Source organism: Podarcis muralis, chromosome 8 (genome assembly GCF_964188315.1).
Source record: "Podarcis muralis chromosome 8, rPodMur119.hap1.1, whole genome shotgun sequence".
NCBI classification, from domain to species: Eukaryota; Metazoa; Chordata; class Lepidosauria; order Squamata; family Lacertidae; genus Podarcis; species Podarcis muralis.
The window spans coordinates 11,058,731-11,202,909 of record NC_135662.1 but is presented as its reverse complement, the minus strand read 5'-3'; the positions used below and the strand labels follow the sequence as shown (position 1 = coordinate 11,202,909).

General features: G+C 44.9%; 3 protein-coding genes across 7 annotated transcripts in view; 1 reads left to right on the top strand and 2 right to left on the bottom strand.

Moving 5' to 3' along the window:
• Window positions 1-31,833: 31,833 nt before the first annotated feature.
• EFR3A (EFR3 homolog A) lies at window positions 31,834-110,928 on the top strand. 4 transcript variants are annotated; one of them, XM_028736138.2, is made up of 25 exons: window positions 31,834-31,960; window positions 46,983-47,072; window positions 51,873-51,949; window positions 54,936-55,063; window positions 57,289-57,439; window positions 59,492-59,613; window positions 68,330-68,479; window positions 71,579-71,716; window positions 72,584-72,662; window positions 74,485-74,620; window positions 81,169-81,333; window positions 82,283-82,397; window positions 87,359-87,410; window positions 88,165-88,337; window positions 91,439-91,514; window positions 93,384-93,545; window positions 95,016-95,147; window positions 95,469-95,536; window positions 96,980-97,107; window positions 100,446-100,534; window positions 100,827-100,875; window positions 101,125-101,228; window positions 103,696-103,745; window positions 105,769-105,863; window positions 106,004-110,928. In XM_028736138.2, the coding sequence occupies exons 2-25, from the start codon at window positions 47,060-47,062 to the stop codon at window positions 106,036-106,038; spliced, it is 2,487 nt and encodes an 828-aa protein (XP_028591971.2). In that variant the 5' UTR covers window positions 31,834-31,960; window positions 46,983-47,059; the 3' UTR covers window positions 106,039-110,928. The 4 variants fall into 4 exon arrangements, with proteins under 4 accessions (XP_028591971.2, XP_028591972.2, XP_077788856.1 ...); XM_028736139.2 differs by having other exon boundaries at window positions 105,769-105,902; XM_077932730.1 differs by lacking the exon at window positions 31,834-31,960 and adding an exon at window positions 32,058-32,162.
• A 1,466-nt stretch (window positions 110,929-112,394) lies between these two features.
• Window positions 112,395-136,989, bottom strand: OC90 (otoconin 90). 2 transcript variants are annotated; one of them, XM_028736137.2, is made up of 19 exons: window positions 136,806-136,989; window positions 135,371-135,440; window positions 133,207-133,272; window positions 130,853-130,912; window positions 129,221-129,395; window positions 127,377-127,489; window positions 125,980-126,108; window positions 125,198-125,239; window positions 124,971-125,027; window positions 121,926-121,976; window positions 121,739-121,789; window positions 121,288-121,335; window positions 119,559-119,609; window positions 119,298-119,342; window positions 118,407-118,526; window positions 116,515-116,607; window positions 114,765-114,939; window positions 113,850-113,956; window positions 112,395-113,101 (listed from the first exon to the last, which is right to left on the bottom strand). In XM_028736137.2, the coding sequence occupies exons 2-19, from the start codon at window positions 135,417-135,419 to the stop codon at window positions 112,782-112,784; spliced, it is 1,752 nt and encodes a 583-aa protein (XP_028591970.2). In that variant the 5' UTR covers window positions 135,420-135,440; window positions 136,806-136,989; the 3' UTR covers window positions 112,395-112,781. The 2 variants fall into 2 exon arrangements, with proteins under 2 accessions (XP_028591970.2, XP_028591968.2); XM_028736135.2 differs by having other exon boundaries at window positions 121,285-121,335; window positions 136,806-136,988.
• A 5,230-nt stretch (window positions 136,990-142,219) lies between these two features.
• Window positions 142,220-144,179, bottom strand: part of HHLA1 (HHLA1 neighbor of OC90) — a 39,283-nt gene continuing 37,323 nt past the window's right edge. The window contains exon 18 of the mRNA XM_028738559.2: window positions 142,220-142,639. Within this exon, the coding sequence (XP_028594392.2) occupies window positions 142,596-142,639 (44 nt within the window). The 3' untranslated portion in view covers window positions 142,220-142,595. The remainder of the gene's footprint in view (window positions 142,640-144,179) is intronic.

Here is a 144,179-nt window from a genome sequence, read left to right as displayed (position 1 = left end):
CCCGGAAACTACAACTAATCCAGAATGCGGCAGCTAGACTGGTGACTGGGAGCGGCTGCCAAGACCATATAACACCAGTCTTGAAAGACCTACATTGGCTCCCAGTACATTTACGAGCACAATTCAAAGTGTTGGTGCTGACCTTTAAAGCCCTAAACGGCCTTGGTCCAGTATATCTGAAGGAGCGTCTCCTCCCCCATCGTTCTGCCCGGACACTGAGGTCCAGCTCCTAGGGCCTTCTGGTGGTTCCCTCACTGCGAGAGGCCAAGTTACAGGGAACCAGGCAGAGGGCCTTCTCGGTAGTGGCACCCGCCCTGTGGAACGCCCTCCCATCAGATGTCAAAGCGATAAACATCTACCTGACATTCAGAAGACATCTGAAGGCAGCCCTGTTCAGGGAAGTTTTTAATATGTGACATTTTAGTGTATCTTTCATCTTTGCTGGAAGCCGCCCAGAGTGGCTGGGGAAACCCAGCCAGATGGGCGGGGTACAAATAATAAATTATTATTGTTGTTGTTGTTGTTGTTGTTGTTGTTGTCGCAGGAGTACCTATTTATCTACTTGCACTGGTGTGCTTTCGAACTGCTAGGTTGGCAGGAGCTGGGACAGAGCAACGGGAGCTCAACCTGCTGTGGGGATTCGAACTGCCAACCTTCTGATCAGCAAGCCCAAGAGGCTCGGTGGTTTAGAACACAGCACCACCTGCATCCCCCTCCCCCCCCTGCCTGTTGCCTGTTGATGGTTTCCTGAATGTGCAATTCACCTGCAGAATTGGGGAATCTGACAAAGGGTCTGCAGAATGCATGGGAAAGGGAAAGAGGCCACTCTGGTGTTTGAACTTAGATGATGATGATGATGATTTATTTGTACCCCACCCATCTGGCTGGGTTTCCCCAGCCACTCTGGGCGGCTGCCAACAAAGATTAAAAATACATTAAAATGTAACACATTAAAAATTTCTCTGAACAGGGCTGCCTTCAGATGTCTTCTAAATGTCAGGTAGTTGTTTATCTCTTTGACATCTGGGGGGAGGGCGTTCCACAGGGCGGGTGCCACTACCAAGAAGGCCCTCTGCCTGGTTCCCTGTAGCTTTGCTTCTCGCAGCAAGGGAACCGCCAGAAGGCCCTTGGCACTGGACCTCAGTGTCTGGGCAGAATGATGGGGGTGGAGAAGCTCCTTCAGGTAGACTGGGCTGAGGCCGTTTAGGGCTTTAAAGGTCAACACCAACACTTTGAATTGTGCTCAGAAACGTACTGGGAGCCAATATAGGTCTTTCAGGACTGGTCTTATGTGGTCTCGGCGGCCGCTCCCCAGTCACCAGTCTAGCTGCCGCATTCTGGATTAGTTGTAGTTTCTGGGTCACCTTCAAAGATAGACAAGTAGGATCTTTCAAAGGTAGCCTAGTAGGACCTGTGGCATAATGCAAAACTGACATTCAGCATTCCTTAGCTACTCAGCATGTTCATTCCTTATTAGGCTGCTTCTTTGGGGTTGATGCCCTCTGCAGTTTTCTGGGGCCATGGATCCTGACCTGAAGAACAGATCTTGATGCAGGCATGACCACACACAACTGAACAATAAGCCTGGCCTGGACCAAACTAGAATCGCATTTGCTGTAGCAGATGAGGGAGGAGCCAACAGCAGGAAGTGATGGAGGATTGGGATGTACATGAGAACATAACACAAGCCCTACTGGATCAGGCCAATGGCCCATCTGGTCCAGCATCCAGCCAGGTACCTATGGGAAGGTCACATGCTGGACCTGAGCACAACAGCACTCTCTCTTCCTGTGGTTTCCAGAAGCTGATATTCAGAAGCATTACTGCCTCCAGCTGTGGAGGCAGCGCATGGCCATTATGGAAACATGGGAGGTGCATGAGTTTAGGGCAATGGGGTTTAATGACACAGGCATCATCTCAGGCTGAGGACCTTCCAACCTTATATCAGCCAAGACTTGCCAGGACTTCCAAGGGAAGACTTCAGCACCACAAACAGCTCCTCTGCTAAGTTTTGCATTCTCTAAATGTTTTTGAGAAAAGGTAATTAGTAGTTAAGATGAACAACCGGCAGATGTTTTAATAAAAGTCTAATTACCTTTTATGAATGATTACAGAGTCCGGCATGCAAATGAGTTTTGCTAATCTCTTTTTATTATCACTGCCATGGATTTTTATCTATAACACCTGTGAGTAATTTACAGGGAACTATCTCTAACCCCAAGGTTTCATTTCAGAGGTATCTATGTATTCTTAACAAATCCTTTAGGAGGTACACGTTAAATAAAAACAGTAGCAACAACTCTAAAGTGTGACTAATATTTGTTTGAAATCAAAGTAAGCTAGCAGAATAACTGGGGTGTTAGATTATCAGTATGGGGTAATCTACACCCCAGTTATAAAGGCCACCCCAGATTTTGCTCCCTGGTGGCTCTCCGGAACAAACTATTGGAGTTCCTAGTTCATATGTAAATGTAATCAGAGACCCTTCTCTGTGAGCTTCATCCAAGGAAGGAGCCAACACAAGAGCAGCTTTTTTCAGTGATGGCTCTCCACATGGGAAATCCTTTCCTTGGGAGAACACACCTAGTGCTATCAACACCAACTTTTAGGCAGCAGGCTAAGACATACTGCTTTCTCAACCTTCTGGTTGTTAATTTGGAACATGGTCTGGTATGATTCTGGCATCTTTGAGGTGCTCTTCCTTTTGTGTGGGATAGGAATTGTCCTTTTTATTGTATTGTTGAATGGGGATTTTAGGAATCCTATTTATTGTTTTCTCTTTGTATTTGGTGGCTAACTGGTTCTTTTTACTCTCTTTTGCATTTTACAGATTTGTAGGCTGTTTTGAGACATATTTCTGTAGAAAGTGGTGTGGCGATCACACAGGGTCCCCGGGCGTTTCACCGTCTATTGATCCCTGTGCCACCACTTTATTTCTCGCTGCCACCACCCAGGCCCTACCTGGTACAATACTGAGTCCAGTCAGGGTTAAATTGGAACATAAACTTCTGTTTATTTATTGCAGTTTAACAAACGTGTGGTTTCATTAACGGTATTGGTCAATTACAATCATGGAGTGCCTGTCCAGACCTATAACTTCTGCTACCTGCTCTCACTCACTAAACCACCTCTCAGATATTTACTTGTCTTCCATGTCCTAACTGTTCCTGACTCAGCTTATTTCGCTACACTAACTCAACCTACCCACAGACTCTATTCTAATTCACTCCCACTCCAACCAACCACCCAACTCCCCACGAACTCCTCCCTTCGCCCCTCCCAGAGCTGGTTTTATAGTCCCTCTGACTCCACCCCCCTGGGTTCTGATTGGGTAACTTGTTTCTATTTCACCTCCAGCACTCTCATATGTTAACGTCACAAGTGGTGAATAAATATTACCCTTAAATATATAATATGCCTACAGTATGTAGCATCTCTGAGCCCTCCAGCCCCTCCACTCTCAGGCAGCCTCAAGGGTTTAAATTGGGACCACTGGGAATCAGTCACTGTGCTCTTACTTGACTGCCCAAGCAAACCAAGTGATCAGGGCAAGAGAACTTCAAGCCAGCAGGCAGATCCTCTGAGCAGAACATCCCCAGCTAAGGAGCCAAATGAAGAAGAAGAAGAAGAGTTGGGATTTGATATCCCGCCTTTCACTCCCTTTAAGGAGTCTCAAAGCGGCTAACATTCTCCTTTCCCTTGCTCCCCCACAACAAGCACTCTGTGAGGTGAGTGGGGCTGAGAGACTTCAAAGAAGTGTGACTGGCCCAAGGTCACCCAGCAGCTGCATGTGGAGAAGCGGAGGCGCGAACCTGGTTCCCCAGATTACAAGACTACCACTCTTAACCACTACACCACACTGGCTCTCAGATTGATTGATTGATTGATTGATCTTTATTACGGCCATTGGCCCGTTACACGACAGTTTCCCATACCAACATATTATACTTAAACCTCCAATTTTAAAATCGCCAAAACTTACAAAAGACAAACAATAATCGAAGCAAAACAAAAACAAAAACCACCATCATACAAAAACAGAAACCACCATCATACATTACAATCAATATCAGGGATATCAATGGGGATATCGCCTAAAACATAGATCATGGTTTAAGACAATGGTGATATCACCTAAAACATAGGTCATGGTTTAAAGGGGTTATCCGAATCACACAGGAGACCGTTTCTCTTCTTTAGGGATAGGACGCTGATCAGGAATCTGGCAACCATGAGTGATTTTAGGGGGTCATCATCAGTTAGTAGATATCTCAGTTTGGCTTCAATCGTATCATCGGCAATTCCCTTAAGATATTGAGCAAGAAACTTGCTCCTGGCCGGTAAGTGAAAAGCACAGTCAAAGATTATGTGATGCAACGATTCCGGTGCCCCACTATTACAATCACATAAGAGTGATATCTGTCCATTGGAGAATCTATTTCTCAGCACGTTCGATGGGAAGGTGTTGAATCTTGCCTTTACAAAGGCATATCTATGAGCTGAGGAAGTTAGGGAATTCAAATAGTTTGGGAGCCTTAAGAGGGGTAATAAACCAAGATTTAGAGGTGAGCAGGTACCATTGCCCAAGATCATTTTCTGCTGCAAGTCCATCTCCTCTAGCTTACAGGTTACTGTTCTTTTAGCTGGGACTATGCCCTGCTCTAGTAATTTGGATGGGGAGATTCCCATTGCCGTTATTTTCAGCTGTAAATTTTTTACCCATGGGCTCTGGAAATCATCTCTCCACATACATTGTATCAAGTACAAGTTTGGGAGATTGTGCCATAGAGATAACCAGTGACAAAGTATGTGCTTCCACAGAGCATTTTCCAGGGATACAATATTGAGTTCCATGCATAACGCTGTATTACTCACACAGTTGGGCAGTTTCAATATCCCTCTTAAAAACTGATTTTGAATGACCTCCAGGTGAGATAGGTTGGCAAAAGTCCCCCAGATTGAGATGGCATAAGCAATTGTCGGAATCACCTTGGCCTTGAAGACTTTCAACGCCGATGGGATATGAAGGGCCCCATCAGTGAAGAAGAATCGCAAGATCGCCAAGGAGATAGCTTTGGCTCTATTTGTAACATAGGCTACATGGGCCTTCCATCTGAGGTTATGTTGTAACCAAACTCCCAAATATTGGAATCTATAGACTTGTTCGATGACTCTCCCATCAATTCTCCAATTATGGAGTTTCCGGCTCTTTGAGAAAATCAGGATCTTAGATTTCCCATAATTAATTGTAAGGGAATTTGCGTTACAGTATGATCCAAAAATTTTTAGGGCCCTCCTGAGACCTACTCTAGAAAAGGAAAGAATGGCTGCGTCATCCGCATATAGTAACAAGGGGCAGCGATAAAGTGCTAGGCGGGGTGCATGAATCCTTTCTTGGGCCTCTATTAGGGGAGTCCTCATGTCACTTATGAACAAATTGAACAGGAGTGGAGCCAATATACAACCCTGTCGGACACCTCTGTTAATGGGAATTGAATTCGTGAGATCACCCTCCGGAGTGAATCTCACTCTGGCCGCTGAGTTCTCATGGAGTTTGATTATTAGCCAGAGAAGCCTTCTGTCGATGCCCCAGCGGGTGAGTTTTTCCCAGAGGATGCTCCTGGGGATACTATCGAATGCTGCCTTTAGGTCAATGAATGCCACACAGAGTTGGCCACCCTTTGGGGTGGAATATTTCCAGGCAAGATGCTGTAAAATTAGAATATGATTAATTGTTGACTGTTTTGGGCGGAATCCAGCTTGTTCGGGCCCAATTAATTTTCTCTCTTCGGCCCATTGGATAAGTCTGTTCAACAGGGAGCGGGCATACAGTTTCCCCACTATTGAGAGCAGGCTGATGTTCCTGTAGTTCCCCGGGTCATCTGGTGAGCCCTTTTTGTGGATTGGAACGATGACGGCGTCCTTCCATACTTCCGGAATCTTTCCAGAGTTGTTAACTGCATCAAAGATGTTCGCCAGGACCTTGGCCCACCAGTCCGCGTGGTATTTTATAGCTTCTGCCGGGATCAGGTCTGGCCCAGGCGCTTTCCCTGTTTTAAGGTTGACGATCAGGTCATGGATGTCTTCCGGATTGGTAGGGGGCCAGAGGGGAAGCTGATCTTGAGATTCGTCTCTTGTGTTAACGATACAGTCAGTTGTGGCAAAGTAATTTTTTAAATAAGATTCCCAAACCGGGGCGGGAATAATAGTTAAAGGGTATCTTTTAGTTCTTTTATTTACTGGCTCTCAGAAGAAGCCAATAATCTTCCACTATTTAGGTGTTTAATGTTGACTTTTTCATCTTTATTGTCCAATGTACCTAGAAAGAGAGGGTTGTATAGCCCAGGGCTGGCACTGGCACTTGACACCCTTGGTTGAGGAACCAGTTACCACAGGCATCTTACAAATGCCCCCAAAACCTGCAGATGGACCTGGCACGGTCTCTACTGCCAGTAAGGGATAATCCTGCAGGACAACCTTCTCAAATAACAATGCAATAATACTCCCATTCAAAGTGCATCTTCACACTTCAGCCCATTCCATTATTTCAGCCTTCAGAAGCCTTGGTGTCTAGCAGAACGCGACTGCTACACTGGTAAGTGGGGCAGCCCAATGGGAACGTACACCATCAGCCCTAAAAGCACTGCACTGGCTGACAGTAAGTTACCAGGATCAATTCAAGCTGCTAGTACTACTGTATAAAACCCTGAGTGGCTTGGGATTCAAGTACCTAGAAGATCACCTTCCCCAATAGCAACCAGCATGGTGTAGTGGTTAAGAGCAGTGGACTCATAATCTGGTGAACCAGGTTCGATTCCCCGCTCCTCCACATGGAGCTGCTGGGTGACCTTGGGCTAGTCACACTTCTCTGAAGTCTCTCAGCCTCACTCACCTCACAGAGTGTTTGTTGTGGGGGAGGAAGGGAAAGGAGATTGTTAGCCGCTTTGAGACTCCTTAAGGGGCGTGAAAGGTGGGATATCAAGTCCAAACTCCTCCTCCTCCTCCTCCTCTTCTTCTTCTTCTTCTTCTTCTTCTTCTTCTTCTTCTTCTTCGACAACAACCACCTTGGACTCAACAATCAGCAGGTGAGGTCCAGTTGGTGGTGTCACCATTGGGGGGTTGCCCAATTCGTGTTGGCCCCCTGTGGCAGTTCTTTATTTGAAGATTGCTCACCTTGGTGAGGTGTGTTTGCATCCCCCAGTGTTGCCTTCCAGGAGAAATTTTTAAAAACAATCCCATTTACAGTGGTGCCTCGCAAGACGAAATTAATTCGTTCCGCGAGTTTTGTCGCCTTGCGATTTTTTTCGTCTTGCGAAGCACGGTGTCGGGAAAGTTTTGGAAAAGCTTCAAAAATCACCAAAGTCTTCAAAAACCTCAAAAAAGGCTACCACACTGCGTGCTATGAGTTGCTCCTCGAAGTCAAGTCGCAACTGTATTAACGGTGTTAAGAAAAAGGAAACAAACTTGCAAGACGTTTCTGTCTTGCGAAGCAAGCCCATAGGGGAAATCGTCTTGCGAAGCAGCTCAAAAAACCAAAAACCCTTTCCTCTAGCGAGTTTTCCGTCTTGCAAGGCATTCGTCTTGCGAGGTACCACTGTACCTAGGTATGAAAGACCCTGTTCCTCAGAACCCCGAGATTACTGGTCTAGACAACGTTTTCAAACTGTTGTATCATTGCCATGTTTGCCACCCTGGGCTCCTTTGGGATACAAAAAACCCCAAATAATAAGGCCAGGAATTTTTTGGTTCCATGCTGACTGGCAAAAGCACACCAGCATGGTGCCTCCTTCTCTGTTGAATATGAATCCGCACAGATGCATCCCTGAGTAATGGAAATATTTGTAGATGCAATCATTAAAATTACTTTCAGCAGTGAAAATATAGATTTCTACACAGTGAAGATGAAAATGAGCTTCAGATTATCCTATTCAGTTAATTGTACTCAGATCAAAGCACTGGGGCTTATTCCATTATGAAAACGCATGAAGAAGCAACACTTAAAGAAATCAGCTAATTGCAGAAAGCAAATGTCAGGTACAGCAAGTGCCATGAAACAGGGCATTGATGGATGGAAAAGATGTCTGTTTTCTCTGCAGTATCTGTGTAAAATTAGTAACCTTTCTCCAAGGAGCTGGGGGAGGGGTTCCAACCATAAGGAACATGGACCCATAGTAGCTGCCTTATTACAAAAGAATTTCAGAAATAGAGTGGAAAGAGAAGTTGCTGAATGGGTGATTGACTCAATGGGTGATTGACTCAATGGGTATGAGTATTACCAAACTTAAAACTATGGAGAGACCTGGTCTGAATAGAGACATTGGATTCTTATCTCATTATACATGATATAGCTATTTTAAGCCATCTCACCCCTTGCTTTTTCCAGTAAGACCAATTGCAGTCATCAGCAGTCGTCAACAAATTTACCACACCTATCAGCCAATCACCCATTCCCACCACCTTTCTGAGTAATACCCCTCGCCACCCTCTCACTATAAGGGCCTAGTGACTTCCGTTTCACTGTATCTGAAGAAGTGTGCATGCACACAAAAGCTCATACCAATAACAAATTTAGTTGGTCTCTAAGGTGCTACTGGAAGGGTATTTTTTATTTTATTTTGTATAGACCCGTAGGTACATGAAAATGGCTTTGGCTTGCAGCATTCCAACCACGTGCCACAGAATTCAGCAGTCCACCGAAGCGTTTCAAGCTAGATTGCTCCTCCTGGAGGAAACTAGACATCCACCCATATGGAACTGTATGAGCACTGTGAATCCTTTTGTATTTCTCTCCTGGTGGCTGTACTGCTGCTGATTTTGTCAGCAGGAGGGCCTCTCGTGGATCAAAAATCCACAGCAGGAATTCTCTATTCCCACCCCCAGAAACAGCACGCTTTAAAGGCACATAAATCTGCTCCTTGGCCTCAGGACTAAGATCAAGTATAGAGTCAAAATCCATTTGTGCAGGTTGACCTTAGCTGGAAGGCAAAAACTGACCAGAGAGGCAACTGAATCTTGCTTCAACCCTGGCAATGGGACCTTGTCCTCTGCTGCATTGGAAGCTATCAGGAACATAGGAACATAGAAAGGTGTCTTATGCTGAACCAGACCGTTTGGTCCAAGTAGCTCAAATGTCCCTCTGAATGACAATAGCTTGGAACTGCAAGGTGAGAGAGCACTGGTCCATTTAGGTCAGTATTATCCACACTGACTGGCAGCATCTCTCTGGAGTTTCAGGCAGGAGTCTCTTTCAGGATGACCTGGAGATACTGGGGATTGAAACTGGAACTTTCTCCATGCAAGATTGATGCTCTACCACTGAGCTAAAGACCCTCCCCTGAAGCCTAGAAGGCCCAGGACTTCTTCTCTGTCCTCCAGCACCTTGCTGCTTCTCAATAGCTTGTGGTAGTGTTGAATGTGTTTCTTTGTTTGTTTCCAAGTTGTTTAAATGAGCTTCTCTCTCTCTCTCTCTCTCTCTCTCTCTCTCTCTCTCTCTCTCTCTCTCCAGCTACCATCTCGCCATGACCTTGTAGACCCAAGGATGGGATGCTGAAACAAGAACCAGTGCACTGAGAAAATATTGCCACAGTAGAAGGTTAAAGGCTTTCTCCCCCCACCATTCCGGGAACTGCAATTTGATGTCTCTATTTGGATTCCAGCTCATTTCTTTCTCTCTCTCTCTTTCCCAATGTATAAGCTTCTCAGCAAATATTTGATTTGGCTGCAATTTAGAAAGGAGCGCAAGCCGTTGGCTCCATTGGGAGAGAGGAAAGAAATATCAGCTGGTGAAGAGAGAAAGAAATCACTGTGAGTGCAAAACCAGAGCAATCCAGTTCTGAAAATCAGGTGCCCTGAAGGGCTTGCTGTACCTAGATCCAGAACAACACAGGAAGCTGAGCAGCGGTTCAAATCCCCATGAAAGTGTGAGCTCCCGTTGCTCTGTCCCAGCTCCTGCCAACCTAGCAGTTTGAAAGCACACCAGTGCAAGTAGATAAATAGGTACCACTCCGGTGGGAAGGTAAACGACGTTTCCATGCGCTCTGGTTTTTTGTCATGGTGTTCCGTTGCACCAGAAGCGGTTTAGTCCTGCTGGCCACATGACCCAGAAAGCTGTCTGTGGACAAACGCTGGCTCCCTCAGCTTGAAAGCGAAATGAGCGCCACAACCCCATAGTCACCTTTGACTGGACTTAACCGTCCAGGGGTCCTTTATCTTTTTAACCTTTTACCTAGATCCAGAACAGCACAGGAAGCCGAGCAGGAAAATAGGATGCTGAGTTTACAACTGATGGCAGGCAGCTCCATAAACATTCATTTGAACATCTAGGGTGTTCTTAGGGGTGGAAATATTGGCCATTGATGATGATCCCATTATTTATCCAATTTATATCCCACACTCTTCATTACAAAAGAGCCCAGAACAGCAGGGAGTCAGAGCCTAGCCTAATAGCCATTGATAGCCTTACCTTACAGGAATTTGTCCAATCCTCAGGGGATACAGGGCTAGCAGGGTGTCAAACGCCCTCCAACACCTCAAGTGCTATAAATTACTTGGATGAAGAAACTTCATCAGATTTGCAGGTGACTCAAAACTGGAAGGAATAGCTAATGCTGCAGAAGACAGACTCAGGATTCAAGATGACTTCAACAGATTGGAGAACCGTGCTCAAACTAACAAAATGAATTTCAATGGGGATAAAATGTCAAGTACTGCACATAGGCTGGATTAACCAACTGCAGAAATATAAGGTGTTGGACACCTGGCTTGCCAGTAGTACATATGAAAAGTTTCTAGAGGGGCTTAAAAGACTGCAAGTGTAACATGAGTCAACAGGTTGATGCAGCAGCAGAAAAAAAAATAGTGAATGCTGTTCTGTGCTGCATCAGCAAAAGTATAGTGTCCAGATCAAGGAAAGTAATAGTCCCACTCTATTCTTCCTTGTTCAGACCACACCTGGAGTACTGTGTCCAGTTCTGGGTGCCACAATTTAAGAAGGAGATTGACAAGCTGGAACATGTTCAGAGGAGGGTGACCAAGATGATCAAGGGACTGGAAACCAAGCCTTATGAGGAACGGTTGAAGGAGCTAGGTATGTTCAGCCTGGAAAATAGGAAACCAAGAGGAGATATGACAGCCATCTTCAAATATCTAAAGGGCTGTCACATTGAAGATGGAGCAAGCTTGTTTTCTCCTGCTTCAGAGTCTGGGAACCAAAGCAGTGGATTCAATATACAAGAAAGGAGATTCTGACTAAACATCAGGGAGACATCCTAAGTGCTGCTCTTCCCCTCCCAGAATCTGCTGCCTGAGGCAAGTACCTCCCTCTGTCTAATGGCAGGGCCAGTTTTGCTTGCATTTGTTTCACAATTCACCAAATTCAGCTGAGTTTTTCATTTCCTCCAAAATCAATGCACAACCCAAGGAACCTTCTCTCCCAACCCCAGCCACCCACTCAAGACTGGTCCTGATAAGAGACAGAGACTGGCAGCAGTTATCTCTCGGCACTGAAGCCAAGGGGCAGATAATAATACTACTAATAATCCTAACATTGCCCAGATCTCTTGCCCCTGACTTCCTGCTTCCCTTCATTATGCATGGAACACTAGTTCTGTCCTGGCTGCATCATAATGACCCTGAAAGAGCATTGCGTGGGAAGGCCTTAACTTTGCAATACCCAGTAAAGTAGTAAACCGTCGGAAGAGAGAACACCATTAGCCTGATAAAATATTTAGCCTCCAATAAAAGTGTTCCATTAGCAGATCCCAGCTTCCTTTGTGAGGCGTGTGTGTGATTTATTTTGTGGGTCTGAGAGACAGAAAGAGACGGGGGCCGGTGGCTCTTTCTAGCATGCTGTCTAGAAAGGCCAGGTTTGTGTCAAATTAAGAACAGCTGAGAATCACCAATTTGGAACAAGATGGTGAAAGAGTTAAATTACAAAGTTATGACAAATTAAAGTCTAAAGTACGAGACTGGTTGCATTACCTTCAGATAAACGAGGTATTTAAACAGGACAGGAAAATAGGTTTTCAGATGGAGAGGTCGAAATTAGAAACAGAATTGTTAGAACCCAATACTAAGAACTTGTCAAGAATGTATAATTTGCTGCTGAAATGGAATACACAAGATGAAACAGTAAAATCAGCTATGATCAAATGGGCACAAGACATAGGTCATGACATTATGTTTGATGATTGGGAACAGTTATGGAACACAGGTGTTAAGTTTACGGCTTGTAATGCTTTGAGAGAAAATATAATGAAAATGATCTATAGATGGTACATGACCCCAGTCAAACTTGCAAAAAATTATCATTTGCCCAATAATAAATGTTGGAAATGTAATGAGACTGAAGGTACTTTCTACCACCTTTGGTGGACCTGCCCGAGGGTTAAGGCCTACTGGGAAATGATCTATAATGAAATTAAAAAGGTCATTAAATGGACATTTCTTAAAAAACCAGAGGCTTTTCTCCTGGGCATGGTGGGCCAATTGGTGCCAAGGAAGGACAGAACTTTTTTTATGTATGCTACTACAGCGGCAAGAATTCTCCTGGCAAAGTATTGGAAGACGCAGCAGTTACCCACTCTGGAAGAATGGCAAGTGAAGGTGATTGACTACATGGGAATGGCGGAGATGACCGGCAGAATCCGTGACCAGGGGAGTGAGACAGTGGAAGAAGATTGGAAGAAATTTAAAATATATCTTAAAAATTGTTGTAACATTGAGGAGTGCTGAGATGTTATGGGGTTAAGAAACAGAGAACTGCAGTTGTAAATCATAAGTCTAAGGAAATTATAATGAAGATGAGTCAATTAATTAAATGAAGAGTTGCTGTGGAAAGGTAAAAATAAGGATGCAGAAAAAGGGAGGTATGGGGAAGTCCGGGAAGTAAGGTGAAGGAAAATAAGTTTATGAAATTATACATGTTTATTTGTTTGTATGTTTTGTTCTGTTTTATTGTTTGTTTTCATTACATGTTTGGAAAATTAATAAAAATTATTTTAAAAAAAAAAGAGAGAATCACCAATTTGTTTGTGGACAGAGGAGAGTCTGGGAAGCCAACACAGTCACTCAATGATGCGTTACTCCACAGAGGGAAGCTTTGGCAGAAGCACCATGCAGGGCTCCCAGCCAAAGACCGCTGTGGCTTATAAAACAGAAGAGTTGAAAGGGACCAGAAGGGTCATCTAGTCCAACCCTCTGCAATCTTTTGTCCAAGGTGGGGCTTGAACCCTCGACCTAGAGATTAAGAATCTCATGCTGTAGCGACAGAGCTATCCCAGCTCTGTAGTGCTGCTGGTCTCTGTGGGACTTGCTGTAAAGTGCTGGTCAACTGATCCGTACTAACAGCAAGTCCACCCTGGGCAGGGACTGGCTCCACTACAGAGTCCCTAATTGAGAACTCGGTAGTGCAGCTGATCCCTGCAGGGCTTGCTGTCAGCTGCTCAATGCTGACAGCAAGCCTAGCTTACCAAGGAACAACTGGGAGCGCACTCTAGGGCTCCTGATCGTTCCTTTGCACATGCATCTTTATCATAGCCGCCAACTTTTCCCTTTTCTTGCGAGGAATCCTATTCGGAATAAGGGAAATTCCCTTTTAAAAAGGGAAAAGTTGACAGCTATGATCTTTATCTGCCTCAGACCCGTCATCACATATAATGAGCCACTACTGTTCAAGTACTCGTGAGCTCTTGGTACATATATTTCAAACATTTCCCTTAAAATCCAGTAAAATAATTACTGGCCAAGATCAAATGAAAGTTAGCAGGGAAACCAGTTCCATATTTCTTGGCTGCGGCAAAACATCAGTACCCTTAAGATCCCCAACACAGCTAACAAGAAAGTTTAAAACCATGGCACACACGACAAATGAAATCACTGCAACTACTAATAAAGCACAGTTTTCATTTCTGTTTTTTAAAAAACAACAACTCATGCTGCAGAATCAGTAAACACATTGGCAGTGGAGATTTGTTGAAGTCAACCAGCAGCATATCCCCAAAGATGGCAAGGACTGGCAGGATGCTGATGAGAGAGCACTGGGGGAATCTGGGCTAGAATCTGACTCGGGAGAGAGGGACAGTGATTTGTGGTGAACTGTTCTAGCCAGGAGGCAGGAATCATAGGTAACGGAAATGTTAGACCTAGAGGAAGAGGAGGAAGAGGCAGGCATGGGGAATGAAAGGCTAGGTGCTTCCCCACCTTCTCCTGCACCACTGTCTAGATCAGAACCAGTAGGGGACTGAAAAGTGGTGGGCAGAGGAAGTTTTCATGCAGGCATAGTCTCCAGCTGCATGCATGTAGCCTGTTGGTGGAAGGTACATATGGTGGAGGGAGAGGAAGGCCCTGTTGCTGCAACCGCTCCATAGGGCACAGACCATAGGGAATAGCTGCCTGGACATTTGATTGGTGTGCCTAGATATTCAGAGCTGTGGAAGCGACTGTAAGCGTTGTGTTTGACAATAATGAGTTAATTATCTGCTGCATTGACAATAATGAGTTAATTATCTGCCGCATGCATTCCTTTGGCATGGAAGTGCCCTTGACAAATCCCGATGGAAGAAGGTGAGCCCCCTAACAACATTGGCCCCGCTTTTGAAAAGGCTTTGCTCCACATGACGTCCGCCATTCGTCAGGAGCTGGGAGCACATGGTTTGGGGCCATTGAGGACACTTCTTTCTGACCCGTTAGCTTAGAGCCAGTGTGGTGTAGTGGTTAAGAGCGGTAGATTCGTAATCTGGGTTCGTGTCTCCACTCCTCCACATGCAGCTGCTGGGTGAGCTCGGGCTAGTCACGCTTCTTTGAAGTCTCTCAGCCCCACTCACCTCACAGAGTGTTTGTTGTGGGGGAGGAAGGGAAAGAAGAATGTTAGCCGCTTTGAGACTCCTTTGGATAGTGATAAAGCGGGATATCAAATCCAAACTGCTCTTCTTCTTTTCTAGATTCTTCAGCAGAAAGGTGTCCCGCTGACAGCTTCATTCATAAAAGGGTTCCTCTGCAGTGTGAAGATTTAATAAGGCTAAAGTGAAAATTGTCCAACAATGCTAACAGCTTCTAAGAACGTCAAAGAATAGGCATATTGATGAATAAAAGGGAGTAGAGGAGAAAAAGAAGGATCCAATTTGAAACAGAAACCTACAGAGCTCCCTCTGTGTACAAGGCAAGCAATCTCTGAGATTATATAATGGCTGTAAATTTAGCACGAACCCTATTCATGGCTGAGAGTCTATTGACGGGGGCAGCGCCTTTCACAATCCATCAGCTCTTGAGGCCAGAGTGGTGTTGTTTATCTTCCGACTGCAGATGCCAGGCCCCAGGCACGATTGCCGCTGTTAGCATTGTGTTACAAACCACGGCAAAACGGAACTTGGCATTGTGCTACGTTAAAGGTGCAACTTTAACCTTTATTCACTGTCGCTTTGCATGCTCCATTTAGTTTTCCAGGGGCTTCAATCGGCACAAACATGCCATGGCGGTAATGCACGCAGCGCTTTCAGTTTGGATTTTGAGCGGGTTTCTCAGCTGTCAGGACTGGCTTTTACATTTTCCATATCCCTCTGTCCTTGCCTTGGGTTTTGCTACAGGGGATCACCCTGAATTATCAGGCACTGGGGGGCTTCAACTGCAACCCTGAGCTTCTCCGTTGCTCCCTGTGAGCAACGCTCAGAGGAAGGCACTCTGGTTCAAAGGACGATGCAAACTACAGCAGAAGCAAGAAGCAGCTACTGTTTCACAGCCAGGGCAGAGATCCAAGGGCCAGCAAAGAGGTCTCCTGCTGGTATAAACAAATACCCCCAAAATAAGAACCATGCATCTGCATGTTGTATGGGGAGGATGAACGCTGAGGTGTGGAACAGATTTTGTCTTCATGGCAGCTGAAGATGCACCTCTTATCCCAGGTCTTTGGGGAACAGGGATGAGTATTGCGCAGTTGCATCTTTCAACCACTGCTGATGTGTTTTCCTTTTCCTTTTCATTTGAGTCTTGTATTTTGATTGTTTCATGCTGTTTTCTTTACCTTCAAGGTTAAGCTTGATTGTGAAGTCCCCCCCTGGGACTTTCAGATGAAGGGCAGAGTACAAATAAAGTTATTGCCATGATTTGCCATTGTTCAAAAGACAGTATTTTCCCCACAGTTGCTTACAGCGCTGAAAACAATGCAAAAGAATATGCACAACACAATCACAGCCATGACAACAGCAGTTCCATACATTTCAAGCCAATGTATCTCAGCAAGCTTTATTTACCACTATAAGGGCTTACCACACCTCCTATTCGAAGTAAATTCAAAAATTGTCCAGTAGCACCTTAGAGACCAACTAAGTTTGTTCTGGGTGCATTAGTGTGCATGCACGCTTCTTCTTCAGTGTGCATGCACACAAAAGCTTATACCCAGAACAAACTTAGTTGGTCTCTAAGGTGCTACTGGACATTTTTTTAATTTTTAAATTTATTTCGACTACGTCAGACCAACACGGCTACCTACCTGAATCTAGAATCACACCTTCTATTGTTCTTCTGTTTTCCCCTGGGGAAAACTGCTCTTTAGCCCTCAATTGGAGCAAACAGCAATCAGTGTTTTCTGCGGATTGTCATTTGTTCCGATTTAGATCTAAAGAGCAGGTTTTCTCAGGAAAGGAGTGGGGTGGGAGAGGACAACTGCTCAAACTCATGCCTAGAAAGTGTGGGTTAAGTGGAAAACGTCTTGTATCCATGCTTTCTGAGCATGGGACAAATGAATGGGCGAACTCTCTGAATAAAAACAGATGGTTCTGCCTACTACAATACAGACATACATTAAAAGCAATCCTTATGACTTAGAATAATAGAATTGTAGAGTTGGAAGGGACCCCAAGGGTCATCTAGTCCAACCCCCTGCAATGCAGGAATCTCAACTAAAGCATCCTGGACATATGGCCACCCAACCTCTGCTTAAAGACCTCCAAGGAAGGAGAGTCCACAACCTCCAGAGGGAGTCTGTTCCACTGATGAACAGCTCTTACTGTCAGAAAGTTCTTCCTGATGTTTAGCCAGAATCTCCTTTCTTCTAACTTTAGGCCATTGGTTCGAGTCCTACCCTCCAGAGCTGGAGAAAACAAGCTTCTTCCCACTTCCATGTGACAGCCCTTAAGATATTTGAAGATGGCTCTCATATCTCCTCTCAGTCTCCTCTTCTCCAGGCTAAACATACCCAGCTCCTTCAACTGTTCCTCATAAGGCTTAGTTTCCAGACCCTTGATCGTCTTGGCTGCCCTCCTCTGCACACATTCCAGCTTGTCAACATCCTTCTTAAATTGTGATGCCCAGAACTGGACACATTATTCCAGGTGTGGTTTGACCAAGGCAGAACTTTTCCTTCGCTTGATCTGGAAAGTAGACTTCTGTGCATGCAGCCTAGAAAAGCATTAGGTTTTCCCCCTGCTGCAGCACACTGTGGACTCATGCTAAGCTCGTGGTTCACAAAACACTACTAAGGAGAGGACTGATCATTCATCTTAGGGGAGGGAGATTCAAAGCTGTGAAGCCAATGCAAGGAAGGTCTTGCACCCGCTAGCCTGACCACCCTTCTTGAGAGGTCCAGGACATTAATATGTTTGCTTGCTTGCTTATTGTTCAAAGTATACCCTGACCTTCCTCTCAAAGGAGCCCAGGATATTTTCACTGAAGACAAGTGGCACTAATAGAGGATGAGTGAGAGGTCACATTCATGCCCTACCTTGCAGCACTATGATGCCACTTTAAACAATTATGGCTTACCCCCCAAAGAAGGCTGGGAACTGTAGTTTGTTAAGCATGCTGCGAGTTGTTAGGAGGCCACTGTTCCCCTCACAGAGCTACAGTTCCCAGAGTTCACTGGGAAGAGGGGTCAGCTGTTAAACCACTCAGAAACGTAGCACTACGAGGGGAATGGAGGGTGTCCTAAGGACTTTCAGCACCTTTAGCAAACTACAGCTCCCAAGATTATTTGGGAGTCGCCATGAGTACCATATTTTTCACTCCATAGGAAGCACTTTTTCCCTCTTAAAAACTAAGGGGGGAAGTCTGTGCATCCTATGGAGTGAATGCAGGGGGGGAGGCAGGCAGAAAAAGCTTCGCACGGCTCTTGCGGGCTTTTCCCCAGGAGGGAGAAGGGACTGATGCGGCCAGTCAGTCCCTTCTCCCTCCTCGTAGAAAAGCCCGTAGGAGCCGCACACTTCTTAAAGGGTGCGCGGCTCCTGTGGGCTTTTGCGGGAGGTGGGGGAATTGCCAGCTGGGAGAGGCTGCACAGGGCTAAAGAAGCCACGCTTCTTTAGTCGCGCTGGAGAGGTTTAGCTCCCAGCTGGAGAGATTGCGCGGCTATGGCAGAAGCCAATACAGCCAGCGGGATGGATCCTGCTCGCTGTCTTGGCTTCTTTGCTCTTTGGGGCTGGGGGGGGGGGAACCCGGGCTTCCCCCGCAGCCCTGAGAAGCTCTGGGAGAGGCGGACAGGCTGCGCACAGCCTGTCCGCTGCTCTTTGGGGCTGGGGGAAAAATAATATTTTGTTTCTTGATTTCCCCCTCTAAAAACTAGGTGCGTCTTGTGGTCCAGTGCATCCTATAGAGTGAAAAATACAGTATTTAAAGTGGTACCATAGTGGTTTAAATGTATGGTGTGAACATGGCTTACGTGTGTGCAATGAGCACAAAGAGGTGAACATGGTCACAAGGAGCCCCAAAGCACAGGTGTTCTTTTGGACACTGGTAAAAAAAAAAAAATGTCGCCCGAAAATAGTCCATGGTTTTGGCCTGTACGTAGCTGATCTAATGTCACCATGTCACTGCCAGATCCGATTAGACACAGCTGGTTGTGTGCTTTGCACACAGAGGGGTGGGTACAGATCAGACAATTGCCAGTTGGCACCTCTATTCTGGATTCTTATGGGCATCCAATCCAATTGTGCACATTGAGGCTTCTTTTCAGCATCTTTTGACTGAGTCTATTTTTAGATTGTGGTGTGATCTCAGATCAGATGTTTCATGCTTAATTCATCACCGGTTATCCATGGAAAGAGCATATTCTGGATCATTTGGAAACTACAACAGAGTGACTTGGGACAAAGAATGACCTGTTTTTTTGCCCTCACAGTTTACTAAGACAAACATAATGCTTTTTTTCTCTCTGCAATGATTTCTGATCTCTGCTTCCTGTTTGACGATCAGTTACCAATCCATAAGAAGAACCATCTTCTTCTCATCTCATGGTGGCTTAAATTTATATTCAGGGGCAAACAAAGCTCTCGCATCCATATCCACGTGCCCGTTTTGCTCTGAAAATTCACTCCCAAGAGAGGTTAGATCGGCTCCTATTCAGACAAGCATTTGAAAACTACGGTGCAGATGATGCCGTCACAGCAAACTGCATCTTAATTGCTGGTTATAAATTTGTTTTAATGTATTTCAGCTATTGTTTTTAACTAAAAAATAAAAATAAAATAGTCCAGTAGCACCTTAGAGACCAACTAAGTTTGTTCTAGTTATAAGCTGTTGTGTGCATGCACACTTCTTCTTATACCTAGAGCAAACTTAGTTGGTCTCTAAGGTCCCTGATTGGTCAAGCTCTCTCAAGGGAGTGATAATTAATGGCCTACTAACTGGAATGTGTTAGGGACGCGGGTGGCGCTGTGGGTTAAACCACAGAGCCTAGGACTTACCGATCAGAAGGTTGGCAGTTCGAATCCCCGCAACGGAGTGAGCTCCCGTTGCTCGGTCCCTGCTCCTGCCAATCTAGCAGTTCAAAAGTACGTCAAAGTGCAAGTAGATAAATAGGTACCGCTCCGGCGGGAAGGTAAACAGCGTTTCCGTGCGCTGCTCTGGTTCACCAGAAGCGGCTTAGTCATGCTGGCCACATGACCCAGAAGCTGTACGCCGGCTCCCTCGGCCAATAAAGCGAGATGAGCACCGCAACCCCAGAGTCGGTCACAACTGGACCTAATGGTCAGGGGTGCCTTTACCTTTACCTCTAACTGGAATGTGTTAGTTCAGAGGTTTGTGAGTTCAGAGTTCTGTGTCAGTGTAGGAGTTGTGAGTCGTGTCAGAGAGAGCTAGCAAAAGATCCATGTTCTGTTCCTGCAAATAGTACACTGTATATAATAAACATCTAATGACAAGTTCCTGGTTTCTGCTTCATCTATCCTGTCTGCAGCCAAGTTACCAATTGCTTCCGTGGATTCTGGGTTTACTCTGCTAGGTCTGGCTAAGGTCCTGCAACTAGTCAGAAAGTTGTGAAACACCAAATAGGTTTTGCCAATAAAACCTGCTCTTTAGTGATAGTTTGCAACAAATGGCAATCTGGGGGGAACCTGAATTGCCTTTGGCTCTGATTGAGCACAAAAGAACAGTGGTTTCTGCAGCAGGGCAAGATGAACTGCGGAGATGCCCTAAGTGTTAGAGCACCAGCTATTCTTACAGTAGTCAACCTATTCTTACAGTAGTCAACCAGATGCTTGCAGATGCCTAGAGAAGGTCACAAATTCGTTCTCAAGGAACGTCTCCTCTCTGAAATCCCGGAAAGCTGATGCCAATCAGTGTGGACTAGGTGGAGGGAATCTTTGGGCCTTCATATGTTGTTGAACTCTCAGTGTTAAGTTGTGGGTGAACATATCAGACGACACAGCGGTGCTTCAAACAGCTCTTGTTTATTCCGAAGCCAGAACAGAACTGAGCTGAAGGGCTCAGTCAGCCTGCTTATATAGAGCTCCAGTACAACGTTACTGTAGCAACTTTCTAAAACTATCCAATCACTGAACGTCACTTTCGATCCTTCATTTGCATAACTATCTACAGTATCCCCCTGCTGGCCCAGGGTGAGAACTTCAGTACATAACACTCAGCACCCATCATCCCAGTCTATCGGCCATGATTGCTGGGGCTGATGGGAGCTGTAGTTGCATCTGGAGGCCCAAGACTTTCCCACACCTGGTGTAGACCATTCTGAACTAGATGAACTGAGAGGCTGAGTCAGTATAAGGCAGCTTCCTTTCCAAATACTGTTCTACATCCTGCAAAGCATGTAGTTCATCTACCTAGGCTTTGCTTTTCCTTGTCATCCTTGGGTATATTTCAAACCTTTTATTTTTGCTTTTAAAACTACACCTGAAAAAGATATTCCTAGTATTTCCCCCTCCCCCTTAAACATGTCAATAATTGTGCCTGATTATTTCCAGTTTGAAATTGTTCACTAGAATCATTTTGTGGGGATTATTTTTATTCTCTTTTTCTTCAGAGCTGAAGATCACACCTTGGAGACCATTTCGAGAGGTACTCTGTAAAAACCGGTGCTGTTAAACTGACTTTTAAAAGTCATGTTAATATCAATGTTGCCAACCTATTAGTAGTCGTATGCCCACGTGGCATTTTATCTCTCGCTTTAGGGAATTTCAGAAATGATATAGGATAATGAGTCACCGTCATGACTCAAAACCCAGTCAAGCTCTGCAGGGCTAGGCTTAATTGGGGAAATATCAAGCAGACATTGTTTCTTTCCTCATTTTGTAAAAGTCTCATTAATGAGAATTTTAGAAGAGCCCCTTCAAAGTGGCTGTGTGAATCGCACAGATTCTCATACCACCTTATTTTCATCCACACTATGTGCTGCAAAATTATATTTCACTTTAGTTTTTCCTTGGGACCAAAAGAGACTGATGCTGAATTTGTGAATACAGTTAATGTGTCTGTTTATCCATCTCCTCCTTGCACTGTGGTTCTGCCAAAAAATCACCCCCCCTTCCCCAAACTGCCATTTTCCCATTTATTGATTGCATCAGTCCTCTACAGCAGGGTTGGGGAGTATTTTTTTTAGTCCAGGGGCCACATTCACTTCTCGGCAACCTTTTGAGGGCCATATTCCAATGGAGGACAGGGCCAGAGACAAAAATGGGGTGGGGTGACAAATGTAAACTTTACCCTTGTACGCACATCTCTCTATGTCCTCCATTTAGATATGCAATATGTACTATCAGAGGACCTCCTAACAACTCTTGGCACCCTTAACAAACTACAGTTCCCAGATTTCTCTGGGGGAAGCCATGACTGTTTAAAGTGGTGTCACAGTGCTTTGAATGTCTGGTGTGAATGTGGCCCAGGCTGCCCAGAAAGCAACGCAGAGTGAAAACGTTTCCCCACCCTCCTCCATTTGTTGATCACCTCGAAGATCCTTTGGACTCTATCCTTCTTTCATTCTCCCATGCCTAATTTCAATTGCCTCGTCTGTTTCAAGCCTCTCACATGGAATGTAAGGAGGAAGCCGTTTCCATCCCTGTCCTGCATTCCTTGCAACGCTTCTGTTCCACTGCAGTCCGGCTTCCCCTAGGGTCTACCTTGCTTGCCTTGCTATCTGCTGAAACAAATGTAGCCGGTTATGTAACCAGTTACATAATCAATGTCAATGCATTTCAATGAAGCAAAGCCTTAGAAACAATTCAGGAAACAATGTAACTGCTTACATAAAGCTTGTGGACTAAAAAAATGAAAATGATAATAAATACCACCTGTGTTTGCTTGCACGATTTGCCTTCTTGACCATCAATGAGCATGTGAATTGCTGCAGTTTCCACTCTCCTTTCTGATGGAAACCTCCTCAGTTTCTAATGCCTCTAACCCTGAACTCCACTGCTTGCAGGCAGGCCCACCAATGCTAATTTCCTTTCTCCTCATATTTTTTTTAATGTTGGATTCTCTCCCCTGCACCTGTGCTGCTGAGCCTTCATTCCTCCCCTCCCCCCACCCAATGTCGTCTTTGTTATTTTCTACTCACGTTGGAAAGAGCAAGATGAAATTTGCACCTTCCAACATTACCAACTGTGTCAGACCATCTGTTTAGAAAATTAGAAGAGGAATGTTCTGTCTCTCTTAATGGGCTGAAATGGCTCTATTTTGCTTTGGGAGTTTTCTTCGCAGGCTGTGTTTTCCTCTCTGCCCCGCTGATGACTCTCACAATTCCCCCCCCCCCCCGGCGCAGCAATTTAAATGTCGTTACGATCAGCACATTGCTGAGCAGTGGTGGGTTCGTTTTGTTTATTGCTCTTCAGATCTGTTTGATACTTGCTGCCATTTCCTGCTTTTGACAACTTTCCCAATTTCGGCAATATCCCGAGCTTGACAATTTTGGCGTTCGAGCTATCAATAAATTGCTAAGAAATAAAATAAAATGAGTATATTTGTATCTGAAGAAGTGTGCATGCACACGAAAGCTCATACCAATAATTAACTTAGCTGGTCTCTAAGGTGCTACTGGAAGGAATATATATATATATATATATATATATATATATATATATATATATATTTGCTTTCGTAGATTTTCACGGGTACAGGAATGCAGGTTTTGGTGTCCTCGGGTGTCTTCCCGTGTAAAAGTTGGGGTGTCTAGGCGACGTTTCGACGAGGTCTCACTCGTCATCTTCAGGCTGGTGCTTTCGGCTTCTTGTTACTGGAACAGAGCAGGATCTCAGTGTTTGAGTTCCTATAAATACTGTTGAGGAGGTGTGGTGTATAGCCTCCAATGTTCTGGGCAGAGAGGAAGTTCCCAGGCTAGTGTGCCTTTTCTTCTTTTGTTCCTTAATTGCTTGAGGGATATCATGAGTGATTTCTTGAGTGATATCCTGAGTACCACTTAGGTGGGTCATTAGGTGTGGATTAGTTGCTAAAGCCTTTGTGTCTTGACCTCTTGAACTTTGTGAAGAGTTTAGTTGTGCTCTGGCTTGGCTTCGTGTATAGGGGCGAGCTGTGGTTTTGTGGCCTGTGCCAGCCAGATCTGTGTAGGGATTGCAGGGGGGTGCAGCATCCGGAGGTGCCACCATGGTTTGGCTACTGGATGGTGTCTGTAATTTATCTGTGGGGAGGGTCTGGGTTTGGGTCTGGTGTGGTTGATTGGTGATGGCGTTCTGTGTGCCTCTGGATTTGGTGTCTGTTTTTGTGGGGAGGGCTAATTTCCAGATGTCTGGCAAGCGGGATGTGTCGTCACGCTTGTTCATGTTGTGAGGGTGTTTCTCTATCTCGATGGCTTCCATGATTATTCTCTTGTGGTGATGTTCCATGTTAGAGAGCAATTTGGAATCTGCAAAATTAATTTCGTGTCCTGTTTCTTTCATGTGTTGGAAAAGAGAGGAAGTTTTTTCTTCTTTTTTGACGGCATTCTTGTGTTCTGCGATACGTGCATTTATTCGTCTGTTTGTTTGTCCAATGTACGTGGCTGGGCAGACTTTGCAGGGTATTTCATAGACCCCTTGGTTTTCCAACTGGATTTTATCCTTGGGGTTTCTGAGGATATTGGCTATTTTTTGGTTGGCGCAAAAGGCTGTTTTGATATTGTGTTTATGGAGGATTTTGCTAATTTTATCTGTAGTGCCCTTGATATAAGGAAGGAGGGCCATGCCATTGTTTTCTTCTGTGTCTTGGTTTTTGGGGGGTGTTTCTTTTTGGATTAGCTTCGTAACCCTGTTTTGCTGGTATCCATTGGCAATTAACACATTTGAGAGATTCTGTAACTCAGTTGTCAAGTGGTCTTTGTCAGCCAGGCGTTTGGTTCTGGAGATGAGAGTCTTGGCTACGGAGTTTATTTGTGCAGGGTGGTGGTGTGATTGTGCATGTAAGTAGCGGTTGGTGTGTGTTTTTTTCCGGTAGATAGTGTGTCCTAGGGAGCCATCAGGTTTTTTGTAGATTAGGACGTCAAGGAAGGGAAGTTGGTTGTTGGCTTCTATTTCCATAGTGAATTGTATTTTGGGGTGTAGGCTGTTGAGATGTGTGAGGAAGCTGTCCAGTTTTTCCTTCCCGTGTGGCCAAATTACAATTCCCATGTAATTTGGCCACACGGGAAGGAAAAACTGGACAGCTTCCTCACACATCTCAACAGCCTACACCCCAAAATACAATTCACTATGGAAATAGAAGCCAACAACCAACTTCCCTTCCTTGACGTCCTAATCTACAAAAAACCTGATGGCTCCCTAGGACACACTATCTACCGGAAAAAAACACACACCAACCGCTACTTACATGCACAATCACACCACCACCCTGCACAAATAAACTCCGTAGCCAAGACTCTCATCTCCAGAACCAAACGCCTGGCTGACAAAGACCACTTGACAACTGAGTTACAGAATCTCTCAAATGTGTTAATTGCCAATGGATACCAGCAAAACAGGGTTACGAAGCTAATCCAAAAAGAAACACCCCCCAAAAACCAAGACACAGAAGAAAACAATGGCATGGCCCTCCTTCCTTATATCAAGGGCACTACAGATAAAATTAGCAAAATCCTCCATAAACACAATATCAAAACAGCCTTTTGCGCCAACCAAAAAATAGCCAATATCCTCAGAAACCCCAAGGATAAAATCCAGTTGGAAAACCAAGGGGTCTATGAAATACCCTGCAAAGTCTGCCCAGCCACGTACATTGGACAAACAAACAGACGAATAAATGCACGTATCGCAGAACACAAGAATGCCGTCAAAAAAGAAGAAAAAACTTCCTCTCTTTTCCAACACATGAAAGAAACAGGACACGAAATTAATTTTGCAGATTCCAAATTGCTCTCTAACATGGAACATCACCACAAGAGAATAATCATGGAAGCCATCGAGATAGAGAAACACCCTCACAACATGAACAAGCGTGACGACACATCCCGCTTGCCAGACATCTGGAAATTAGCCCTCCCCACAAAAACAGACACCAAATCCAGAGGCACACAGAACGCCATCACCAATCAACCACACCAGACCCAAACCCAGACCCTCCCCACAGATAAATTACAGACACCATCCAGTAGCCAAACCATGGTGGCACCTCCGGATGCTGCACCCCCCTGCAATCCCTACACAGATCTGGCTGGCACAGGCCACAAAACCACAGCTCGCCCCTATACACGAAGCCAAGCCAGAGCACAACTAAACTCTTCACAAAGTTCAAGAGGTCAAGACACAAAGGCTTTAGCAACTAATCCACACCTAATGACCCACCTAAGTGGTACTCAGGATATCACTCAAGAAATCACTCATGATATCCCTCAAGCAATTAAGGAACAAAAGAAGAAAAGGCACACTAGCCTGGGAACTTCCTCTCTGCCCAGAACATTGGAGGCTATACACCACACCTCCTCAACAGTATTTATAGGAACTCAAACACTGAGATCCTGCTCTGTTCCAGTAACAAGAAGCCGAAAGCACCAGCCTGAAGATGACGAGTGAGACCTCGTCGAAACGTCGCCTAGACACCCCAACTTTTACACGGGAAGACACCCGAGGACACCAAAACCTGCATATATATATATATATATATATATATATATATATATTTGCAAAGTTATTGTAAACAAATCAAGATGTTAGCAGGATTAATGTAAACAATGTGCAGTAAGGAACAACAATGATGACGACAACAACAACAACATATAAGTAACATAGAGGGTAAATAACAAATTGGTGTAATATGCAGTAAATTAAAATATAAACAAGGAACCATAGAAAGGGGGGGTATCAAAATATGAGAATGATTGTCTGTGAATTTAATTTATTTTTATTTTGTCTATTGTAAAAGCTTTTTTATTATTATTTAAAAAATGAAATGAAATGAAATGTTGCCACTTTTCTAGAGGGGGGTGGGATGGGATGAGCAGCATCAGTTATTCCTGTGGTTTCTTCAATGTATATGGAGCTCTACTGAGTTTCATGAGACAAAGAGACAGGACCCTGCCCTCAAAGACACTACAGTCAAATTTTATAATTTGTGAGCCCCAAATGTGGCACCCTCAAGGGATCCTCTTAGTTATGGATCTTCTCAATGTTGTGCCCCCTTGACTTGGTGCCCTGTGTGTGAGAAATGCCTGCATCACCCCAAATCTGGAGCTGAACTGGATCCCCTCTTCTGGTAACGCAGCCCCTTACTATTCTCACCTCCCCCCCGCCGCCTCACTGGGTCAACAGCCTCCACAACAGACTGCAGTGGGGGGAGTTTTAAATATTTCCTCCCTCCAGGATGAATTATTCATGGCTGATATGAGCAAGTCGCGCACAAACGGGAGGTTATGCAAACCCCAATTCTTCACACCCGTCCTAGACTGTGTTCCTAGAACCGCTTCGTGCATATTAATCTACTGTCGCAACAGACCCCAAAATCTTAAAATCAAATTAAGCCCCGTGATCCTTAATAGCCTGCAGGCTCTTTTCTTAATAGAAAATGGTCCCCATTTAAACAAGGCATTCTTCTGGGTTGGCAATTAGCGCTGCGTGCTCACTCCAGACTACTGAAGTAATTTGGATTATAAATCAAGCTAAACTTCCACTTACTGTGGAGCCGAGCTGTGAGAGGGAAAATAAGTTGCTGTTTTGTGTTGCGTTTTATGAAAACAGAATCTTTCTGCTATTGCGTACGCATAAGGGAAATATTCCAGTGTGGTGGTGCTTGAGCAAAAAAAAAAGTGTGGAATAGAGGTTATCTGTTAGGGTTGGTGGCCAAGACATACCACATATGAAAAAAACCAATCTTTTTATATGCAACAGCAGCTGCCAGGGTAGTGATTGCCACTAAATGGGAATCTCAGGACACACCAACTAAGGAAGAGTGGATTTGTAAATTAAGTGAGTATATAGAATTGGCAAAATGAACTTCAGTTATAAGATATCGATCAAAACAAAAGTTAAGAATGGAGTGGAAGTATTTCAAAGATTCTATGTCAAAACATTGTTCTAATAATGACATGCTAATTGGCTCAGAATAAAAAACGTAAGCAATAACAAAACCAATATAGAAAGAAGGAAAAATCAGAAATTAACAAAAATAATTTATTATAGAATGCAAGGGGGGAAAGGTAGAAAGAAATATAAAGAAGTCGAATTGCTGTGGAGGGAAGTTGAGGGTGGGTGGTGGGTTTTATAATTAAGTGTATAATTATGCAGATGTTGTAATTTAGATATTATATGTTATGTGAGGGAATCATTGGGAATTTTGGTTATTATGTGTATATGTTAAGTTTCAATAAAGATCTTAGGGGGGGGGTGGAATTAAGCATTCACAGGGCTACTTATGGATAGCAGTGCCAGGGTCCTGACCAGTGAGGTACCCATGGCGCCATCAGAGCATTCACATCTTACAGGGATCTCAAACTGCACCCAGAGTCTGAGAAAAACATCACTGCCAGTCTGGGTAGACAGTGCTGAGCTGCATGAATAAAAGGTAAAGGGACCCCTGACCATCAGGTCCAGTCGTGGCAGACTCTGGGGCTAAGGCGCTCATCTCGCTTTACTGGCCGAGGGACCCAGCATACAGCTTCCGGGTCATGTGGCCAGCATGACTAAGCTGCTTCTGGCGAACGAGAGCAGCACACGGAAAACACTGTTTACCTTCCTGCTGGAGTGGTACCTATTTATCTACTTGCACTTTGACGTGCTTTTGAACTGCTAGGTTGGCAGGAGCAGGGACCGAGCAATGGGAGCTTACTCTGTTGCGGGGATTCGAACCGCCAACCTTCTGATCGGGAAGCCCTAGGCTCTGTGGTTTAACCCACAGCACTACCCGCTGTGTACAGTCTGGGTAGACAGTGCTGAGCTGCATGGATAGATTGGCTCAATAGAAGACAACATCACATGCTCATAGATGGATGGATGCTACATGTATGTTACATGCGAGAGAAGTGGCTGCATTTTTAAGGCAGCACATGTAAGCTGCGAGCATTATCTTTTCAGCTGAGATGTCTCAGAAAGGTCTGGTCCACTCAATGGACCAGAATGTGGTCTAAACCCCCCTTTAAATCCATATCAACAAAAAGAAAAGAACTCACTCTGAAACTCACCTACAGGTGGTACTTAACACCAAGAAAACTAGCGCTAATATGCCCAGGAACCTCACCAAAATGCTGGAGAGGGTGCACCTCCACAGGCACATACCTCCACATGTGGTGGGAGTGCCCCAAAATCCAACTATTCTGGACAACAGTCATACGAGAAATATGTAAAATAACTAAGCAAGTATTAGAAGTCACCCCAGAATTGGCCCTCCTAAACATCTTCCAAGACAATAATGCCCATTTACACCACAAAGAACTCATAACCCACCTACTTTCAGCAGCCAGAAACACCATAACCAGACACTGGAGAGACCTGTCAGGAGTAAGCATGGACCAATGGTACCAAATAGTATGGGGAACAGCCTTACTAGAAAAATTAACCAATAAACTGAAACTGACACGGGGACAAACAGAAGAAGACACCTTCACCCGGTATGGCTCCCCTTTATCACATACACAGCCCAACAAGACAATGACAATAATCCACCAACAGCATACAAATCAATAGGGCTAACCTGATCAAAAATTCCCACCCACCCCACTCACACATGAAAACAAAGATCACCAGAGCCAATCACAAGCAAACAACCTCACCCTAGGCCAACCCCAACCTCTCTCACCACCAAAGAAACACAAGGGAATAGCAGAGAACCTGCACAAGTGATGCTGACACAAAACCCCACATATATTAAGTATAATAGAAACATCGCCACCCCACCCCTACTCACCCCCCTATTGCACATACTTGTGTAAACCAAGAAAATCTTTAATAAAAATACATTAAAAAGGAAAGATAGGAAGGAAAGAAGGCCCCCACAGCATATGTTCAAAAGCTCTCCGTTATCAGGACTTTCCCCCCCAACCAAACACAAATTCTCTTCTCTAGGAAAGGCATTCTGAATGTGCTCAGAGGCTCCTGGCCTTCACTTAAACCACTCTGTGTTATGTGGCCACTCTGTGTGCTATGGGAGTGTGCACAAGCACACAATGTTCAATTATGTTTCTTCAGAGGTTAAATGTGCCCTACACAAAGAACTGGACACTTTTCTTACAATACAAGAATCAGAAGATGGTGGGCTCTCCTTCCTTGGAGGTTTTTAAGCAGAGGTTGGGTGGCCATCTGCCATGGATGCTTTAGCTGAGATTCCTGCATTGCAGGGGGTTGGACTAGATGACCCCCAGGTCCCTTCCAAATTTCCATTTCTATGATTCTACGAATCATCAAAGGCCTTAGAATTGCTATGGTGGGAAAAAAGAAAATGAAACGAGATAGAACTTAGGTATACATTTCCCTCTACTTATTTAAGGACTTTATATTCTTTGGCGATCACTCGTAGAGTGATCTATTTGGTACCATTGGTCCATGCTTACTCCTGACAGGTCTCTCCAGTGTCTGGTAGAGTAAGATTGTCTTCCATGAACACGGTCTTAACAGTGAGTCCGTAAGTGACTGTGGTAGCTAGTTCTGGATCCACATGTCCTTCCACAGTGGGGACATTGGTTTCCGGGCAGGAGCTAATCATGGCGAGGGTTTGCCAAACATGCCTTCCTCTTAGCACATTTCTCCTTTTCATTTGAGTGTCTTCAAAGCCCATGACACCTTTGGTAAAGGCTGTTCTCCAATGGGAGCATTCACAGGCCAGTGTTTCCCAGTTGTCAGTGTTTATACTACATTTTTTTAGATTTGCCTTGAGAGGGTCTTTAAACCTCTTATGCTGACCACCAGCATTACGCTTTCCATTTTTAAGTTTGGAGTGGAGTAGTTGCTTTGGAAGACGATAATTAGGCATCCGAACAACATGACCAGTCCAACGAAGTTGATGTTGAAGAATCATTACTTCGACACTGGTGAGCTTTCTTTCTTTCAGTACACTGGCATTAGTTCTCCTGTCTTCTCAAGTGATATGTGAATTTTTTCGGAGACACTGTTGATGGAATCTTTTGAGGAGTTGGAGATGGTGTTTATAAGTGGTCCATGTTTCACAAGCATACAGTAAGGTTGGTAGTACAATAGAATTGTAAACAAGCATTTATGGTTTCCCTTCAGCAAGACCCTTTACATAATGATAAAACTGTGGTTAAGAAAATAATAACCTTGTACTGTATTGAGAGCCAGTGTGGTGCAGTGGTTAAGAGCGGTAGTCTCATAATCTGGGGAACCAGGTTCGATTCCCTGCTCCTCCACATGCAGCTGCTGGGTGACCTTGGGCCAGTCACACTTCTTTGAAGCCTCTCAGCCCCACTCACCTCACAGAGTGTTTGTTGTGGGGGAGGAAGGGATAGGAGAATGTTAGCCGCTTTGAGAGTCCTGAAGGGGAGTGAAAGGCGGGATATCAAATCCAAACTCTTCTTCTCCTCAACTTTTTTCTTTAATTTTTTTTAAAAGAAAAGTAATTGCATCGAAACAGTACAATAAAAAGACAGCATAAAATCACATAAAATAATAATACAGTGGTACCTCTGGTTACATACTTAATTAATTCCGGAGGTCCGTTCTTAACCTGAAACTGTTCTTAGCCTGAAGCACCACTTTAGCTAATGGGGCCTCCTGCTGCTGCTGCGCTGCCGGAGCCTGATTTCTGTTCTCATCCTGAAGCAAAGTTCTTAACCTGAGGTACTATTTCTGGGTTAGTGGAGTCTGTAACCTGAAGCGTATGTAACCCGAGGTACCACTGTAATTTTCTCTCTCACTTAGGTCTCTCTAATCAAACGCTGTCATCCCTGGGGAAGGACCTCTCTGTACATGCTCAGAGGCACCTCGAAGTAGTCAACCACGTTTATTTATTGAACCGAAATATATACCTATGCAAAGCTGCCTAAGGCTGCCTAAACATTCAAGGATATAAATGCTGAGCCCTGGCTTACAAATATGTACCGCTCTTCGCGCCGCCTTGCCTCTGCTTTCGCTCCTCGGCGGGCGCACAGAGGATGCAGTTGCGGCGACGCTCCGCTGCGCTGCAGCAGCAGCCCCTGGGCATCTTTCTCTGCCGCGCAACAGGGGCGGGAGGAGGAGGAGGAGGAGGAGGGGAAAGAGAAGGACAGAAACTACAGCCCCCATCATGCAGAGCGCCTCGCTGAAGCCTTTAATAGGGTAGGGCTGGGAGCAAGATGGCAGCAGCGGCGGCGGCTCCGGCTGCAAAGGGAAAGGGAGCGGCGCAGGTGAGTGCGTGCGCTGCCCGCCGCGGATGTGCGGGCATCGATCTCAGGCGCGGGTATCGCTTTGTAGAGGAGGATGCGCATAGGCTCCCATTTGCAGGGCCAGGGAGACAGCAGCAGCAGCAGCAGCAGCAGCAGCGACAGAGTCCGTCCTCCCTGACTCATTTTCCTTTCCCTTCCCTTGGCTTGGGCACAGTGGACTGAGGTGCATTGCAATTTTTTTCCTTTTTTGCATGTTGCATTCTTAACATTTTATATACCGCCTTTCCTCCCAGGAGCTCAAGGCGGCGTACATATGGTCCTCTTCCTCCCCGTTTTTATCCACCCAACAGCCCTGCGAGGTAGGTTAGGCTGAGAGCTGGTGGCTGGACCCCAGGTCACCCAATGAGCGTTTTTATCTGGGCGTTTTCCCTTTCACCCCGTTTCCCCTCCATGCTTCCTCCCCCCTCCTGTTTCACCCCAACAACAACAACCTTGCAAGGTAGGGCTAGCCTGGAAACAGCTGGCCAAGGTGGTCACCCAAATCAGCTCTGTTGCCTGAAGGAGATTTGAACCCTGGTCACAGCCTTATGCTCTAGCCCAGTATTTCCCAAACAGTCTCCAGCTCTTTTGGGACTACAACTCCCATCACCCCTAGCTAGCAAGACCAGCGGTCAGGGGTGATGGGAATTGTAGTCTGAAAAAACAATTGGAGACCCAAATTTGGGAGACAGTGCTCTAGCCACTTCAACACACTACCTAATTCACACAAAGCGTAGAGCTTTCTCTGCTTATTGAACTCTGTGTCGTTGGCTGCATCGTTATAATTATATCTGGGGTTTTCTGCCCCCCCCCCCTTTCTTAACTTTATGCCGGAAAGTATCTTTCAAATTTAGCAGGGCCAAGTGAAAAAATGAGTCAGGTCTCTTTCTTGCCCTTTTAACAGCTGTGTAGACTTTCAGCTTAGCTACACCTGCTGAAATCTAATCTGCACGGCCATTAAAGGTGTAGGGACATTTTCTCCTTTGCATCTGCCCCCCCCCCCCCATATGCAAAGCATGCCTTCTTCAAATGCCCCCTTGCCAAACCCTCTTGCAGTGTGTTGAGCGTGTGCTCACAGCTGTCAGGAAGATTTGACAACCTCTGTCGCACCTCCATTTGCAGTCAGAACCCGGGGCTGGGAAGGTGGGAAATCCTTGCTGATCAGCTTATAGCTGCTAATCTGTTTGTCATCCCCGCACACACCTGCTTTCCTACGTTCCCTGCCCCTACAGATAAGGCAACTATGGTGCCGAGGAGGAAGAGATTCTTCTCTGTTATGAAAAGCAGCGCTCATCAAATCCCCAAGTCTGGATTTGGAGTGGGTGAGAATGCAGCAGAAATGCCAAGATAACCCTTGTTTGTGCCCCTGTTTCCTCTCCTCCCAGATTAGGAACCTGAGAAGCAGCCTTTTACAAAGCTGCAACCCATTTAGTTTAGTATTGTCTACACTGACTGGCAGCAGCTCCCAGGGTTTCAGGCAAGGGACATTCCCAGCCCTACCTGGAGATCGAACCTGGAACATTCTGCATGCTAAGCAGGTGCGCTAACACAGAGCCCTTAATTTGTCGGTATGCTCAAAGCAATCTCTTTCCCCCTTCCCCAAGGTGTTAGTAATTTGGGGTAGGAGTCAATCGTATGCCAACAGATTAAGCAATGGGCTGTAGCTCAGTAGGAGAGCACCTCTGTTCTGCATGCAGAAGGTTCCTGATTTTAAATAAAAAAAATTCCTTCCAGTAGCACCTAGTTGTTGTTTAGTTGTTTAGTCGTGTCCGACTCTTCATGACCCCATGGACCAGAGCACGCCAGGCACTCCTGTCTTCCACTGCCTCCCACAGTTTGGTCAAACTCATGCTGGTAGCTTCGAGAACACTATCCAACCATCTCGTCCTCTGTCGTCCCCTTCTCCTCTTCTTTCCCAACATCAGGGTCTTTTCCAGGGCGTCTTCTCTTCTCATGAGGTGGCCAAAGTATTGGAGCCTCAGCTTCAGGATCTGTCCTTCCAGTGAGCACTCAGGGCTGATTTCCTTCAGAATGGAGAGGTTTGATCTTCTCATAGTCCATGGGACTCTCAAGAGTCTCCTCCAGCACCATAATTCAAAAGCGTCAATTCTTCGGCAATAGTAGACTGTAGCGGGTGTAAAATGGAATTGTGTCCTGGTTATTTTGTGTGTGTGTGTGTGTGTCTGTAGTTTTTCCAATAGCAGATTCCAGGCTGCTGCTATTTTTGGGGGGTGGGGGTGCGATTCAGTCAGGGCTATTCAGGTTGCATAATTATAGTTGATTGAGAGATCTTTGTGCAACAAACCTGTTTCCCTGGAAAATCAGACTTTTTTGCAGTAAGGAAAGTGGCAAGAAAATGCGAGGGAAAAAGTGTAAGCTAACACTTGCTTTGCTGCAACTTCACCTAACCTCCCTACAAATGCTCATTAAATAGCCAGCACTGTCTAATCTCATTGCAAACAGATCAGGATGTATACTGAACAAAACAGATCAGCTGGAACTGCCGTCATTTCAGAGGAGGTGGACTCTGCTTGTGAGCTACAGTTTTCTGAAAGACACAACAGCAAAAAGGGATGCATGGTAACTGTAAGCTATGTGTAAATAAAATCCAGTATACCATTACAAAATATAATAGTGCTTAGCATTTGCATGGATCTACAGGGGATGCAATCTGCTTCTGAGTGCACCAGCTTTTGCTGTGAAAATGGCAAGCCAGGAATAAGGCTGCTGATTGCGAGGCAGCTCATGCTGTGATTAAAGTACAATCCTGAGCATATACCGAGATTTTATTTGTCTCTTTAGCTTCTTGTTGGCTGTGGTTCTCTAAGGAAATCAGGCAGAGATCTTTCTCACTCAGGCACCCTGTGATCCCTTTAAGTGACATTCCAAGGGGATGAATTTGGGAGCACTTCCAGAAGGATGCATGCCAGAAATGGGAATCCAGTGACTCCAGGAAGGCTGCAGGTCTCTTGCTTCTGTCAGCCCCAGGCAGCGCAGCCAGTGGTCAGTGGTGATGTCTTAAAATGTATAGACTCATAGAATTGCAGAGTTGGAAAAGACCATGAGGGGCATCTCATCCAAACGCCTGCAATGCAGGAATCTTTCACCCAGGGTGGGGCCTGAATCCATGCAATTAAGAGTCTCATGCTCTATTGACTAAAGGAGGACCACAGATTCCCCATCCAACATCTAGCCAAATGTGAGTGGTTTCAGAGGCAGGTATAAAAGATGGTTGGTAGAGCACAAGACTCTTAATCTCAGGCAGTGGCGTAGCGTGGGTTGTCAGCACCCGGGGCAAGGCAAGTAATTTGCGCCCCCTAACCCGTGGATTTGCGCCCCCTAACCCGTGGATTTGTGCCCCCTAACCCGTGGATTTGCCCTAACCCCAGATGTTGCGCCCGGTGCGGCCGGCCCCCCCTGCACCCCCCACGGTACACCACTGATCTCAGGGTTGTGGGTTTGAGCCCCACGTTGGGCAAAAGACCCCTACATTTCAAGTGGCTGACCCAGAGATGACCCTCTTGGTCTCATCCAGCTCTACAGTTCTATGAATTCTATGTGGGAAGGATGAAGAAATTATATACCTAGTTATATACCCTTATACAGTGGTACCTCAGGTTAAGAACTTAATTCGTTCTGGAGGTCCATTCTTAACCTGAAACTGTTCTTAACCTGAGGTATCACTTTAGCTAATGGAGCCTCCCGCTGCCACCGCACAATTTCTGTTCTCATCCTGAAGCAAAGTTCTTAACCCAAGGTACTAATTTCTGGGTTAGTGGAGTCTGTAACGTGAAGCATCTGTAACCTGAAGCAGGTGTAACCCGAGTTACCACTGTATACATAATAGATCTGTGGTCTGTGAGAAAGTTCCATGGATTTCAGAAGCCCATTCCATAGTAAGGCGCCATCTCTACTATACATTTAAAGGACATATTAGCTATTCTGGTTAACCCTGTGAGGTTTGTGTACATTGGAATATGGGAAGCTTCTTTAGAATTGTAGAGTTGGATGGGGCCAGTCATCTAGTCCAAACCCTTGCGTTGCATGAATCTCACCTAAAGCATCAGTGGCAGGTGACCATCCAACCTCTTCCTAAAAACCTCCAAGGAAGGAGAGTCCACCACCTCCAGAGGGTGACCGTTCCATGGTTTAATGGCTCTTAGCACCAGAAAGTTCTTCCTGAAGTTTAGTCGGAATCTCCTTTAATAATAATAATAATAATAATAATAATAATAATAATAATAATAATAATTTATACCCCACCCATCTGGCTGGGTTTCCCCAGCCACTCTGGTCGGATTCCAACAGAACACTAAAATACAATAACCTATTAAACATGAAAAGCTTCCCTAAACAGGGCTGCCTTCAGGTGTCTTCTGAATGTCAGGTAGTTGTTTTTCTCTTTGACATCTGATGGGAGGGCATTCCACAGGGCGGGTGCCACTACCGAGAAGGCCCTCTGCCTGGTTCCCTGTAACTTGGCTTCTCACAGCAAGGGAACCGCCAGAAGGCCCTTGGCACTGGACCTCAGCGTCCGGGCAGAACGATGGGGCTGGAGACGCTCCTTCCCCCATTGGTTCAAGTCCTACCCACCAGAGCAAGAGAAAACAAGCCCTTATACCAAGTCAGACCACTGGTCCATTTAGCTGCATATTGTCTACACTGGCTGGCAGCTGATCTCCAGAGTTTTGAGCAGGGATTCCTTCCAGCCCTTCTGGAGAAGATGGGGATTGAACCCGAGCTACAGCCTTTCCCCTTATCATTGCCATCAGTGGACTACATAGACACAATAAATTTGGATGAAAGCACATGTTGAAGTCTGAGCCTGTGTTCTCCATTAAATGAGGCAACCCTGGAAAGCGATGCTGCTGTCCACAGCATTGGTGCAAAAAAGTTATTGCAATGAAGACGAGCACCGAAGTTCTTGAAATGTTAATGTTGTGCCCGTGTGCTGACGCTCCTCTAACGACTCTTCCCAAACGAGGCAAAATAGTTGAGTGTTGTGGGCGGCTTTGCACTTGACATTTTCAGTGTGGGTATAAATACCCAGAGTGCGAAACAGGCAGGCTCCCCGTCAGTTGTCAAAGGCACGTGCAGGGAATGGTGACCGTTCCCAGCAAAATGCGCAGAAGCAAGCGTCTGATTCTTGGCTGCCCCTTCTGCGATAAAGCATCTATTTATACATGCACCCTCTGTTCACACTGGATGAGGGATGTGTGCGTTTCTGTGTATATATAAAACACCAGATTTTGTTTTAATCTTTAAAAATAGTGGGTTTGAGACACATGTGGGGAGCTGTATTAGGTTGACACAAATCAAATTAATAGTTGTCGGTTGGGGGAGTGGGTGGCAAGATTTGTCTGGACGAGCAGTTTAGGATGCAGCTGATCTCTGGCTCGGCCAGCTGATTCCTCTCTCAGCTGGAGTCAAATTCACAACCCTGGCTCAGCCCATTATAGGTAAAGGTAAAGGGATCCCTGACCATTAGGTCCAGTCGTGACCGACTCTGGGGTTGTGGCGCTCATCTCGCTTTATTGGCCGAGGGAGCCGGCGTACAGCTTCCAGGTCATGTGGCCAGCATGACTAAGCCGCTTCTGGCGAACCAGAGCAGCGCATGGAAGCGCCGTTTACCTTCCCGCCGGAGCGGTACCTATTTATCTACTTGCACTTTGTGCTTTCAAACTGCTAGGTTGGCAGGAGCAGTGACTGAGCAACGGGAGCTCACCCTGTCACGGGGATTCGAACCACCGACCTTCTGATTGGCAATCCTAGGCTCTGTAGTTTAACCCACAGCGCCACCTGCGTCCCCAGCCCAATATATGTTGGTGTAAATTGCTCATCCTGGCTCAGCGGCTGAGCGAAAGCTGCTGTAAGTTTGCCAAAGGGGGGGGGATCCTAAGCCTGTATACCTCGCAGAGGCCCCCAACTCCTAGGGGCCCAGTTCTTTTGCTCATGTTCTGAATGTTAAGGGGGAGGGGGAGGCCGAGTGTTGAACTGAGAGGGGAAGGAGGAAGAAGCTGTCAGGAGTTCAGCCTACAGTCAAGTAGGACCCTGGCAGAGACACATGCCCAAATGGCATGTTCCCTCCCTCCTGGTTGATTGTTCGGGAGCTTCATAAGCTTTCTTTTGCCTGAACATCACAGCGACCGATGCCAACCGTCACCGGCACACTTAGGGATCCGCAGAGTTTACGCATCATGCGCGTGACAGACCTCAGCAACTTAGCATTTTGGCTAATCTACTTTATTTACATATAAACACACATGGAGCACTGCAACATGGATCCCTCCCTCTCTGTAGTATCAGACAGCAAAGAGAAAAACACAAAGGACAATAGTCCCACTTCACGGAACACAGTAACACAAACATCCTGTCTCTGTCACATCCCACTCTGTGGAGTCAAAACATACACCATCATGTGATAGACAACAATCCCATGACTGCAGTCATGGAGCAGGAATTCTAACAGAAGCAGCCCTCGGCTGGCGGTGGCAGCAGGAGGGGGAAGGGAGGCTGATGGTTGAGCCAGCGGCGGCTCCTCCTCCTCCTGCCATATAAGGAAAAGATGGGGAAGCAATCCCTGACTGGTGGTGACTGCAGCATGAGGGAGTGGAGGCCAAACAGGAGAGAGGAGGAGCCACCAGTCATTGAAGTCCCACTGCCACCGTGTTCAGCACCCCCCCCGGCTCCCGCCAACGTCCTGACATCACAAAATCACACACACGACACCCTGAGGTCATGCGCACATCATCACCTCTCCAATCCTTGATGCAAGTTGGCGCCTTTGTCACCTGGTAATGTGGCTACCCAGCATAGAACACAGTTTTAAAGGCATGTTTTCCCTCTGCCAGGCTTAGGCAGAGCACCAGTCCCAGTCCCGCTGCTGAATAGGGCTTGGGTTTGGTGCAACTGTACTTAACTTACCCCTGAGAGCCAGTGTGGTGTAGTGGTTAAGAGCGGTAGTCTCATAATCTGGGGAACCGGGTTCGCGTCTCCGCTCCTCCACCTGCAGCTGCTGGGTGACCTTGGGCCAGTCACACTTCTTTGAAGTCTCTCAGCCCCACTCACCTCACAGAGTGTTTGTTGTGGGGGAGGAAGGGAAAGGAGAATGTTAGCCGCTTTGAGACTCCTGAAGGGGAGTGAAAGGCGGGATATCAAATCCAAACTCCTCCTCCTCTTCTTCTTCTTCTTCTTCTTCTTCTTCTTCTTCTTCTTCTTCTTCTTCTGCTATACACCAGCTTCTAGTGCATGGGTAGGCAAACTAAGGCCCGGGGGCCAGATCCGGCCTAATCACCTTCTAAATCTGGCCTGCAGACGGTCTGGGAATCAGCGTGTTTTTACATGAGTACAGTCATAAATCGGGTTGAATGCACTTCAGGTTGAGCACATTCGAGTTGCGCTCTGCGGCAACCCGGAAGTAACGGAGCACGTTACTTCCGGGTTTCACTATTTGCACATGCGCAGACACTCAAAATGACGTCACATACATGTGCAGAAGCGGCGAAAAGCAACGTGTGCGTGCGCAGACTTGCCGTCGCTAGTTAAGTTTGCTTCTAGATATGAACGGGGCTCCGGAACGGATCCCATTCGTATTTAGAGGTACCACTGTAGAATGTTTCCTTTTATTTAAAATGTATCTCTGGGTTATTTGTGGGGCCTGCCTGGTGTTTTTACATGAGTAGAATGTGTGCTTTTGTTTAAAATGCATCTCTGGGTTATTTGTGGGGCATAGGAATTCATTCATATATTTTTTTTTTCAAAATATAGTCTGGCCCCTCACAAGGTCTGAGGGACAGTGGACCGGCCCCCTGCTGAAAAAGTTTGCTGACCCCTGTTCTTGTGCATAGGATTGCTCTCCTGATGGAACTACCGGCCTTCTTTTATTTAACTGTTAAGACTATCTTCGCCATGCCCCTCGTTGGCCAGAGTTATGGCTCTGATTTCTCCCATAGCTATTTGTGTGTTCTGTGATTCTGCAAAACCAAAGGCGGAATTCTTCCTGACAACCTTGGTCTTCATTTAGGGGAGGGGGGGGACACACAAACCCCTCAAGTTTCTTGTCCCCGTGGCTGCAATTATAGAATCATAGAATTGTAGAGTCGGAAGGGACCCCAAGGGTCATCTAGTCCAACCGCCTGCAATCCATGAATCTCAGCTGTTATGCAAAGACAAATGCAAACCCTCAAGTATGTTGAACACATTTACCGGTAATTTATACAACTCAGGGTTTTTCAACACATTGTTTGGATTTCCTTGGTGCAGACTTTCATGCATTTGCTTAACCCTACTTGCCCCTCACTTCAACAGTTTTTGACTCCGTTTTAAAGCTCCAGGTTCTAAAAGACCCATCGGCCAGTATTTCCATATCTTGTCCTAGAATCATAGAATCATAGAGTTGGAATAGACCACAAGGGCCATCGAGTCCAACCCCCTGCCAAGCAGGAAACACCATCAGAGCACTCCTGACATATGGTTGTCAAGCCTCTGCTTAAAGACCTCCAAAGAAGGAGACTCCACCACACTCCTTGGCAGCAAATTCCACTGTCAAACAGCTCTTACTGTCAGGAAGTTCTTCCTAATGTTTAGGTGGAATCTTCTTTCTTGTAGTTTGGATCCATTGCTCCGTGTCCTCAGCCGCTATGTGTCTCAGCCCTGTGAAAATCCATATTTTTGAGGTAATTAAAATGTTTTGGCAGCTCTTTGATTCCTCCCCTCCTTTTAAACCACGAAACCTCAGTAAAAGAATTTTTTATTTAGTGTGGGATGCAAAAGCTGGTGGGCAACATCTGTCTGACACACTCCTTAGTGGGTCCAATTGTACATTTTGGAAAGGGGGGGGGGAGAGAGAAACTTTGCTTTTTTTTTCCCTTCCCAAAAACCATAGGACATCTTTTTATATAACTGGGAAAAGTCGCACGCAGCATATTGACAATCAGTCGGTGCTGCTTAACAATTGATTTTTGTTTGGATGCTTCTCCTTGCTGCTGCTGCTTCTTTATTATAAAATCATGTTGATGGATGACAAGCTGCAGGTGGCAGGAGGATGAAAAAGGGCCGAGATGGGAATAGCCCATTCGAGTTGTCTGCTGGAAGTAGGAAACTGGTGGGAAGAAAGCAGAAAGGGGAAGGGTGGTGGTCGAGAAGACCAAATGCAAGTCTTGGCTGTAGCCAAGGGTTCACTAGAGACAGAGGCCCTGGAGTTGACTGGAGATGGTATGAGCAACTAATTCCGTCCTCTTCCAGCATTGCTGGCTTTCAATCCTAGGTCTGCCTCTTTCCCATTGCATGCTATTGCATCCTACATTTTGGGTACCTAATAATAATAATAATAATAATAATAATAATAATAATAATTTATTATTTGTACCCTGCCCATCTGGCTGGGTTTCCCCAGCCACTCTGAGCAGCTTCCAACAAAGACCAAAAATACACTAAATGTCACACATTAAAAACTTCCCTGAACAGGGCTGCCTTCAGATGTCTTCTGAATGTTAGGTAGTAGTTTATCTCTTTGACGTCTGATAGGAGGGGTTCCACAGGGCGGGTGCCACTAATAATAATAATGATAATAATAAAAATAATAATTTATTATTTATACCCCGCCCATCTGGCTGGGTTTCCCCAGCCACTCTGGGCAGCTTCCGACAAAACAATAAAATACAATAACCTATTAAACATTAAATCTTCCCTTAACAGGGCTGCCTTTAAATGTCTTCTAAAAGCTTGGTAGTTATTTTTCTCTTTGACATCTGGTGGGAGGGCGTTCCACAGGGCGGGTGCCACCACCGAGAAGGCCCTCTGCCTGGTTCCCTGTAGCTTTGCTTCTCGCATTGAGGGAACTGCCAGAAGGCCCTTGGCGCTGGACCTCAGCGTCCGGCAAGAATGTTGGGAGTGGACATGCTCTTTCAGTGCATGCTTTTATGCACAGTGCTCAATGCATCCACCTATAAAATGTTCATTTTGCATGCAACCTCTGTGCACACCACAAAGCAGTTTGATACCACTTTAAACAGCCACGGATACCCACCCCCCCAAAAATAATAATTCTGGGAACTGTGGTTTGTTAAACGTGCTGATAGTTGTTAGGAGACCCCATTTCCTTTCACAGAGTTATAGTTCCCAGAGTTCCCTATGAAGAGGGATTGATGGTTGAGCCACTCTGGGAATTGTAGCAAATCCCACCCTCCAGCAACACACACATAGACATACATCTGAAGAAGTATCTGAAGAAGTGTGCATGCACACGAAAGCTCATACCAATAACAAACTTAGTTGGTCTCTAAGGTGCTACTGGGACACGGGTGGTGCTGTGGGTTAAACCACAGAGCCTAGGACTTGCCGATCGAAAGGTCGGCGGTTCGAATTCCCGTGACAGGGTGAGCTCCTGTTGCTCGGTCCCTGCTCCTGCCAACCTAGCAGTTCGAAAGCACATCAAAGTGCAAGAGGATAAATAGGTACCGCTCCGGCGGGAAGGTAAATGGCATTTCCGTGCACTGCTCTGGTTCGCCAGAAGTGGCTTAGTCATGCTGGCCACATGACCCGGAAGCTGTACGCCAGCTCCCTTGGCCAATAAAGCGAGATGAGCACCGCAACCCCAGAGTCGTCTGCGACTGGACCTAATGGACAGGGGTCCCTTTACCTTTTAAGGAGCTACTGGAAGGAATTATTTTATTTTATATCGACTACATCAGACCAACACGGCTACCTACCTGTAACATACACATACACATACACACAGACTGGAGATTTGCAGACCCACCAAACCTCTGAACCTTTGAAGGAGAAGGTGCTGGGCAGATATTTAAAAGGGAAGCGGGTCTCTGTTGCTGGTAAACAATTATTCCCCCCCCCCCCCTGGCTACTACCAGTTTTACTTGTCCACATCCACTACATTGTGCTACTGGAATATCGCTTTATAAAGAATGTCAAGCAAAGTGCCTGTTTTTCGGGTTTGATTCCACGGTGACATCCAAAAAACTAAACTTGTGGTGGCTGTCATGGCAACAGTGTCATAATACTTGCTATTAATATTACACACTGAGAGCATGTTTTGAGGCTTGCCAATTATGTCTATATCTATATATCTGATGCTTTCACACACACCCCATCATTGCGTTTGAGCTACAATATGCCTAAATATTTTTGAGGGGAAATGTTATGGAGAAAATGCAATGGGCCTTCCCCCCTCACTCTACAAAATTTTCACAGCGGTATTTCTCACGACCTATTTGATGCATATCACTGGTTTTCCAGATAATGGATGTGTGAGTTTCTGCATGTCTTGCTGCACTCTTCATCTCTGGTCAGATCCCCATGTTTATCGTGCAGTGGTTTCAATGTGTCTTCTGGAGAGTAACAAGTCTGAAATGCTATTAGTGTAAGCCAGGGGCTGAGAGCGCAGTATGTTCCCAACCAGGGTCTTCTATGGCAGCTGGAAAAGGGTCTAACCAAATGTCTCCATCCACTGCTGTTTTCATTGACTCACCCTCTTCTATATATGGTCCCTATAAGCACACCTACATTTCATTGGATGCCAGGATTGGACTCCTCATACTTGGGTTCCAGCATGGATCTGGGCCTGAACTTAAAGGGACAGTTATGTAGCTAACATAATGCATGGTTGGGCAGCAGCAAAGGGTTAATCTGGTTGTTGTTCTTGTTGTTATTTATTAAATTTGCATACAGTGGTACCTCGGTTTACGAACTTAATCCGTTTGGAAGTCTGTTCTTAAACCGAAACCGTTCTTAAACCGAGGCACACTTTCCCTAATGAGGCCTACCACCGCCGGTGCCCTTCCACCGTTCTGATTCCGTTCTTAGACCGAGGTAAAGTTCTCAAACTGGGACACTATTTCCGGTTTTGCGGAGTTCATAAACCAAATCGTTCTTAAACCGGACTGTCCTTAAACCGAGGTACCAATGTACTGCCCTATATCCACAGGTCCCACGGTGGTTGTCAACATAAAATCACAACATTAAAACACAAAATTCATAATAAACACAAGAACAACCCAATATCACACACACACACACACAAAAAACCCCCACACATTTTATAAGGGCCTTGGAAGTCTATCAGGTAGCAGCTTGTGGTCAGCACCTTGGAGAGTTCCCATCACTTGTAGGAATTGCTCCATCACCTGTTGAAGCCCACTGAGCAGTTTTAAAGTAGTGTCTGGAGATGGCCCTAACCCACTCTTGGCCATTATGGGCTGGCAGAAGTCCTGGATTTGTTCTGTAGCTTTCATGTGTATGTTCTGTCTTCTAAACCCAGAGATGAGTGCTTTTTATATGGTCCTATATTGAAATGGTCTGGACCTACATTGGCTCCCAGTACATTTCCAAGCACAATTCAAAAGTGTTGGTGCTGACTTTTAAAGCCCTAAACGGCCTCAGGCCAGTATATCTGAAGGAGCGTCTCCACCCCCATCGTTCAGCCCGGACACTGAGGTCCAGCACCGAGGGCCTTCTGGCGGTTCCCTCACTGCGAAAAGTGAAGCTACAGGGAACCAGGCAGAGGGCCATCAGATGTCAAGGAGATAAACAACTATCTGACTTCTAGAAGACATCTGAAGGCAGCCCTGTTTAGGGAAGTTTTTAATGTTTGATGTTTTATTGTATTTTTAATATTTTGTTGGAAGCCGCCCAGAGTGGCTGGGGAAAACTATCCAGATAGGCGGGGTATTAATAATAATAATAATAATAATAATAATAATAATAATAATAATAATTACCACTTTAAAAATATGGGGTCTTGGCTTTGAGGATGGTTGTTTGAAAGACTTGGACAGTTCCATTACAGGCCCATTACACAAATTTGCATACAATCTGCATGCAATTACTCTGAGCTACACAATGGACCTCATACATGGTATGCGTGGATTGAGACCTCTGAAAATTAACATAGTGAGTGACTGACCTCTAAGCAAAGGGAATCAATGTTTTTTTGTTTAGAAGGAAATGGATAGGTGATCTAAGGATCAATGCAAAAGGATTTCCCCCACCCTGGGCTACCACTGTTAACACCAGCACTGGACAGATGACTGCCTAATTTTTCAGGACGTACCCTCGGTTTTCTCCCTTTGTTATTGGACTTTGGGCAGGGAATAAAAGTTCTCTAAGGCAAACCCCACCATAGCTGCATCTGCAGAACCTCCTATGCCACAGAAACACACTTTCAAGTTGACAGAGAACTGGTCTGTACAAATAGGAAATGTCATGTCAATTTCTAAGGCAATATGATTGCCTGATCAGTGTTGTTTTAGTTCAGTGTGTGTGTGTGTGTGTGTGTGTGTGTGTGTGTGTTTAAACATTCTGAAAAGGTTGCTCTTTTCAACTGTCTGGCGTTCTAATTTAGCTTTAGTTCTAAAAGTCAAACTGATACCTTCTTAACCTGTGCATAATTGGTATTAAGAGCTAAGAATACTTTCTGTTGGCCTCTTTCTTTTGCACCTCTTCCATCCTCCCTAACGTTAGCTGCTGATTGTTAATGATAATGGTTGGAGAAGAAAGAGCCTGCTTTTCAACTCTGATTTGGAAGAACTTGCAGTGAGCAAAACATTAATTCCATGTATAATTAAGCAAACTTGTGACCTGAGTGGCTCTCCTGCTATACTGAGAGCTGTGCCAGATGTAGCAATCAGTGCTGTGGGTTTTCTGGGTTTATTTCCTGGAGGTTTTCTCCATGCATATTGGGGTCGTTTGCATTGTAAACTTTTGTGTTTGCATCAGGAAATTTTCTGTTGCCCTAGAAAAGAGTGGTCTCATTTAGCATGTTCACTTCCCTTGTGTTTAGTATGCAAAGCTAAAACCTTTGAAACTCACAAGCTGTATTTGCAGTTGGCATCTATTCTTTACTACTAATGGACTTATAAAAACGGGGGAGGGGGGAATCCATGGAAAAATAAAGCACTGGAAATTTGATCATGGGGAATTTTCTGCCCAACATATCTGGTGACAATAAGAGGGGAAGGGTAGACAAGGCGTTGAATTGACCTGTGCTTCCATATCATGTCTAAATGCAAACTTTTGCACCTCTACTGGGGAGATGTGTGCATGATTTGAGGAGCAAGAGTGCTATTGTTTCCCTATGGCATCTGGCTGGGACCAAAGGATACTGCTATCTATATACAGTGTGAAATTGGTGATCAATTCAAATTGATCCGCATGACGAAGCATGTTGATCTTTCATTGTGGCATTCCGGCTCATAATATTAAGTTCTTGAGATGGCAAAAGGAACTACGAATGCTCTCTCTAGTATATATACTGTGGTGAGGCAGAGGTGTGCTTTTCACTGCTAGCACTAGTGTTATGGAATATACTCCCTCCTGAAATAAGAGCAGCCCCATCAGTATTGGCATCTCGACGGCTTTTGAAAATTCGCTTGTTTATATGAGGGATTTCCTGGATCTCTTGACTTGAGCCTCCTGTTTTAATAGCTGTGCTGTTTTAATGGGATTGGGACGCGGGTGGCGCTGTGGGTAAAAGCCTCAGCGCCTAGGGCTTGCCGATCGAAAGGTTGGCGGTTCGAATCCCCACGGTGGGGTGCGCTCCCGTTGCTCGGTCCCAGCATCTGCCAACCTAGCAGTTCGAAAGCACGTTAAAGTGCAAGTAGATAAATAGGTACCGCTCCAGCGGGAAGGTAAACGGCGTTTCCGTGTGCGGCTCTGGCTCGCCAGAGCAGTGATGTCACGCTGGCCACGTGACCCGGAAGTGTCTCCGGACAGCGCTGGCCCCCGGCCTCTTGAGTGAGATGGGCGCACAACCCTAGAGTCTGTCAAGACTGGCCCATACGGGCAGGGGTACCTTTACCTTTACCTTTACCTTTAATGGGATTGCTTTATTGCATATTTTGGTTTCTGGATGTTTACATTTTGATGCTTGTGACACTTCCAGTTATGGAAAACAAATGCTGTATTTGTGGATTCCAGGGTACAAAATAGACTTTCTTAAACTATCTTTCTCTTGAAACCCTTCTCCTTTCTTTTATTCATTTCCCCCCAGATAAGGCTTTCCATCCAGGTTTCACGCTGGTTTTCAATTAAGCTTCATGTGTAGCAATTGCAGCTGGTCTACACGTCATGGTTCGGAAAGGTGAGTGCATTGGGCAATTTATGCAGCGCACGTCTGGCTTATAGAACTGATATAGATAAGCTTGATGCATATGAATATTTGCATTTTGTCAGGTTGTCAGTGTATGAAAGGCTTTTTAGTTGAGTAAGCACCAGCTTCTTACCAATTAACTGATTATTTGACTGCCTGTGAATAATTTTGCATATTATCTTAATCTCAGTACAGGCACCAGTTTTTTGGCCTTTGAAGGAAGCGAAAATGTAACATGGAACCAAGAAAGGCTATGTTGTCTCCTTTTCCTTTTTCATACTGGGAAAGGCCATCATTATTTCCTGTTACACTTTTCCAGTGCATTGGAATACCCTCAAGTTTATAAATCTGCTGTTTATTTGCAGCCCAGACAATGAAAACCCAAGCTTGATTAAATCGCTTAAATCAGGGGTAGTCAACACGGTGCCCTCCAGATGTTTTTTTGGAGTCCAACTTCCATGATCTCAGAACACAGGCTATACAAGCTGAGGGTGAACCAGAATTGTAGCCCAACAGCAACATTTGAAGGTCACTACATGGGCAAGCCCTGAATTGAAACACACAAGCCTGCCATTTTGTATATGCATTCTGCTGTGCAGAGGTGCCTATGTGGAGTTCAAGGGTTACACTGTTCATTACAGCATAATAAACAGTTAACAGCACAATCCTATGCAAGATCCCATTTTGTACAATAGGAAATATTCCCAGATGAGTGCATGCAGCCTTCAAATGTTTATTAACTAAGCCTTTTGACTTGAAAGAAGGGGGGAAAGCACCTCACACAACAGCAAGCAGGGTCAGAAGGTATCCTGTAAAGATGTAAATGTTCTTTGGGCACCATGATAATCATTATTCAGTATACAAGGCAGCCACAGACAGCCATGTAGAAGAAGTCTATCAATAGTCATGATGGCTGTTAAGTCTAACAACATTGCATAGGATGGGGACCTTCTGGCTCTCCAAATGTTGTTGGTTGCTGCCTCTAATCAGCCTGAGCCAATGTGACCAGTGGCCAGGGACGATTCCTGCATTTCAGGGGGTTGGACTAGATGACCCTCGGTGTCTCTTCCAACGCTATGATTCTGTGACGGCTCTTGTTGTCCAGCAGCATCTGGAGGGCCACACGGGGTCCTTATCCCTAGTGTAGGGTTAGGTGTGATGGCAGGTGTTCAAACCTTTTAAGCAAGGGATTCACTGGCAATTATTCAGGATTAGCAGCACTGTGTTTACCTGAGGGACAAATAAAACTAATTCAGAATAAACTGAAGTCTGAGGTGAAATAATCATGATGATGATGATGATGATGATGATAATTTATTATTTATACGCTGACCATCCAGCTGGGTTTCCCCAGCCACTCTGGGCAGCTTCCAACAAAATATTAAAATACAGTAATGCATCAAACATTAAAAGCTTCCCTAAACAGGGCTGCCTTCAGATGTCTTCTAAAAGTCTGGTAGTTGTTGTTCTCTTTGACATCTGGTGGGAGGATGTTCAACAGGGCGGACGCCACTACCGAGAAGGCCCTCTGCCTGGTTCCCTGTAACTTGGCTTCTCACAGTGAGGGAACTGCCAGAAGGCCCTCGGCGCTGGACCTCAGTGTCCGGGCTGGATGATGGAGGTGGAGAAGTTCATTCAGGTATCCTGGGCCGAGGCTGTTTAGGGTGTTAAAGGTCAGCACCAACACTTTAAATTGTGCTTGGAAACATACTGGGAGCCAATGTAGGTCTTTCAGGACCGGTGTTATGTGGTCCCGGCGGCCACTCCCAGTCACTAGTCTAACTGCCGCATTCTGGATTAGTTGTAGTTTCCAGGTCACCTTCAAAGGTAGGCCCACATAGAGTGCACTGCAGTAGTCCATCTCATTCCTTCTGCCCTCGTGCCTCAATGTCTTCCAGATATCAACCAGAAGTAGTTCACTAGGTGGAGCAGAGGCATGTTCCCTGAAGGGGGGGTCGTTGTCGCAAACCAGGAGGGAGAGGGGCAATGCAGCGGGGCAGTTAGCTCAGTGCAAGCGCTTCTATCAAAGTCTTCTTCTACAGTGGTAAGGGACGCAGGCGGCGCTGTGTGTTAAACCACAGAGCCTAGGGCTTGCCAATCAGAAGGTCGGTGGTTCGAATCCCCGTGACGGGGTGAGCTCCCGTTGCTCGGTCTCTGCTCCTGCCAACCTAGCAGTTCGAAAGCACGAAGTGCAAGTAAAAAAATAGGTACCACTCCAGCGGGAAGGTAAACGGCGTTTCCATGCACTGCTCTGGTTCACCAGAAGCAGCTTAGTCATGCTGGCCCTATGATCCGGAAGCTGTACGCTGGCTCCCTCGGCCAATAAAGCGAGATGAGCGCCGCAACCCCAGAGTCGTCCGCAACTGGACCTAATGATCAGGGGTCCCTTTACCTTTACAGTGGTAAATCAAAGTGTTTCTTGCTTTCTCCCCTTTTGGTGGCATATTCCACTGGCGGTTTATTAGGTTTATGGAATACTGTTCAAAGCTGTGAGACAGATAGAAGTGGGTGTAAACATGGGCCTTTTGGAGCATTCTTCCTTTAGCCCCTGGCAAAGTTCAGCAAGGAGATGCACAGCTTGCTTCTGTGGATGTTGCCTCCGTTTGTACAAGTGAGAGAGAGCATTTAAAGAAAAGGGAATCAGAATGACTAGAGAGATAATGGATGTATTACACCAAACTTGACATTTGTAGATGTGACCTGCACTCTCATTCCATTAACCTACAGAGGTGAGCTTGAAAGCCTGTTAAATACATCTTTCTTGAGCAGAGCTGCTGTTCGGTTGGGTAAAACTCCCAATGATGTTTGACACGTTATAAGCAATGCCGCTGGAGTATAATTAATAATAATTATATAATGACTGAAATGCTAGACCTGTGTTCCTGTTGTGTCATCTCCTTTTTCTTTCAGGAGAACAGAATTGAAATGTCTGTCAAAATATTCTTAGTCAAAATTTCTTGCTTGCTTGAAGGCAGTAAGATGACAGAGATTTCATTCCGGTGTCCTTTATTTGACCCCGTTCCATGTGTGTGCTGTGACTTCGGAGGGGGGGGGGCAAGATACCGCTGCAGCATTCTTTAATTATTATTTAAGAAATACTGCTTGAAACCTCTCCTACACTGACCTGTGCCAACTATGGGTGAAAGGGTGAAATGCAACCTTTTTGCAAGTTAGGAAATTAGACTTCAGCCTCTCAGATCGCTAACTACGACCTCATTTAAAACTGTTGTCTTACCTTCCTTGCTTTAGATTTCTCTCTCTTTTTTTCTTTCAAAAAATAAACAGGAGTCTTCACGCTCCAAAACAAGAGCTTGAATTTTCTTTCTAAATATACAAAACACTTCCAGTTCAGTGAGTCATTTGGTCATAGAGAAATGAGGTGCTAATTACCAAAACGATAAAAAGAGGTGATTTTTTTTTTAAATAACAAAAACCAAAAACCACTACAGTAGTTAAGAAAGCATTCCATCTGCTAAATCTATGCATTTTTACAAGTTAATGAAGCAGAACGAGTTTTTGCATGGAAAGATTCAGACATATATGGTAGTGATTGCTATGCTTCAGCTCTGGGGCATGACGAGATATTTCTAGCGGACGAACATTGCAACGGCCCTGTAATATTCTACTGCTTGAGCCAGTAAACTTGATATAACCTTGCTCAGAGCTCTGGCACTCTTTAATAGTTCCCTCGTGTATAGCTTATGAAATTTCGTTGTTTCATTAACTGCCAGAGATGATCATTTCGTCTCTTAGTGTGAATTCTTTTCATTATCGGCATAATCTAAGTCTGGCTTCTACTTTAAAATGAAAAGCACAGATTGCAGGTTGGGGGAGGAATCAGCCAGATGTCCTGGATCAGGTGCTCTTCAGACATGTCAGTGGGATGCTTATCAGTGATTGGGAGAGCATTTAAGTGATCCAATCATGTGAGTGGGTGGAGATAAGGAATAAGGATGTGGATGGTATATACTGAATTCAGTTTGCACTGAAAGACACACCTAACTAATCTGCATTTTCCAAAACGACACACCAGCTGAAGTGCAGCCGTTGTTCATAATATGCACTTCTCTGAATTTTTCAACACATTTCAAGTAATTTGTACAAAAATTCACATGTTGCGGTAAAGTGGTGCATTAAAAATGCACACATTAGTAAAAATGACATAGAAGACACGCATTATGCTAGGGAAAATTGCTTTGCAAAAGTGCGTGCAAAGATGCATACATGTATAAATGCTACTGAATTTCCATGACGGCTTCCTCTTAAAAGTAAATACATTGCAAACTGATGCGGTCATGGGAAGAATTGAACTTAATAATGGAAAAATGAGGAAAAAATGATAGTCATCCATTCCTCCTCAGGAGTAAAAGGTAAAGGGACCCCTGACTATTAGGTCCAGTCGTGGACGACTCTGGGGTTGCGGTGCTCATCTCACTTTACTGGCCAAGGGAGCCGGCATACAGCTTCCGGGTCATGTGGCCAGCATGACTAAGCCGCTTCCGGTGAACCAGAGCAGCGCACGGAAACGGCGTTTACCTTCCCACCGGAGCGGTACCTATTTATCTACTTGCACTTTGACGTCCTTTTGAACTGCTAGGATCAGGAGTAGCACCAAGAAAAAAGCAGCCCTAGATAAATTTCATTTATTGTATCACTGAGCAATTTTTCAGATTATTATTTTGGAGGAGGCAGTATTTCATAACTGTTCAAAATCCTTATTGCTACATTCTGGTTCTTGCAACTGCATTTCTCCTCATTACTCACCTGTCTGCTTGGGCCATGTTTTTCCAGGTGTTTGCTGCTGCTGTGCTGCTTTGCGCCCTCGCTACAAACGCCTGGTGGATAACATCTTCCCTGAAGACCCAAAAGTAAGTGAAGGAAACATCAAGCCACGTGGCTCGATTTGTTCCTGTGCCCAGGACCTGCTTGTCAGTTTCCCACAAGTGTCTGGTTGGCTACCGTCAGAACAGGATGCTGGATTAGATGGGCCATTGGCCTGATCCAGCAAACCCTTCTTATGCTCTTGTGTGATCATGCCTTGCATGTGAAAGGTTCCAAGTTCAGTTCTGGGGAACTTCAGGCTGTTGGCATCCATCTGTCTCGAGAGACCATGGAGCGAACCTCTGGGGATGAAGTCAAACCACTGGAGAGTCACAGCGCCTGCTGTGGCAGCAGAAACCAGTAACTCGTAACTGCTGCCTCCCACCTTATTTTTGCTATGTTAGGAGTACCAAAGTGAATTCTCCAGGGCTGTATGGAGGTCTTGTGTTGATCAGATAACAAGACCCCTGTAGGAATAAAGTGGACGACAGGAGAAGAAGAAAAAGAAGAATTTGGATTTGATATCCCGCTTTATCACTACCCGAAGGAGTCTCAAAGCGGCTAACATTCTCCTTTCCCTTCCTCCCCCACAACAAACACTCTGTGGGATGAGTGGGGCTGAGAGACTTCAGAGAAGTGTGACTGGCCCAAGGTCACCCAGCAGCTGCATGTGGAGGAGCGGAGACACCAACCCAGTTCCCCAGATTACGAATCTACCGCTCTTAACCACTACACCACACTGGCTGGATGCAAGTGAGCTGTGCAGGAGCAAGCTGGCAAGCAAGCTCCGAAACAAGCTGCTGACTAGCTCTGCAGAGGCTCCTTTTATTAGCAGAAGCCAGCAATTGGAAACAGTAGTGAAACCACTCTGCACATGACGTATTTCCATCTAAGCACATTTCCAGCATCAGCAGATACACGTGTTAGGAGGTGTTTCCCTAAAATGTTCCCCGATACTTGATTACATCTGCATTCCTGGTCATGCTCCAGCCAAGCGTTGTGTCTAATAACCAAATCTGTGAGCGGACAAACGGTCAGGGGGAAAACCCTGTCTTCTAGCCAAGAAGGCAAAAGGTCAGGGAGCGTGGGCGCAATGCTCCTTGGCACACCGTTGCATGCCTGGTGAGAGGTTTGCCTCAGCACAAGTGGAGCGTCACCTCCACAACCCCCCCCCCCGGCCTTGTTGACGTGGTGCAAAGGAAAGCAGAGCAATACCTTTGGCACCAGCTTGGCTGCAGGAGTTAACAGAAGGAGGCATACCAGACTCCATCCAACCCTCTCAGGGACTCCACACCAGATCTGTGTAGGGTTTGCTCCTTAGTCTTTTCTTCTCCCAAAGATGCCCCACCAAACAGCAGAGGACCAGAGTTTTCCTTCTCCTAGATGGGCCACCTTCCCAGGTTGACCAGCCCCATCTGCCCTTCACTTCCCTCTACAGAACATGTAGAAACCACCTCCTTGACCATATGAGCCACCTTTGGTCTTCTCAGTCCACTGGAGCCTGTGTTCGCATGCAGGGGAAATCCCTAACTTGCTGATTGTTTGAAACCCATCGGCTACCCTCACCAGGGCACCCTCCAGGATTTCAAACATGTCGCCTCTCCCAGTCCTACCTGGAGATATCAGGGAGTGAACCAGGGACCTTCTGCATCCAAAAGGCAGATGCTCTACCACTGAGCTGTGGGAACCAGTTCCAAATAAGATGCAGCCATTCAAGTGTCCAACGCTTCAAGCTATTATCCTTCTGAATTTAAATATTGCCTCCAGCTAATGGATCAGCAACATTCCAGTACATTTAGGTTTAGTCCTGTGGGATGTTGTAATTCTAATTATTTTTTTCCTTGTCTTGCTAATAACTCATTCATTTTTTAAAATCAAGTGAAGTGTGCTGATAATTTGCATACCTTGCCTTTCCACAGTTTAATTTTGCCCTGTGGGAATAATTTCAAGATTATTGTTGTTATTTTTTTAAATAAGTACTTCGACTTGAATTCTTAATTCTCTGTGAAAGAATTTGAAATGCTCTGCCAAACATAATTTGCAAAAAGAAAAGAAGCACTATCCTTTTTGAAGTATTTATTCATATCCCCGTAGCTCAAGATGGTGCTCTCTTGTCCTTCCCATCCCCAGCTTTTCCTCACAACAACCCTGTGAGGTAGCATAAGTGGAAAGGTGGTAACTGGTCCAAGATCAGCTGGTGGGGTTGAGATGTGCAATCTGAAACTGGCTCTACTCAGTCCTGACACTCTGGCAATGTTGCCACTACTGGTCCTCTAGTAGATGTTTGGTGGAGGGGTGAGAGCCAGAATTTAGCAGTCTACAATCCTGCTTCTCTCCCCTTCCTATAATGTTCTAGAAAACAGGCATTCAGTGGCCAGTGTCTACACCAGTGCTTCCCAAACTTGAGTCTCCACCCTTTTTTTGGACTACAACTCCCATCATCCCTAGCTAGCAGAACCAGTGGTCAGGGATGATGGGAACTGTAGTCTAAAAACAGCCAGGGACCCAAGTTTAGGAAACACTGGTCTACATTATTTGTTTACTCATTTATTTTATGATATTCATATCCTTCCTTTCTTCCATCATGCGACCTAAGATGGCATGTACAGTCATGCCCTGGATTCCAAATGCCTTGTGAGTTGAACATTTTGGTTCCTGAACGCCATAAACCCGGAACTGAGTGTTCCTGTATGCAAACGTTCTTTGGAACCCGAACATCCTGCAGCCAATCGGAAGCCACGCCTTGGTTTCCGAACGTTTTGGAAGTCGAAAGGACTTCCAGAACGGATCCTGTTCGACTTCCGAGCTACCACTGTACATAGTTCTCAGATGGTCACCCATCCAAACACTCACCAGACCTGGACCTGCTTAGCTTCAACAAGGAGGTGGCCTTGTATGCCTTTGGTCTATTCCTCAGGACGCTATCTTCACCATGTCAATATCTGGCCATAGTATCCAAAGTGCAAATCATAAGTGATTTCTGTTACCGAGGAAAAAAGAAAAACATTGACTGGTGATTCTTCTTATGATTAGGATGGGCTTGTCAAAGCTGATATGGAGAAGCTGACTTTCTACGCCGTTTCTGCACCTGAGAAGCTCGATCGAATTGGTGCTTACTTAGCAGAGCGACTGAGCCGGGATGTCGTCAGACACCGTTACGGGTAAGCTTCTTACTCGTTAATGCTGATGTTATCTTCCCACCAGTGATTCTTTCAATTTCCCCCCATAATCTGGGCTAGAACCACCAATGTTAGATGGTGGAGAGGGTGTCTGTGACTCAGGCTGAGCAGCAGTTAAAACCAGTGGGAACTTTTTGCAGGAACTAACCTGATATCAAGGGACACGGGTGGCGCTGTGGGTTAAACCACAGAGCCTAGGACTTGCCGATCAGAAGGTCGGTGGTTCGAATCACCGCGACAGGGTGGGCGCCTGTTGCTCAGTCCCTGCTCCTGCCAACCTAGCAGTTCGAAAGCACGTCAAAGTGCAAGTAGATAAATAGGTACCACTCCGGTGGGAAGGTAAATGGTGTTTCCGTGCACTGCTCTGGTTCGCCAGAACCATTAGTCATGCTGGCCACATGATCCGGAAGCTGTACGCTGGCTCCCTTGGCCAGTAAAGCGAGATGAGCGCCGCAACCCCAGAGTCGGTCACGACTGGATCTAATGGTCAGGGGCCCCTTTACCTTTACCTTTAACCTGATATCAGAAGCCTGTCCTCGGAGGAACAGAAGCTTTGCAGGGCTAGAAGTTTTCATTTTCCTTTGTCTTAGGCCAAACTTCCACATTGGGTGACCAGCTGTCGTTTCAGCATGGCAACACTCACTACGATCCACTTGACACAGCAGTCACGCATTTAAGAATCTGAACTGGGCAGCGTTCAAAGCGTGGATGCGGTCAGGGAGAAAATGAGATGGTTTCATTTCACATTAGGCCAGGCTTGAAATTAGCCTGTGGTCCATTCACCATCTTTATAACTGTTCAGCAATGTGCTCCCGAGCTTGAATGATTGCATTCACACTTACATGTAATTGTGAGCCATTATCAGTTGTTGCTGTGAAAAGGACAGTGTTTTCTGTAAGTGACCTCAAGAACATATTACTCCTGAAGTGAGGTGAAGTTGAGTTCGGTGACATCCCACCTCTTTTGCGATAGGTCTGGACCCATCCTGCTTCTTATGGGCCTGATTCCGTCTTCTAGCCTTGCCCAGGATAAAGCTATTTGTGGAGCTGGGAGTGGCAGGGGGTTCCTCTTTCTTTGCCAGCCTCTCCTTGCTCCACAAACAGCTCTGGTTCACGTCAAATGATTTTTCAAAATGTGAGTGCAACCCTACACAGCGTAGTATCCTGCGTACATCCATTGAAAAGAATTGAGGTGGTTTTAAGTCCACCTAAAAAGAAGGCTGGCACTGTGGGTTAAACCACAGAGCCTAGGACTTGCCAATCAGAAGGTTGGCAGTTCGAATCCCCATGACAGGGTGAGCTCCCGTTGCTCGGTCCCTGCTCCTGCCAACCAACCTAGCAGTTCGAAAGCGCGTCAAAGTGCAAGTAGATAAATAGGTACCACTCCGGTGGGAAGGTAAATGGTGTTTCCGTGCACTGCTCTGGTTCGCCAGAAGTGGCTTAGTCAGGCTGGCCACATGACCCGGAAGCTATACTCCGGCTCCCTTGGCCAGTAAAGCGAGATGAGCGCCGCAACCCCAGAGTCGGTCACGACTGGACTTAATGGTCAGGGGTCCCTTTACCTTTAAAAAGAAGGCACACATCCTATCCAGAAGTGCTCATGCTTGCTGGACATGTAATGACCCCTGTTTAAAGCATTTTTACCAAACCCTTCTCTGCCCCCCCCCCGCAGGGCTCTCAGAGTGGCTTACTGTACGCCGGCTCCCTCGACCAATAAAGCGAGATGAGCGCCGCAACCCCAGAGTCATCCGCGACTGGACCTAATGGTCAGGGGTCCCCTTTATCCCCTATATACCTTAAAGTTACAAAGTTATTCTGATGAACAGGTTAAATAGAAACTGTTGCAGGAGTGTAAGAGCCAAAGGCAGCATGGCTCCCAGCAGAGCCAACGGATTGGGCCTGGTGGATTGGGCATACGATTGGACTGGAAGGCTGGCTTTGTTGAAAGACCCAGCCTCTCTTAGGAGGGGGGCAAAAGGTTTGAAATACTGCTTATTCCAAACCAGGTTGCCTCCTCCCTTCTCCCCTGGAGCTTAAAACAGAGATACAGCAGCGCATCTAGAATGAGGGTGCTAGGAATGTAACTAAGCCTAGAGTGGGGCTTCCTTTCAGATAAAATGCATAGGAACAGACAAATATAGCTTATTTGTTTTCCTGAGTGCATGCGCTGCCTGACACCTGTGGACCTTTGCTTGCCTGTTCTCTCAGATACGTTTTAATCGCCATGGAAGCCCTGGACCAGCTTCTGATGGCCTGCCGCTCGCAGAGCATCAAACCATTTGTCGAGAGCTTCCTTCATATGGTAGCTAAGCTGCTGGAGTCTGGAGAGCCAAAGCTGCAAGTTCTGGGGACCAATTCAGTGAGTAAACCAAAGTTGAGCTGAGCAGGGACCGCAGGAGCAGCGTAAACACTTTCAGTTCCTCTTTTGATGGCTGTAATGAAAGGGGGAAGCATCCTTGCAGTTTTGATATCCCCTAGCAGGCAGGCAGAGATGACTAATGAGAACTCCAATGGAGTTCACATTTAAAGGTGAACTTACCTAATTTCAAAACAGTATATGAACTGAAACCCAGCCCGCCTCTGAAATTTGCACTTCTCTGAATTTTGCAGCGCTTAGGTTATGTGTGCAAAAATACATATACACGGGTAAAGTACGTTTCCGAGCACAATTCAAAGTGTTGGTGCTTGCCTTTAAAGCCCTAAACAGCCTCGGCCGAGTATACCTGAAGGAGGTATTCTTCTGCCCAGACATTGAGGTCTTGCGCTGAGGGCCTTCTGGCAGTTCCCTCACTGCGAGAAGCAAAGCTACAGGGAACCAGGCAGAGGGCCTTCTCGGTGGTGGTGCCCGCCCTGTGGAACGTCCTCCCATCTATCTGAATTTTAGAAGACATCTGAAGGCAGCCCTGTTCAGGGAAGTTTTTAATGTGTGACATTTTGATGTATTTTTAATCTTTGTTGGAAGCCGCCCAGAGTGGCTAGGGAAACCCAGCCAGATGGGCGGGGTACAAATAATAAATTATTATTATATTATTATTATAAAGTTTGCATATAAACGAATATATTGCTGAAGATAACATACGTATTAAGGGAAATTGCTTTGTATATCAGGCAAAATTTCACACAAATATGTGTACATTAGGAGAATATAAGACGAGCCAGTGGCCCATCTATTCCAGTATCCTGTTCTCACAGTGGCCACCCAGATCCCTGTGGGAAATCTACAGAAACAGAGCATAGCCATCATAACTCCTGAATTTGCCTAATCATCTTTTAAAGCCATCCAAGTTGGTGGCTTTCCCTAGGTCTTGTGGGAGGGAGTTCCACAGTTTAACTGTGAACAAATAATTTCTTTTATCTGTCTTTAATCCTCCAACATTCAGCTTTATTGGATGACCGCAAGATCTAGTGTTTTGAGAGAGGGAGAAGAACTTTTCTCTCTGTAATTATACCATACATAATTTTATACATCTCTGTCATGTCACCTCTTACATTTGTTTTCTCTAAACTTTAAAAAGTCCTTAGTGCTTCATCCTTATCTTACAGGGGAGTTGCTCTATCTCCTTAATTATTTTGGCTGCCTTTTTTCTGAGAAATTAGCACTGGTGAATTTCCATGAGAACTGAACTTAAGACTGAAAAAAAACGAGTACCCGAGAGAAGCCAAATTTGCCAATCCCTATTTCAGGTGAACTTTTGTACAATGAACGATCAAGAGGGAAGAAATGTCTGTCCCTCAATTATGTTGGATATAATACGTGCATTAAACACATCATAGTACCTCCCTAACTCTAGCAAATGTTGAAAATGGATGTATTTTGAGTTTCACTCTCCTCAGGTGATGTGATACAGTTCTAAAATCTGTGCAAGCCTTCTCCATAGCAACACAAAAGATTCTGCAGTCATAAGGAGGAAAGAGCTATTCTGAGATATCATAAATTATTTTCAATTCCTAACTTTTCAGGTGAATCAGGTTTCAAATTGGCCTCGTGCCTTGGCTACAGCAGAAGGTACATTCACTGGAAATAAAGTAAACTTGATATTTCTAAGAATGTGCGCAGAGATAATTTGCTCCCTGAAAGTAGAACCTTGCCTGGATATTTATGGAAAGGCTGAATTTAACGTGGTGACTTTCAAAGCGAAGTTTTCACATCTTAACTTCAAAATTTTAGGGGGCTGGTAAAGCAAAGTTCACACACATTTGGCTGTCTTGTGCCTGTAACAAAGTTAAGAAAAACAAGTTTGGTAGCCGCCTCTGATTAAGTGCACATCCAATTTGATCTTGGTCTTTCAGTGTAACACCACAAGGGACGTACTCTTTAAGCCAGGAAAGTAGGCAATAGACTGTTATCTCTTTCAAGTATTACCTCTAACCATAAACCAATCTTGTATTCTCTTCCTTCTGATTTCCCTAGTTTGTTAAATTCGCAAACATTGAGGAAGATACTCCTTCATACCACAGGCGCTATGACTTCTTTGTTTCCCAGTTCAGCGCCATGTGTCATTCTTACCACGAGGATCCAGAAGTACAAAATGAGTAAGTAACCAGATATGCATACAGGGACGGATTTAGGTTTGATGAGGCCCTAAGCTACTGAAGGTAATGGGGCCCTTTATATGTCCAGCTGTCCTTTGTCAACAACAAATTGTCGCTGTTTTTGTGTGTGTGTGTGTGTTGAATATATGCTATATGGTAATTTATGGACCTAATAGGTATCTAAAGCCATTTGCCATGCAACCAGTCCATGCAGAATGTAGGCACCCTATATATAGAAATGAGCAAACCAGTGATATCTTAGGGAGCAGGCTAGCAGGCGGGGCCCATTACTTACATCACAGGAACCTACACAACACAAAACACTGTTGCTGTATGTAGGTTTTATTTTATTTGTTTTTTATCTTATATTTTGGAAATATAATTTTTGGAAATGTACATCCAGGGTTTTTTTCTTTCCAATTTTTTTGGGGCCCCAAAGAGAGTGGGCCCCTAAGCTATAGCTTGTTTAGCTTATATGTAAATATGGCACTGTGTGCGTATTTGCTTCAAGTCCTCTTCCTTGGGCCAGTTCTGGCATCCTGGCTTGTTCACTTCTGTCCACTGACAGGGAGGTCTAAAATGAGCGTCTGTTTGCAGGATTGTAAACAGCTTTGCAGCCCAAAGCTAATAAAATGCTGTGCAATCAGATACAACAGATTACTGACTCGGTAAACTAAAAGCAATAAATTTGTTGCTGCGATGGTACAATTAATAATCCGTAAGATGATTGGGCTACATACCAGGAAAAAACCTTCTCAAAGAAGCTGCCTGAATATTAGGATGCTAAATTCATGCCTAATTTCAGCTGGTAACTAATTCAAGAGGGCTGGAACTGCAACACAAAAAGGCCAATTTGCTGGTAATACTCAGCCGTCCTCTGGGATATGCGATGACTCTTGTCAATGCCCCATCTGAGGAGCTGAGTTTCTGGGCAGGGAATTTAAAGCGGTCCCTTAAATTCTCATATATTTTTCATGGAAGCTCTAGACTTGCCAGGAGTATGTTTCTTAATTGAGATTGTATCCTTGTCAAAACAGCTGGCTGACTGTTGTACTCGCTTCTCCTTAGAGGAGAGGAGTCAGAAGCTAAATTGCCTTGGAAATTTCCGTGAACTGCTTTCATTTGAAGCCTCTACTCGAGATCAACTGAGGGCTTGTCAGAGGAGAAGTGGGGGGAGACCAGGTTTCTCTGCTCCTGCCCACAGGAAATGAGTCATCAGCCTGCCCTGCAATGTCCCTTGTTGTCAGTCTGATTCACATGACCTCAATTCATCCCTAAATGTTTTTCACGTTGCAGTCAAAGTTGGCATTGCCCTGACAGAACAGATGCTGTCCAAAATGGCCGCCTGATAGCCTGGTTCCCCCCACATTTGCCTCTCTAGTGCAATGTATGTCATGATTATTACTTTTTTGTGACACCAGAAAAAATATATACTGTATTTTTTGCTCTATAAGACTCACTTTTCCCCTCCTAAAAAGTAAGGGGAAATCTGTATGAGTCTTATGGAGCGAATGCAGGCTGCGCAGCTATCCCAGAAGTCAAAACAGCAAGAGGGATTGCTGTTTTCACTGTGCAGCGATCCCTCTTGCTGTTCTGGCTTCTGAGATTCAGAATTATTTTTTTTCTTGTTTTCCTCCTCCAAAAACTAGGTGCATCTTTTGGTCTGGTGCATCTTATAGAGCGAAAATACGGTATATTGTGAAGTTGTTGCTGCCTGTCCCTGTTCAAAATGGTTGCCCCATAGTCTGAAATGATACTATCCTCTCTTCCTTGGCCACCTCAGCATTCTCACCATTTAATTTTGCAGTGTGCATATTCCAGGCTGTCAAGATTATATAGGAGGAGGGGGAAATCTCAAACCTTTGTTTTGCTACCATTGCACCTGCCTTAAATGGGTCTTTATCACCAAGCCGAGAAACCTTTTTACAGACCCTCGCCAGTGTCCCTATTTTCCAGGGACAGTCCTGGATTTACAGAAGCTGTCCCAGTTTCTGATTTGATCCTAGAATACCCCACTTTTCCTTGGGACGTCCCTGTTTTCATCGGAGAAATGTTGGAGGGTATAGAGTTATGCGACCCCAGAGCCAAGGAGATAATTAACTATACAACCTTTAGAAGACATGTGAAGGCAGCCCTGTATAGGGAAGCTTTTTAATCATGGGTAGGCAAACAAAGGCCTGGGGGCCGGATCCAGCCGAATCACCTTCTCAATCCAGCCTGCGGACAGTCCGGGAATCAGCGTGTTTTTACATGAGTAGAATGCGCCCTTTTATTTAAAATGCATCTCTGGGTTATTTGTGGGGCATAGGAATTCACTCATCCCCCCCAAAAAAATATAGTCTAGCCCCCCCCCCCCAAGGTCTGAGGGACAGTGGACCGGCCCCCTGCTGAAAAAGTTTGCTAGCCCCTGTTTTAAATGTTTATTGTTTTGTTATGCTTTTATATAATGGAGGTTGCCCAGAGTGGCTGGGGCAACCCAATCAGATGGGCAGGGTATAATTATTATTATTATTATTATTATTATTATTATTATTATTATTATTGAATAGGATATACCTATTTTCATTGGAGAAATGTTAGAGGATGTGTTTTTATCACAAATAGTTTGTTTCTTGAAGGAAGCAATCTATGTAAGCATATTGCATTCGCCTCAGTCCTGTTTCCGATCTCACGTTCGAGATGGCTGGAGCTGCAGCACAGATTATTCCAGAAAGTTCTGACAGATTTTCAGGTGCTCCCCACCCTCCTGTCAGCTGCAGGGGCCTAGGCGTCCTCACTCAATTCGTTTCTGATTCAAATTGTCTCCAGTGTCAGCCTTCCATCTAAAACACTGTTTCTATTCATAAACATTCATCTTATGGCAATCTCTTTTCCTAAAATAAACTGCTGTGGGTCATGTGTCGGCGTTTTTAATCTCCGGAGCTAGAATTCTGAATGCAGCTTTGGAAAGCAGACGTTGTTAAGGGTACATGCAGTTATAAAATACCTCAAATAGCAGTGTACGGACTTACCGCTGAGGAAATTCACAAATGAATAAAATAAGATGGATTATGTATGTTTCACCCTGCAGTTTGCTCACGTCCTTCTAATGACTGGCACGCAAATGATTTTTGCATCTCGATTTTAAGATGATGTATCATGTGAAACCTCAAACAACAAAAGAGTCTTATGGCACCTTTAGAGATCAAGGCTTGCAGCCAACTAAGTCCTACACAGAGTAGAACCATCAATATTAAATGAATTCTTCCTGTTCACTAATTTCGGTCTATCTACCCTGAGGCTACGGTGTTAACAAATGAATGGGACTCTAGTCTTTAAAATGCCACAATATTCTTTGATGCTTTTGCTGCAGTGGGAAAGGGTTAGAAGCTAGAAGGACTATTTTAGATTTATTTGAATGGATGATTTACCATCCTATTTATTTTATATCTTAAATGTATATCTGTGAAATGGATCTTGCACAAATGAACTAATGCAAAATTAAGTAGCTGTGATGAATGTTAGAAGAGAAAACTGAAATATTGTTTGTGTGCCTGTACAATGAAGTTGTTACTCTGGTCTTTAGCTCCCTCTAGTGAAAATATGGGTGGTTTTTTGTTTTTGTTTTTTTGCACAAAAGAAAGGTAAGAATGATCTTTCTGAGGCCTTGTTTACAGTACTTAAGTTCAGTAGCTCACATGAATTGCACTGAGGCCTGCCTAAATGCCAGTGTTTGTTTCTTATTAAATTTATATCTCACCACCCTTAACTCAAATTCTGTCACGCTGAAAAATGGCTTGGAGCAACATGACCCAAACAATCACTTTCCCTTCATATGCATACCCAAACCTTACGATTCTCTTCAGAGGCCGTATTTCAAATGTTCCTGACTAGAGAACCTTTTCAGTGGTAGGTCCCTCGCTGTTGGGCTAATCTCATCCAGCAGTTTTCTTCTCACATTCCAGGGGGACCTTTTTAAGCTTTCTAAATAAATTGTGCTCTTTTTGCTGATCAGAAGGTCGGCAGTTCGAATCCCCACGACGGAGTGAGCTCCAGTTGCTCGGTCCCTGCTCCTGCCAACCTAGCAGTTCGAAAGCACGTCAAAGTGCAAGTAGATAAATAGGTACCGCTCCGGTGGAAAGGTAAACGGCGTTTCCGTGCGCTGCTCTGGTTCACCAGAAGCGGCTTAGTCATGCTGGCCACATGACCTGGAAGCTGTATGCCGGCTCTCTCGGCCAGTAAAGCGAGATGAGCACCGCAACCCCAGAGTCGGCCACGACTGGACCTAATGGTCAGGGGTCCCTTTACCTTTACCTTTAACCTCATCTCTTAATCTTAACCATCGCGACACTGCCCCTAATAACCGCCAGCACTCATCAAAACCACAACGCAGAGAATCAAAACCCTCCACCAGTCAGAACATGCCAGCAGAGACTCAAATAATTAATACCAGTAGAATGCTTAAATTACATTAAAACGGTGTTAAAATGGCATTTTAAAGCCTGGGAGAATAAAGGCCTCACACGAATGTGGGCATCTTTTTGAGGCAAGCGTTCCACAGCTGGATGCTGGAGGTCATTTTCCTTGTTGCAAATTTTATCATGAGGAGGCACATAGAGCAGGGCCTCTAAGTGATTGTAGGGCTCAGGTATGTATTTATGGGAAGAGACAATCCTTTAGCTGTTGAGGCCCCAATCTGTACAGGACTTTTTAGTTCAAAACCAATACAGTGGTACCTTGGTTTACGAACTTAATCCATACCAGAAGTCCGTTCTTAAACCAAGGCGTGCTTTCCCATAGCAGCGGGGGACCCAATTTATAAATGGAGCACACTCGACAGGAAGTGGAACACGTTCTGCTTCCAAGGCAAAGTTCACAAACCAAAACACCTACTTCCGGGTTTGCAGCATTCTTAATCCATGTTGTTCATTAACCAAGCTGTTCTTAAACCAAGGTACCACTGTAATTTGGATTGGGCCCAGAAATGTATCAGAAGCCAACGAAGGCTCCAAAGAGACAGTGGAATATGTCCGTACCACATAATGTTCATATCACATAAGCCAAATGCTACCAAAAAAAGGAAAGGTGAGGTCTCTATAACTATCCTGGCAGATCTTCCAGAGAGAGCCTAACACACTTCTCAGCCTATATAAGGCTTCATTGGGCTCAAACTCATTGCTGAGGAAACATCTCAGGTGGCTTCCTCAGCAGGGCCAAGTGGAGTTGTCCATGGTCCTGAACGCTTTCTGCCTGACACAGACTTTGATTTCTTTTTGTTTCCTCAGCAAACCTTATACTCCCATAGAACTTCCCCCAATGGCTATGACAACATTGTCTCATACTGAATGTAAAAAAAACTGTGGGGGGGAAAGACTCTTATGAATTGAAAGGGGAGACGTTGTATGTACTTTTCCTTGTTTATTTGTTTGTTCTGCTTCCAAGGCAAAGTTCACAAACCAATATGTTTTGTATTACGGGGGGGGGGGGGGATCTTTTAATAAAAACTAATTTAAAAAAGAAATAAAGACCAGGACCTGGTATAAGGTCACTTCCTGTGTTCCTACTATACTAGTGTGAGGAAACTTGCAGAAGTTTATATTCAGGTTGCAGATAAAGTAAAAACGAATCCTAATGTAATGAATCCAGTAGACTGAAAAGCCACTAATAAAACACTTTTTTAAAGTGTGGGGAGTGTGCTCGTGGACTTGAATGAAGCTGTGGAAGAGCAAATCCTTATAATTATTTGCAGTCGGCCGTAAAATTGTCAACGTTTAGCTTTCGTTGCTAACTCAGAATGATAGCTCTCGTTTGGGTCACGCAGCATGTATAAAATAAGGCTTGAACAAAGTCATTATAAATCCTCTTTTTCTTCCCCGAGCGGGATTGCAACTGACAAGAAAGTTGCTCTTGGAGAATTTCAAGTAGGCAGCTGAGCCCAACAAGCACCATATGTTCGCTTGCCTTTTAAATTACAATTTAAACTGACATTAAAGGTCTTCACCGGCTGATAATTCCACCCCACCCCACATGCAAGGTCCAATTACACCGAACTTTCTCACCTGTGGTAGATTTATCTCCCTTTGCGGAATCTCTTGACTCCGAATTACCAAAGAACGGGCTTGTCACTTGCAAACAAGTTATCATATTTCTTCAGGGAGAAATATGATTTTTTTGCACACATGACCTTTCCAGATCAGGTGGTATTTTGCGAAGTTTGTTCTCAGCATTGGGCATGGGATTGATGCCCCTGCAGAGGTTGTTGGGACTCCCATCACCTGTGACCATTGGGCCACGCTGCCTGGGGTGGATAGGAGTTGAGTCCATCAGCACCCAGAGGGTTCTCCATCCCTGTCCCTAATAGCACCTTACTTTAGTAAGCACCTTACTTTAGTTTTGAGGGATGTGGGTGGCGCTGTGGGTTAAACCACAGAGCCTAGGGCTTGCCGATCAGAAGGTTGGCAGTTCGAATCCCAGCGACTGGGTGAGCTCCAGTTGCTCGGTCCCTGCTCCTGCCAACCTAGCAGTTCGAAAGCACGTCAGAGTGCAAGTAGATAAATAGGTACCGCTCTGGCGGGAAGGTAAACGGTGTTTCCGTGCGCTGCTCTGGTTCGCCAGAAGCGGCTTAGTCATGCTGGCCACATGACCTGGAAGTTGTACGCTGGCTCCCTCAGCCAATAAAGCGAGATGAGCATCACAACCCCAGAGTCGACCATGACTAGACCTAATGGTCAGGGGTCCCTTTACCTTTTAGTGCTACTTCTGATACCCAAGCCTTTCTTGGAGATATGAGGAGATATCTAGCACCCTGTGCCTTCATCCCAGGCATCCCCAACTTGTGGCCCTCCAGATGTTTTGGCCTACAACTCCCATGATCCCTAGCTAACAGGACCAGTGGTCAGGGATGATGGGAATTGTAGTTCGGAGGGCCGAAGGTTGGGGATGCCTGCTTTATCCTTTTGTGGTTCCTTTTCTGAATTCCAGTTTAACAAATGGAATTCCTAAAATCAAGTCTGTGTAATTTGCCTTGGCCTTCTTGCTCCTCCAGGTCATCTTTGCCTTCCCTGTGAATTGCTAATGTGCATCTAAACCAAGGCAAGAAAGCAATCTGGATGTGTATTGTTTAACTCAGCGGTTCTCAACCTGTGGATCCCCAGGTGTTGTTGGACTACAACTCCCATCATCCCTGAGCTCTGGCCTTGCTAGCTAGGGGTGATGGGAGTTGAGACCCACAGGTTGTGGGGACCCACAGGTTGAGAAAGGCTGGTTTAATTGGTGTATACCTGCAGCCCTAGTCATTGCTGAAGTTACACACTATAATAGGTTTCATAGAACTGTTTGAATGATCCCATCAGTGGTACTGCTGTATCAGTGCACTGGCAGTGAAGCCTTGTTTGTTTGTTCGTATATTTTATTTTTGGCCTCATATCCTGCCCATCATCTCAATATTGTCCCCACTCCAGGGCAGGTAGCAGGGGATAAAGGCAAAGGTAAAGGGACCCCCTGACCATTAGGTCCAGTCGTGACCAACTCTGGGGTTGCGGCGCTCATCTGGCTTTATTGGCCAAGGGAGCCGGTGTACAGCTTCCAGGTCATGTGGCCAGCATGACTAAGCTGCTTCTGGCGAACCAGAGCAGCGAATGGAAACGCTGTTTACCTTCCCACCAGAGCGGTACCTATTTATCTACTTGCACTTTGACGTGCTTTCGAACTGCTAGGTTGGCAGGAAGCAGGGGATAGAATACAAATATTTTTAAAAAACCAATTCCAATAACAATGTAATTAGCTAGTTTGCAGTATGACTGTCAAGGAATGCTGTCTTAAACAGCCTGTACTAAAATACATGTCTTCAGCTGGTTTCTAAAACAGCATCATCTTGGCATCAGCTAACATGTTATGCAATAAATGTGCACAATGTGTTACTGTACTCTCTTGGCCACATTGTGCTGCAAGCTGCAAGCTGTATGCATTTGTGCAGAGGATTACATAGAATCTCAGAATTGTCGAATTGGAAGGAACCTCAAGGATCATCTAGTCCAGGCATAGCCAACCTTTGTAGATGTTTTGGACTACAATTCCCATCATCCCTGACCACTGGTCCTCTTAGCTAGGGATGATGGGAGTTGTAGTCCCAAAACATCTGGAGTGCTGAGTTTGAGGAAGCCTGGTGTATACATATTATCAGGATGTCCATTCTGCAAATTGTAGGAACCAGGCCTTCAGTGTGGTGGCACCTATTTGACTTCCCAGCACCTAAGTGCAAGACAGGCATTCTCTGCTGACTTTTTGTGCTTACTGAAGACCTTCCTCTTCCAAGAAACCTTCTAAGTTATCTTTCTGTATTGGAATTTTAGAAAAGGTGTTTCTATTGTTTTATTACTTGTTTGCTGCCCTGGGCTCCTTTGGAAGGAAGGGAAGGAAGGGTCATAAATAGGCATGCCATATGTCAGGAAAATTCCTGACATGTCCTGGTTTCCAGGTGTCGGGGTGAATTTTGACAGGGAGTGGAAACAGCTCAAAAAGCTTAAAATCACCATTTTAGGGTTTCCCCAAAATAGCTCCACAATTTTGGGGTCTTCCTCAAAAAAGAAGAAGAAGAGGGCTGAATAATTTTTTGGGTGCCAGGAATTTTTACTTTTTGGAAGTATGGCTACCCTAGTAATAAATTAAATGAATAAGTGAATGAATGAGTGGATCATATCATTGTTCTCTTCAGCCTTGCTTTGTTGTCTTCCTCTAGGATCCGAATTGCTGGAATCAGGGGCATCCAAGGTGTGGTTCGCAAGACTGTTAATGACGAGCTGCAGGCAACCATATGGGAGCCTCAGAACATGGACAAGATAGTGCCCTCCCTGCTGTTCAATATGCACAAGATTGAAGATGTTGACAGGTGTGTATGTGCATGCTCTTTAAATCCTCTTTAATTTATTTGCAAAAGTAAAATAAAATGTATATACCACCAAATACCATGGTGGCAGGGCCGGATTAAGGTTTGATGAGGCCCTAAACTACTGAAGGTTATGGGGCCCTTTATATGTCCAGCTGTCAACAACAAATGTTCACTGTTTTTTGTGTTGAATATATGCTATATGGTAATTTATGGACCAAATAGGTATCTCAAGCCATTTCCCCATGTTGCCATGCAACCAGTCCATGCAGAATGTAGGCACCCTATATATAGAAATGAGCAAACCAGTGATGTTTTAGGGAGCAGGCTAGCAGGCGGGGCCCATTCCTTAAATCATAGGAGCCTACACAACACAAAACACTGTTGCTGTATGTAGGTTTTATTTTATTTGTTTTTTACCTTATATTTTGGAAATGTACATCCAGGTTTTCTTTCCTTTAATTTTTTTTGGGGGGGGCCAAGAGAGTGGGACCCTAAGCTATAGCTTGTTTAGCTTATACGTAAATTTGGCACTGCATGGTGGTGAACAACATAAGAGAAACAATAAAAATTTCATTAATAATACAAGTGTGAAATTCTGCTCTGTGCTAGGCTTTTTATGGTGAGGACCTTTCGTAAAATGCTTTGAGAGCCCCCCAGCAAGGAAACACCATAATGTAGTTAATTCCAGCCATCTTTCTGTAAGCGCTGTTATCATGTGTGAGAGCAGGTAGGCGTGGTTTGGGAGAAATGGCCTCGCAGGCAAAAATTAACCTGAGGTAATATTTCTGGGTTAGCGGAGTCTGTAACCTGAAGCGTATGTAACTTGAGGTACCTCTGTATATAGAAATGAGCAAACCAGTGATATTTTAGGGAGCAGGCTATAGGAGCCTACACAACACAAAACACTGTTGCTGTATGTAGGTTTTATTTTATTTGTACATCCAGGGTCTTTTTCCTTTAAATTTTTTGGGGGCCCCCAAGAGAGTGGGGCTCTAAGCTGTAGCTTTTATAGCTTGTACGTAAATCTGCCACTGGTCAGAGATGGTGGGAACTGTAGCTGAAAAACAGCTGGAGACTCAAGTTTGGGTAACCCTGATCTAAGATATAGCAGGTGGCAAACTGTGAAATGACATCTTTAGTGATGGTTCCAGGCATGCAAATGGGAACCACATTTTTATCTTTACTGTGCCATGTAAAGCTGTTTTTCTTCTGCTTATTAATTGCTTTTAGCTCTGCAAGCGTTGTCAATATTTTTCTGGGCTTGCATTTTTATTCTGGCGAGTGTGTCTAATGTAAGCTGCCCTAGAAGCATGAACGAACTGCTGCTCATACACTTCTAAAATAAAATGATTAAAGTTAAATGGTTCTCAGTCTCAGCTTTTCAGTTCCAAAGACAATTGTGGGTCTCGCTAGAGTTGGAGCCAGACGATTTTTTGAACCCCGCTGCCCAAAGTGTGGTTGTCATAGTTCAGTACTGAAAAACAAGGGAGGAAATGTATTTAGTGCAGAAGATTTAATGGTGGGGATGAGTTGTGGCAGAGTATTGGTTAATGTTGAATTGGATGTTTGGTTGCTTTTACCCACAGGGTCGTGAAAGATAAATCCAGCCTGTTTAAAAGCCCCTTTCAGGTGATGGTTAATTGTGCCTGTGTTGACCTGGGTCAGTGCATTCCGACAAATGCAGTTACAACCCTTCCTGCAATTGGGAACCCCATTATAGCACATGCATACATCCTCTAAAAACTGAGAGAAGCTACACTTTCCTCATAAGTATTCCTATGCAAATGTGTAGAGATTTAATTAGCTGATTGATTACAATTCAGGCAGTGGATCAACTAAGGCTTTCAAAATTGGTAATAAAAACAGAAATACGTGAGTTAAATTTTAACTCAACCGCTTTGAAATCTTTGTTTGGACGTTGCAAATACTCCACCCGAAAAGGCTAATTTCACACGATCGACCCTCTGGATGCACATATAATAAAGAGCTTGAAAACAGTGTTTATGGATTGTTGAACTGTTGGCCTCAGACAGTGCAAGCAATAAGTTTCTCGTCTCATTTTCCTTTTGGATATTATGACTCTTTGCATATGGAGGCATTGCAGAGAGAAGCATCTTGAAGAGTGGGAGGAATAAGCAGATGGTGGAGGCAGATGGCCGTGTGTAGGAGAAAATAGTATCTGCAGCCCCACAGCGGAGGGATGGAAACACTTTCTCCACTTCAGGAAGAAGGAAACTTTAGGGTTGTTGTTTTCTTTCCTTCTTTTGGCAGCGATGTGATGCTGTGTGTCTTCTTAAAAAACAGCCCCTCACAACAGTGGTTTGATGAATTGCATTAATCATAATTAAGCATTGTGGCTATCGCACAGGGTCCCCGGACGTTTCACCGTCTATTGATCCCTGTGCCACCACTTTATTTCCCGCTGCCACCACCCAGGCCCTACCTGGTACAATACTGAGTCCAGTCAGGGTTAAATTGGAACATAAACTTCTGTTTATTTACTGCAGTTTAACAAGTGTGTGGTTTCATAAACGGTATTGGTCAATTACATTCATGGGGTGCCTATCCAGACCTATAACTTCCTCTACCTGCTCTCACTCACTAACCCACCTCTCAGATATTTACTTGTCTTCCTAGCTCCTAACTGTTCCTGACTCAGCTTATTTCGCTACACTAACTCAACCTCCCCACAGACTCTATCCCTATTCACTCCCACTCCATCCAACCACCCAACTCCCAACGAACTCCCCCTTTGCCCCTCCCAGAGCTGGTTTTATAGTCCCTCTGACTCCACCCCCCTGGGTTCTGATTGGGTAACCTGTTTAACTATTTCACCTCCAGCACTCTCATATGTTAACGTCACAAGCATATCATGGAATCACAGAATTGTAAAGTTGGCAGGGACTCCTTCTTCTAGGCCATGCCGGTCCAGCCTGCACAACAGTGTTGGAAGCTGTGTGTGACATGTACCTCTCAAGTTGTTTGTGTTTGTGTGTCCATTCTTGGTTGATGACTTGGAAAGATGACTTGGTTGGACACAACCATGCATGCATACACGTGAATTTAAAATAACTTACAGGGCATATGGTTTTGTTTCAGCCGGATCTGCCCCTCTTCGTCAGCCTCGGGAGGGGAAAAAGAGGAAAACCCCTCTGCGCTGTCTGAGAATTGTTTCAGGGAACTGCTCGGCCGAGCAACATACGGCAACATGAACCATGCTGTCAGGCCAGTTTTCGCGTGAGTAGGAGATCTGTGTGTGTGTGTGTGTGTGTGTGTGTGTAAAAAGAAAGAAAATGAAATGGCACCTGCAGTCTCACATTTGGGACTGCACAAAAAGAAGCTGATGTGCAGAATCCTATGGGTCACAGCTGTTCTCTTGGAGGACACAGAGGGTTACCATTCCCCCCCCCCCAAAAGAAACCAGAATATAGAAGTTCAGTTGTCCTCTTGAATCAGAGCCAGAAGCTTACACCCAGTCATGTGAGTAGCTGTCCCAGTTTGGGATGTGGGAGAAATTCCAACTACTTTGCATTTCAATGCGTATCTATTCAAATTGTGCTTCTTGAAAATAATATGTGAACTGAACCACATCAACCTTTCTAAACGTGCTCTTCTCCTAATTCTGCAATGCCATTCTCCAACCAAATTATGAGACTATAAAAATACATAATGATGGAGAACGATTTGCCAAAAAGTGCCCTATATTAACGTAATGATTCCGAAAATGGGTACCGGTACGTTAGGCAGAATTACAAACAAAACCTGTATATTAGGAGAAATGTGCACGGCGATGCTCTCGATTTTTTTATGAGGCCTTAAAAAAATAAAGCAAACTGATGCAAAATGTAGAGAAGTGAATTTAAGATTAGAAAAACGAGAAAGGGATAGACTGAAATTGGCATATGCATCGACCCACAGTCGCAGCACAGTGGTTTGTAGGACTGGGTCATAAGATGTGTTCACTGCTGTCATATAATAGCTCACATTTAGGAATAACTTGATAATGTTTAGGTCCTGTTTGCTCCGAGCACAATGCAAAACAACGTTTGGGTTAGGTGTAGTTTGGTTTAATTTATTTTATTATATTATACTTTACCTTCTTAGACATTTAGACCACCACAGACTGTGGGATCCCAACGAATTTGCTGTCGCCATTTTCAAAATCATCATGTACTCAATACAGGTAAGGTTTACTTCTCTAACTCTGTCATTTGAAGCAAAACCCAAGGAGGCAGATGTTCTTTGATGACAATCACTCATTGTTTAAATAACAGAAGGCCCCAAAACGCTACCAAATCCCTTCTCCTTCTGAGAAAATGTCAGACACTTACACATTAGCTTGGTACTCCAGAGATAGTTGCTACGTCGTCGTCCCCCCCCCCCCCCGATCTGAAACATTTGGCTCCCAAGAAAGGCAGCTGTGTTCATCTTCCTAAGCAGCTAATTGTCTTTTAAACAGATACTTGACATCTGTGTTGAAATCTCTTTTAGACACTTGACTTTCTTCTCGAACCCGAATCCCCAGTCGTTTTAAGTAAAAATTTTGCATAGCTGTACAATGCAAGAGGAACTGGAATAATAGAATACTAGAACTGTTGAGTTGGAAAGGACCCCCAAAAGTCGTTAATAATAATAATAATAATAATAATAATAATAATAATAATAATTTATTATTTGTACCCTGCCCATCTGGCTGGGTTTCCCCAGCCACTCTGGGCGGCTTCCAACAAAGAAGAAGAAGAAGAAGAAGAAGAGTTTGGATTTGATATCCCGTCTTTCACTCCCTTTAAGGAGTCTCAAAGCAGCTAACATTCTCCTTTCCCTTCCTCCCCCACAACAAACACTCTGTGAGGTGAGTGAGGCTGAGAGACTTCAAAGAAGTGTGACTGGCCCAAGGTCACCCAGCAGCTGCATGTGGAGGAGCGGAGACGCGAACCCGGTTCCCCAGATTACGAGACTATCGCTCTTAACCACTACACAACAAAGATTAAAAATACATTAAAATGTCACACATTAAAAGCTTCCCTGGAAAGGGCTGCCTTCAGATGTCTTCTAAAAGTCTGGTAGTTCTTCTCTTTGACATCTGGTGGGAGGGCGTTCCACAGGGAGGGCACCACTACCGAGAAGGTCCTCTGCCTGGTTCCCTGTAGCTTTGCTTCTCGCAGTGAGGGGACCGCCAGAAGGCCCTCAGTGCTGGACCTCAGTGTCCGGGTAGAATGATGGGGGTGGAGACGCTCCTTCAGGTATAAAGGACCGAGGCCGTTTAGTCCAGCCCCCTGCAATGCAGGAATCTCAACATACAACGAGTCCTTGAGAACTCTCTGTGTCACAGTGAGTCAGCGCACCTGACTGTTAACCAGAAGGTTGGAGCTTTGAGCCCACCCAGGGATGGCTGTGGGCCAGATTGCTGCATTAGATTGCCCCCAGGGTCCTTTCCAGCTCTACAGTCCCATGATTCTAAGTGTATGGAGCCTGTGGTAGCTTCAAAATGTAAACGGATTATCTCCTAACTTGGATGGAATGCTGCAAGCGCATAGACCTTGTTGCCCTCAAGTGGATCTCCTCAATTATGGATCTTCTGAATTTTGCACCTCTTCAGATCGATTCCTTTTGTGGGGGAACAGCCTGCACCACCCTAAATCTGGCACTGGTTGCACATTTTCATCTGCTTGCTGCACCCTTTATATTTAATTAATATGTGGGGGCCCAAACTATCTGTCTGTCTGTCTGTCTGTCTGTCTATCTATCTATCTATCATCTATCTATCATCTATCTATCTATCTATCTATCTATCTATCTATCATCTATCTATCTATCTATCATCTAGGAGTGGGGCAAGGGAGTAGAGATCTTTGTGCACTGCAGTTAAAAATGTTGTCAACACCAGTTAAGTGTTTCCTCAGGCAGTTTGCATGAGAAAGGGAGAAAGAGCAGTTGGAATTAAATATCACAGGAAGCAGCTTTTAATTTGCAATTGAAACCGACAAGTATTTTTTTATTTCTAGGCGCAGTACTCTCATCACGTGATACAGGAAATTCTGGCGCACCTGGATTCTCGCAGGAGAGATTTCCCCCGAGTCCGAGCGGGTATCATCCAGGCCCTTTTGCAAGCAGTGGCCATTGCTGCGAAAGGTTCCATAGGTAAGTGCCATGCTATGAGCATATCTGGGTGGGATTGGACACTAGTTCTCCATCATGTTGAGAGGAGCAAGTCTGCACCGGCTCAAGGGCACCGTTCAGATCCATGTGGAAACAGGATGTGTGTTGTGATTGTGATGAAATAGAGCAGGGATGTCCAACAGGCCTATCGCGATCTACTGGTAGATCTCCGGTAGCTTTTGGTAGATCGCGGTTGATTGTTGGTTAATAATAATAATAATAATAATAATAATAATAATAATAATAATAATAAAGGATGAAGGTGGAGACACTCCTTCAGGTATTCCCCTTTCCTCAGTGGTGGTAAAACAGAATTGGACCCCGCCTCCTTGGCCCGCCCTCCATTGTTGCAGGATCTCCAGAACATGGAGCTTTTGCAGTGATGCTGATTGTTTCCTTAGTCATCTTTTGGTGAGCGACTCTCCACCTTTCTCCCAGTGTGGTGTAGTGGTTAAGAGCAGTGGACTCGTAATCTGGTGAACCGGGTTCGCTTCCCCGCTCCTCCACATGCAGCTGCTGGGTGACCTTGGGCTAGTCACACTTCTCTGAAGTCTCTCAGCCTCACTCACCTCACAGAGTGTTTGTTGTGGGGGAGGAAGGGAAAGGAGAATGTTAGCCGCTTTGAGACTCCTTAGGGTAGTGATAAAGCGGGATAACAAGTCCAAACTCCTCCTCCTCCTCCTCCTCCTCCTCAAAAAGCTCAGCAACTTTTCCCTGAACTTTTCTCTCAGGAGTTGGCCGTCCCTGAAATAGAGATACTCTCTCCCCTACACTGGAGAAATCAGCTACCCGATTTTGGTCTGTGTCTACTGACTTCTATGTACGTAGGTTTTATTTGTACGTTCCATCACCAAATGGACATGCAAGGACATTGGAGGTGGGTTAGGATACCAGACTAATGAAAAGAACAATTACATATTTCTTCCCTGCCATGTGATGAGCTGGATCGGGAAAGAAATATTCTCTTCCTTCCTCACTGAAATGTCTGGTTTTATATGTGTGTTAGATTTCTGTCCTACTCCCAAAGAAGTCCAGGGCTCCTTGAAACAGATGCAAATGGTTGCAAATGATTTAATAATCTAATAAGTAAAAGCAGCCCCATGATTTTCAGTCTAGACTTGAATTACTTTATTTTATTATAATTGTTTTGATACTATTCATATTTTTTTCTCTGCCCATCCACTGTTAATGGCAAACCCCCCTTAAATTCTTGATTTACGTTATGGAGTGTTTGTTTTATTATTTTTTAATATTTAAAAGGATGCCATCATTTTTTTTTAGTCCCAAAGAGAACATTTTTTATATCTGCAGTTGCAGATCAAACAACAGGTTGTGAAAGCGTCGTCAGATGTGTGGAGGGGAAAAAAATAAAAGAACAAACCAGTGACTCATTTCAAAGTCACACTAATTATGGTGCTATCGAGCCAATTGCCTCATCTGTGTATTTTCATTTGGGAACATGCACAAATTGCTCCCAGTTGGAAGCCCTGACCGCCTAACAATGAACAGTAGTCTGGCACGATGTATGTGTACTAGCTCATCAGCGCTTTGGGGAACAGTGAACAATAGTATAAATTGCAAATCCCAAAAATGATGGTGAGCGTGTGGTGGCGGTTTTCAGAAAGGCGTAAATAGCCGCGACTGGAGGGGAGGAGTATGTTTGGAACACCCCCTAATTTAAAGTTGCAGCAGAATGATGATTTGGTCAACATTTCCAGAGGTCTTAAGACTGATTTGGTTTAACTCCAGGAATTCTGGAGGTGGTAATGGGAGGGTCAGGTGATAAACGTGTCTGGTTATAAGGCCAGGATAGCAGCCTGCTGCCCAGAGCGCGGGCAGACATTGGGCAGCCCCACAAGCTCGGGGGACAGCGGGGAGGCGCAGCACCGCCATCCCGCTGTTCCCCGACCTGGTTTGGATTCCCCGACCTGGTTTTGGGGGGGAAATAAAGGAAAAATTTTTTTTCCTTTATTCCCCCCCCCCAAAAAAACTAGGTGCGTCCTATGTGCCGGTGCATCCTATGGGACGAAAAATATGGTAATTAACAGTAAAAACAAGTGCAATCTAGGACCCTCATACCTACTGGACCGCCTCTCCTGGTATGTCCCACGGAGGACCTTACGGTCTTCAAATAAAAACATCTTGGTGATCCACAGGGAGCCACAGGGAGGTTAGGCTGGCCTCGACCAGAGCCAAGGCTTTTTCGGCCATGGTCCCAATCTGGTGGAACGCTCTGTCACAAGAGACTAGGGCCCTGCGGGACTTAACATCTTTCCGGAGGGCCTTCAAGACGGAGCTGTTCCACCAGGCCTTTGGCCAAGGTGCAGTCTGACCCCCTCCTTCTGTAATCCTCATACCACTCCAGCCCAATGGTTGCCATTAATTTGATTTTGAATTGATTTTAGAATGAATTGATTTTAGAATGTATTTCAAATAATTGATTGTGATTTTATGTATACGGTGTTATTTTTACTGTTGTTAGCCGCTCTGAGCCCGGCTTTGGCTGGGGAGGGCAGGATGTAAATAAATTGTTGTTGTTGTTGTTGTTATCATCTATAAAACTCCACTGAGGAACCAGTAACTAAAAAAATAAACGTCACAATTGCAGCATGAGTCATATTGTATGGTAAGCAAATCAAGAAGAGGATTAGGCAAATTCTTGGAGGGGAGGGCTATCGACGGCTACTAGCCATGATGGCTATCTTCCACCCCCACAGTTGGAGGCAGCAATGCTCTTCCAAATACCCATTGCTGGAAACAACAAGTAGGGAGAGGGCTGTTGTGCTTGCTGCTTTCCCATAGGCATCAGGCTGGCCACTGTAAGAACAGGATGATGGACTGGATGGGCCATTGTCATGATCCAGCAGCTTCGTCTTATGTTCTTAAAGGTAAAGGTAAAGGTCCAGTCTTGGACGACTCTGGAGTTGCGGCGCTCATCTCACTCTATAGGCCGAGGGAGCCGCCGTTTGTCCGCAAACAGCTTCCGGGTCATGTGGCCAGCATGACTAAGCCGCTTCTGGCGAACCAGAGCAGCGCACAGAAACGCCGTTTACCTTCCCGCTGGAGCGGTACCTATTTATCTACTTGCACTTTGACGTGCTTTCGAACTGCTAGGTGGGCAGGAGCAGGGACCGAGCAACGGGAGCTCACCCCGTGGCGGGGATTTGAACCGCCGACCTTCTGATCAGCAAGCCCTAGGCTCTGTGGTTTAACCCACAGCGCCACCCGCGTCCATTATGTTCTTAATAAGGCATTATTAATCTATAAAGCAATATTAACAAAATAGCAATTAAAAAATAAGCTAAACACTGTTCGCACACACTCTTCCCCCCCACCAACGACTCAGAATCTTTCAGTCTGTTCTGTTCATTAAATAAACACACACACACCCCGATTATACAGGTGTTATAGAAATTTAAAAGGGGTTCCTAGAATGGAGCTCTCCCTTCCAGAAACCCAAAAGGAGAGGATGTAGGCTCCAAATGAAAAGTTAGGCCTTTATTGGAACACAAATGCACATAGGGACAGCGTCAAAAGTAAGGAGGAGGCACATACACACACAAAAAACCCAAATCTCACTACAGCCAACCAAAGACAACCAACCACATCCTAGGCCACCCCCAACCTCTCTCACCACCATGGAAATACAACAAGCGAATAGTAAGAGAACCCACACAAGTGACACTGGCACAAAACCCCACACATACACTAAGTAGAGGAATAGAAGCCTTGACACCCCACCCCACTCGCCGTCCCCCCCCCCTCCCTCTCTCCTTCCTAACCTAACACTGTATGTAGCACTAATGTCTCACAGCAAATGAAACTGACCTGTAGAAAATGCAACTTGGAAAAAAAGAGACAATGCATGTATTTTTGTAAACTAAGAAATTTTAAATAAAAATATGTTTTAAAAAGTAAGGAGGAGGCTGCAAACAACCACATCCAAAACAATGTTTCTGAAACACTTCCAGATTGCACACGTGATTTCTATTCGCTAATCTAAGGGTCACAGCAATCTTAACAATTGCAACCCAATGCCATCAGCCTCAACCAATCGAAACCATTTGGCTCTTCAAATCAGCCCTCATCATAATATCCTGTGATTACATATAATCATTTTTCAATGTCTTTCTTTATTAAGACCCAGACTAATTTTCCTATTCATTAAATGTCTCCCAATATCCTCTTTCCTCTGTCTGCAAAACAATTCAAGATTAATCACAGTTGCCATGCCTAGCTGATTCTCTGTTCGTGCATACAATGGCCACCATAAATTCTAACAGGTTATTCTTTCCAGTGTTCTGGAATGGGCATTTGCTACACACACAACCTAAAAACAGCTAGTTCTATACTGTAAAAGGCAGGCACAGCCCTCTTCAGTTTACCTAGAGCATAGGCTAAAAAGAAAACGGAATCATCAGAATGGTACAGTTTTATGAAATTATCATTTTCTCCATCACAGGAGGACCCTTCTCTAATAGAAATACAGTGGTACCTTGGGTTACATACGCTTCAGGTTACAGACTCCACTAACCCAGATATATTACCTCGGGTTAAGAACTTTGCTTCAGGATGAGAACAGAAATCGTGCTCCGGCGGCACGGCGGCAGCGGGAGGCCCCATTAGCTAAAGTGGTACCTCAGGTTAAGAACAGTTTCAGGTTAAGAACGGACCTCTGGAACGAATTAAGTACTTAACCCGAGGTACCACTGTACCTATAACAGAGCCATATTTTAACTTACAAGTTATTAAGTTAAACCTGTGACCCATCCAGGGCCAGATTTAGGTTTGATGAGGCCCTAAGCTACTGAAGGTAATGAGGCCCTTTATATGTCCAGCTGTCCTTTGTCAACAACAAATGGTTGCTGTTTTTTGTGTTGAATATATGCTTTATGGTAATTTATGGGCTTAATAGGTATCTAAAGTCATTTGCCACTGTTGCTGTATGTAGGTTTTATTTTATTTGTTTTTTATCTTATATTTTGGAAATGTACATCCAGTGGGGTTTTTTTTCCCTTTACATCTTTTTGGGGGCCCCAAGAGAGTGGGGCCCTAAGCTATAGCTTGTTTAGCTTATACATAAATCTGGCAGTGGACCCGTCCCTCCGAAAAGTGGTATTCAAGGCAGCAACCACGAGCAGTACAATTACAACAAAATGCAACCATCTCAATGCCCTTGGGTTTATTCAGCTGCGTCCCTCTGGGCCTCTGCTGCTATAGCCAATGTTGTGTCCTATTGGGTGGTGCGCATGACACCTTGGACTTGATGGTCTGGGTCTGCACTGAGTGACTTGCTGCTGGCGGAACAAGCAAGGAGACTCCAGGACTCTTGAGTCAACTCCAAGTTGCAGATGGCCCATAGGGAATAGGCCCAAACCTGAGCCCCAGTTACCACTATGATCGACAAGAAGATGGCAACTTTGGCTTTGTTGAGGCTTTAGCCCTTGTTGCAGACCCTTTGTCCAGGCAATACAGGTCCCCACACGGAGTCACAATAACAACAAGGCCTTCTGCCTGTCCTGGGACTTTATTGGGATCCCCTCTTGAGGCAGCCATAGATGCCCATAACTTGGCCTGGTCCCAGTGTGCTTGGTGGGTTCAGGCTAAGGGGTCACTCGCTTCTGAGCCCTTTAACACCCCAGTAGTTGCTTGCTGTAGGCTGTGGGGTTTGGGGAGGGACAGTTTTAGCGGTCCTCTGGGTGGCAGTTTTAGGACCTTCAAAGGTCACAGCCAATGAGCTCATTCCCCAGTTATACCTTTGGCGGTAGAAAGCAAATAAAAAGTGGAGAATGGGTTCTCCATTAATGGTCCATGACTCTCAGTGCCTTTAGCTGAAGACTACATCTGTGGAGAGAGGGACATGGGTGGCGCTGTGGGTTAAACCACTGAGCCTAGGGCTTGCCGATCAGAAGGTTGGCAGTTCGAATCCCCGTGACGGGGTGAGCTCCCGTTGCTCGGTCCCTGCTCCTGCCAACCTAGCAGTTCGAAAGCACATCAAAGTGCAAGTAGATAAATAGGTACCGCTCTGGGGGGAAGGTAAACGGTGTTTCCATGCACTGCTCTGGTTTGACAGAAGCAGCTTAGTCATGCTGGCCACATGACCTGGAAGCTGTACGCCGGCTCCCTCGGCCAATAAAGCGAGATGAGCGCCGCAACCCCAGAGTCGGTCACGACTGGACCTAATGGTCAGGGGTCCCTTTACTTTACCTTACATCTGTGGAGAATTTTTTCACTTTTTTGTGTTTAAGAAAGCTGAAGAAAGATGCCTCCATTCTTGACACTGTCCACTTGAAACAGAGAATCCAACATTTAAGAACATGAGAAGAGCTGGATCGTTGGATCAGGCCAAAGGCCCAACTAGTCTAGCATCTGTTGCTCACAATGGCCAACCAGATGAGTGCAACATCACACTCGCTGCCAGTGATTCAAAGCCACTGGTATTCAAAGACATACGTCTCCAAAATTTGGGTCCCAGTGACCCACCCTTTCCTTCCCAAAGGTTGAAACCGTTGGTTTTCATCTCTCCACAGGCCCAACTGTCTTAGAAGTGTTTAACACCTTACTGAAGCATCTGCGTTTCAGCGTCGATTTCGAATTAAGTGACAGGCGTAGCTCAGTGAGCAGTGCCAGCTTCAATGCAAGTGCCAAGGAGAATGACGAGAGAATTGTCCAGAATGCTATCATTCAAACAATTGGTGAGTAATTTTTAATAGTTTTAAGGTATTATTTGTGGGGTGGAGGCAAACGCAGTCCTCTGAAGCACCCCAAGATCTGTGGGTACAGGGCAGTATACAGATGTAAAATAAATAAAAGCAGCCGTGATAATGATTAAAAAAATAATCATTATTAAGGTGGGACATGGGGTGAAGAGCATGCAATATTATTATTAGTAATAGTATTACAATTTTGTTGTTGTCTCAAATGCTAGTCCTACTTGGAGACACATTTGACTAACTTAGGTCCATTAATTTCCATGAATCTGCTCTAGAGTAAAACTTAGCTGGATGTTTTTATTTAATACATTTGCTAGCAACTTTATGCAAAAAAAGAAGAAGTCTCAAAGCAACTTAAGCTGAAATACAACGTACTAAAAACTAGGAAAACCAGAAAACGCCAAAAATGCCCACCCAGCGACATAACAGTGGCAAATAATAAAATAAAATAAGGACTTTTCAAAATTGCACAGTCTCTAGTCCTGATGTAGGAGTAATCCACATACAGTAATCCCTTCAGATGCTGTTTGACTAAAGCTCCCATCAGCCTCCATCAGTAAGGCTGATGGTTGGGAATGATGGGAGTTGTAGTCCATTTGGAGAGCACCACATTGGCCACATATTTTGGGTTTCTTTTTCTTCTTAAAATCTAAAAAAATCATAACAGGAGAGGGAATTTTTTATATGCAAACCAAGGTAAATAGCAAAAAAAAAAAAAAAGAGAGAAAGAAAGAAAGAAAGAAAGAAAGAAAGAAAGAAAGAAAGAAAGAAAGAAAAGAAAGAAAACTAAAATCATATGCATGATAAAATCCAGTCTGGGGAGACAAAACAATTACCGATTGCTGGTTTTTCATTCGGGGCAGAAGAAAATCCATTGTTGTCTGTTAATATTTCTTTCTGGAGTTTTTTTAAAAAATCTTTTTGCACTTAGGTTTCTTTGGAAGCAACCTGCCAGACTACCATCGGTCCGAGATTATGTTGTTCATTATGGGGAAAGTTCCTGTTCTGGGAGCAACTTCGCACACACTGGACACCAGCCAGTTTGGGTTTGTTCAAATTGCTACATATTTGGGGCTCCCAATGGGAAATTTGTTTATCCTAAAAGAGGCAGAAATAAAGGATGGCATGCTTTGCATACAGGCTTGGATCCTGAATACTATGTGCAGATGGAAGCATATAGAGAAGGGGCTTCTCCTATTTGTCCTTCCCCTTTGCAGCTTTTCTTGCTTCCCCCGGCCAAAGAAATTCTCTGGAGAATCAGGAACACACACACACAAACCAGGCTGGCATAGGTCAGGGAGGAATCACTCAAAATGGCATGGAGAGACTTTGCGTGAACACAATCCAACTCTTTAGCCCTATTCTTTTAAATCTGATTTTCACAGAGAAAGTGTGTAGCCATAGGCGGTTTCCAATTTTGTCTGTGAAGCGAATAACAACTGGAGAGAAATAGAATTGCATTATATATGCTGAAATATGGGTGGCGCTGTGGGTTAAACCACAGAGCCTAGGGCTTGCCGATCAGAAGGTTGGCGGTTCAAATCCTCGCGACGGGGTGAGCTCCCCTCACTCGGTCCCTGCTCCTGCCAACCTAGCAGTTCGAAAACACGTCAAAGTGCAAGTAGATAAATAGGTACCGCTCCGGCGGGAAGGTAAACGGCGTTTCCGTGTGCTGCTCTGGTTCGCCAGAAGCGGCTTAGTCATGCTGGCCACATGACCCGGAAGCTGTACGCCGGCTCCCTTGGCCAGCAAAGCAAGATGAGCGCCGCAACCCCAGAGTTGTCCGCAACTCGTCCTAATGGTCAGGGGTCCCTTTCCCTTTACCTGCATCAAAGCAAAAGTATGTAAGAACATAAGCCCTGCTGAAAAAGGGCCCATGTAGCCCAGGATCCTGTTCTTACAGTGGCCAACCAGATCCCTGTGGGAAGCCCGCAAACAGAAGCAGAGCACAAGAGCCCCCTCCCCACCTGCGGTTCCCGGGAACTGGTATTGAGAGGGATACTGCCTCCGTCTGTATAGGTAGAACTTAGCCAACATGGTTAGTATAGCCTTATCTTCCACAAATTTGTCTAATCCTCTTTTGAAGCCATCCAAGTTGCTGGTCATCACTACCTCCAGTGAGAGTGAATTCCAGAGTTCAACTGTGCGTCATGTGAAGAAGTACTTCCTTTTATCGGTCCTCAATCTTCCAACATTCAACTTCATTGGATGTTTCTGAGTTCTGGTATAATGAGAGAAGGAACAAAACATTTCTCTATCTAGTTTCTCCTCTTGCATGCTCTTACAGGTTGTAAACCTTATCTAGTCACCTACGGCTGGTGAGAATCTCTTTCTTGGTTGTATTATTTTTTCCCTTTTATGCCACAACTAGCTGACATAGGTAGGTACATATGGAGTTGCAGGCTACTAAGACTGTTGTTGTTGTTCAGTCGTTTAGTCGTGTCCGACTCTTCGTGACCCCATGGACCAGAGCACGCCAGGCCCTCCTGTCTTCCATTGCCTCCCACAGTTTGGTCAAACTCATGCTGGTAGCTTCGAGAACACTGTCCAACCATCTCGTCCTCTGTCGTCTCCTTCTCCTTGTGCCCTCCATCTTTCCCAACATCAGGGTCTTTTCCAGGGAGTCTTCTCTTCTCATGAGGTGGCCAAAGTATTGGAGCCTCGGCTTCAGGATCTGTCCTTCCAGTGAGCACTCCGGGCTGATTTCCTTAAGAATAGATACGTTTGATCTTCTTGCAGTCCATGGGACTCTCAAGAGTCTCCTCCAGCACCAAGACTAAGACTATTCAAGACCTAATAGCTTCTGTAGATTTCTTTGCAAGATTCTAATAAAAGAGCCATTATTTCCAACATCCACCTTTTGTGGCTTGCCACTCTCATTGGTGTTTGCAATCAGCTGTTTAAAATAAGTTTGCAAGTGTATTTTGAGAGATGTTTTTATTATTGAAGAAGAATACTTTGTTTTGTTTTACAGCATGATTAGGGGGAAATCGTTTTTTCTTGTTTTGCACTTGAATTTATTGGCTCACTGGGCCCTTTCCAGTCCTGTGTTGCTATGTTGAGCCTTCGGATCACCTAACAAATTAATTTCCCTCTCCAATAATTCATGAGGGATCCGTCCAGCCATATAGAATGTGGTTAACTGGAAACACCTTCGGCTTTCTATAAAACTAAAAGTTCTGACCAGTGTGGCAGAAGGCTGCCTATTTTGGCCTCGATTGATTCTGTAGGCTTCTGAGAAATGCTTTCTAGAGGAGAATGGTGCTGATAAAAGGGCTTCTGGTGGAAATGAATAATTCAGAATCATTCGGCTTCGTTCTCTGCTCATCGATTTTCAGACGGGGAGTCATGAAGCAGCGAACTTAAGGCACTTGGGATGATTCCTGTTGTGATGGGGATTTTATTCCTCCGTAAATTCAAATCATCAATACATAGTTATATTTTATTCATTGCTTTTCTAAGGAAACCACCAGACTCCCATGGCTTTTTATTTTTCAGTTTTAATTAGGCATATCAGCCTCTAAAACTCTTTCCCGGTCTGATTATTTTCTGTGCTGCATACAAAGGAGCAGACCTCTCTTAGCCCTCTTGGTAATTTTTTTCTTTGAATGAGGCAAGCAAATGATGCATAATATACTAGTGTGCAGCATCTTAAAAAACAGAGACATCACCTTGCCAACAAAGGTCCATATAGTTAAGGCCATGGGTTTCCCAGTAGTGATGTATGGAAGTGAGAGCTGGACCATAAAGAAGGCTGATCGCCGAAGAATTGATGCTTTTGAATTATGGTGCTGGAGGAGACTCTTGAGAGTCCCATGGACTGCAAGAAGATCAAACCTATCCATTCTGAAGGAAATCAGCCCTGCGTGCTCACTGGAAGGACAGATCCTGAAGCTGAGGCTCCAAAACTTTGGCCACCTCATGAGAAGAGAAGACTTCCTGGAAAAGACCCTGACGTTGGGAAAGATGGAGGGCACAAGGAGAAGGGGACGACGGAGGACGAGATGGTTGGACAGTGTTCTCAAAGCTACCAGCATGAGTTTGACCAAACTCTGGTCCAAGGGGTCACCAAGAGTCGGACATGACTAAACAACAACATACTAGTGTGCAACTGAGGACTGTCCAGATAGCAGTTGTTCTCCCCAACCCTCTACCACATAGTTTCATGCTGCAGAGAGAAGCGCTAAATGGTCCGAAGCAAATTGTGTTCCGCTGTTCACTACTTCTGATTCTGCAGTCGCATTCTGGTTTTGCTCATCCATCTCAGGTCTGAGAGTTCATCATCCGAATCATTAGTGTTGTCCTCTTGCTTCAGGGTATCACCAATTTTGAACTAGCGAGATGCCCCCTCCCCACCCCACAAAATAATACCCTTCTTTTGGATGGGACCTAAATAGAGCATCAACAGTTTCAAAGGACATGGGGATATTTTGAGCATTCAAAGGGTCCAAGTCCCTCTCTTGTCTTCTGCTTTAACCTTTAAGGAAGGAGGTCAGCAGCAGAAGGTCTCTTCAAAGCGAGAAAAGTCTGACAGGTGTCTCTTCCTTCCTGGTAGCCAAAATTAATGGGCCCTGCCAACATAGTGACACTACAGTGGTACCTCGGGTTACATACGCTTCAGGTTACATATGCTTCAGGTTACAGACTCCGCTAACCCAGTAATAGTATCTCAGGTTAAGAACTTTGATTCAAGATGAGAACAAAAATCGTGCTCTGGCGGCGCGGCAGCAGCAGGAGGCCCCATTAGCTAAAGTGGTGCTTCAGGTTAAGAACAGTTTCAGGTTAAGAACGGACCTCCGGAACGACTTAAGTACTTAACCCAAGGTACCACTGTACTGGTCTCTTTTTCCACTTGGGAACACGAGGTGAATCTAAGATGAATCCCAGCTTGGGAGATAGGCGGGATATAAAGACATCAAATGAATGAATTGTTGGATCAATCCATCAACCTCGGATGGATGATTAAGAAGGATTGGGCCCTGCATCACTTTCGCTGCATGTGTGGGCCAGCATCCATACTCTGCAGAGTTACACCTCAACACAGCTCCTTCCTTGGAAGCGTCTTGTTGAAGGTACATAAGCACTCATGGACACCATAAAGATTCAGTCAAGTGTAGAGGTTTACTTGACAGACATAAAAGCATATTGGTAGCAGTATATATACAGTGGTACCTCGGCTTACAAACACCTCAGGTTACAAACACTTTGGGTTACAGACTCCGCTAACCCGGAAGTAGTACCTCGGGTTAAGAACTTTACCTCAGGATGAGAACAGAAATCGCGTGCCGGTGGCGCAGCAGCAGTGGAAGGCCCCATTAGCTAAAGTGGTACCTCAGGTTAAGAACGATTTCAGGTTAAGAACGGACCTCCGGGACAAATTAAGTTCATAACCAGAGATACGACTGTACAGACATTCACCACTGCTGTGGTCAAGGCATGCTTAGAGTCCAGCAAGAGTCCAAGACTCTTTGCTTCTCTCACCACAACCTTTCCACAGCTATTCCTGGCCGTTGCTTTAGAATTGCTAGATTCCCTGCCATACCGCCACTTTCTGGCGAGGCAAATGTGGAAACACAGAACACTGCCTTTCCATCTTTTTACACCGAGGCTGTTCCACTGCCAGCTGCTCAGCTCGCAAATCACTTGTTGGTGCATCGGCTGGGAAACGAACCCAGGTCAACTGCTTGGAAGGTAGTTATGCTCATCACTTCGGCCTTCAGAGTTCTCGTTTGAATATGAATGACCTAGGCATCACTTCTGCTAGTCAGTGTGTATTTTAACTAAAATCCAACAATTTACAGCATTTTGCTCGTTGGGCCACATGGATTCTTCCAGCTTTTGCTTCTGTTCTGAGGCTTACTATTCCAGCTTGCCATTTTATCTTAACATTTTATCATATTCTGCATCCCACTGCCACCAACTATCAAAGTTGTTATTGTTTATCTTTTTAAGAGAGAGAGAAGTGTTGATTCAAATTAACTTTGGTTTCCCCCTCCATTTCCTTTAGGGATTTGGGAACTAGGCGAATTCAAATTATGTTGCTGAGATCGTTACTGATGGTAAGTAATGGAGGAAATTCACATGATGGCTTTTATATCCTTATTTTAAGAGATCGATTTAACAGCGTGGCTAAGCAGGCAGAATAGCCACTCCTTTAAACTCAAAGCAAAAGTAAAGGAGAGTGGTGTTTTCCAAAGGACTAGTCTACATTTGCAAATACTTTTGCAAATTACTTGTCTGGTTATCTGTGAGACTGAGAAATGCTGAGAGTTGAGTAGGCAGGGAGGTTGTTGTAAATTGGTTCTTTCTTTTTTGGTTTCCACTGCTGTTCAAACTAGAGATTACATCAGTGTTTACTCCTTGTAAACCCTTCGGCCAACCATTGGTTTATGCTCTTACAAAGGAGTCATTGCAGGGGCCAGCCAACATGGCCGCTTCAACAGGAAGCTCACTTTGGGTGACTTTGGGTCGTCACCATCGCTCAGCCTAATCAACATCACAAAAAAACCCTGTGAGAATAAAATGATCTGAGAGAGAATCATGCATACAACCCTGAGCCCCTTGAAGGAAAAGCATGATAAAAACCTACTTAAAACAAAAGAACCACATCGATTTTTGGTGGGTTTCTTTTTGTGCAGTTGAGTGGGCTCAGTTTTCCCTCATGAAGTTTGTGCAGCTGAGAGGACACAGCTCCAGCCTGCGCAATTTGTTCAGTTAAATGGGCACAGCTTTTGTACCCAGCTTTTGGCTGTGTGACTTGGCTGAATCATTTCTTGGGTGACTTCTGTTTACCTTCTCTTTGATGCTTACCAGGTCACAACAGGATACAGTGCCAAGACCATTTCTGCTGCCCTGCCCGCTCCTTTTCTGGATCCTTTGCTCTCTCCTTCACTCATGGATGACTCTGAACTCAGACAGCTGGTCCTGGAAATTCTGCACAACGTTATTGATCGGCACGACAACCGAGTGAAGCTCAGAGGGATAAGGTGAATGCTTGAGTCTGACAGGGTCTCAGTTGAGTCCCTATGCAACAGTAACTCATGCCAGTGTACCATGGGAATCTCCGATGTAGATGCTAAAATTGGTGGCATGCACAAAGAGATTAATCCATCTCTGCCAAAACTCCCATTAACTATGTTCCTTCTGCAGTTTGTGCACTCTTATAAAGCAGTGGGGAAGAAGTTTGTTTGGTCTGCATTTTGATGCAAACCTATTTAATTTGCAGTTCTCAGGTCAGGAAGTGAAGCAAAACACAACTGTCATTCGAAATCTCCACTTCTCCAAACAATTGTGGTGCAACTCCCCAACCAAGATGTGTGCACACGCTAGTGTAAATTACATACAAAACTGCTATATTATATTGGGCAAAATTCCTGGGTAACTGTACCTGAATTTTTGCATGGAATATTTAAAGGGAGGGGAATCACAAATGAATGCAGAAATGGGGCAAAGTGTCTTAAGATTGGGGAAAATAAGAAACAGAGATTGGCAGATACATCCATCCCTACCCAGACATAAGCAGGGCTTTAGAACACAGTAGTGTGGACCAGGGGACGCAGGTGGCGCTGTGGGTTAAACCACAGAGCCTAGGACTTGCCAATCAGAAGGTTGGTGGTTCAAATCCCTGCGGCGGGGTGAGCTCCTGTTGCTCGGTCCCTGCTCCTGCCAACCTAGCAGTTCAATAGCACGTCAAAGTGCAAGTAGATAAACAGGTACTGCTCCGGCAGGAAGGTAAACGGTGTTTCCGTGCGCTGCTCTGGTTCACCAGAAGCGGCTTAGTCATGCTGGCCACATGACCCGGAAGCTGTATGCCGGCTCCCTCAGCCAATAAAGCGAGATGAGCGCCGCAACCACAGAGTCCATCACGGCTGGACCTAATGGTCTGGGGTCCCTTTACCTTTAGTGTGGATCAAAGTCCATCCATCCTGCTATAAATCTGCCCCCCCCATCCTGCTGCCCTTTTGCTCCTCTTGACATTTTCTTCCCAGGAAAGGAGGAAAAGGTGGAGAGGGACCAAACATTGTCCATGTCTGATTGTCAGGTGGGTGGTCTGGCCCAAAACAGACAAACATTAATGTTTATCAGGTCCTTGGAGGCCTTCAGGCCTGGTGCATGGCAATTATGACATTTCTATGGTCTTGGGACCCAGTCCAGCCCAGATTAATTTTCTAGGTGTCCAGAAGGCAATTGCTATGGATTGTTTCCAAAGTATGTTGAGAAGAGTGGTGGCTAATTTCCAGGAATGCCAGCAGATCTGCACCTAGCTGAGCCCTAGGAATACAACCCATCACACTTGCCTCCATTGGCCTTGTCCTGAAAGACCTACATTGGCTCCCAGTACATTTCTGAGCACAATTCAAAGTGTTGGTGCTGACCTTTAAAGCCCTAAACGGCCTCAGCCCTGTATATCTGAAGGAGCGTCTCCACTCCCATCGTTCAGACACTGAGCTCCAGCTCCGAGGGCCTTCTGGCAGTTCCCTCCCTGTAAGAAGTGAGGTTGCAGGGAACCAGGCAGAGGGCCTTCTCGGTAATGGCGCCCACCCTGTGGAATGCCCTCCCATCAGATGTCAAGGAAATAAAGAACTATCTGACTTTTAGAAACCATCTGAAGGCAGCCCTGCTTAGGGAAGTTTTTAATGTTTAATGTTTTATTGCTTTAATAATAATAATAATAATAATAATAATAATAATAATAATAATCTGTTGGGAGCCGCCCAGAGTGACTGGGGAAACCCATCCAAATGGGCAGGGTATAAATTATTATTATTATTATTATTATTATTATTATTATTATTATTATCTCATGTGGAGAAATGCTGAGCTGGATCCAGGGGTGCACTTCCATATGTGGGGCGCCAAAGCTAAAAGCCCCCCCACCCTTCTCTTTGTCCTTGGAGACAGACCCATCCAAATGAAAGGACTTAAATGTGTCATGCCCACTGATGTTGGTGGGTCCTCTCTGTACTTGACTTATTTGGATCCAGCCCCCGTTCCACTCTCTCCTTTGCCCTTGTTTTTCCCTTGTGGTCATCCACATGAAATCGAGCCCAGGGCCCCAGTTTGGCCTGTCCGTGCATTAAAGACTCTACAGATTAAATGAGACTAAATCCCTAGATATTCTTCCACTTGTGTAGCCTCTTATGCAAGCAGAAGCCCAAGAACTGCTCTAGAACCCTAATGCAGGAATTCTAGTGCAAATGTTCATGTTACAATTTTGTTTCTGCTCATGGTGGTTCTTTGGATTCATTCCTCTAGCAATAGATGTGGTAGCCCAGGCTATTTGTACTTTTGTTCAGAGCTCTGGTTTCCACATCTAACCTCCCGAAGGCAGGCAATTAATAATGTACTACCAACCTCGAACCTAGAATTGTTTGGGTACTTTAAGAAACCAAGGAAATCAGCACAGTTTTGAAGGGTTTGGTCCTCCATCTTGATTGAAAATGGTGTCTGGTTGTATCCAGTCATCAATGAAAACCTGCTTCTTGATCTCAGGAACTGTCATGCAAAATTTGGTCTCAATATCTTAAGAGGTGTCCAGCTTTGTAAGTGAACAAGTTTTCAAAATATATAGCAAATAAGAGAAAACTACAGTAACAAATTATGTTTTCCAACTGTGATCAATAGATGCCATTCACTGTACACATTTTTCTTCTGTTTTCCATGTTCCATTTTGTCAGTGAAGAGAGGAAAAGTGCAGGAATGTAACAGCTGAATGTTTTTGATGCAGCAATTTATGATTTTGTTATCCATGTGTCCTGCCCTGAATATTAAGTAGCTCTTCCAAATTGCTCCTGGTTTAATTAAGCTTGTAATTATATTTTTGTTTTATACAAAACATAAAATGGACTATTCCTGTATTGAGTAATAATTACTTATGATTCCCCCCCCCCTTTTGAATAGGAAATCTATTGTCATTGCAAAATGTGGGTGTAATTAAAATGGAGATGACTTCGAAAATGCCTGGATAAATTAAATACTTTTCACAGCATGATTCTGAGTGTCCCCATCGCTGAGAAGTAATTTGCTTGCAAATTATGATTATTAATGCTGTTTTGCGAAAGTAACATACTGTTTTGTTTCTGCGCAGAATAATACCTGATGTTTCGGATCTAAAGATAAAACGGGACAAAATTTCAAGGCAAGATGCGAATTTCATCAAAAAGGTAATAATATCATTAAAGATCAAGCCAATTGTTAGAAGAAAGAGATGTTGCATACTGTTAGGTAAGGGATATAGGGACTCACTGCTCTGTGGGTAGAACCTGTGATTTCAATGCAGAAGGGCCCAGAATTTATTTTTGGCATCTCCTCTAAATGCAAAGTCTAGTAACAGAATTGACAGTTATGGGCTAGATGAAGATAAGATGAGCCCTGCTGGGTCAGACCAAAGCTCATCTGGTTAGCATCCTGTTCTCTTGGTGGTCTACCATGAGAAGCTGCCTTGAATCCCAGTCTGGGGGAAAGGCAGGATAGAAATAAATATAACATTATTATTATCATCATCACCTACAACTCCCATCAACCTTGACATTTGGCTCCACTGGCTGGGACTGATGGGAGTCGTGTTCCAAAATATCTGGAGGGCCACTTGATGGAAGAGGCTGCTCTGGCTTTGGTAGAAGCCAATACCTGTATTGGACGCGGGTGGCGCTGTGGGTAAAAGCCTCAGCGCCTAGGGCTTGCCGATCGAAAGGTCGGCGGTTCGAATCCCCGCGGCGGGGTGCGCTCCCGCTGCTCGGTCCCAGCGCCTGCCAACCTAGCAGTTCGAAAGCACCTCCGGGTGCAAGTAGATAAATAGGGACCGCTTTATAGCGGGAAGGTAAACGGCGTTTCCGTGTGCGGCTCTGGCTCGCCAGATGCAGCTTGTCACGCTGGCCACGTGACCCGAAAGTGTCTCCGGACAGCGCTGGCCCCCGGCCTCTTGAGTGAGATGGGCGCACAACCCTAGAGTCTGTCAAGACTGGCCCGTACAGGCAGGGGTACCTTTACCTTTACCTTTAATACCTGTATTGTGAATGTGCACCAAGTATTACCTAGTGGCTCCAAGAAACCTGACATAAACATATGAATATAAGGAGAGCCTGCAGGATTGGGTCAATGGCCCATCTAGTCCAGCATGCTGTTCTTACAGTGGCCAGCCAGATGCCTGTGGGAAACAAGCAAGCAGAACATAAGCCCAAGAGCCCTCTCCTCTCTTGTGGTTTCCAGAAATTGGTATTTGGAAGCATTGCTGGCTAGAACTTTCAAGGCCGTCATGGCTAGCAGCCTGTGCTGGTCCCGGGGGGTTTACCGTGCAGCGTGGTCTAAGTCCAGTCCTAGGTCGAGGGTAAGGAGGCTGTCCGTCAGGGGCGAAGCGAGGTCCAAAGCAAGGAGTTGGGCGTGGTCAGGAACTCAGGAGAGCAGGTCAGGATGCCGGCAGGAACAGGATACCAACGATGTTGCTCCCGCAACCTGGGTCTGGGCTGACTGGCCTTTATCTCCTCTGAGGCCAGGGGCGGTCCCGGCCCACAGGTGACTCGCCTCTCCTGGCCTTAAGGCGAGCACTCCTCCTGTGAGAACTTAGTTCCCTCCGCCTCTCTGCCCTGAGCCTCTGCAGCTCCGGAGAGGCTGGAGGGCTACAGGACCCAGAGGCATCCTCAGCTTCCCCTGACAGGGCTGGGAGAGGAGCACCTGCAGGCAACGGGTCCTCGATCACCCCCAGAGCCAGAGCGGATTCAGCTGGTGTCTGCTCCTGAGCATCCGGCACAGGTGAGGGCCCTTCAGGTTCAAGCCCCAGCGGTGGGGACTCCTGTGCAGGCTGGGATTCCTCAGGTTCAGCCTCTGAATCCAATTCCCAGGCCATCACACAGCCATTGATGGCCACCTCCTCCATGAATTTGCCAATTCTCTTTCAAAGCCACCCAACTTGGTGGCCATCAAAGCCTCCTGTGATGGAACAAGTTCCATAGTTTGACTATGCGTAAATAAGTCATTTCTTTTATCCCAAATCTTCCGACAAAAACCTTAATAAGACTCCTCTCTGCTCTCTCTAGCATGGGCAGCAGCTGTATAGGCATGTCTACTTAGGATGTAAGGAAGAGGACAATGTCCAGAAGAACTTTGAGCTTCTCTACACAACGCTGGCTCTCATGACAATTGAACTAGCCAACGAAGAAGTGGTCATTGACCTCATCAGAGTGGCTATCGCCTTGCAGGTAGGGCTTTCAAAGTGCATCTAGGTGGCTTTGTTGATATCATGTCAACAGATTGGAATCTGTATTTCTGATCAAGAACGGTGCACTTATTTTGTACGCTTTGAATTTACCTGCTGCATCATTTTTCACCTTGAGAATCTCACCTTCTTTTTGTACCCGCTGTGGTTTCAAAATAAAGCTTAGTTAATGTGTAGAGCAGACTCAGAAATGAGAAGAGGGCAGTACAGTGTTCCCAGTGTCCATGGGATGGATGGGTAGTGGGCTTTTCTGATACCTGCCCATCCCAGTTGTTGCATTCTAGGATCCTACCTGCCTATTGTTCTAGGATCCAAGCTTAGCACATAACATTTTTATTGCTTCTTTTCTTTCTAATGTTGGATTCTATTGCTGGTGTTTTTCACCGACTGTTGTTGTTGTTTAGTCGTTTAGTCGTGTCCGACTCTTCGTGACCCCATGGACCAGAGCACGCCAGGCACCTCTGTCCTCCACTACCTCCCGCAGTTTGGTCAAACTCATGCTGGTAACCTCGAAAACACTATCCAACCATCTCGTCCTCTGTCGCCCCCTTCTCCTTGTGCCCTCCATCTTTCCCAGCATCAGTGTCTTCTCCAGGGAGTCTTCTCTTCTCATGAGGTGGCCAAAGTACTGGAGCCTCAGCTTCACGATCTGTCCTTCCAGTGAGCACTCAGGTCTGATTTCCTTAAGAATGGATGCATTTGATCTTCTTGCCGTCCATGGGACTCTCAAGAGTCTTCTCCAGCACCATAATTCAAAAGCATCAATTCTTCGGCGATCAGCCTTCTTTATGGTCCAGCTCTCACTTCCATACATCACTACTGGGAAGACCATGGCTTTAACTATACGGACCTTTGTTGGCAAGGTGACATCTCTACTTCTCAAGATGCTGTCTAGGCCTGTCATTGCCCTTCTCCCAAGAAGCAGGCGTCTTTTAATTTCGTGGCTGCTGTCACCATCTGCAGTGATCATGGAGCCCAAGAAAGTAAAATCTCTCACTGCCTCCATTTCTTCCCCTTCTATTTGCCAGGAGGTGATGGGACCAGTGGCTTCCCCTTCTATTTGCCAGGAGGTGATGGGACCAGTGGTTTTCACCGACTACCCCACCCCTACCCTCGACTACCTGAACAAAGCTCCTGAATGACTGATGGTCCATGGACCACAGTTTGGGAACCCTTGCTCCAACACACTGTCAGATCATAACTACCCATATCCTGAAAAACTGTTTTAAGATGTGTTGTGCACTGCACAAGCTATTAAGACTAGTTTGTCCTGCAAAATAAATAAATTAATTAAACTTGAACTGACTTCTCCACTCAAAAGACGTAACAGTAACCTTGGACAGGGGGAAAAACTGTTTTACCTTCCTGGCTCTTAGTCTTTTCACCCATATGAAAAAAATATGACCAATGTCAGTCTTGAATGAGGTTCCCTCTTCCCTTTCTTTCATTGTAGGACATTGCAATCCTTAACGAAGACAACTTGCCCATGTTCCATCGCTGTAGTGTGATGGCAGTGGTAGCCGCATACCTCAACTTCCTAAGCCAGATGATCGCTGTTCCTGCCTTTTGCCAACATGTTACTAAGGTACTGTATGCCTTCTGATTTTTGTGAGTGTGCCTTGCATTGATACACTAGCAGAACTGCCCTTCCGTCTTGGCTAAATCAAGAGCCCAAAGCAAATTTGGGTTGGGGGTTACTTGTGGCAATATGTATGGACTGCAGAGACAGGCCTCTGTGAGTGACAGGAGGCATGGGCTGGGGCTTAAAGGAAGCAGACTCATCCCTCAAACATGTCGTTCACACTTGCAATGCATATTTATTTATTTGCAAACATATACATTTTAACATAGAATGCAAAGTGAGAAAATCATCAAACGCTGTCTTGTTTTTCCGCTCGTGTTGCAGGTCATTGAAACCAGACATGTAGAAGCACCCTATTTTTTACCTGAAACAATTTTCAGAGAGAAGTGCAAGTATGTGAAATTTTAACAATTCGTAAAACATGAGAACCAGTAATGTTTTTGACTTAAGGACTGTGAAAGACCATCTCTGTTGCTGGCATGTCTAGTTAAAGGGCAGTGAGGACAGATCTTCTGCCCAAGACCCTGGAGAGCCTCTGAAACTCAGAGTAGACAGTACTGGGTTGGGTGGACAAAACAAAATCATAGAGTTGTAGAGTTGGAAAGGACTGTGAGGGCCGTCTAGTCCAACTCATCCAATGCATGAATATTTTGCCCAATGTGGGGCTCAAACCTTTGACCCTAAGATTAAGAGCCTCATGCTCTACCAACTGAGCCATCATGAGTACATAATCTGCCTTGTTCTTCAAGTTCCTATGTTCCCCAGGTTTTAATACAAGAGCAGGGGAGCTTTCTCAGTCCCTTCTGAGCAATCTCTTGGAGCCAGATTCCAGTGTCGGGCAGAACCAGAGGCAAAAGTGTGCAGAGCAATCAATGCAAATCTTACCTCTATGCAATAGTTTAGTTTTGACATACACGTGCACCCTGCTCTGCTCTGTAGAGAGTTAGTGTGGTGTAGTGGTTAAGACCAGTGGACTTGTAATCTGGTGAACCGGGTTTGATTCCCTGCTCCTCCACATGCAGCTGCTGGGTGACCTTGGGCCAGTCACACTTCTCTGAAATCTCTCAACCTCACTCACCTCACAGAGTGTTTGTTGTGGGAGAGGAAGGGAAAGGAGATTGTTGGCCGCTTTGAGACTCCTTAAAGGTAAAGGGACCCCTTACCATTAGGTCCAGTTGTGACCGACTCTGGGGTTGCGGCACTCATCTTGCTTTATTGGCCGAGGAAGCCGGCGTACAGCCGGCATGACTAAGTTGCTTCTGGTGAACCAGAGCAGCACACGGAAACGCCATTTACCTTCCCGCCGGAGCGGTACCTATTTATCTACTTGTGCTTTCAAACTACTAGGTGGGCAGGAGCAGGGACTGAGCAACGGGAGCTCACCCCGTCATGGGGATTCGAACCGCCGACCTTCTGATTGGCAAGTTATAGGCTCTGTGGTTTAACCCACAGCGCCACCCACGTCCCTGAGACTCCTTAGGGTAGTGATAAAGCAGGATATCAAATCCAAACTCTTCTTCTTTTTCTGTATCCTCCATTCAGACAAGCAAGAGACATTATCAGAGTTCAAAGACACATTCTAGCCAGGTACAAACACTCCAGGTGTGAAGCAGGCCAGTGAGAGGTGTGGCCTGTGGAGAAGGGGTGTGGCTTGGTAGAAAGACCTGGAAGGCACACCCCTGGTCTTAAATACTATTTAAGAATCTAGTGTGCAATATGCACCTTTGGGTAATTCGCTCTAACCTACATTCTGAACCATGCCTCTCTTTTTTTCTCATTCTTTGCTTCTTTTATCTAATGCTTTTAAATCCACAATTGCAAATTGTGTTTTGAAGCCTGCCCAAATCCCTGGAGAAGGACGAAACGAGCTTGTTCTTCCTGACCAACCAAATGGCAGAATCACTGGGTGGCAGTGGCTACTGCGTGGAGAGACTGTCTGTGCCATATGTACCACTTGTGACAGGTAAGCCCCTGATGGCTCACGCGTCTTCTTCACCTGTAGTCATTGACGACTGTTTATCATAGCTGCTTTTTTAAGGGAGAATGCCGATAGCATCCTTTGGTGCTTTCCAGCAGTCCAGCAACAATGGAAGTGGTCCCCATCCTTGGTGTAGGAGAATCCCAAATACTCATAATATTATCTGAGTGAAATACATATGCAGACATTTTTAGAAGCATAGCCTACTGGCTTTCTTGATTGCAGCTATTTATATCCATCGTGGAGGCCCTTTGGAGATGAATAAATGCTGTGGTACATTTCACTGCTAGTGAACAACAAAGTCTTCTTGGTTCTGCTTTTAGGCATGCTCAATAGTCTTATTGATTCTGTGTCTTAATAATAATAATAATAATAATATTTATTATTTATACCCCGCCCATCTGGCTGGGTTTCCCCAGCCACTCTGGGTGGCTTCCAACAGAATATTAAAATACAATAACCTATTAAACATTAAAAGCTTCCCTAAACAGGGCTGCCTTCAGATGTCTTCTCCATCACTAACATATTAAATGCAGTTCAAAGCATTGTAAAGGAATTGAGACCCAGAGCCTTTTTTGGGTAGCCCAGTTCTTTAGATTCTGGCACAAACATTGATGGTTTTTCGGCTGCCCCATTCTTTTTTTCTGATTCTCCGTATGGTATGTCATCCTAAAGCTTCTATTTCCATTCTTATGCATCTTCGGAAATGTAGCTCTATTCCCATCTGGCAAAAAGCCTCATAAATGCAGGCACAAGTCAAAAGGTAAATTGGAGCTGCCACTGCTTGTTCCCGTTATAGCTTCATGGCGGTAGCACCCAAAGAAAGCCAAATAAGCTCCTTATGCTCATAGATAGAAAATCCCAGTGTTGTGCGATTTTCCTTTATTTCCCCTGCTCCTAGTAGCTGTGACCCACACAACTGTAGACATTAGGGCTGCCATACAAGGTGTCCTGGTTTTTACTTTTTGAAATATGGCGTAACCAGGGCCGGATTTAGGTTTGATGAGGACCTAAGCTACTGAAAGTAATGGGGCTCTTTATATGTCCGGCTGTCCTTTGTCAACAACAAATTGTCACTGTTTTTTTGTGTTGAATATATGCTGTATGGTAATTTATGAAACTAATAGGTATCTTTAGCCATTTGCAACCAGTCCATGCAGAATGTCTGCATCCTGTATATAGAAATGAGCAAACCAGTGATATTTTAGGGAGCAGGCTAGCAGGCGGGGCCCATTACTTACATCATAGGAGCCTACACAACACAAAACACTGTTATTTTATTTGTTTTTTATCTTATATTTTGGAAATGTACATCCAGGTTTTTTTCCCTTTAATTTTTTGGGGGCCCCCAAGAGAGTGGGGCTCTAAGCTATAGCTTTAGCTTATACGTAAATCCGGCACTGTTGGCAACCCTAGTAGATGTAGCATATTCGTACGCATCTCATAGGTATTTTCCCCAATGGTTTTTTTATCTATCTTCGCATTTATATCCCACCTTTCCTCCAATGGCTGTCCTCTCCTCCACGTGATTCTCACAGCACCCCCATGAAGTAGGCCAGACTGAGAGGTAGTAATTGCCCAAAGTCACCTCATAATTTTCATGGCCAAATGGGGATTTGAACCCCTGTCTCCCAGATTGCAGCCTAGCACTCTAACCGCTACCCCATGCTGCCTCTTTGCGGACTTCCAGTGTGCTTCTGCGCACAATTCGAGTGGCTGGTATTCTCTTGCAAAGCCCTTAATGGCTCGAGGCCAAGGAATCGGAGGCACCAGCTATGAACCTGTCTGCTTTCTGATACCTTTATGCCCTCCTGTAATAATAAATAATAATAATTTATTATTTATACCCTGCCCATCTGGCTGGGCTTCCCCAGCCACTCTTGGCGGCTTCCAACAAAATATTAAAACACAGTAATGCATCAAACATTAAAAGCTTCCCTAAACAGGGCTGCCTTCAGAAGTCTGGTAGTTGTTGTTCTCTTTGACTTCTGATGGGAGGGTGTTCCACAGGGCGGGTGCCACTACCGAGAAGGCCCTCTGCCTGGTTCCCTGTAACTTGGCTTCTTGCAGCAAGGGAACCGCCAGAAGGCCCTTGGCACTAGCCCTTAGTGTCTAGGTTGAATGATGGGGGTGGAGACGCTCCTTCAGATATACTGGACTGAGGCCGTTTAGAGCTTTAAAGGTCAGCACCAACACTTTGAATTGTGCTCAGAAATGTACTGTAAGTGTCCTATCTCCTGAAATTAAGTAGAAGACCACTGGAGGGAGGACCTTTTCATTCATGGTGACCCAGACACAGGGCATTTCTCCCAGGGACACTTAGCTGATGCCGACTGTTAGTTTGGGGTTAGTTTTGCCTCCACCCATGCAAGCCAGAGGACTTGTTGGAGTTTCAGGATGAATTCCAGCCAGGCAAAAGCACTCAAAGAGAGTGTGAAGCAGGCAAGTGAGGGGTGTGGCCTGGAGACAAGAGGTGTGGCTGGACAGAGTCCTAAGGGCCAGACATAGGGTCCTGGGAGAGGCCACTGAAATTTGAATTGACTCACTTCAGTTTGGGGCAAAGAAAACAGGAAAACACAAAGATGTTTAAAATATCTTTTAGTAAAAAACCGGAGGCATTCCTATTAGGTTTAATTACAAACAATATCCCTGAAAATCAAAGGAAAGTATTCCTTTATGCAACAACAGCTGCCAGGATGCTTATAGCTAAAAACTGGAAAGGTAGAAAAATTCCATCAGTGAAAGATTGGCAAATTAAATTTTGTGAATACATAAATCTGGCAAGACTCACAGCTTACATAAGGGGACAATCAGACCAGAAATTATTAAAAGAATGGGGTTGTGCTAAAGACTATATGAAAAAACATTGTTCTGGAGTTAGTATATTGGTATGCAGTGAATGATGCTTTACAGGGTTAAAGAATAAGAAAAATGGTGTAAAAAAGCACAAAGATGGAAGTAATCTAATTAGACACAACAATACAGTAAGAGTAAATTTTTTGAGGTCTCAGAACAAAGGAAGGAAGTCAATTTGTGTTTATGTACGTAATGATATGGTTTTGTTTTGTAGATGTGTGCTTTCTTGTTTCTGTTTAGTTTTAGTTTTGTTTCCTTTTCTTTCTTTCTTTTTTCCCCCTTTTCTTTTTCTGTTTTTTTTCCTATATGTTCCCGGGATTTTTGTTTGGATAGTATTATTTTGGACTCAATGTTTGTAATTTTTTGTTATGATTCTGCATTGAAAATAAAACTAAAAAAAAGAAAAAAAAGAAAACAGGAAAACACAATGATGTATTGACAAGACAGGCATTCCTCTTTTTGTTCAGATGAAGACAGGTTGTCCAGGAGGAAGAGTATTGTGGACACCTTGTCAATTCAGGTAGACCTTCTGCCTGGCTGCAGCCTGGATGAAAAGGTATGTAACAGTTCCATTAAAGAAAATATCGTGCATCTTTTCCCCCCTATAAACATTCTTCGGTGCTTTCAGTCTATCTATATACCACAAGCTGTGGTAGTCAGGATTGTGATTTGCATTTGCAGATCTACTGTGCTGCATTTAAAGTAAAAATGTCACCAGGAAAAAACACACACACATGATTCGAAGGGCTGTTTTTCGGGTGGAAAAAATATTTGAGACACTTAAGATGAATTGTAGCTGACCCTTTACTGCGGTTGACACAATACCCTAAACAATATTGTTTCTTTAGGCAAATAGCACTGAAGAAATCACCTTTGAGACGCTGAAGCAGGCAATAGGTAAGAAAGCTTTGCACTTCTGTATTCACTAGTAACAATAATATGCTCCCATAATATGCTCCTTCAAGGGTGAATTATTTCATTTCACTCTTTGCTTAATACATTGGCCCTAAATTGGGATGAGGATGAATAATATTCCTGATGTTTCCCTTTGCTTTGCTTTCTGGTTACTCTGTTGATGCTGTTAGCAGCTTAAAGTCATTGGTTTAAAGTTGGTTGGTTTTCCCCCCACCCCCATCTCTCCCAAAGACAACAATGGGCTTGAGGAACAAGAGAAAGAAAGGAGGCGCCTTGTGATTGAAAGATTCCAGAAGGCTCCCTTTGAAGAAATTGCTGCACAGTGTGAAACCAAGGTAAGTACCCGGGCCATGATCCGCCTGCTCGATCCTGCTAAGGGCTTAAACAGATGCACCAGGTATGCTCAGTGGCGTAGCATGGGGTGCAGGAGGGGGGGCCGGCCGCACCGGGCGCAACATCTGGGGGGGTGCCTCCGGAGTCACCGAAGAGCCTCGGGCGCTGGCTGTAGCAGAGCACCATGTCTCGTGGAACCGACGAGCCGGCAGCGGCTCTCAGCGCTTGCCGCGGTCCCCGCGCATCAGGGCCACGGAGGGTGCGCCAGGCAGCCCCTCCTCACAGCCCCGCCGCCGCTGCTGCTGCTGGGCCATGTTGCATTTTCCTCACCTCTCTGCCCTCCTCCTCCTCCGGGCAAGCGGCGTCGTTTGGGCGGCAGCACCAGCGGCAACTCGCCTCAGATCACCTGACACGGACCCGCCGCCGCCGCCGTGGCTACCTTACCGTAAATACCCCAGCCCAGGCAGCAGCAAGAAGAAGCTGGCAGCGGCGGCAGGTTAGGGGTTAGGGGGCGCAAATTACTTGCCTTGCCCCGGGTGCTGACAACCCACACTACGCCGCTGGGTATGCTGGACCTCATTAGCGACGAATGTCAGAGAGAAAGTGCTAAGGCTCTCCTTTCTCTGGACTAGGGATAGCCAACAAGACACCCTCCACATGCTAGGGACTGCAACTCCCATAACCCTCAACTATTCACCATGCTGGCTAGGGCTGATGGGAGTTGGAGTCCCAAACACCCCTCTATACTTAGATGCCACCTCCTTCGCCATGCATACAGGTACCCTTTGGCAAGCATCTTACAAAGCAATCTTCTAGGGCAGGCTTCCTCAACCTCGGCCCTCCAGATGTTTTGAGACTACAATTCCCATCATCCCTGACCACTGGTCCTGCTAGCTAGGGATCAACGCAGTTTACCTTCCCGCCGGAGCGGTACCTATTTATCTACTTGCACTTTGACGTGCTTTTGAACTGCTAGGTGGGCAGGAGCAGGGACCGAACAACAGGAGTTCACCCCATCGTGGGTATTCGAACCGCCGGCCCAATGATTGGCAAGCCCTAGGCTCTGTGGTTTAGGCCACAGCACCACCCACGTCCCCTTGAGACTCCTTAGGGTAGTGATAAAGCAGGACATCAAATCCAAACTCTTCTTCTTCCTGTGGGTTTCTCTGTGATGCTAAAATGTTTGTGTGGAACCCCTCCCCTTTGAGAGACCCTAAAATTTGTCTTGTTAAAAAAAACGCCTATCCCCATTTCGGCAAGTTGACCAATCCTGCTTTTCAGCATCAGCAGCTTTGACTTGCGGCCCTTGAAAGGTTGACAACGGTTCAACATGGCCCTTGACCCCCAAAATGGTTAGCCGCCTCCCCTAAGAGTTTGCCTTTACAATTTGTGGCTTACAGGCACGCGTTTTGGTGTGGGCAAGTTTCCTTGAAATGGTTATTCACCTAACTTTTTGCAAGGATATAGTCCTGGATGTGTACCCCTCCCCCAGCACATCAGTTGTGTGAATCACTGGCAGTCACTGGGAAAGGGACTGCACATCTGGGGGTGTCCCCAGTGTCAGGCATGCTGCTGCCCCCCACCTCAAAACAGTCATGTGTTCCCACAGGCTTTCTGGTCATGGAAGCCAAATTCATAAGGAGCTGCTTGTGCACAAGCTTCTTCTTCTTCTTTTTAAATGCTATTTATTAGAGATTTAATAGTTACAGAAAGAAAAAGAAAAAAAGAACCAATGAAAAGTTAAACAGAACAAAACAATACCTTACAATACATCAAAGAGGGGGGGAGCAAAAAACAATACAACAGAACAATAAAAAAAAGAAAAAACATTTAAAAACACGTCCAGTATTTCCATATCTTTACCTTTCATTTACTTGCTTCATCGACCTCCTCACACCTCCCTTTTTTGTATTCTAGTTCAATTAGCTATTTCAGCAAATCCTTTCCATCTTTCTCAATTTTTGTTCTATAATTTATCTTAACACAATCTGACCTTAAATTTTACACTTTGGCCCATTAACAATCTATTTTTACTTAGTTCTTTATAACATTTCTGCTAAAACCATGTAACTTCATTCCAGCATCCTTCTAACATTCATTAATTTTACAGTATTTCTGTAAATATACTTTGAATTTTTTTCCAATCTTCTTCCACCGACTCTTCTCCCTGGTCTCGGATTCTGCCAGTCATTTCCGCCAATTCCATGTAGTCCATCAGCTTCATCTGCCACTGCTCGTGCACAAGCTTCCATGCGATTGGATAATCGTAGATGTGTCGGTACCCACAACCACCATGTCCAATCCCAGTAACTTCATGGTGCCCTAGATGCCCACAATGCCAGTGGATTCTGATACAAGATCACTGCTGCTATTGCTGGCTCTGTTTTTTCCAGACCAATTTGTCAGAAGGTTGCGGTGGTTACCCAGCACCCCCCTCTCCCTAAAATATCCAATCTGTTCTCTCTGCAGGCAAACTTGCTCCACGACAGGCTGACACAGATATTGGAACGCACCATTCGGTAAGAATTCGTGGAAGTGGTTTTGCGTTTACGAAGAATAGGCAAGGCTACCAGGTTGTTCCTGGTTTCCAAAAAATAACTTGTGTTTCTGCTTTATTTTGGGTGGGGGCGGGGGGAGATGTTGGCTGCACCCCCATCCATACTTCCTAGGGTCCCATTAATATCTGTAGCACTTCATTCTAAGGCAGGGGTTGGCAACATTTTTTGAGACTGGTCCGGTCCACTCCCTGGCAGACCTCTTGGTGGGCCAGAGTGTGTGTGCCCACACGTGCGTGCAAGCTATTTCTGGCGCGGTTCTGGGTTGGAAGAACGCCAGAAATAGCGTGTGCGCATGGGCGCTTCTCTGTCCCGGAAGCGCGCTGGAAATGGCTTATACGCACGCGTACAGGCAGTGGCGTAGCGTGGGGGTGCAGGGGGGGCTGGCCACACCGGGCGCAACTTCTGGGGGGGCGCGCTCGCTGCCTCCGGAGTCGCCGAAGAGCCGCTGCCGGCTGCCATGCCGCCCTGGCTGCTTCAGCCGCGTCCGACAGCCGGCTCGAGGCTCCTTCCGGCCAGGTCTCCCGACGGGGCGCTGCGGGCAGAGGCTCCGGCACCAAGCGCCACGCTGCCCAGGCTCGGGTCGCTGTCTGGATGCGCGCAGCCCGCCAAACGCGCCATCAGCGGCGAATGAAGCGCCCAGCCGGAGCCACCTGTGCTCTAGTGCCTGCGTGCCAAGACCGCCCACCCGCCCCGACGGGGCCCGCCCACCTGCTCCGGAGGCCGGCCGACGCACTGGCCCCAAAGCCGCCCCCTCCCCGCGCCAGAAAGAAGCCCCCTCCCCGTACCAGGAAGAAGCCGCGTTGGGGCTAGCCAGGCCGGGGAGGGAGACCGAGAAGGCTGCGCCGCAACGCCCAAAGACGCGCTTCTTGGCGCAAAGGGGCCCGCGGCACCCAGACGCGGAAGGGACCCTCTCCCCCTGACCCGCCACTGAACTGCAATTCCCAGCTCCCTTGGCAAATCCCAGTCCCCAATCCCCAAGATGCTTTATTTGAGGCAGGGGTCCTTTAATTGCAAAAACAACACCACGGAGGGCAGTAGTCACCACAAAGTTTGCCCCAGAGTAGAGCCGTCAGTATTAATGACCATGGTTAGGGGTTAGGGGGCGCAAATTACTTGCCTTGCCCTGGGTGCTGACAACCCACGCTACGCCGCAGCGTACAGGCACTCCTCCAGGTGAGGAGCGCCCATGCGCGTGCACACACGCTATTTCCGGAACACTTCCGACCCGGAGGTTGGTCCCCATGGCAAGAAAAAAATTGGCACCGCAGGGGGGGAAAGCATGGAATCCCCACGCCGATCCACGGAATGGCCGTGGGCCTGTTCCAGGTAGCTCATGGGCTGGAACCTTACACTCCAATCTGGGAGAAAAGGTGGGATATGAATAAATAAAATAGTTGCATAAGTGGGGCGATTGGACAATTAAAAGAACCCCAGACGACTGAAGCTTCCAAAGTATAATGTTATGGAAAGAACCAAAATATGTTGAAGGGGGTTTATGAGTAAGTCAGACACGTGCTGTAAAGTTGAGTAGTCATGTATACTTGAGCAGAGAGCCATTGAATATTGTAGTTGCGTGAACAGCAAAATGAAGGAGATAAGGATGAAGACAATCGCTATACCAGAAAGCTGTAACTATGACGCATGACTTAGCTGGACAGAATACCTGTTGTTTAGGAATGCTTAAACCATAAATATTGCTGTATCTTTCAATCTCCTCGGCACTTTCTTCCCTTCCCAAGTGGGGTTAAAGTGGTGTCCATTTCAATGCTGAATAAATGCCTGTTAATTGATCTGATAGGGTTGTCCAGGCAAACCCACAGGGGGTATTGGGTATCACCCCAATATTTCTCCCAACAGTACCCCAGGCAGGAGACAACCTGAAATGAGTGCCTCATCACAAACACTGAAAAGCAAGACAAATAAAATTGTGAGCATGCAGGAAAGCCTAAAAACAATGCCTCTATTTGTTCTCCATCTTCCCCAGGCCTCCTCCAAGCCCTTCTGGAACGGTGGCGATTAACACTGGACACAACCATTACCGGTCCATCCCAGTCTACGAGATGAAGTTTCCTGATCTTTGTGTGTATTGAGTGTCCTCTGAATTCATCAAAAAGACAGGTTTTTGGCTTCTCAGAAAATTATTTCACCGAGTTTAATGGGGTGTCTGCCCAGAGCAGATTACATTATATTTTGAATATGTTTTTGTTTTGTTTTTATAGGTGAATTCTCCAACACTTCTGCTGTGTCCCAGTAATAGTGCATTAGTGATAGATCTATACCGGACTTTCCACACGATTAGTTACTTTATTAGTAGTTCTGTGATGTTTTCCCCAGTGTTAACTGCACTATTGCCAGCTGGAGGGGCACTCATGCGCTATTGTGCAACATGAACAGGACAAGAGAAAGGAAGAGAACATTTGTGGCATTAAAAGTTGCAGGATTTCAGCATGGAAGCCGTGGGATATGCACCGATTGGAAACAAAGCAGTATTTCCACCCAAAACAGGCACAAACAGTATTGAAAGCAAGATTGCTTATGAGCACAAATCTTCATAATGAAAAAGACTTCTGGAGGGGTCCTTATTCATTCCACTGAATTCAAGACATTTAAAAAAAATATATTATTACTATTTGGAAGGCAAACCTTTCTTTTGTCCTGCCCCCTCCGATTTGTTTATTATATCGTAGCATTTTGTAATTTTAGACTACAGTTTGCAAGTGTAGTTTGGATGGGCTCTTTTCTTTTTTATAACCATGAGTTTTTCTAACCTGTTTTGACATATGAGTTTTTGGCAACACTGATATATTTACAGCACTGGATAGCTCTTTACTTGCATAGAATTTACATCTCCCAGGGAGGAACTATGAGAGTTATAAACAGGCTTGAAATATGTTTAAATTTCTGCGAGTTGTTGGGATTAGGAAGATAATCCATGCATGGAAAGGAAGTTGTGAACACACAGTGGTCTGGTTTGCATGCTAAGCCCAAACCATTGCTTTGCACAAACATGTTACATCCCAGAGACAATATTGCAGCTGCATCACATCTCTCAAGTCATTTTACTTCTGCACTGCATGGAGCTAAGCTATGGTTTGGCTTAACACGTGGTCAAAACCCAGGCTGCAGACAAGCCACAAGCTGGAATGAAGGTTTGTCCTATGGCTTACAAACTGTAGTTTGCCTGAAGAAAGCTAAGCCTGGCTTCAGACAAAATGTGTAGCCAAACTGTGCTGTAGCTCAGGCATAGGCAAACTCGGCCCACCAGATGTTTCGGGACTACAGCTCCCATCATCCCTAACTAAAAGGACCAGTGGTCAGGGATGATGGGAGTTGTGGTCGCAAAACATCTGGAGGGCTGAATTTGCCTATGCCTGCCTTAGCTGGCAGCAGCAAAACAACCAGTCAGTGTGAAGCGATTGCAATATCCTTTCTGGAAGCCTGGCCACTAAAATCCCATCCCAGGAACTGGAGCTGCATACGAGTAGCATTTATTGCTACCAGTTATCTGTTGGTGGAGTCTGGGATTCACCCCACCCCGAGCGATTGGCAGCAACTTGACTTGCACAAGATTGGACTTTCAGCCTGGGAAAACTCACGCATGGTTCCCTCTGTCACATGTGTGCTTTGTCCTGTTGGATCAGCACCCTGGTGCAGGCCATAAAAGTTTGTATTCCTTTCAGTGGCAGTGCTCCATATGGGACACGGGTGGCTCCGTGGTCTAAACCACTGAGCCTCTTGGGCTTGCCGATCAGAAGGTCGGTGGTTCGAATCCCTGTGATGGAGTGAGCTCCCATTGCTCTGTCCCAGCTCCTGCCAACCTAGCAGTTCAAAAGCATGCCAGTGCAAGTAGATAAATAGGTACCGCTGCGGCGGGAAGATAAATGGCGTTTCTGTGCTCTCTGGTTTCCGTCAAGGGGTTCCATTGTGCCAGAAGCGGTATACTCATGCTGGCCACATGAATCGGAAAGCTCCATATAATGTTTTGGAGCCTTAAACACTTGTTATTATAGAGTATTGGAATGTGCTGTGCATCCTGCCAAAGGCTATAATGTGGAGACCTGTGCATGCATGAGTCTCTCAATGCTGACTGCCCCATATGGAGTACTCCCTTCCACCCACTGCTGGCAGTTGGAGGATTTGCCCCATGTTTGTGGGGCTGCATCACCAGCCCACGGTCAAGGCATCTTGCTTGAAAGGCAAGAAGCTTTCTGTTGGGGTCTCTGGAATTGCACTATCCCCCCTCCCCTTCTAAAGGAATATAATTTCTTACAGATTGTGGTTTTGAAATGCAGAGTATTTTGTTAATGAGAACTTAAGAGCAATTAAAGGGAAAGAGAGTTATATATTTGATATGGCAAGGGATATGGTAAAGGCATTTTAAAGAGGTTAAGTATTTCATAATGTGCCGAACTGTGAAATGGGTGTGAAGTATTTCTGTGTGTGTGTGTGTTTAGCAAACCTTTGTAGTTGACGAAACTTGTATATCTTTAGAATGTTGTTGTCCAGCAATAGCATACAGTGGTACCTCTAGTTTCGGTCACGATCCGTTCCGGGGTGCCATTCGCACCCCAAAAAGTCCACAACTAGAGCGGTATTTCTGCACATGTGCAAAGCACACAGAACGCTTCTGCATGCACACGTGCGGCGAAACCCGGAAGTAAACACTTCCAGGTTTGCCGTGTTCGCAAGTCAAAAAGACGCAACATGAACCTAACGCAACATGAGGTATGACTGTATTCTATAGCCCTCTTAATTTGTATGTGCTTTACTGGATTTAATGGTTAAGTTAAATTTCGTCGGCCCATGTATTTGGTGTCAACACATTGCCTGTGCAAGGTTAGCGTGTAATATTCTGTTAAAGCTGAACTGCAAAATGTTGTGTAAAGAATGTGATAATAATCAGCAGGGCTGTTGCCCTTCCCTGTTGTTCTGTAGATAACATGGAGTATTGAGTGTTGTGCCAAAGATCTCTCCTGCTCCCCCCCCCCTCCCCAACCATTCTCCATCAATTTATGAGAAAAGAAACAGCATTCAGAAAACAGAAGGGATAAAATTTCTGTGAAATTCTCGTGGGCCAGGAACACTTGTTACACTTCCCTCACTTGTGAGGTGGCCAAGGAGTGTGTATGAATGTTCTGCCTTTCATTCTACACAGCATCTCTCCAATGGTCTTCCTGGGTGCCTGTGTTTCAGGTAAAAATCCTTGACACCTCATCCAGACCCTTCTGTAAGCACAAAGGAGCTGTCTACTGTCTGCACCTAGCAGCTGGTCATTGCCAATGTCTTTTAAGTGAAGCCTTCCCTTTTATACATTTAGGCTTACAGGACTTTCCAGACTGCCCTGGAATTTTAAAATAAACCAGCATGGAAAGACTCTTTTTTAAAAAGAAAGACAGGAAAGAGGAAGAACTTCCCTTAAGAACAAAATCGGCAAGCGCAGCAGTCTCAAGGGTTTGGTGGTCACATGTACCCAAACACATACCCCAACTTTTTCCACTCTTCAGATAAAGTCCAGGGGAAGATGCCACAGGCCTTTTTCAAATTAAGAAACTAGGGAGGCTACAGAGTGCTGCAGAAATGTTTAATGGAGATAAAAACACACAGCCGTGGTCTCCTCACCACAAGAAAGTTAAGCTCAGTCCTGCACCCACCAAAGTCTGAAAAATGGTTCTAAAACACCCTGGGAATAAGGGTGAGCTCCCATTGCTCGGTCCCTGCTCCTGCCAACCTAGCAGTTTGAAAGCACGTCAAAGTGCAAGTAGATAAATAGGTACTGCTCTGGCGGGAAGGTAAACGGCGTTTCCATGCGCTGCTCTGGTTTCACCAGAAGTGGCTTAGTCATGCTGGCCACATGACCCAGAAGGTGTACACCGGCTCCCTCGACCAATAAAGCAAGATGAGCGCCACAACCCCAGAGTCGGCCACGACTGGACCTAATGGTCAGGGGTCCCTTTACCCTTTACCTTTAAGGAAAAGTGGGATGTTCCGGGATCAAACCAGAACCCAGGACAGCATCTCTGAATCCGGGACGTCCCTCTGAAAATTGGGGCACTTGGAGGGTCTGATGTTGTTGAGTGAAAGAAAAGACTGCAGATATGGCTTCTGCAGAAGAATTATTCCATGGCTGTTCTCTATACAGTGGTACTTCGGGTTACAGATGCTTCAGGTTACAGACTCCGCTAACCCAGAAATAGTACCTCAGGTTAAGAACTTTGCTTCAGGATGAGAACAGAAATCGTGCAGCGGCAGTAGGCCCCATTAGCTAAAGTGGTGCTTCAGGTTAAGAACAGTTTCAGGTTAAGAACGGACCTCTGGAACGAATTAAGTACTTAACCAGAGGTACCGCTGTATGTGCAACCCACCAGAGCCATTTCCCCATGCTGTGCCCCTTTGAAGCTGGTGGGATTTGTACAAGAGACCCCTTGCACATCTTCCACGTTCTTCATTGGGGCTGGAGCAGGAGAATGCCCAGGTTGCTTGTGCCCGTAGCTTTCCCCCCCACAAAACTTAAAATCAAAGTGAAGCAGCAATCTCCCCCTCAGAACCACACCCTGAGCCCTACAGATGTGATTTCCCTTTTGCTTCAGTGGTGCGTGTGAACGAAGCACCTCCAAAGTGTCTAAAACACTTCCCTTTGCTTGCACACTTCCAGTATTGAATTGTATGTAATAAATATTTTCTAATTTTTTTAAAAAAAATGGTTTTTGTGTGCACCAGGACCTAGCATTCATAGTTGTGTTACTACTGTCTTATTCTTCTTTGTATCCATCTGAAGAATGTCACTTTATCCAACAAACACAAACCCCTCTGTGGGAAATGTCACCTGGTACAGATCTCTACAGACCAGTTGGGATTCATGTGTGGACGCTAAAGCCCCTTTCCTGGGATCCACATAGTCCAGCTCTTTATTTTCACTTCTTTTTCTAGCTTCCTAACTCTCTGGAGGAAAACACTGCTAAACCTAAAAAATGCAGATTCACACGCTTCAGATTTGCAAATTGTCCAGGGTGAAAATATGGCTAGTTTATTCCTTTCACCGCTCATGTTTCCCTGACTTTTACCTAATGAAAAGCTTTTGTGAAATGTAGAACACACTTTCTGTAATCTTCTATATTTAAGCAAATAAAGGGAAATGTGAAAATAAGCCACATTGTTTGCACTTGCCTTCCTGAAATTATTATTACTATATTATGGTTGCCTTAGGCTTTTAATGGCCTCGTGATGTGCTGAGCCAAGGATGGAGAAATCTCTGGTCCGTGGGCCAAATTTGGCCTGCTAGTCTGTTTTAATGAAACTACACCCTGCTGCCCCACACCCAGTCATAAGTGACTATTTTGGATTATTTTACAGGGTTTTTCCTCATTAAAAATAATACCAGGACTCCCACTTGTCTTTCTCATGATTAAAATAACTTCCCTTCCAAATTTAATATTTGCCTCGGGGAGGAAAAATTACAGGTAACCATATCTGTAGGTTTTCACTGTGGGGCAAAGAGCTTAGGGAGGGAGAGGGTGGGCATGGGGTCCTGATTTGCGGTAAATTGCTTTCCCCTTCACAAATGTTTATAATGTTAAAATCCATAGGAAATCCAGAGAACATAACTACATATCTTCTGCACTGTATACTGGTGTACCTTGATGCAGGATATCATTTTGTTTCCTGTCTCATCAGAAGTAAATCTCATTGAATCAGTGAGGCTTACTCCTAAGTAATTGGGGTTAATCTTCTTTGTATTGTGAATTTTAAATATCAAAGAAATGCATCACCCATTATTTTTATCTCATGGGCAGAAGTGATCTCTCCTGTGAATTTTATCTAGGCTCCTCTGCTAAAGTCGCAGCCTCTTTGTCAAAGTCGAAAGAACTATCTGGATTTGACTGCCCAATTTTGGCCACTCTATATTTGAATTTTAAAACTAAAATTAAATTTAAAATCCCAGTTCTCCTTCCTCCCCATCCCACTCCAGTTTTCTTGATTTTTAACTAAACCATCGCTTCTTGGTGCCTGAGTGAGGTAAAACAAGATAGAATGACAAATTTATACTGAATTGTGAAATCAAAATAGTGAGTTATGTCAAATGAACTGTGTGGTTTGGGAGCTGCATGGTCAGGGGAAAAACAATGCTGTCCAGGGTTGTAAAGACTGCGGAGAGAATAATTGGGTGCACTCTTCCCACCTTGGATCAAATCTATGCTTCCAGGTATCATAAGAAAGCTGCAGAGATAGTGCAGGATAGTACACACCCCGGAAATGATCTCTTTCAGCTTCTGCCTTCTGGAAGAAGGTACAGGGTTATAAAGACAAGGACTAGCCATCTGAGAAACAGCTTTTATCCAGATGCGATTTTGGTTTTAAACGCAGTGTAAGGTAGTCTCTGTGGGAGTATATTGTATTTAATTATGGGGTATCAGAGTTTTTAGGGGGGTTAACCAGGCTGGGAGAGCTGGGATAGCAGGCTTGTGGGTTTTTGAATGTCTGATGTAGATTTTTTCAATTGCATTGTTCTGTATGGGACAATGAGAATAAAGATTATCGTATCATTATCATATCGTAACATTGCTTACCTGAGAGTAAGCCCCACTGAAACCAATGGGACTTACTTCTGAATGGTTAGATTTTCAGCCATAGCTGGCCACTTTATTAAATTTGTCTTTAAGGTGTCACAAGCTTTTTTAGGGGTCATCGTTGCTGCAAAAGACTATCAGGGCTACTCCTCTAGAAATTATTTAGCTTTGAAAGGGATCATGCAGGGAAGGCTACTGATTTGTAAATATAGTGTGACTCAGCAGCATAGATTATGACAAAATGATGACAAAAAACAATATAATGGAGCCATAGCAAACAGCAGGAGGGATAGCAATGTATCCGGCAGGAGCCGAGCAGCAGAGGAACGAAACCAGCTCGCTTTAATGTCACATAAAGGGCAGAACAGACAGTACTAATTTCATACATTCCCTACTCCTGATAGCTTCCTAACTGGTGCAAGAGAAACGCCGGTTATCTTCTTTGCAGCCGTACAGCTCTGGAGATTCCCCGGGCCAGGCGTGCTGACCTCTTCCTTCTTCCCAAAAGGCTCCTTGCCAGATCGGTCTCCTCACTGCTCCTCTCTTCCTCGCTGGAAGCCCTGGAGCTGATCCCAGCGCCGCTCAGGGGTCTTTCATGTCCTCCCCTGCGGCAGAACAATTTAACCTCCGGCTCCGGACAAGCTTGTCTGTTTGGAGACCCCATGCTTTCGTTGAAAGAGGCGGCCGCCATACACTCAGCCGCCGCCTTATCGCAGGAACACTGAAGCTTTTCGCACATCGTCCATCCGATACCTGAGAAAAAGATGGTTCGTGTTAGAGCGCATTGCACGTAGTCCAAGCGGGAGATAACTAGAGCATGCACCACTCTGGCGAAACAGTCTGCGGGCAGGTAGAAACTCTGGCCCTATGCAGATGATGTTCCCATCTGAGCATTCTTACACATAGTGGGAAGGGACGCAGGTGGCGCTGTTGGTTAAACCACAGAGCCTAGGACTTGCCGATCAGAAGGTCGGCAGTTCAAATCCCTGTGATGGGGTGAGCTTCCATTGCTCGGTCCCAGCTCCTGCCCACCTAGCAGTTTGAAAGCACGTCAAAGTGCAAGTAGATAAATAGGTACCACTGCTGTGGGAAGGTAAACAGCGTTTCCATGCGCTGCTCTGGTTCACCAGAAGCGGCTTAGTCATGCTGGCCACATGACTCGGAAGCTGTACGCCGGCTCCCTCGGCCAATAAAGCGAGATGAGCACCGCAACCCCAGAGTCGGCCACAACTGGACCTATTGGTCAGGGGTCCCTTTACCTTTACCTTACACATAGTGGATAAAAAACACTATCATAAGAACAAAAGAATAGCCAGTGGCCCATCTGGTCCAGCATTCTGTTCTCACAAGTGACCAACCCCACAGCCATGGGAAGCCTGTAAACAGGACCTGAACACAACATCACTCTCTCCTTCTGAGTTCTTCAGCAACTGGTACTGATGTTTATGTTGCCTTTTATTGTAACAGTGAAGAAGGGAGTCACCTTTCATCCCAAACTTACACTTCGGCGTGCGATCAAAGCACACAACCTCAGATCGCGAATTTCTTTCTGGACGGCATCCAAGTTTCTTGACTTGCTCCAGGCAGCAGTGATGAGAGAAGCAGCACCTGTAGTTACGCAAAAAGCGCCAAAGTGTTAAGTCTTCTGCAGAACTGCATTCTTTGTATTGCTTTGAATGTCTGGATCCCATAAAAATTTGTCAGTTATTCTAGGTCACTTTTGTCAAATGCCTTGGAATTACCCAAACACTGGTTGTTGGTCATGGCAAGGCATGCTTGTGGAACCATCAGAAACAGAAACAGTGGTTTATTACTCAAAGCGCTAAATTTCCCAGCACCCTTAGCAAACTATAATGCCCAGGATTCTTTCTCCAAAGTTGTGTGCTTTGAATGTTTGGTGTGCACACAGACTCTGGACTCAGCTATACAGCTGCAAATATAAGGTTTTAAGTGTGTTTTAAGTGCATTATACAAATGCAACACTAGATGGAATGGGTGAACTTATGGCAAATTCAATACATTTTAAAAACTTTTTTAAAAAGCATTTTAACAGCGTTTTTAAAATATGTGTCTAGATTCCACTTCTGTCTTTCTGAAATTCTTTCTATTTACTGCATTTCATTGGTTTTCATTCATTTTATCAATGACCAGTGCATTGGGGGGGGGGGGGGTGTTAAAAAAATACGAACTGTCTGAACAAATATCTTGAAAAGTGCCAACGCAAAATGGCTGCCATGGGTTGACTATTTTTTTTATTATATTGCAAGCCATCCTAGGCAACGTTTGGGGCACAAACGGTGAAATACCCATTTTTTAACATTAAATGTATTTTACTGAAGTAATGTGTGCTGGTGCTGCTGGGGTTATTGCTTGCTTGGTGCTATTTTTTGTGTCAAAAGTGTTTGCCAGGAGCAACCTGTCCAGTTCATCCATTGGGTGGCCTCTTCCTTCCTGCCCACAGTAACATCCGTATAACTCAAAGTCCTCCGGGCATCGGTCGGTTAAGCAATACAGCATCTCCCCCAACTGTGGGAGCACTCGCTTGACTCTTCCGTTGTCTCTCAGCTGCAGGAACGTAAACCGGTCACAAACTATAGAAAGAAGTAGAAATCCAAGTCATATAATTTGAGTCTATCTTTGGACACCTTCTTGTTGTTATGGTCCTCCCTAGAGTTCTTTATGCCAGGGTAGGCAGAAAATAGGTTGGGATCTCCTTGTGATTTGTAGGAAACTGACCCCCTGTGACAAAATGACAAACCTAGCAAAAGCAATGACAAACTTAGCAAAGGATGACAAACCTAGACAGCATCTTAAAAAGCAGAGACATCACCTTGCCAACAAAGATCCGTATAGTTAAAGCTATGGTTTTCCCAGCAGTGATGTATGGAAGTGAGAGCTGGACCATAAAGAAGGCTGATCGCCAAAGAATTGATGCTTTTGAATTATGGTGCAGGAGGAGACTCTTGAGAGTCCCATGGACTGCAAGAAGATCAAACCTATCCATTCTGAAGGAAATCAGCCCTGAGTGCTCACTGGAAGGACAGGTCCTGAAGCTGAGGCTCCAATAGTTTGGCCACCTCATGAGAAGAGAAGACTCCCTGGAAAAGACCCTGATGTTGGGAAAGATGGAGGGCACAAGGAGAAGGGGACGACAGAGGACGAGATGGTTGGACAGTGTTCTGGAAGCTACGAACATGGGTTTGACCAAACTGCGGGAGGAAGTGGAAGACAGGAGTGCCTGGCGTGCTCTGGTCCATGGGGTCACGAAGAGTCGGACACGACTAAATGACTAAACAACAACGACCCCCTATCAGGTTTTGGGGCATTGCCTCCCCCCCCCCCCCCCGTGATAAGAAGATCAAAGAAAGGAACGTCTTACCGGTTGGAAACTTTAATAATCACAGCGAGAGAACAAAGAACAGATCTCCTAGAAATGGTGGTGCTCCCAATTAAGGATTACACTCCCTTCCATCCCTGTTAATCTACATCACTACTACGTCTTGTAATCTAAGTTTGTAACCTCTGTGCTTTCTGTTTTGAGCCTTTCTGAGCTCTTCTCAACTTTGGAGAGATTGGAGGAATGCTGCCCAACGACTGTGAATCTGTTAACTCTTTCTCCCAGTGTTTCTTCTCCTAGCTGTTCCCCATCCAGTATTTCCCAGCTTCTGCCTTCTGAACTATGACCCCCTGCAAACCACTGTTCCAAATCTATACTGTCCTCCTGCTCCTGGGAAGAGTCAGGATCCGGATCAGGAGTAGGTGGAGGTTCCCACCATTCCTTCTCACTCCAGCCCTCCTCAGCACGGTCCCTGACCCCCCCCCCCAACTGTCTGATCATAGAGTCATAGAACTGTAGAGTTGGAAAGGACCACGAGGGTCATCTAGTCCAACCCCCTGCAATGCAGGCTTTTTTTGCCCCATGTGGGGCTTGAACCCATGATCCAGAGATTAGGAGTCCCATGCTCTACCAATTGAGCTGCTTTAAATTAGGATGCTGAAAAAGGATGTTAGGAGGAAAACCAGGAGTGGATTTCTAGTGCAAAAGGATTTGTGAGGTCAGTTCTGATACTAGTCGCAAATTCGTGAGCTGAGCAGACACACCCTGATCTTTAATTTTTCGTGGGTGGGTGAGATCCAGTGAAGGAGCAAGATCATCCCCTTCTCACCTTCTCCAAAGGTTTCATCGGGATCTGGCGTCTCTTCTGGAGATATTGTAGAAAAAGTTCTACCTTCTTCTTCAGCTATCTTGAAATGATTCCCTGTAGATCAGATAAAATGAGGGTTTTTGTTTTGTTTTTAGAACCTCAAGCTTTAAATAAACCTAACTGGTTTAAAAAAAAACCCCCACAAAATGACACAAAGAATTTCCAGGCACTCTTAAAACGAACAATTTATTGTGATATAAACTTGCATAGGTTAGATGTCCATCAAATCAATTGCATCAAGTGGTCAGTTAAAATGTTAAGGATAGATAAATGATAGAAATAGATAGATAGATATAGATGATAGATAATAGATAGATAGATGATAGATAGATAGATAGATAGATAGATAGATAGATAGATAGATGATAGATAGATGATAGATAGATAGACAGATAGATAGATAGATAGATAGATAGATAGATAGATAGATAGATAGATGATAGATAGATAGATAGATGATAGATAGATAGATAGATGATTGATAGATGATAGATAGATAGATAGATAGATAGATAGATAGATAGATAGATAGATGATAGATAGATAGATGATAGATAGATAGATGATAGATAGATAGATGATAGATAGATAGATAGATAGATGATAGATGATAGATAGATAGATAGATAGATAGATAGATAGATAGATAGATAGATGATAGATGATAGATAGATAGATGATAGATAGATAGATATAGATGATAGATAGATAGATGATAGATAGATAGATAGATATAGATGATAGATGATAGATAGATAGATAGATAGATAGACACCCTGAGTATTGTTGGGAGAGGCATTTCAAAATGAGACCGACTGCCGGATTTACGTATAAGCTAAACAAGCTATAGCTTAGGGCCCCACTCTCTTGGGGGCCCCCAAAAAAATTAAAGGGAAAAAAACCTGGATGTACCTTTCCAAAATATAAGATAACAAAACAAATAAAATAAAACTTACATACAGAACAGTGTTTTGTGTTGTGTAGGCTCCTAGGATGTAAGTAATGGGCCCCGCCTGCTAGCCTCCTCCCTAAAATATCACTGGTTTGCTATTATTATTTCATGGTATAGCAAGTTTCTAGAGACTAGATTATGAGTCTTTGTAAACTGTGTTTCTGAATGAACTTTTGTTATTGCCAAATGCCAATGTGTTTGCATTAGTAAGTTTGTTATGAATAAAAAATCAATTTAAGTTAGAGCTTAACAATTATTTCACTATTCATATACTTTTTAATTGTATTTCACTATTAATATACTTCTTCTTAATTGTATTTCAGTTCAACAATTACTTTGATAAAATACATAATTTGTAATGTTCAAATTGCTTTAGATACCTATTAGGTCCATAAATTACCCTATAGCATATATTCAAAACAAAAAACAGTGACAATTTGTTGTTGACAAATGACAGCAGGACATATAAAGGGACCCATTATCTTCAGTAGCTTAGGGTACTAAATCTGGCCCTGATGAGACCAGACAGTCAAGCAGTACCAGGTAAGAACAGCATTGCACAATCAGGAATAGGAATGATGCACTCCCTACTATAGACCATTGGTGATGAATTGGCATAGCAAATAGTATAAATAATCACCTAAACAGAAACAATCACATGTCTATGGACCTCTACAGACACTTTACATTTTTTTTCATCAGATGGATACCTGAGTCTCAAGACTCAGCGATTCAGCTGCAGATAAAATGTTTTAAGTGTGTTGTAAAGTGCAATATTACAAATGTGACGCTAGATGGAGAAAGTGAGCTATGGCAAATTCAATGTATTTTTCAAGATGCGTTTTTTGAAAAAGCATTTTCACAGCGTTTTTTATATGTATGTAGATTCCACCCGACTTACCATTGTCTGTTGATCTCCCAAGAGAATCAGAAGTTGAAACCGACTCAGGCTCTGTTGAGCTAATAACAGCAGGTGGAGCAGCACTGGTTTCTTCTGTGTTGAAGGCTTTCACTGACAACCCTGAAAGCACACTCATGATTAAATCACTCGCCTACTAAACAATAAATTTGATTTATGTCATTGGTCTTTATTGGCATAGGTTTAAACCATGGGTAGGAAAATAAGGCCCGAGGGCCGGATCCGGCCCAATCGGCTTCTAAATCCGGCCCGCGGACAGTCTGGGAATCAGCGTGTTTTTGCATGAATATAATGTGCCTTTTTATTTAAAATGCATCTCTGGATTATTATTCATGGGGCCTGCCTGGTGTTTTTAGATGAGTAGAATGTGTGCTTTTATTTAAAATGCACCTCTGGGTTATTTGTGGGGCATAGGAATTTGTTCATTTCCCCCAAAAAAATATAGTCCGGCCCCCCACAAGGTCTGTGGAAAAGTTTGCTGCCCCCTGGTTTAAACAGTAAAACCATACAAAGTTAGCCAAATACATTAATAATCCAAATACATATAATATATAAAAAAAACTAGGAAGCCACCATTGAGTAAATCAGGCAACTTTAGATTTAGCTTTAAAAATCTCAGCTAAATTCCCACCAAACAATCTTGGTCATTCCGTGGGTGGGGAGGCACCTCTAAAAAGTCCCTGGCCTGAAAAGTGTCAGGGTTTAGAGGCCTCGTTCCTGGTTTACTTAAGATATTGAAGACAGGGGAGCCTCTTGGCCCCTGTGTAGTGTTTTTTTCCTGTCCTCTTGATCCATCTTGTCAACATCTGGAATAAGGAAAGAAGAAGTTTCCCGATCACATGGGATATAAACCACAGGGTGACGCTGACTTACCTCTTGGCATGGAGTTTCCAAATGGTCCAGCAAGGCCTTCCTGTGCTTTAGTCATGAATAAAACAGAAAGTATATGTTAGCAAACCAGACAATGTGTTGTACTCTTTGCAAAGTATTTGTTGAGGTATCTCAACTCCCCACCCTAAAGCAAAGGCCAAGAAGAATGAGGACTGATTAAAAGGTTTAGAACTTTTTGCACTGAATGCCAGTGATTTTTATGAGGGCATTTTCAGCAGAGTGCAGGGACCAGAAACCACATACCTCCATCTCTGAGGGTTTCGAGGCCTCCACCGCTCTCCATGTCTGGATTAACTGTTTTGAAAGAAAAGCATCCAGTGCAGAAATAATACTTTGGTCAGAAAAGCCATTCATTCTCCTGTCCATATAAATTCAAGCAAATAACTACTGTACTTACAAAAGATTCACTACAAAGAGGTTTGTCCTCTATCCTTTATCCTGTATCTGGCCTCCTTATTTACTTCTTATAAACTGTTTCCTTTATGAATAATTCTTAAGATTTTTCTAATTATAACTTAAATATCCACAAGGATAAAGGAAGTCTTTTATTTGGTTGCTTGTATTGTTGTATGTTATGTTCACATGTTCAAGTTTAATGTGTATTGGGGGCTGGAGGGTTTGTGTTACGTTGTAAATAGAAATTCCAATAAAAAATTAAAATTAAAATACAAAGAGGATTTGTGTGGCAAGTCCCCTCACCTCTGAAGGAAATTTCAGAGTGGGCCTTAGTGTGTCATTGACTGCTATCATGGACCCAAGTATTTGATGGAGCATTCACTGTGTCATGGACTTTGGTCTACCATGGTCTATCAAAAACCTCTATCACTGACTTATTCTCATCAGCCCTTCCACTTTTCCACTCTCCACATATGACCAATGAGTTACAAATATAGGAAGATGTTGTTAGATTAAGGTTGCATGGTTGTTCCTTGGTTCCTTTTCTTCTGATAAATGGGGGACGCGGGTGGCGCTGTGGTCTAAACCACAGAGCCTAGGGCTTGCCGATCAGAAGGTTGGCGGTTCGAATCCCCGCAACGGGGTGAGCTCCCGTTGCTTGGTCCCTGCTCCTGCAACCTAGCAGTTCGAAAGCACGTCAAAGTGCAAGTAGATTAATAGGTACCGCTCCGGCGGGAAGGTAAACGGCATTTCCGTGTGCTGCTCTGGTTCGCCAGAAGCAGCTTAGTCATTCTGGCCACATGACCTGGAAGCTGTCTGCGGACAAACGCCAGCTTCCTTGGCCAGTAAAGCAAGATGTCATCCGTGACTGGATTTAATGGTCAGGGGTCCCTTTAACGGCCTGATTGGTCCACAGGAGCCACCCAATCCAGCTCCAGGTGGAAGTGAATCCACAACTTGATTGGCCTACAGGTGAATCCTGGAATTTACCTATGTGATAGACTTTGCAAAACATTTAGCAGCATCACTGTGGTGTAATGCAGAAGTAGAAAACCTCCAAATGCTGCTAGACCACAACTACCAAGATCCCTGACCATTGGGCATGCTGACTGGGGCTGATGGGAGTTGGAGTCCCAGCAACATGTGGTGGTCTATTGGTTACCCCATCCCTGATGTTAGTGTTTCAAGCAGGAGTAGCCAACATGGTGTCTTCCTAATGTTGCTGGAATACAACTCCCATCATGTCCAACTATTGATTATGATGGATGGACTGGTGGGAGTTGGAGCTGAGGACATCACATTGGCTACCCCTGGGTCAGAGTGTTGGACTGGGCTTGAAGAGACCTAAGTTCAAATCCACCACTCAGCCATATGGCGTTCACTGGGTAAATGTAACAAACTGGAATTTCTGTAAAGAAGAAGAAGAAGAAGAAGAAGAAGAAGAAGAAGAAGAAGAAGAAGAAGAAGATTACGAATCAATGATGACTTTGTTTATGTGCTGTGCTGTCAAAAGAGGCTGGGGACGAAGAGTGAGAAGACAGTGATGTTAAGCTGTGAGATGTACAGTACATACCACCTTCTTCTGGGTTTCTCAGCAAGAGGCCACTGGACTCAGGAGAAATGTCTGTCAAAGGAAAAACAAGAAAGCTCAACATTCTTTAGTTTATTCAGACCATTATAAATCAAAGGTTTGGCAACTTCTGTGGAGTATCTCTGGCTGAGCTGATGAAGGAGTCTATCTGGTGAAGTCAGAGATCTTGCTATAGGCTTGTTCCCAAAGTTAGTTATATCATAGAATCGTAGAATTGGGATCCAAAGGGCCATCAATGGCAGATGGCCACCCAACCTCTGCTTAAAAACCTCAAATGAAGGGAATTAAAACGTATTGGTTTTAATGATCAACTTTAAGCATATTTGATTTAACTGTCTTATGGATTTGGCCATGTTTTATCTGTAAGTTCATCTGCATACCACAGTTTATAGGTTTTCTAAACACGTCTTCTAAAAGCCCTAAAGCCATCACACACCTCCTTCTCTGTGGGCTTCGAGGCCTCCATCACTCGCCGCATCTGAAGCAACTGTTTAAAAGAAAATAAACCAGCATGGGAGCGATTCTTGGTCAGGAAAATCAAGCATGCTTTGGAAAAGCATCAGGAGAAATTAATCATATCAAGGAGACAAACGATAACATCATGCCTGCAAATAACAACTTACGGTCTGCTCCAGAACTCAGTACAACCATCCCATCTGTGGTCTGTGGGATAACTGAAAGATACACAATATCGATATATGCCTATGTGAGTCTGCAAGCTTCATCATTGTATCCCATAATCAGAGTAACATCTGCTGTGCTATATTTTGTTTTCTGTCTGTTCAGAGGACAGTAAGAAGAAGAGACTGATCTTCTGCAAGAGGGGATAAACCACATATAACCATATCTGAAAAGCTAGGCCCAAATCCTCTCCCAAGGTAAGTCATGATATAATAAGATTCCCGGGGTGGGGTGGGGGTGTCTTGTGACCCATTCAGTTGAACCCCTGTTATGTACTGAGTTGAATAGGATCCAAAAGGCAGCAGTCTTATTGGTCCTAGAACAATAGGGTCCAGAATGCAGCAGTCTGATTGGTCCACAGGAGCCACCCAATCCAGCTCCAGGTGGAAGTGAATCCACAACTTGATTGGCCTACAGATGAATCCCGGAATTAGCCAATCACATGGGGCCCGTTGTGTAAATAATGTATATAAAGCAGACATTCTGGGGGAACTTCCATTCCTCCTCACCACTATGAGCTGAATAAAGAGCATGAAATCCACTCTCGACTCCGAGTATATTTCAACCCCCTTCAAGATACAGGACATCCAGAGATCTAGAGCATCAGATGGCTGCCCAACCCCTGCTTGAAGACCTCCATCAAATATCAGCCCACCCAACGCACTAACTAGTTCCATTGCCAATCTGCCCTTAGTAATAATAATAATATTAGTATTATATCCCATCATCTGGCTGGGTTCCCCCAGCCCTTGATGTCAAGACGTTTCTGCTAATGTTCAGCAGCAATTTACCCTCTTGTAACTTAATCCCATTAGATCCGTTCCTGCTCCCTGGGCCAGCAGAGAATATGCCTTTGTTGTCTTCTACCTGGCAGATCTTCAGGTATTTGAAAAGTACTATCATGCCCCCCACGTCTTGCTCATCTTTTCTACAGGAAAAGTAGACCTATTTCCTCGAAGCTTTGCTCAACAGGACTTGTTGAACACCCCACTGGCTATTGTTCTTGCAGTCTTGTGATCCGGTTCCAGTTTGTATCGGTAGTTTCCCCGAAGAGGCTAACCTGAGCAGCAGAGGCTGTTCCATTAGAACAGATGAAGCACTATGCGGAATTGGCGGAATTGACACACAGACTACATGATAAGGACAACTGTGACTTTAAAGAAGAATGGGAACCTTTCACAAAGTACTCAAAGAAACAACAAAATGAACTGGACGCCTTGGCAGGTTTTGAGTAAACATACACAAACTTTTTACTGGTAATATATAGATATTATCCTGAGGCTCCAAGACTTTGGCCACCTCATGAGAAGAGAAGACTCCCTGGAAAAGACCCTGATGTTGGGAAAGATGGAGGGCACAAGGAGAAGGGGACGACAGAGGACGAGATGGTTGGACAGTGTTCTCGAAGCTACCAGCATGAGTTTGACCAAACTGCAGGAGGCAGTGGAAGACAGGAGTGCCTGGCGTGCTCTGGTCCATGGGGTCACGAAGAGTCGGACACGACTAAACAACTAAACAATGACAACATAGATATTATCTATCTATAAATTAAGGATCTTTACAATTTTATAATATGCAGAGAATAACATGTGCTGAAAAACCAGAGAGAGGAGCTGAGGGAAGTCTGGGAGTGGGGTGAGAGGTTGGGTTTTTCTTTTGGGGGGGAGGGGGAGGGAAAATGGGGGGAATGAGGGTGATGTATTTTTGATAAATTGTTATGTTGAAATTCCTAATAAAAATATATTTTAAAAAAGAACAGATGAAATACTGCCCCGTGGACCTCTGCTGGCCCTTAGTTGGCAATGGAACTGCCTGCCTTCTTACTTATAAACAGTTCAAGAGCTGGCACGGCTTGCCAGCTTCCTTCCCACTAGTGTTCTCTCTCGTAGGACTCGGCAAGAAGGAGGATGGAGACAATCAGGGCCAGATTTAAGTTTGATGGGGCCCTAAGCTACTGAAGGTAACGGGGCCTTTATATGTCCAGCTGTTCTTTGTCAGCAACAAATTGTCGCTGCTTTTTTTATATTGTATATTTGCTAAATGGCATGGGTAGTTTGAAAGTACTTCAAAGTGCAAGTAGATAAATAGGTACCACTCCGGCAGGAAGGTAAATGGTGTTTCCATGCGCTGCTCTGGTTCGCCAGAAGCGGCTTAGTCATGCTGGCCACATGACCCGGAAGCTGTACGCCGGCTCCCTCGGCCCATAAAGCGAGATGAGCACCGCAACCCCAGAGTCGTCCACGACTGGACCTAATGGACAGGGGTCCCTTTACCTTTTAAGGTGCTACTGGAAGGAATTATTTTATTTTGTTCGACAGAAGCAGCTTAGTCATGCTGGCCACATGACCCGGAAGCTGTACGCCGCCTCCCTCGGCCAGTAAAGCAAGATGAGTGCCGCAACCCCAGAGTTGGCCATGACTGGACCTAATGGTCAGGGGTCCTTTTACCTTTACCTTAGACATACTAAAGCCCAAGGGTCGGATCTGGCCCAATTGCCTTCTAAATCCGGTCCACGGACGGTCCGGGAATCAGCATGTTTTTACATGAGTAGAATGTGTCCTTTTATTTAAAATGCATCTCTGGGTTATTTGTGGGTCATAGGAATTTGTTCATCCCCCCCTTCAAAATATAGTCCACCCCCCACTAGGTCTGAGGGACAGTGGACCGGCCCCCTGCTGCAAAAGTTTGCTGACCCCTGCTATATGTTAATTTATGGACTTATTTGTATCTAAAGCCATTTGCGCATAATTGTGGAACTGAAATACAATTAAGAAGTATATTACAGTAGTACCTCGGGTTCCAGATGCTTCAGGTTACAGACGCTTCAGGTTACAGACTCCACTAACCCAGAAATAGTACCTCGGTTTAAGAACTTTGCTTCAGGATGAGAACATAAATTGTGCTTTGGTGGCGTGGTGGAAGCGGGAGGCCCCATTAGGTTCGGTTTTAATCACAGCTAAACTAAATAAGAACACTGGCAAACCTACCCTCTGCAACAGATGTATCTGTCAGCTGAGTATCTTCAGCCCTCTGGTTCTGAAACTCTATGGAAAGAAAGAAAAAATAGCTTCTTACTGGAAGGGATGAACATATTTGCATAGTCTCCATCTGGGCCTATTCACCTGGGGGAGTCTGTTTTCTGTTACCTGTCGCTTGTAGACTCCTGCCCCACTTTGGGCTCTGGGAGAGACAGTGTAGGATACACATAGCATACCTGCAGCATGAAGCGTCGTCTGACTTCTCTCGCTGACTGTTTCTGTAAAGAAGAGGGAGCAGGTGTTCCATGATTCATTTTCGTAAAAAACAGAAATAACAAAATGTCCAGGCATATGAAAAATGGACAGTGCGCATGCTAAAGGGGAAAGGAGGGATGAAAAGGAAGGGGTGAGCAGCTCTTCTCAATGCATGAAGTACGTCCAGAAATTTGTTCTGCATTTTAAACTTGATTGACAATCCAGTCCAGAGCACCACATATATCCTGACACACTTACAAAGCACACATGCGAGAGATGGAGTTTGCTGTTCTGCATCGATTTGTCTTTTGATTGTATTATCATAGCTCAAACCCAGCCTATTGCAGTTTGCATTTCATTAAAATTATAGGAACTCTGCCCAATTTGGTGGCTTGTTTTCTATCCTCCTGACAGTATTGCAAGCATCCACCAGTGTTGCGGACAGTAACACAGAAGATTGGGCATGAGAGGCAAACCGGTCTTCTTTGGCACGCTTGTCCACCTCTAGCGAGATCTTCTCACTGAGGAACCTTTGATAAGCCTAATTCCCTGGAAAGCAGTCTTTAAACCATTGGCTTGTACTTTTCACTCACTGAAACCCAGACCCAGACACAAAAAAATTTTGCTGACGTGTGACATAATAGCCAGTAGCAACAAATTAACTTTGCAAGAATACAGTTCATTAAAATTCAAATCAGGGAACAGGGACGTCTACAGACCGCCGAGGAAACAAGATCTCAGAGTTTCTCTTTTATATTCTCACCTGTAACCAGAGAGGGACAAAGTGAAACATCCATGCTGTTCAAGGAAGAGTTAATGTGGGAATGCAGAAAGCATTCAATAGCTGCCTTGTCACAGTTGCAGAGAAGGCGTTCACAGGCATCGTCAGACTCTGGAGACGAAAGAAAACCGAAATTGAGGGGGGTTGGAGAGATCAACATACAAAGTACTATTGAGATATCTGTTTCCACAATCTGCCTTCTCTCTATAAGGTTTTGACCTGGAGAAGTGCATTTCGTTTTGTAGCTGAGAGTGTATATTGTGCCTCCCACACTATTCAACCAGCATGGAACGAGTTCAAGACTGAGAACAGTTCACAGTGAGAGATGGTTCTAATACACTGGAAAACATGCTGGTATGAAATTCTCTTCTTTCCAATTACTGTTTTGGACAGGATTCCCTTCAGGAAACGATACATGCAAAAATCAGCTGCACCTCTGAAAATATTATAATCTGCCAGTAGATAAAATGCCACCTGGAAATGGAATAAGCAACATTTTTAAAGAAGAAGAAGAATCTGAATCTAAACTAAAACATGTAGTACAGTGAAAACCCAATGTTGATTTCCTTCAGAATGGATAGGTTTGATCTTCTTGCAGTCTCTTCCAGCACCATAATGGTTTTCCCAGTAGTGATGTATGGAAGTGAGAGCTGGACCACCGAAGAATTGATGCTTTTGAATTATGGTGCTGGAGGAGACTCTTGAGAGTCCCATGGACTTCAAGAAGATCAAACCTCTCCATTCTGAAGGAAATCAGCCCTGAGTGCTTACTGGAAGGACAGATCCTGAAGCTGAGGCTCCAATACTTTGGCCACCTCATGAGAAGACTCCCTGGCAAAGACCCTGATGTTGGGAAAGATGGAGGGCACAAGGAGAAGGGGGCGACAGAGGATGAGATGGTTGGACAGTGTTCTCGAAGCTACCAGCATGAGTTTGACCAAACTGTGGGAGGCAGTGGAAGACAGGAGTGCCTGGCGTGCTCTGGTCCATGGGGTTACGAAGAGACAGACACGATTAAATGACTAAACAACAACAACAAATGTGGCTAATAATAATAATAAGAAGAAATAATATTCCAGGACAAATACTTTGGCAGTCTCACTCACCATTGAACCAGTGGGTTTGGACTAGATGTTATTTTGGCTTTAGGCGCAATCCCCAAAAGGTAACTGCTGCGTAAGTTGCAGGCTTACTGTAGTGCTGAACAGTTCTTAAAATTTGCCCGTCACTGTTCATAACATCTAGCCCACCAGACAAAAAACAAGGCCGAATAGGTGTGTCTTAGAGGCCTATTCATCTGAAGGCAAAGGAACCTTGGGAGAGGAGGAGGAACGGGGATGAAGCATTCATAGCATTTATTACAAAGCCCTCAATCTTACCGCAGGTGATGTTTTTGGTGAGGCAGCTGACATCCGTCGAAATCTTCGCAGGGTCCCACACACATTCTTCTTCTGTTGCTTCTTCGTAACACTTGCGGTGCTCAAAACAGCAGCTTGTTTGGCATGCGGGGGGGGGGGGGGTAACCATCAAATAATTAATATAAGGCTATTTAGAATGTGATTCTTGGCTTAGCTACTTAATCTGTTTAGTTTGCATTTTAATACCTAATTTTCACTTCCCGGGGGGAAAAAGCCGTGAACTGTAACACTTCAGCATTCACACTTATCTGAATTCCGTGGTGCGACTCTCTAGTCACCCCTCCCCCCCAAAGTGCACTAAAATGCTAATTTTATTTATTTATTTTGAACATTCTTATTACATTCATGTCCCACCTTTCCTCAAACAATCTCAAGGTGGCACATACGGTTCTCCTCTCCCCCATTTTGTCCTAATAAAACAACCCTGTGAGGTAAGCCAGCCCAAGGGACTGTGACTAGCCCAAGGTAACTCAGTGGGTTTCATGGGTGGGAGGGAATTTGAACCTTGGTCTTGAAGGACCTAGTCCTACCAGGTGCCCAATCCACTTCATGGGCTGCTTGGGTAAAGTGTGCCTATAGATCTATAGTCCAGAAAGCATTTCAGCCCAAATTCGTGTTAGGATTTTTATCTATCCGAGCTGCTCCAGCGAGTGGTACTGTGATTGTATACCACATGTGAGTGTCTGAGAGAGCGTGAGAAAGGAAGTCTGTATTATCTCTTCCTTCTGAGTACTGTTGGAAGTTTAGTTTCACTTTTGTGTGTGTCACAGTTCTGTACCGGTATTCAGAGAGCACAGACGTACTGATGGAGTCTCTGTATATAGACTGTAAATAAAGTATGGTAGTTTAGAACTACGATTGAGTCTTTCTTCTGCTATGATATGCCAGAAGACTGGCGTGGTCTTTTCAGGAGAGATGGGTCGCCTATCACCGGTCTCTCTGGAATGAAGGAGATTTACAGCCAGAGAGGACCACAGCAGAGACGCTCCAAAGACTTGGGAAGTTGGCAGCCTTCCCGGGCATTTTTCCAACAATTCGGACTTCTGTTGGACCTAAGCCTTTGGGCCAAAGGTTATCCACCCTAGATTTAAGGTGACAGGTGAACCAGGCTATAATGCATGGCAGCCTCTTGTTTTTACAGTCCCAGGCAGTCAACAAAGTCAGAATTAATGTGTTCCTGGATGCGGGTGGCACTGTGGGTTAAACCACAGAGCCTAGGGCTTGCCAATCAGAAGGTCGGCGGTTCGAATCCCTGCGACGGGGTGAGCTCCTGTTGATGGGTCCCTGCTCCTGCCAACCTAGCAGTTCGAAAGCACGTCAAAGTGCAAGTAGATAAATAGGTACCACTCCGGTGGGAAGGTAAACGGCATTTCCGTGTGCTGCTCTGGTTCGCCAGAAGCGGCTTAGTCATGCTGGCCACATGACCCGGAAGCTATATGCCAGCTCCCTCGGCCAATAAAGTGAGATGAGCGCCGCAACCCCAGAGTCGTCCGCGACTGGACCTAATGGTCAGGGGTCCCTTTACCTTTATCGTACTAGACAGTCTCCCTCAAGAGGTGGTGGACTCTCATTCCTTGGAGGTTTTTAAGCAGAGGTTGGGTGGCCATCTGTAAAGGATGCTTTAGCTGAGATTCCTGCATTGCAGGGGTTTGGACTAGATGACCCTTGGAGTCCCTTCAAACTCTATGATTCTATAACTCTGTAGTCTTACAGGCCGTTGTTACAGCAAGCAACCAGACACGGACAGGTGTCCCTCACAAAACCTCTGCAAAATGGGAATGTAATCACGAATATTCCAGACTCACCCATCAAACTCATCTGCGGGGAGACCCTCCATTTCGAATCGGCAGGTGCAGCCGTAGTCTTCGAAATCTCTCGGGCAAATGCCGGTCACACACCTCATTTTGCTCACAAAGTTGAGCAGCGCAGGGAAGCTGGTAAAGATGGACTGGAGCCAGGTGAACTGAGAACCCAAACAGTCTGCAGGGACAACCATAATGTGAATTCAGAGTCTGAAGGTTGTTTGTAGTGAGTCAGCCGGGCTCATCTCATAAATTGTTATTTTGGAGGTTTTCCAGAGAATGCTCAGAAACACACACACACACCTCAAGGAGACCAGCCCTTTGGAGAAAGGGTCGTAGCTCAGTGGTAGAGCATTTGCTGGGAGACAGCCCTGCCTGAATCCCTGGAGAGCTACCACCAATTGATGTAGACAGCACAAACCAGTGGTCTGATTCTGTATAATCCTATGTTCTCCTGATCCCCATGCCAGTTCCCCAAGTGAAGTAATCATTGTAAAGTAGGGAGAGAGATGTGAGAGGTCTTGCATACCCCAGTCTTATGGCCTGCATAAAGATAAAGGGACCCCTGACCATTAGGTCCAGTCGTGACTGACTCTGGGGTTGCAGTGCTCATCTCGCTTTACTGGCCAAGGGAGCTGGAGTACAGCTTCCGGGTCATGTGGCCAGCATGACTAAGCCGCTTCTGGAGAACCAGAGCAGCGCACGGAAATGCCGTTTACCTTCCCGCCAGAGTGGTACCTATTTTTCTACTTGCACTTTGACGTTCTTTCGAACTGCTAGGTTGGCAGGAGCAGGGACTGAGCAACGGGAGCTCACCCCGTCGTGGGGATTCGAACCACCGACCTTCTGATCGGCAAGCCCTAGGCTCTGTGGTTTAACCCACAGCGCCACCCACGTCCCCTTATGGCCTGCATAGTCCCAAGCATATTGAGGGCCACATTTCCTGCTGGGGTGCATGGGAGTTTGCAGTTTCCCAGTGCCTCCTAACTGAGTAACTTCAATCATGCCGATTCAGTGAACTGGACAGGGAGGCAGAGGAAACTCTAAATCCCATGGCTCCCAACAGAAAATGATACTCCTCAACCCTAATGATCAGACCTATACAGACTCATTTATTCCCAGCATGTCCTCTCCAGCATGAGTTCTCTCCAAGTTTGTTTGGGAAAGTGGGAGACTGGCCAGTGAGTGGCATTGCTTCAGTAGCCAAAGCTCTATCACCCCTACAGAAGAGGGAGATATCAGCATGCGGGGGGGGGGGGAGTAGAAAAAAAACCTTTAGGAAAAAATCTCTTAAGGGTGAGGGATAAAAACAGCCCAATGAGGATGGAAAGGGGTCAGTGGGCATGGAATGCTGACTGTTGTGTGGGCAAGTAGGAAAATGTGGACGGGTGAGGGAATGGAAGACTGGAATTCTGAAACGCAGCCTATCACGCTGCAGCATTCCATTGCAGTTCTCTCTTGTACATTCCTGAGACGCAGCATCACTTTGTTGTTTGGGATTATGCACATAAGCAAATTCAGAGATGTCCACAATTCAAAGCAATGCATACAAACCACAAATGCAGATATGCAAGTGTCAGGAAATGTTCTCCCTTTAAAACGAGCCTGATTAAAAAAAGAACGATGTTCACTTACCAAAGAACAACGCAACACCTTCCACGTTTGCAAAGACCCCGTTGAAGAATGTAATGTTATCTGAATGTAAATAGTTTTACAGTGTTAAAGGTTATACATGCCCACCTCTCATCTATTTCATTTCATCTACAAACTAAATTGTGGGATAATCACAAAAAATGAACCGTTTCCCAACATTCTGTCCCACTCTCCCAGTATTCTGTCACACTTCAGAGTGACCAACAAACCCAACCAAAGGCAAACTGGTTAGAAACTGGTTTAGCTCTTAACGGGTGGGACCGCCACAGGAAGGGAATTCAGAAAATATTTATTATGACAAAGCCAGCTAACATCTGATGGACTTCTGGGAAACCTCTGCCACCCAACCCCTGCTCAGGCTATGATTATTGTTCATTATTCCCCACTACAGGTACAATATTCTCATCTGTAGTGTGGATATGCAACACGGCTGCAGCTCCAGTCAGTGAGTTTAACAGCCACCATTTGGGAATGGTGCATTTTTGCAGCTGATCTGAAAAGCATCAGAGCCCATAGCATTGTTCATTGGAGCCACCTAGCTGATCTAGAATCAATTGGCACAGGCAGAAGAATCACAACATGTCTTTTTCTAGACTGCCCACTCCGCCCGTTGTGGGGATCACATGTTTAATTACTCTTGTCATGAAACATAAGCTCCCTGCATGCAGAAACCAAGAGTGTCAGGGAGACGGCTACCCTTGATAACATAGGCATGTGATGCCCTCTGCTAAGTCTGCATAAAATAGTAAAGGTAAAGGACCCCTGACAGTTAAGTCCAGTCGCAGACGACTCTGGGGTTGCAGCGCTCATCTCACTTTACTGGCTGAGGGAGCTGACATTTGTCCACAGACAGTTTTTCTGGGTCATGTGGCCAGCATGACTAAGCTGCTTCTGGCAAAACCAGAGCAGTGCATGGAAACGCCATTTACCTTCCCACTGGAGCAATAACTATTTATCTACTTGCACTTTGACATGCTTTCAAACTGCTAGGTTGGCAGGAGCAGGGACCGAGCAATGGGAGCTCACCCCGTCACAAGGATTTGAACCACCAACCTTCCGATCGGCAAGCCCAAGCCTCAGTAGTTTACACCACAGCGCCACCTGCATAGGTTCCACTAAATCCCCATCCCTTGGAAACTGCTGAAGGCAATTCTCACTGGGACAAACTGCTTGTCTGAATCCATTCTTAAACTTCACCTCTTGTAAGCAAACAATTCAGCCCTTTCAGGTAAGGGGCAATAGTTTAGCGACAGTGCATACTTTGCATGCAGATGGTCCAAGAAGTTCAGTCTTATGCCTGCGGTATCCCTAGTCCTACATCTACGGTATCTCCAGTTAATAAGATCCCAGAGGGCAACAGAGCTGGAAACACAGCTGGCCCATGGCCCATGCCACTCAGGTGGCAGAAATGCAAGAGGCAGCACTCGACCCGCCTGACCCTTTGTGTCCATCACTGAGAGGCAGGCGTTCCAGCATGCAACATTGCCGCTCGTCTTCCCTGCCCCTGGAGGAGAAGCCAAGCAAGCAGCAAGACTTTGAGGAGCTCTCTGGCTCCTTTAAGTTCAGCAAAGAGCTAGGGAACAGCAGGAGCAGAAGAAGTGGAGCACAGCAGTGGGGTAAAGTAAAGGTAAAGGGACCCCTGACCATTAGGTTCAGTTGTGGCCGACTCTGGGTTTGTGGCGCTCATCTCGCTTTATTAGCCAAGGGAGCCGGCGTACAGCTTCCGGGTCATGTGGCCAGCATGACTAAGCCGCTTCTGGCGAACCAGAACAGCGCACGGAAACGCCGTTTACCTTCCCGCCAGAGCGGTACCTATTTATCTACTTGCACTTGATGTGCTTTTGAACTGCCAGGTTGGCAGAAGCAGGGACCGAGCAACGGGAGCTCACCCCATCGCGGGGATTCGAACCGCCGACCTTCTGATCAGCAAGTCCTAGGCTCTGTGGTTTAACCCACAGCGCCACCCGCCGTGGGGTAGGAGGTGCCATTTTCCATTTTGCCCCCGGTGGCGAAATGGGCTGGGCCACCTTTGGTTGGCAGCTGCAGTGGAACTTGGTCCATTAAGAGAAAATGGGGCACTGCTCCAGCAACCTCAGTCAGCCCTCACCTGGTCCGTGCCTACCTGCCTCCTTGCATACAGCCTGTCATTGATGCCACCTGCTGGTGGTCTCCCTGGCATCTGCCCTACCCAATGGACACCAGCCATCACAGCCTGCCTGAGACCTGGAGGAGCTATTGCCAGTGTAGGCAGAAATACTTGGCCAAGATGGACATGCAACACCCTATATTCAGGGGTTCTGTTGCTATTGGACAGATACAGAACAAGAGCTTCTTACTTAGGTCTCTTTCTGCTGCATGCGGAAGATCCATTGGAATTGCTGGTGTCTCTGATCCTTGACCTCCTGTCTCACCAGTTCCGTTCAGAAGGAGCACAAATTAAAACAGAAAGATTAATCAATAGAGTGCCTGAAGCCAATTTTCGTCGACTCATTTGTTGGTCTCCATTGCAATATCCAAAGTGCATCTCTTACTTGCTCTCCTCTTCTCTATATCTCTTGGTTGACTTCCTGCATTTACCGGTACCTTTGCTATTTCTATATTAAACATTCACTGAAATGAAATTCAAGATGAACTTAAAACGTGTAAGTGTGTTGTGTACCCAGGACCAGGTTGCATATTAGGAACTGAAGGCACATGTATCCGACAGATAATAATAACCCCAGCCATCTGTTGCAGAGACTTCAAAGTCAGTTCTTTCTGAAATCGGTGAGAATTATCTGCACATCAGCGACACTAAGATCAAATTTCCAGGTTCAATTTTGCCTTACTCCAACCAGCTTCACTGAAATGGGGAGGGGGGGGGGAATAAGTCTGTAAAACATCACCTTACCCAGGAATTTGGATGCGTGTGAGAAAGTACAGGGAGGAAGGATCTTGTCAGAGGAAGTATTATTTATAACGTGATCAACATTTACAAAAATATTTGATTCACTTTAATTTAAGGAAAAAATTACACTTGTGTTTTTTGTAGGATTTTAGTACATTTTGTGTAGACTTTTAACTTGGTTTAGCAGCTCCATATAGTGGTGAGAAATTTCGCATTCACTAGAATGGTGGGACGCTTCACTGAACCCTCCACTGAAGTGAATAGAGAATCCTTCTCTTACACAACTTCTGTATAGCATAAAATATGCAGGCCATTGGAATACATATGGGCTATTCCCAAAAGTTAGAAGGAACTGATACATCTCTCAGCAGCCGATGCCTTGATGTGGTAATTAAAAAAATAATAATCTAATTATGTTTAATACACAATTATTTTATTTTACTGTTTGGCTGACAGCTTGATCTTTGTGTTCTACTCAGATAGAGGTGGGTTTTACTAACTTCATCTAGGCCTACTTATGGATACGTCTGCAGAGGATTGCAACCTTGTCATGTGTTCATCACCTGTTGGCATCCACCTGTCTCAAGAGACAATGGAGTGAGCCTCCAGGGGCAATAATAATAATAATAATAATAATAATAATAATAATAATTTATTTGTACCCCACTCTTCTGGCTGGGTTTTCCCAGCCACTCTGGGCGGCTTCCAACAAAGAATAAAAATACATTAGAATGTCACATATTAAAAACTTCCCTGAACTTCCCTTCTAAATGTTAGGTAGTTGTTTATCTCTTTGACATCTGGTGGGAGGGCGTTCCACAGGGCAGGTGCCACTACCGAGAAGGCCCTCTGCCTGGTTCCCTGTAGCTTTGCTTCTCGCAGTGAGGGAACCGCCAGAAGGCCCTCAGCGCTGGACCTCAGGGTCCGGGCAGAACAATGGGGGTGGAGACACTCCTTCAGGTATACTGGGCCAAGGCTTTAAAGGTCAGGGGTGAAGTCTAACAGCTGTGTTAGCAGTACTGAAGTGACCTCCCTGGGATGCAAGCCTGGGCAGTGTGCATGGAGGTCCTGGGCTGCCCAAATGACAAGACCCCCCTCTCGGCCTCATTGATGTGGTCCAAAGGAAAGCAGAACAATGTGTTTGGCACCAGCTTGGCTGCAGGAGTTGCTAGAAGGAGGCGTACAAGGTGCCTTCCAACCATATTAAGGACTCTGCTCTGGATTTGTGTACGGTTTCCTCCTTAGCCCTTTCTTCTCCCAGAGATGTCCCACAAGTTAGTGGAGATTTAGGATCGGAGTTGTATGTACCTATATGTGTTTTATCATCATCATCATCATCATCAGTTCTTACTATAGTGCAGCCTTCCCTAACCTTGGGTCCCCAGATGTTGTAATGGTATTCCGAATGTTCCAGCTCCCATAATCCCCATTAAACATGGCCAATGGCCAAGGATAATGGAACATGCAACCTGACCAAATCTGTGGATACAAGGCTGGGAAGTTCTGCCGTAAGAGCCTATAGGGTAAACAGTTCTTGAGACATGCTTGAGGCAAAACGTCCATACAGAATGATGAATAGAGCTTGAGAAACAGGAACATTATTTTCCACTTACCACCACTATGCAATACCATCAACATATTCACTAGGAGAATAACCATCATTGTTTTTTTCAGGAATCTTGCCTGGTGAATTAAGGAAAATGTTAGACTGGGCGTGCGTATTTCATTTGACGGTAATACAATATAGCTGCCCCATTGAAAAGCCATCAAATTATTTATGTCTCCTCAGTTCATTCCACTATTCAACGACAAAAGAGAATATTAGTCCCTGAAAGTGTTTCCAGCATAGGAGCCTAAGAACGTGCAACAGTGATGCAACAGTCAGCTTGTCTGTGGAAGTAACTGCTCACAAAAGGAGAGAATAAAAGCACTTAGAGCTTTTCTGTTCATGAAAAGGGGAAAAAAGACTATAAAGATTTTTTTTAAAAAAAATCAAATAGTGTGAAAAAGACAGTGGGTGGGACACACAGGGGCAGAATTTCAAATTTCAGCAGACCTCTTGAGATCAACCAATTTCTTATCTACAATTGCTACCTCAAGAATCTCCAAGGTAGGGTTGCTATAGACGGAATACAGCAGTAGGAAGCAATGTCCGGGGAAATCCGGACATAAGGCAACCCATTTCGGAAGAATTTCCTAAAAAAAATACGTAGCTCAAAAGCTCAACAACTTTGTCAGAAAGGATTTTCACTTTCTGAAATATGGCAACCCTACTCCAAGGGCCCATCCGATTCGAAAAACCCAAAACAGTTTTGTGACTACATCAACCAGCTTCTTCCACATCAATCCTTGCTTGGATCCCTGACGCTCCTTCTGAGTTTTCATCACACATAGGATCATGCTGCACACATGATTAGAATCTAAATCACACCTTCTGCCTCGAAGGTAAAGTGCAACGCAAATCAGGGATGGAGGAGAAATTCGATTCAGATCACATTGAGAGGCAAACCAACCTAACTGGTACCTTACGAATTAATACACAAACTGAAATACAACCATCCCTTTGAAATTCTCACTTCTCCAAATGCAGTTCTCCGGCCAAATCAATGCAAAAGCAGTACATATACATATATAGTGAAAATACCACGCCAAATGCATGATATGTGGGGAAATTGCCTTACAAAAATGTGGAAATTAGGAGAGTTTTGTACTAAAATGCTGGTGATTTCCATGAAGACTTTTTAAATAATAATAGTAAAGTAAAATGTGGAAAAGTGGAGAACTAGCAACTGGAAAAAATGAGAAACTGAGATCGACAGAACTGACCATCACTAAAGTGCAATCCTGCACGTGATTCTTTGGAAGAAGTTATCTCAACTGGGTTCAACTGGACTAATTCAAGTCCGCATGCTGAGGACGGCTGCCTTGTCCCCTCACGGCCACTGGAGTTTCCATCCTTCCAAGTCAACTGCTTTAAGATCAGGGTGCCAGTTCAGATCCGCTCATCATCACGTAAGATCCCCTTCCAACCAAAAGCGCACGACTTACCTTGAGGGATATTGCTCTAAAGGAGATGGGAAGGAGGAAATGGCCTTTAAAGAAGGTTAGGGCTTAGTGATTTATACTTGCTTGGCTATCCCCCCTCGCCCATGTGACCACTTTCTTCGTCAACCCCACTTTAAGCTTTCTCAATCGGCCCTTTCATGAGGTTTGTGCAGGTCACAATGCTTGCCGCAGCGAGGTTTAACATTATAGATCATTTATATACCTGGGGCTATATTAAATAGGCCTTCTCTCCAGGGGACTGCGAGTTGCCGGAATAATACAGGCCCTGTTGTAATTAAACAACAATTGCCCCTCTGTTATCCCTCTCCTGCCAAGTCACGTGACGGTGGCGGTAAGAACTTAATAAGAGACAATGTTCCATGTTGAGAGACAGGTGAAAATCTAGACTGATTTGGAGCCCCTGGTTTCTCCAAGTGTTGAAAAGGACAGAGAGTGTTGGGGGGAAAACAACATTAAAGGGTCTTTAGGGAGTGTGGGTCAGGGACAGGCAGATGATAGATGATAGATGATAGATGATAGATACCTCTAGATGATAGATAGATAGATAGATAGATAGATTAGATAGATGATAGATAGATGATAGATAGATGATAGATAGATAGATAGATAGATAGATAGATAGATAGATAGATAGATGATAGATAGATAGATAGATAGATGATAGATAGATAGATGATAGATGATAGATATAGATAGATAGATAGATGATAGATAGATAGATAGATAGATAGATGATAGATAGATAGATGATAGATGATAGATAGATAGATAGATAGATAGATAGATAGATAGATAGATGATAGATAGATAGATGATAGATGATAGATAGATAGATAGATAGATAGATGATAGATAGATAGATGATAGATAGATAGATAGATAGATAGATAGATAGATAGATATAGATAGATGATAGATAGATAGATGATAGATAGATAGATAGATAGATAGATAGATAGATAGATAGATGATAGATAGATAGATAGATAGATGGATAGATGATAGATAGATAGATAGATGATAGATAGATAGATATGTGATAGATAGATAGATAGATAGATAGATAGATAGATGATAGATAGATAGACACACATACACACGTATGAAACAATTGCCCCATTTTTTTAGAACAGGAAATCAAAGTGGATTGCAGGTTTTTTAAAAGAAAAAATAAATGATAATCAAAAGAGCATAAACGGAATACTACAAAGAAAAGTCAAAAAGCTTTCTTGAAGAGCCAGGTCTTCGTCAAATGCTAGGAGGCAAGGGAAGGTGGTGGGGTGAGCAGGCGAAAGTGTGCCAAAGAGCCACAACCAAAAAGGCCCAGCAATTCATCTCCACCGACCCACAACACACTTCCTTTTTAAAATCTCATCTTTCCAACAATGGCAGGGAGCACAGAGCTTTTGGGGTGCTGCGGCAGGCGCCACAACTATGAAGTCCAAGTGAAGGCGAGAGGGGTTTACGTCACACAGGGTGCCACCTAAATCTGAGACGCCACTGTCTGCCACTGTTTCCACTCCCATTCCAACCGTGCACTGTGAGATTTGCTGTACCAGCAAAAGAGAGACCTTAGTTGGAAGCCCCTTGTTGGAGGACTTCCTAGGCATCGCTAGTTATGCAGAGCAGGGTCCTTTTGGTTGTGGCACCAACATTATGGAGTTTGCTGCTTTCCTGTTGTGCTTCTGCAATTTTAATAATAATAATAATAATAATAATAATAATAATAATAATAATAATAATAATATTTATACCCCGCCCACCTGGCTGGGTTTCCCCAGCCACTCTGGGCAGCTTCCTACAGAGCACTAAAATACAATAACCTATTAAACATTAAAAGCTTCCTTAAACAGGATGTCTTCTAAACATCTGGTAGTTGTTTATGTCTTTGACATCTGGTGGGAGGGCGTTCCACAGGGTGGGTGTCACTACCGAGAAGGCCCTCTGCCTGGTTCCCTGTAACTTGGCTTCTTACAGTGAGGGAACCACCAGAAGGCCCTCAGCGCTGGACCTCTGTGTCCGGGCAGAATGATGGGGGTGGAGACGCTTCTTCAGGTATACTGGACCAAGGCCGTTTAGGGCTTTAAAGGTCAGCACCAACACTTTGATTTGTGCTCGGAAACGTACTGGGAGCCAGTGTAGGTCTTTCAAGACCGGTGTTATATGGTCTCGGTGGCCACTCCCAGTCACCAGTCTAGCTGCCGCATTCTGGATTAGTTGTAGTTTCTGGGTCACCTTCAAAGGTAGTCCCACATAGAGCGCATTGCAGTAGTCCAAGTGAGAGATAACTAGATCATGCACCACTCTGGCGAGACAGTCTGCGGACAGGTAGGGTCTCCGCCTGCGTACCAGATGGAGCTGGTTAACAGCTGCCCTGGACACAGAATTGACCTGCGCATTTGGCTATAGCACAGGAAGGGGACCAGAAGCCCTGCACATGTTTGCTGAACGACAAGTTCCATCACCTCTGACCATTGGCCACACTGCTTGGGACTGATGGGAGCTGGAGGCCAGCATCATCGGGAAGGCCACATGTCCCCTGACCCTGGTGATGCTATTTCACCAGGACTGGCATATTGTTATTTGCTAATTTAAATCCTACTCTCCTGCTCATAGATCGCTTTTTAAACTACTTTGAATTCTTTTGCTCCAGTGACTAATGCATCCCATCTCTTGCTATGTGTTCCTGAGACAGTATTCTTCATTGTATTTGATTGTGGGTTGTTGTTGTATTTAATTAACTGTTATTAGCTACTTTGTGCATCCTCAGAATGGAAAAGTGGGATATGCATTTTAAATAAACAGGCAGAAATATTCAAGGAGCACTCGGAGCTCCTGGGCGGGAAGATATAATTGCACAGGAGCAGGGGGAGATAATGTTCAGCTGATCTCCTTAGCAGGGGAATCTAGACTCTCTCGCAACATTCTGCAAAGGCAAGCTGGAAACTGAGCAGATAGGTCCTATCCACATCTTACCTTTGAAGAACTTCTAAAGTATATTTAAATCAGGAATCAGAAATCAGGAAGACCAAGGGATGGGGAAAATTTATAATTTATGGGATTGGAATAACACTTGTTATTGAAAACAACATGGCACCAGCAAGCTAGTTGAAAGGAACATGAGAATAGGTGAAATTTGAGAAAAAGATAAATTTTGGATTAATATTATGTCTAAATTAAGTATTTAAGCTCTTGATAGAAGTATTTAAAGTCAGAGACACAATATTGGAAAATTACAAAATAAGAATCGAAACAAGGTGATAAATTGCTGTTTAAAATTTTATAAATTAGGAACGCAGGAACGAGAGATGTGAGGAAGTCCAAAAAGTGAAGAAAATATGGTTATTAACTATTTGATTTTGTTGTGGTATGCTTTTTGTATTATGTGTTAATTTTTTCCTTTTTTGTGTCTTTCTTTGTTTATTGTATTCTGGTGATGGTTTTATATGTGTTTGGCGATTATAATGTCTAAAATCTTTAATAAATATTTTATTAAAAAAATGGAATAACACTTGTAATGCAACAATGAACTATGGACATAATGGAGATACAGTGGTACCTTGGGTTATATACACTTCAGGTTACATACGCTTCAGGTTACAGACTCCGCTAACCCAGAAATAGTGCTTCAGGTTAAGAACTTTGCTTCAGGATGAGAACAGAAATCGTGCTCCGGCGGTGCGGTGGCAGCAAGAGGCCCCATTGGCTAAAGTGGTACCTCAGGTTAAGAATAGTTTCAGGTTAAGAACGGACCTCCAGAATGAATTAAGTTCTTAACCCGTGGTACCACTGTATGTATATATAAAAAGGTACCCCTGCCCGTACAGGCCAGTCTTGACAGACTCTAGGGTTGTGCGCCCATCTCACTTAAGAGGCCGGGGGCCAGCGCTGTCCGGAGACACTTCCGGGTCACGTGGCCAGTGTGACGAAGCTGCTCTGGCGAGCCGGCACCAGCGCAGCACACGGAAACGCCGTTTACCTTCCTGCTAGAAAGTGGTATCTATTTATCTACTTGCACTTTAGGGGTGCTTTCGAACTGCTAGGTGGGCAGGAGCTGGGACCGAAATACGGGAGCTCACCCCGCCGTGGGGATTCGAACCGCCGACCATGCGATCGGCAAGCCCTAGGCGCTGAGGATTTACCCACAGCGCCACCCGCGTCCCTTTTGTATGTATATATATCAGGGGAGGAAGTGAGCCTTAAAATGTACAGATCCATAAAAACAGCATGCAAAGGTGGGACTCGTGACATAGCAGAAATTTGCTTGCAAAAATGTCTGTTTTAGTTCCTCTTAGGATGAAGGAGCTGGGGTGAAATGAGAGGTCACAACAGCCCTGCAACTCTCAGATTCCTCTCCTTCTGTCAGCTCTCCTGAACCTGTTTGAGATGGCCATGGGGAAAGTCTGCTCAGGTGGCCAGCCTCCTTTTCCCTATGCAGCAGCTCATGAAGTGATGCTCCAGTAATGAGATCAACAGCTTGGGTCCTTTGGGTACATGGGTGGGCAATGCATTTCAAGCATGACATAAACTTGCTTAGGAAACAGGTTTCCAACCAACCTGATATCTCGCCCAGTATTAAATGAGAAGCCACCAATCTCCCTGCCCCCAATCCCATGCTCTGTGGCCTATGAAGATCTACACTCCTTTCTCCATTGTGGAGTTGGTACAGAGCCTTAACTCCGCCCCCTCGCTCAAAACAGTTGGGCCTGCTTGTCTTGCACCACCTAGAGGTACAGTGGTGTGTCTGCTAATGCCATATTTAGGATGTAGAAGATCAAGCCTATCCATTCTTAAGGAAATCAGCCCTGAGTGCTTACTGGAAGGACAGATCCTGAAGCTGAGGCTCCAAGATTTTGGCCACCTCATGAGAAGAGAAGACTCCCTGGAAAAGACCCTGATGTTGGGAAAGATGGAGGGCACAAGGAGAAGGGGACAACAGAGGACGAGATGGTTGGACAGTGTTCTCGAAGCTACCAGCATGAGTTTGACCAAACTGTGGGAGGCAGTGGAAGACAAGAGTGCCTGGTGTGCTCTGGTCCATGGGGTCGCAAAGAGTCAGACACGACTAAACGACTAAACAACAACAAGAAGAAGTTTTATCTGCAATTGCCCATTCACACCGCAAGTCACATTTAAATCTCACAGTCCCAGAGTGGGTCATAACTCAGTGGCAGAGTATGGAATGGTTCCAGATTCCATCACTGGCATCTCCAGGCAGGTCTGAGGAAATCTCCTGTCTGAAACCCTTGAGACCCCAATGGTCTACTCATTGTTAAAGCAGGTTCTTCGTATACTGCACATGATATGAAACAGCAATAGATTTCATATCAATTCACTTAAATATATGCCATTTCATAATAAAAAAAAAAGTTCTCCAAGATTTTATCACAATCTAATTCTTGAACATATTTTTATTCAGAGCTGCTTTACCACAGTTAACAACCCTCAACATGCACCCGCGACAATACTAATGATTACACTTTATGAAGTACAATGTACAAAAAAAAAATAATCATTTAAGTTTAGTTTCATGCTTGAGTTCCACCTCCTATTATTACAGTTCATTTAATCAGTGCTTGTAATGGAAAATATTCTACCCTACTACAGGGAAAAACTCATTCTCCTCTCTTCTTCTTCTTCTTCTTCTTCTTCTTCTTCTTCTTCTTCTTCTTCTTCTTCTTCTTCATACCCGTGATTTCTTGCACTGGATAATGGGATGAAGTCTAAGAGTTTGTGTGAGTCTTCTTCTTAGCAATGACTCCTCTTTGGGCGTTAAATAGCTCTGCAAATGCTTGCAAGGCATTTTTGCTTTAAAGCTGAAAAAGCAAAAGAGGAAAGATGAAACTCTCAACAATCTTAGAAATGTAGAGTTGGAAGGAACCCAAAGGTTCATCTGGTCCAGCCCCCTGGGATGCTGTAATCACAGCTGAAGAACCCCTGACAGTTGGTGATCCAACCTCTGCTTAAAAACCTCCAAGGAAGAAGACTCCATCGCCTTTTGTGGGAGTCTGTTCCACAGTTGAACAGCTCCTACTGTTAGAAAGTGTGGGATGTGAAACACAAGAGCAGTCAAGTACAACATTCCTAGAGTGAACATGTTTACACATGGGGAGGAATGTTTGTCCAGCCAGCAGGTAAACTTCCTGTTTCCTTCTGGGCTGGGACAGACTTCCTCTGCATGTGACCAGAGGTGGGCGTGGCCTCATCTGTGTAGGTAACAAATGCATAGGACTGGCGCCATCTCTCTCTCTGACTACTTTTGTCAAAGAAGCAACATCTGCTTAGCCAAAGATGCTCTCTTGGCCTCCAGCCTCCAGCCAAGAGAGGACAAAGGAACTGTCTCCTTATGAGACAGTTTTCAGGTGTATGTTACTTTTCTAAGCTAAGTCTGCCTTCTGGGATCTGATTGTGAACAGAATGTGAGTAAACTCTTTTTATACTTTTATAGAAGACTGTGTCGTGTCTTATCTTTTATGGGGGAATAAGGGGGAAATACCAGAATAGTTGTTATAGAGGCTTTAGTGAGCCTGAGCAAACGCATCCGCTGTGATTTTAAAAAGGGGAATGTTACTTTACTAAATTGTGAACTTGTTAACACAAGTTGGAAAGGCTATAATCAAACAATATCTCCTCTCCTGCATCCTTGAACATTCCCACAGAAAGTTCTTCCTAATGTTTAGTTGGAATCTCCTTTCTTGTGACTTGAATCCATTGCTTTGAGTCCTACCCTCTGGAGCAGCAGAAAGCCAGCTTGCTCCATCTTCCCTTCAGATAATGGAAGATTGCTCTCATATCACCTCTCAGTCTTATTTGCATATATTTAATATATAGCAATGGTCCACACTCCCAAAATTGTGGCTTCGATGGCACCCTTAAAAAAAATCCTCTGCTTCCACCCACTACCCTCCTTTGGTTCTACCTCGAGTGCCTTGAGCATGTGCAAAGTGCAATATTCCATATTCTGACTCAGTGCAAGGCAGCTTCATTTGTCCCTGTGAGCAATAGTCCCCTGCTTCAAGGATGGAGTGATGGACTGTCAAGGCTGCAGATAAAGTTATCTGGGTAAAGTCAGCTGGGAGCAAGCCACTCTGAAAACATTCTGTGCAAAAGCGCAAAGTATTGTACTGTATTATTGTTGTCATCCATTTCTGAATAGCCTTTCAAATCAGTCTCAAGGCTATTTACGAACATACCATAACAACAATTAAAAGCAATTTTAAAGCAATACCCCAAAAGGGACAAATATAGGTGTCAGGGGTTCAGGGAGAGAGGCACAGATGAGGGAGGAGACTGAGAGCGAGGGGGAAGGATCCCAGGGCGACGAGGAAGAAGATGACAACGAGTCGAGGGGTTCCA

Excerpts from the sequence above, each read along its gene's own strand:
- EFR3A (XM_028736138.2), top strand. Across the intron at positions 74,621-81,168 it reads TGCTGCGAAAGGTTCCATAG|GCCCAACTGTCTTAGAAGTG; the intron begins GTAAGTGCCATG and ends ATCTCTCCACAG. Across the intron at positions 88,338-91,438 it reads GTGAAGCTCAGAGGGATAAG|AATAATACCTGATGTTTCGG; the intron begins GTGAATGCTTGA and ends GTTTCTGCGCAG.
- OC90 (XM_028736135.2), bottom strand. The coding sequence starts at position 135,419 with ATGATGGTTATTCTCCTAGTGAATATGTTGATGGTATTGCATAGTGGT. Across the intron at positions 119,343-119,558 it reads CGAAACCCTCAGAGATGGAG|CACAGGAAGGCCTTGCTGGA; the intron begins GTATGTGGTTTC and ends TCATGACTAAAG. Across the intron at positions 113,102-113,849 it reads CTTTGATCGCACGCCGAAGT|GTATCGGATGGACGATGTGC; the intron begins GTAAGTTTGGGA and ends TCTTTTTCTCAG.